Source organism: Pinus tabuliformis, chromosome 5_2 (genome assembly GCF_031772625.1).
Source record: "Pinus tabuliformis cultivar Carrire ecotype Pingquan chromosome 5_2, CPIR1, whole genome shotgun sequence".
NCBI classification, from domain to species: domain Eukaryota; kingdom Viridiplantae; phylum Streptophyta; class Pinopsida; order Pinales; family Pinaceae; genus Pinus; species Pinus tabuliformis.
Window position 1 is genome coordinate 163,617,777 of NC_142306.1, and position 144,179 is coordinate 163,761,955.

Consider the following 144,179-nt stretch of genomic DNA (forward strand, 5'->3'; position numbering starts at 1 on the left):
TTGGAGGTTGCAGCATTCATTCATTGGCCCGCCCCTTTATATCTTCCCGTTATCACTTCGCCGATGCGATTTCGTGGTCGAAAATTGCAATGTTTTTCTACCTATATACATATGCCCCCCTCTCATCCACCGATGCAATATTGCTATCGCATCCGAAAGCATATCGCATCACGATCCTTTCATTTCCGCAATACTTCCCATTATCGTTGTGCCGCATGCCATGTCACCTTTCCGAAATCGGCGATTGTTCCCATCGCATCACATATATAAAAGCCGTTGCCCCCTGTCCCGGCCAATTGCCGATCTCCGAGTTAATCCCCGCCGTACTGCCACGTCACTACCGTACTGAGACCCCCCGCCAATGTCATGTTGATGTCATCACTAAAGGAAGGCGTGAAGGGCGCAAATCGCAGCAAAGAGAGCCCGGAATGAAAAACTGAGGCATTTTTCGATGCACGATTAGCGCTTAGCGCTAATCGCGCATCGCTAAGAAAAAATGACCAAAATGGAAAGCCTCATATCGCTCGACCACCAAGAGGCCCGAAATTCGCAGTTTTGACCAAGTTTCTTCATTTATGTTCGTATTCAAATCGGCCAGTGCCAGTAGCATTCCAGAAACCACGGAAATCATTTGCAGCAGCCATTCTTGCCTTGAAAGGGCAGAAAAGGGGCAATTTGACAGTTTCAAACACGTCCAGGGAGAGAAAATGGCTCGATTCAAGTGTCAAAGAGTATCAGAGGAAAGATGAAGCCCGGATTAAATTAAAGAATATCAGTGAAGCGACAAAGAGTATCAGATCTAAGCGGGCGAATATTAAAGGCCCCCAAGCAAAGTCAAAGAAAGCGGCAGAGCCATTTAAAGGTCCTCAGATCACAGTTAATGCACATAGAAGCCACTCAAGAGCAGGGGATCAAAGCCCAAAGCACAGTTACGGCTAAGTGAACCGCACAAAGCCATAAGGACATATTTCAAATCATTTTTTTGAGGCAGCTGCCCCAGCGCAACACTTAGATATCTTCTTGCATTAATTCCACGACAAGATTAGATTAAAAAACTCATTTCCCTCAGATCTGTTTAAGATCTGTTGTAATGGATATTTTTAGATATTTTCCCTATATAAACCACCCTAATTCATTGTTTAAAGGGTTGGTTGTTTGAGTTGCTCCACGAGAGACTCGCTCTGTATACTTGATGTTTTCATTAATCAAAGACTGCTGAAAAGCTTGGAGGATGGACTGTCTCATGTGTTATTACTGTTCTGAAGATTGAATATGGAATTCTTGTGCTGCAACATGACTCAATAAGTGTTTTCTCCCTCTGTTTTCCATTTGATATATGCTCATATCATATATGTATCGCTATCTAAATAGCAGATAAAAAGATTAGCTTGGAACTTGCTTGACTGCACTCTATGCTCAGTTTCTGCTGTTTCTTTATGTTTTCCTCTGAATTGGTAATGAATATGAATTCCCTTTGGCTCATATTTCCCCTAATTCACCCATGTTTGACAGTTATCTAGGGATTCTTTACTGCTCCTGGATAGAGCTGATTCACCCTCCCTCTGTTAAGCTGAAAGAGAGATTCTTAATTGCCTCTCTTTCCTTAGCATTCAATCCATCTCCATTTAGCTTGAAAATTGTTTCATGTGTAGCTATCTTGCTCCATATTCCTCTTGTGACCAAGAAAACGCACCAGCAGTTCCACTCCCTGACTCCATGCCCAATGGTTTGAAACTCTCATAGTATACTTACCTCTCTATTTGGAAGCTTCATCCATCCCACCAAAATCAAACAAAACCCTTTGAACTCAATAACTAACCTAAAATCCCCATCAACAAAGCTAAATCATAAAGAGAGAGCCCTCTCTGATTGCTGGTAGGCTAGGACCTGCAGTCCAAAGATTGGTTTGTGGTTACCTCGGCCATATCCCATAAGGAGCTTTGGGACAACCTGAGTGATAACATATCTGATTGATGAAAGGAAGGGGGAAGTAATCTTTGAGAATGGCTTTATTCAATTCTCTGTAGTCAATACAAATGTGCCATCTCCCATATTTCTTTGGGACTAATACTAATGGAGAGACCCACTGGCTGTCAGAAATGGGATAGATAAAATTAGCATCTAAGAGTTTTTTCAATTCTTCCATTACAACGTCTCTTAGAGCTGGGTTCATTTGCCTTTGGAGTTGTTGGACAGGTCGGGCTCCATCCTGGATATAGATATGGTGTGTACAATTTTTAGGAGGGATGCCTTTCATATATTCATAACCCCAGGCAAAGGCATCAATATGGTTTCGCAACAAATTCACAAGATGATCTTGCTGAGAAAGATCCAAGTCTGAACTGATATACAAGGATTTAACTTGACTAATCTCAACAAGAGTAGTATCAGGCTCAAGAGGACACAAGGGTGTCGCTAGCGATGGTGATGATGGAGGTAGAGAGTCATATCATTCCTGAAAATCTAGACTAAAAATCTGACTTAATGACTCGAAATTAGGCATGGTGTCTAGATTGTTCAGGAAGTCTTGAATCTTACCCTCTTGTGAAGACTCCATATTTTGATGTATCAAGGAAACAGGTTGAGTCTCCTCATCACTACTGTAGTCTAACAATAAAGTGTCTCGAAGCTCCTGAATGGATCTAGTGGGTGGATATAAGGTGACTTTCTTTATGGAATCTCCATGGGAAATATACATATCACCAGAACAACATCCAATATAAGCATCCACCCTAGCAAGCCGTGGTCATCCCAAGATCAAGGGATGACCTCCCATAGGGTTCTTTGGCTGAAGCACAATGAAATCTGTGGGATATTCCCAAGACTCTAGGGAAACGACCATATCATCCAACACCCCTTCCGGCTTGATTTTAGATTGATATGCCAGTTCAAGACAGTGGGAATAAGATGAATATGGACCAATCCAAGTTGATCCATGGTTTTCTTGGTCATAACATTAATGGTTTCCCCTATGTCTATAAGTACATTGGATACAAGGACATCACCTATCTGAACAGAGACGATAGGGTTTCTGGGGTCGGTATACTTTTCCATGTGCATACTCCCTGTCATTAACTCTACTACTCTACCAACAAATTGAATGGTTTGGGGTTCCAATATTCTCCTTCCTGGCTTCTTGAGACAGAGTTCCCTAATTATTTTTGTACAGACAAGGATCTCTTTGATAGCTTGGAGCAAAGGTACCCTTATGAAAAGGTTCCTAAGCTCAGAAGCCAGGCTAGACTCAGGAATGGGGTCTTTCTTCTCCACAACTAACCTCTCTAGATAGGGAGGTCAATTGGAAGAAGATATATAATGTATAGGGATAGCTTGAATGGTGTCATATTTTTCAGAATGGTCAGGAGTTTCCTCCTGTCCTTTCTCATTGATAATCACCATGGGCTGCTTTTGAGTTTCTGAGGTTACTACCTTCCCTGATCTCAATTGGAGATCATGAATCCAACTAGCATAGTCTAAAATCTGGATGAAGAAAGAGGGGTCATAGAATGGATCATTTGTACTGCTTTATTATTGGGGTTGGGTAAAGGTTGAGAAGGCAGCTCAAAAGGTCGAAACGGTGGAGGTAAAGGTAATGGTGGCATAGGTTGACTCAGCTGAGGTAATGATGGTTGAGGCATTGGGTAAGGTGCATATGTAGGAGGGTATGATTGCATAGGTGTAGGATAGGAATGATGTGAATGGTTTGGCTCTCTCCATCCTTGTTGCCAAGATTGGGAGGATTGTGCATATTGATATTGATTCCCATGCTACCAATGCTGAGAGTGACTAGTGCTAGGAAAGGAATATGAGTGTGCATTATAACCAAAAAAATGTGGTGGGTGTTCAGGAACCATACCTGCACTTGCCTGAGGCCAATTTCTTCATGCTCCCATAGCATGCAATGATTCAACTTCAGGTTGTCCCCATTGAAGTACAACTTTCAGCCCAGGTATAGAGGAACATTTATCTATAGCATGGTTATCTGCACAAATTGCACATTTACTAGTTTCTTTAATATCTAGAGGAGATTCTCTTAAAGGATGCTTTCTTCTACATTTAGGACATAAAATAGACAATATCTCTTGCTCTTCTACAAGTTTCTGTTGAAACTTAAAAGAGTCTATTTTTTTACTAACATTATTCATTATTTCAATTTTTATATTGTCCATTTTGTTTTCTAATCCAATAATCATAGCATCAGTAGATTCAATTTTTCTATTTTTATTCTAAATTCCTTTACCGGATCTATATTGGCTCCTCCAGAATTTCCTGCACAAGTCATAGATCTGATCAAAAGGTTTTTGAGCAATATCCCCTTGTCCTAATAATTTAAATTAATCCTAGCATCATTAGTAAGTCCACGTAAGAAGAAGGTTCTAATGGTACTTATATCAAATTTGTTCTTTGACCTTTGGAGGATGTACTGGAATATCTCCAAGTATTCCTCTAGCATCTCATCATCATTTTTCACAATAGTAAAAATTTCATCTTGAATATCTCTAGTTTTACAATATTCCTGATATTTTGATAAAAACACTCTCTTCATTTGCTCCCAAGAATTTATAGTGTTTCCTCCTAGTCCCATGAACCAGTGGAGTGTTGCGTCCTTGAGAGTTGCAGGAAACAACTTTAACTTCTGGGCATCAGATGAGTAATCATAACTTCTACACAAAACTCAAATAAGAAAGAGTCTGGATCTTCATGTACCTTACCATAGAAATGAGGAAGAGTTGATGGTGAAATATTTTTCATTTGTACTTGTATATTAGAATTCACAATCAGGAATCCAAAAGTGGACTGTTCCTCATTTACCTGATTTTCACCACTTCCTTCTGCATGGTCTTCCATATATTCCATTGTTGTTATTCCACACAAACTGCTCTCAATAGGCTGAGAAGGCTAACTATGGATTCCAACAGTCCCCTTCTTCCCCTTTATGGGCTGTGTCACACCTGAACCATTGCTACTAGAGCCTAGGTGGACTGTTCCTACATGATGAGTCTAAGTTTGTTTGGACTTTTTGCCTGCAAAAGAAGGCCCAATATGGGTTTTGGTTTCAAATTTGTCAGTATTTCTTTGGCCCCTAGTGGGATTTGGACCCCTACCTCTTTTAGGCATTCATTTCAAAAAATGACAAAATGAAATTCAAATAAACGCTGCAATTTTCAAAAAAATAAATTGGCGCCTATAAATTCCTTCAAAAAATAGAAGCACACTGCAGGAAAAAATAATAGCAAACTTACCCCTATTTCAAAAAAATGGAAAATTATTACCAATTCAAATCGCCTCCTCGGCAACAGCACCAAAATGTTGGGTGCAGCAACTATGCTTGAGAAAACTCCTCAAAATTTAATTCTCAACCCGAGGGTTTCGTAAACTTATAGACGAAGCACGGGAAATGCCAGAAATGGTATGAAATTTTCCTATTCCTAATCCTACTTCTTAAAGGAAATGCTTTGCAGAATTAGACAGAAAACAATTAGAAACACAATTGACACCAAAGAAACTCTAGTGCTCGAATGTAAAAGATAATTTGCAAGTAAATCAAGTAAAGAAATTCCACACAATGGAAACAATATTAAATTCTGTAATGAAATGTTATGTTCATCTTTAGATGGATGGCTAACAGTCTGGCAAGTGGGCCCTTGCAAATTTCTGTCTTCCTCCTGATCTTCCTTCCACACAAACTACCTGTCCTTGCACTGTTGCAATCTGCTTACACTAGTGTAGGTATAGTATCTATGTGTAAAAGTATATTTGACCTTCCTTACTGAAGACTTATGTCTTAGTGAAGGTGCTCTAAGCCTTAGGCTTAGAGCACTCTGTTTCTGTGACAAGAGACCCGCTCTTGCACCGAGGCAGAGTTTCCTTCACCTAGTTTCCAAATTACTTTCGAAAGGACTGAAAGATGTGCTAAAAAAGAATTACAACTGTAAATAAAATTCTGAAGTAAATTATCTGTGAAAAGGAAAGATGCTTTAATTCATTAAACCTTGCAAAGGAAATAAACTTCATGAAATAAAAGCAATTCAAAGGAATCAAATAGTAGTGTAAGTGTTTGTCATGTGTTAATTAACTTTGGTAATCCACTCAAAATGTTTATGTTCTTTGCAAGTATAACATGTTCATGATAATTTTATATAACTCCTTCAAGATCCCCTAAAGATGTACTTTTATGTTGAAGACAGTTACTAAGTTACTGATTCATTCACTTGCAAAATAACTGGAAATAATATGTAGGTAAGTGATTCAATGTTTGTTGCAAAACGAATGACTAAACCAAAGTGCAGGAAAACACATGCACTGGTGCAGGAAAGAGTTCCCTGCATGATCCGATCGAAAACGAATTAAGACAGAGATTGAGAGTAAAGGAAATGCGAGAAAGGAATTTCATAAACAAAGTAAACACAACTAACTCTCAAACCATGGATCCATTTCACACTTTCGCTACAAAAGATATTTAAATCAGAACTTGAAAAATAACTATTACTACTATAACATCACACAACTGCAAAAGAAATATCCACACCGTCTTTCTGATTAACAAAAGAGAGAGGGGTAAACGAGATGGGTTGGATGGGCCTTAGCGAACCAGCTCATTCCCATTCTAAAGAATGAAAAAACTCACCACTTCAAATATACATCAAAGATAAATTAGACGTTGTGTATGAAATTCATGGCAGTTCTCTTGTATTACTCAATTCGGCAAATATACATAATAGAGTAGTCTAGCCCCCATAGCTGAGGCGATAACTAGATTACATAAAAACAAAATTACAATCGATGGTTTGCTAGCTAATCTTACCTATGATCTATATCTTATATATCCTTTCCACCCTAGCCATTTTCACTAATTATAGAGATTTCTTATTCAGGCCTTTCTACCGAATAGACTTAGAAACCAAAATTATAAACTCAGCCAGCAGTTATAACGCACATGTATTTCACATGGCCATAACCTAACTTTGGAAAACATTCCTTGGTTGCACAACACCTGTTATCCTTCTTCAGTTCATCAACAGCTAAACTCAGAGTCAAGGATTGAGACCCGTCCTCATGGAAGATTTGGCTTCTTGAAAATCTCGACAGTCGTTGTGGTGGTGCAGGAATCTACCTACACTAGTCATACTCATTCATAATTAATACTAAGTTCCATAATTACTCTAGGAAATTAACGTGAGTTACAAGAGGTATGTAAATAGGCATGAAATCCATATAAAATGATTAATAAAGCGTTGTAATAAATCTTAATGTAAAATATGAGCAAGTGTAGGAATGGGTAACTATCTTGGACTAGTGCAAGAAAGAAGGGTCTTTATTGAGGTAAAACAGAGGTTGATATTTATGGAAATGGGGTAGAAAATAGGGAAATTTGGGACACCAACAATGACCTGACACTCCCCAACACTCCTCGACATCCATTCACACTATCTGGCATGTGTTAGCATGCCTTTTCATTCGTTAGCACACCTTGTCACTCCTTAGCTACCATTCCCTCACAACTACGCTTACTTTTTTTTGCAACATAGGAACCCAACCAAATCCTTCCTCGACTACAACATCTTGAAAATGTTACAATTACTACAACTAGACTATGCCTTGTTAACCAGAGAACTTCCTATAACTCATCTTAGGCTACTCACATTGAATCTCAACTCATACAACTTAACAAGTTACGAATATAAGGCTCACATCCAACCGTATTGAAGAAGATGGAAAGGGCAATCTCTATTGAAACTATAATCAAACAAATATTTGAATATATGTTTAGCAAGATTGCAATATTTCTGCACCAGATCAAATAGAAAAAGAGATCTCAAATCTAAAGATGAACCTATGCCTTCAACTGATACTCATAATACCCAACACCTTATAACAAATGATGTGAAAAAATGTTGTTTGTCCAATTGTTGTAGCATTTTCTCCTACATTAGTTTTATTAGGTGTTTCGAACATCGACAAAACTTTGAAGGCCATGTCGCATGTTCCACATTACATCAGTGAGATTTCAATTTTGACGATACCATTTTTTAGATATCACTTATCACCGTGACACATTCTCTTGCATTTTCTTCATCACCATATGTTCCAACTCTAGTGATGCATCCATGCATCTTTTAATAGACTCAACAACCTCTATTTTATTTTTCTTTTCAATTTCTTGTGTGTACATTTGCATGCTCTTTACAACCATATTCAACTTCTTCACCTCTTCTTGGAAGAGATACTTATGTTGCATTTCATCTTCCTTACCTTTGAAAAACAACTTAAAGACAATTCCTTATCCTTGAGATTTTTCTCCAAGAAAACACTTGTTTCTGTGTATTCTTTGATAGTTTTTGCAGTTGTAATGCAAGTACTTTTTTTCTCTACAATGATGGATTCAAACTGTTTCCTTTGTTCTTCTCCTATTTAAAAAATAAATATAAAACATTTTCTTTCTCTTCAATTCTTCCTTCAAGTACTTCTTTTTCCTTCCTTTCTTCTTCAAGATCCCTCGATGGAAGTCATGATTTTTTTTTATATTCTATCAAATATTGGAAGTTGTGAAAGCCATGGCCCAATAGAGAAAGTTGCGACCTTTCAACTTGCGCAACTAGGTCACCTTTGTCTATGTGCACACCAATACAACTCCCACATTGAGGTCGCACACCCCTCCAGGTGCTCTATAATCCCATGGTTCAACTTACCCCACTTTGGCTACAACTCGTAGCATGTTCCCTCTTTTTACAGTTTGACATTAGCAGTATTTTCCCTTTGGATACAACTCGTTTCTAGTTTTCTAATTGTGGTTTCCTTGAGTTTGGGTCACTATCATGGAAGAGTTCCAGATCGCTGATTATTGGGAGGACCCAATTCCAATAGGAAACATTTTTGCGATGCCAGTTGGTATATTAGGGCTTGAAGGAAGCATGGCATAGGGGTTTTTGGCTTCACTTGGCAGATCAAGGCTTGAAGGAAGCATGGCATAGGGTTTTGTGGCTCCACTTGGCGGATTGGGGCTTGAAGGAAGCATGGCATAAGGTTTTGTGTCTCGACTTATTGACAAGGTCTTACCTCTTTTTGGAGATTCAAGCATGGAGGGTTTTCATTGGTGGGCTTCTACTCAAAGCAACATGGGTACAACTGGAGATACGGGTCCTCACACTAGCATCACTAATTTCTTGGACTTCAGTCAATTGGGATTTCCATTCCTTGGAGGGTTTATAATTTCCACCTTTGTTCCCCCACCCCGCCTCCCACATCTTGTTTGATTTTGATGATCCACTTGCTTATGGGCTGAGAATTGGGGTTTTCTCCTTGGGGTATCTTCCCCTTGTACTACTCCTCATGGGTTATCTATTTACGTTACAAATCCCTACCTTTAAGGAAATATTTCGCTACTATTGACAAACCCGACTACCCTTTCCGCCCATGGTGTTTATTCCCCCTCCTCACCTCTAGCTTTCTTTGTCTCGCCTGTCAGTTTTGAAGAATTTCTTCCTTCTAGTTCTCTGTATATCTCTGCTCTACTCGATAACCTTTTCTCCATTCTTTTTTCTTCTCCCACAGTCCCCCCATTGATCTTATTGACACCTTCTCCCTTGACAATAATCCCCCATCACAGGAGGCCACTCATTCTCCCGAGCTCAACCCCTGATCTACTACTAGAAAATGAAAAAACCCCTCTGCGAAAGAAAAGAAGAGCCAACTCTCCTTCGTTCCAGGTGATAGGATCGAGATGCATGAAGTTGTTCAAATGTATGAGTTTACATGGGTGGTTTTTTCTTGTGGCCTTTGTTTTAGTAGGAATACAATATCAAAATGGATGACAAAGGAGTGGGGAGCTCACATCAACCTATTGCCAAATTTCAAGATACAGGTAAGAGGTTGGATCATTTTCTTTTTCAGAAATTCTAAAGAGGTTCATTGGGATCTGAATAAAGTTTGGAGTATTGAATCTGCCCCTTTCATGCTTAAGCATTGGACCCCTCTTTTTAATCCCACTGAGAGAGAGACTAGACAAGGCCCCTATTGGGTTCCACTTATTGAACTAAAATTACAATTCAAGTTAGAGCAACCTCTTAGGGAAATTTGAAACAAGTTGAGGGAGTTTTTGGAGGCCAACCACACTTTCAAATACTCTATGGAGATGAATGTGGCAAGGGTATTGGTAAATCTGGATATTAGAGACAACTTATGGGGTAAAATGAAACTCCGACATCAAGGATCACTTCTCTTCAGACTTTAGACTGTGAGGGCATTTCCTTCAAATGTCGTAGATGTCACAAGAATGACCATAATGCTACAGACTATCCACCAGGGTTCCATGGCAACAAAGGTAAGTACAAGCCCTTATATCCCAAGATGAAAGAGAAAGGATTTTCCCTAATGACGAAAACTCCTATTTTTTCTACAACTGTCTCAAATGTCCTTACTGTCTCAACGACTTCAGCTCTAGACCTCACTACAACTTTTCCTATGATAATTGATGGGGCTACCATGGAGCACAAATTTGATCAGCCATAGCTCCACTTAGCCAGTACTTCGATGGCGCCACCCTCAAGTACTCTCTCTTCATTTGTTTCTTTATCTTCTATTGTTAACTATATTTTGGATTTGGGGAAGATTGGAATACAACAAAACATGGACTCCCTATATATATGTTATTGAAAAAAATTATAAGTTTGTGTGGCTAGGGTCATGTGGTAGATATCAACTTCTTCAATGAATCCTAGAAGTCACATCCCTTGGGTGGGTGATTTCAAGTAAAAACATATTCTACTTTCCATTGTGGCTAATAATTGGCCATGGTTAGCTTGATAGGAAAAAAGGTATTGTAAGAAAGCCTTATGTTTTTTGATATCATGATTAAATCCTTAGATCAAATGCCATTTATACATGTTGATGTAGAACTTTGATGGTGGTGATAAAAATGTCTTGAAGTCAAAACTCAAAAAGTGTATTGAGCTTAGTTAACCCAATATGGGAGTGCAATATTTTTGTTAAAGTTCATGATTCTAACAAGTGAAAGGAAACATATGAATATCAAAGATAAATGTTGAATCCATAATTTTATGATGTATATTAAGACACCACGTATGTTAATGACCCTAGAGAAATATGTAAGGAAAACTATTTAGTCATGTGTACCATTATCTTTTGTTGATTATTATAGCCTTGCAATGAAAAACTTTTTCATGTAAAGGCTATTCTTGGGTTTGCTTGATATGGCACGTTGTAGCTAAAAGGAAAATATAACAAGAGGTTGTATCTCCTATAGTTGTTAATTGATTAAGGTTTGTTTAATGAATGTGGTGTCATAAGTCCTTACATTAGTAAGTATAGAGTGCAAGATCAGTTTGGATGCATTATATATCTATAACATTTTCCTAGAGAATTACTGGGAATGTTATTTGGGTACATAGGTGTCTTGATAGATGGAAGTATGTTCATAAAATTCCTTAGTGTTCAATATTTATAGTTAGGTTGATGTTACGCCCTAGAGTAAAATAAGTTCCTTATTGTTTTTTGTGGTCCTAATGTTTGGCAAAAATGTATGATTGGTCTCCAATTTGTATTTTTTTTGAGATGACAATCCTATAAGTAAATCATAATGGATGAGCATATATGAAGAATTTGATGTAGAGATGCTAGAAATTTTCTATAATGAGAAACTAGTGGTTAGTTATTATAGTGGTGAAAGATGAATTAAAGAATTATGACCATTATATTTATATAATAAATATAATAAATATGGATATTGTATTATTAAATGATCTTATATATAATTAACATATTTACCTGTTTTAGCTATTTATAGAAATGTTAATAATGGAATTATTGGTTTGACCAAGAGCATTAGGTCAAATTAGCCGTTGGAATCTCTGCACACTCTATTTAATCAGCTAAACCGGATTGGTTCTTCAACTTGTCCTGACGATGAACCACACTGGTTGGTTCGAAACGCGTCGACAAAAGATTGATTATGTGATTTTGCCGAAGATTATCTAAACAATGTTATGGATCACAGAAGTCTAAATTCCTTAAAGAAATATAGTTTGACGCCTAGTGTTAATGGTAGATATTTTGGAGTTATGAGTTTGCAACATGGAGGACATAATGATGTTCTAGACATCATAGAGAGTTTTTGGAATTTCATCTAAACCATGACAATGACATTCCTTCTGGTAGCAATGGAGATTGGTTAGAGATGGACAAACAAGGTTCACCTTTTATTATATTGAATCAAAACCAGGACCATATGGAAAGATGAATCACATCTTATATTTGGAGGAAGTCTAACATGGTGTGTGTAGATTATGTATATTGGTTGTTGATGTTTTTGAGCTTGATCTTAGAGTTGGTACTTGGGAGGAGTATTGTAATAACATGTGATATTATAAAAGCTTGTACTTATTGCCTCCATGATATGGAGCATGTAAATAGTATGTAACCATATCTATCTATGTATTATGTAAAGGGCATATCATTGTATGACTATCGTAAGAAGGCATACCTATTATCCATGTGCCCTTGATGATTTGGATAACTTTTTTAATATAGTGCAAAACTATTGATAGAGTATGGGTCATGTGTCAGTTGAATTCTCTATGAGTGGATTGTGTTGGTTGTAAACTCTAGGGGGTGTGATAGGCCAAAACATAAAGTTTCCTATACATTTAGGTGGAGTTCATTGAGAATATGTATGAACCATTTACTTGAAGGAGATCTTAGTGGGTCAGTAGTTGCAATAGTTAGGTACCCATGTATTTTGGTGGATTGTCACTCCTTTATGTGGATGCTGACAATTTGGTAATGTCTACATGATTGAGGAATGAGACACAAATGCCAAGTTAGATCATATATATACTTTATTTATCAAGAGTGTCTTTAATGCATTGAACCAATGGAAGATGATGATGAAGGCTTACCTAACAAAGATAAAGACATGTCCAACTCAGTAAGGGTGAAATTTGGGATTATTAACTCCTACCTATCATATAAAATATCATGTGATCCTTATGATCATAAATGAAAAGGTTGTGGCCATGTTAATGTATTGATCATTGTAATGTAGAATTGGCTCAACATGTGTATTCTTCTTATGTGTTTTCAGGAGGTTGTTAGATCATGGCTTGATGAAAGATTTTGGTCAACAAGATTTTTTAAGTTAGTACACAATTGAAATTTCTTTAACAAGTTTTTGATGTTCCAAGATAACACGTTTTTCTAAAAAAACTCTTATTTATTTAATGTGCAGAGAAATTAAATGAAAATAAATCAAAATCTTTCAAAGTTGAGAATGATGCCTTTAAAGTTGGATTTGTAGTATTAGTCCTCGTGCATCTGTAAATCGAGTCACCCACTAAACTACACAATATGCATTGAAGACCCATGACACAGTCACTATCCTTTGTACAAATATCATGGACATGTTGGGAAAAAGTGGGAGAAATGAATGAGAATACCCTCTTATTGCCTCGATTGATTCTAATATTATTACATTGAAAATAGCAGATGTGGGCTACGCAATATGATTCCATAATATGGAAACTCTCGTTGGAACAAGCTACTCCTGCGCCACTCGTGGGAAAGAGCACAATTGTAGCCTTGAACAAGATGATGCATTGTTTGCAAACACATTACACATGTATTTCTAGAAATCCTAATACCAGTCCTTAGCATGCTTAATCTAGAGCGGGGAGACGACAAAACCAAACCTTCAGTCAAGGGATCATTCTCAATATTCCTCAACCTTGGGCTCACACTAGTGTTACATTGCAATTGCGAATATCACTGAGATTGAAAACACATGTTGGGACTCAAACTCAAGACAATTGACAAAAGAGAAGACTAAACTTGAAGATTGGAGATGAAATACCGAAGTTGCGAGATCCTACCATGTGGTAAAAATTGATTTGACAGAGTAGGATGAAAATTGAATGCTCTGATTAACCAAACCTTCCCAGCCAAAGCCTGTAGAGGAACACTTTTGATGTAATTATATTTTTAGAATGTGTTATGTATATTGTAATTGTTTTCAAATCAAATTATCTTTAATTTATTACCTTTATGTAATTTTTAATATAGTTTTCAAATAAAAATACATTAAATTAAATTCTTAAAAATTAGTTAAAAATATTCTAACTTTTCAAAATGTTATATTTTAATTTTATAATTAATTAGAAAACTAATATAATTAACATATTTTACTTTTATATTTAATTAAAAAATATTAATAGAAAAGGAAAAATATAATATAAAATAAAGAAATTGATATGATTAAATTACATGTGGTTTGAATATCTATTTTCAAAAATAAAAAAATGTAATTATCACCTATGCACTCATGGCATCTCTATGAAAAATTCCTGAATGCAACAATAGACAAGTTGTCTCTAATCGTATCAACAGAGATCAAAGGGACAAAAGAGGAATTGACGTCAAGAAAATCTTACTAGGAAAAGTTGTCACATTCTTCAGAGTCGGCTACCCCCACAAAACTAAGAGCCCAAAAAATCGTTGTATTTATATAATATAATGTGAATGGTAAGTGAAATAGTAGCCTCAATATAGGTGTGAGACAGTAGTAGCCTGCAAGCTAACGGGCTTAGGGCGCACTGTTAGAGTCAATTTTGCAAGTGTTAGATATTTTATCTTAAAATGATATGGTTTTGTATTAATTGTTAAGTGTCTTAAATGATTTTCATCTTAATTGCCATTGTCTTAAATATAAAGTTGTCCTAAAATATTTTTGTCTTAAACTGTTTTTTTTTTTAATAAAAAAAATTGTTTTAAAATATTTTTGACTAAAATAAAAAGTGAAATTTTAATGCAAAATAACTAAAATAAAAAGTTAGTGCCCTTATCGTAGTAGTGTCATTTGAGAATATTTTGAAATCCCGTGTACATAAAATTTAAGTTAATTGTTTTGACTGTGTTTCTGTACATTAGATTTGAAATATTTTAGGAATATGATTTACAAAGTTTTCCATTACATTTGTTTGTGTATTTCAATTATTTTAAGTTAAAATTACACAATTAAAATTTTTAATTTAAAACACACAAAAAAATATGTTAATTGTTTTGAATTTATCTTAGTTTATCAAATTCTGAAATATTCTCAAAATATGATGTAAGTTGCACATTACATTTATTGGTTTATTTCAATTGCAATCCATTGAAATCATATATATTGCAAATCTAATTTGAAAACACTCTAAAATATTTTGGACAATAGCTAAATAATTGTTTTGACTTTACTTGTTCATTTGGGAATATTCAAAGTTAATGATTTTACTTTGTCTGGTTCATCAAATTCTGAAATATTTCAACCATATATTATGCTTAAAAAATATTCCAACCAAATTGTATGCAAAACTATTAACAGTTTTACTTTGTCCTTATTCATCAAATTCTAAAATATTCCACACATATGATATGCAAAGCTGCCTACTACAATTATTAGTTTATTTTAATTATCTTCACAAATTTTGAAATATTTGAAATATTAATAAATTTCTAAATATTTCCTTCATTCAAACATGGAGGTTTCATATCCAAAATATGCAATTTAAATCTGCAAAAAGATGACCATATAGAACTAAGTTGTTCCAAGTTTGTCGGGGGGTTTTTCCTTCTCCCATGCCCCATAATTCAAAGGCCATCTAAGCAAACCAAGAGATTTTATATTGTTTCCTAAAACATTTAGCTGATTGTTGCGTCAATTATTCTCTTTTATAGTCTTCATATCTCCCTATGTACGCAACAAAGAATTGCATAATTTCTATATTGTTTCCTTAAAAATTTGGCTGACCACTGCATCAGTTATTCTCTTTTATAGTCTTCATATCTCCATATGTACGCAACAAATAATTGCATAATTACACCAAAGGTGTTCCCTATGTAGAATTGGTTGGGAAAACAATGTTCATCCAACCAATCCATGCACTCCATTTTTGTCCTCCTGTCCACTTAAAATATAACACGTGTAAAGAGATTGGGTTGAGCGGAAGTCATTTGCATACTTGCTGAAGACATGGGAAATTTTCATGCCGAGAGTGGACCTCGAGACCAGCTGAGTTTTGTGAATACTTTCTGTTGGCATGAGGGTTGTCTTCCACTGTTATGGGGTTAGTGGATATTCTCATAAAAAAATATTCAATCACTTTATCATGTTCTTGATCATCAACTGCTACTAGATGACATATTGTTTCATGAGGAGTTCCAATTGCTTCATATCTTGCTACTATAGTGGCAGATTGAACGTTTAATTCTTCATCAAACATTGTGCTTACTATACTACCACAATCAATCCTTCTTTCAAAAAAGAAACCACACATATCATCAAAATAATGTTCATCCACACTATGGTGGAATATCCGAGCATTTTTTTGCTCATTGTCAATTTCATTGACAATTTCAACTTCACCAGATCCATCAATTGCAGCTGGATCCACCAATTCACATATAACTTTGCTGTCATCATCCACATGTGTCTCATTAAAGTGGGATTCACCATCATCTGTATCATCCACATTATAATGGAGTCGTTGAGCATTTATTTTCTCTTCCTCTGTTTTAGACACAGAGGCTTCAACTTCTCTCTCTGCAATCTTTGTTGCATCTTCTTCATCCATATGCATTCTTGCATAATGGGTTTCAATTTTATAGTATTGACAACCATCATCCACTTTTGAGTGGGATTCTCAAAGCTCTGTTGTCCTCTCAGAAACCTTCTCATCTTCCTCGGATTTGCGGTTGACTTCTTTGCTTGTGACATAACCTGTTGCTGCATGTCACTCTCATTTGTGCCAAACTTTGATTCCAAGATCTTCCATGCTTCCTAGGAAGTTGTAGCTTTTGTTACCTTTCTCAAACACTTCTCATCCAATGCTCATTTTATAAAATTCAATGCAAAAGAATCTCATACTTCATCATATGGGTTATTAGACCCGTACCCAATTAACTCTTTAACTCTAAGAAAAGTCAACATATTGATAACCCAATGATCAAAATATTCACTTGTAAACATAGGAGGTGGTAGCAGATCAAAGCTACACCAATTACCCTCGATTTTTTCTTTGTCTTCTGCTATACTTCTCAGTTCCTTGGTTGCCACATGAACCTCTTCTTTTCGATTCCTTTTCTTAGACTTCTTGAGTCGCGCTTTGCGACCCATGACTATTGTCATTCCTTTTCTTATAACTGCTTTTTTTATTGCAAGAGACTATCTTCCATATCGCCCCCGAAAAAAAATATGATTTTCAATATGTGCCCCCGTAAGGCACAATATTCACCAAAAAACTTTCATGCTTGACAAAACTCCAAATAATTTTTCAAACCTCTCATCTTTCTCTTACCATTGCTTGATTCATCACCTGATTGATTGTTGGGAGAATCTTGATTTGTTGATCTGCTTAAAGATCCATGCTGCTTTGAAAATCTCGGAGTCCTTGTTGGTGTATTCACATGTGACTCTCGTTTCTCCTTCTCTGCTACGTCATATTCTTCCATCAGTGGCACTTGTGCATCAACTGTTTTGTCTACAGTTCCATTCCATGACTCTTGTTCTTTGAACACGACATCTCTACTAATTATGGTCTTCTTGGTGACATGGTTATACAATTTGTAAGCTTTTGATTGCTCACTATAACCAATAAATATGCATTTTTCACTTTTATCATTCAATTTGCCTCTTCTTTCTTTAGGCACATGTGCATAAGCTACACATCCAAATAATCTGAGATGAGATAAGCCGCAAGACATACCTGACAATGCTTGTTCTAGTACTCCATTCATCACACTCTTTGTAGGAGATCTATTGATCACATAAATAACACATGCAACTCCTTCTGCCCAATACTCATTAGACAAGTTTCTACCTTTCAACATGCTTCTTACCATGTTCATAATTCTCTTGTTCTTTCTCATTGCTACACCATTCTGTTGCGGTGTGTAGCTGCTTGTAAACTGTCCTCTGATTCCATGTTGTTTGCATTAATCATGAAACACCTTATATTCTCCACCATGATCTGGCCTCACTACCTTGATCTATCGATCACTTTGTTTCTCTGATTAGGCTTTGAATTCTTTAAACCTTGTAAAAGTTTCAGACTTCTTCTTCAAGAAGTAAATCCAAGTCTTTCTACTATAATCATCATTAAACATGAGGAAGTAACAACTTCCACTAATCGACTGTGTCTTCATAGGTCCACACAAGTTTGTATGCACTAGATCAAGAGGTTGTTTTGCTCTGTATGGAACTCACTTTGGAAAACTTTCACGGTGTTTCTTTCCCAAGATGCAACACTCACAAGTACTAGTAGGTTCTTTGATGGGAGGTAATCCTCTGACCATCTGTTTCTGCTGCAACAATCTTAAACCTGAAAAGTGCAAGCTTCCAAATCGAAAATGTCATAACCAATAATCATTAGAACATGAAACTTTAAAAGAACTGACCTAATAATTGTAATTCATAATTAGAGGAAAGAGTATGTTCCTTGACATCTGTACCTTTGCTATCAACCGATTTCTTGGGGGCTTGTCATATATAACACATTCTTTACCTTGGAAGATAACTTTGTATCCTTTCTGTGTCAATTGACCAACATTTATCAAATTATGTTTGAGACTAAGAACACAATATACCTCTGAGATTGTCTTCGGCTCCCCCTCCATGGTTAGAATGTTGACCACTCCCTTGCCATCTACTTCCACAGTCTTGTTAGTCCCCAACTTTACCTCTGTTTTCATAGATTGATCGAATTTTGTAACCAAAATCTTGTTTCCTATCATGTGGTTACTGTAACCAGTGTCTAACAACCACACACTAGCAAAAGGTTCATGCATGGTATGGAAAACTAGGAACATGGAGTTAGTACTCTTTGTAGTGACATTAGCTCTATGGTTCCCTTGATCAGCTATCTTCTTCCTGCGATCACGAGCATAGTGACCAAATTTATTGTAATAATAACATATCACCTTCAATTTTTCATCTCTTTGATTATTGTTGAAAATTCTATAGTTGCTTCCACTTTCATGTTCATGCTCTTCTCTTCCATCTCTCTAACCACCATATCTTCCACTTCGTCCTCTGCCTCTCGATCTACCTCTGCCTCAACCTCTGTCTGTTGAAATAGAAACCTGAATTTTGAAAGCGGTCTCTAACGTGGAACCCTTATTTTTGTCTATCCTTGCCTCATGCGATAGAAGTGATCCCATCAAATCATCAACTCTTAATGATGCCAAATCCTTGGCTTCTTCTATGACTGCTACCACAACATCAAATTTGGTAGACAAATATCAGAGGACCTTCTCAACCACTGTTTAATCTTTAATGTCTTCACCATAAACCTTTAACTGATTTACCACAGTTATGACCCGATTCATGAAAGAATCGATGTCCTCTGTCTCCTTCATATGCAGTGTAATTATCTTTAATAGGAATACAAGTGATAGCAAGCAAATAATACATGCAACAAATTACAAAAATGAAATATTCAACAAACACCCGTATAAAAGCTGTAAATGAAGAAATTATGAGCCATTTTATTATATTTTTGCAAGTAAAATACAATAGATGATTGGATGGTGCACCTAGGCTTATATGAAAGGACAATTAGGACAAAACCCAAGTAGGAAAATGGCTAAGTTGAAGGTTACCTAGTTGCTGCACCAATATGCATTGCGCTACCTAGAAACTACTGCTTTGCTGAAGTTCGCATGGTTGGAAGGTGCACTAAAACTACCCAGAAATTTATATGCTTTTAACCCCGGACTCCTTGGCCCTAACGCACAAAGACCTAGAAATGGTTTGGCCTGATATGGACTTCCCAAAATCGACCTTCAAAGGCACTATTCAATCCCCAATAATTCTACACTGTTTTCTGCAGATATATGGCTTAAAACCCCACCTCTGGTGCTCAGAAATTTACAAAACTTTATATTTGGGATCCTTGTCAAAAACCCAAAAAGTATTTTGGCTGGTTTAGACTTTTTATTTTCGACCCCCTTGGAGCCTCACCTTAGTTATAGTTGCAAATTTACACTTGCTAGAAATTCTCTGTAAATCCACATGAAAACTTCTCCAAAACGTTGAGTTCACCCATGCTATCCAATCCCTAAATCCTTGGATGATCTCTTGGCCCAACTTAGCTACTCCCAAGTACCACGAAAATCAGTTGTGTGGCCTCTATGTTGTCCCCCAGCCCAACTGTTCGAATTGCTGAAATGTTGGCTTAGCTGGCTGTAAAACCCAACAAGAACGCTAATCTAATGTTGCTACCTCAACTCCCCAAATACCGAACAAGAAATCAGATCTTTTCTTGTCTCAATCTCCCTCTGTGTGTTTCTTGGCTGCCCAGAAATATGCACTCCTCGCTCTATGCTGGTTAGTGGTGCTATGTCACTGCCCCGGAACTCCTGAAATCCTTGTATAACTACCTCTCTAGGGTGGGCATGGATGGTACTGCAAAGTAGAGGTTGAATCTCCTACTTGATATATTCATGGCTAAACAACTGGTCGACTCAGCTAAACAACAGAGTGAACAGTCAAGTGATTTTGTTTGCAAGATGCATGAATGAATCCCAAAATGAGAGTTTCTCCCTCCTTATAACTCCTTCGGCCTCCCTTGCCTCATGTGGGCCCCTCCATCCACCTATTCGACTTTCCCTCCAAGCTATTTGAATGGGCCAATTTGAATTCCCATGTGGGTGGCTCCCACATTCCTCTAGCAACCAAATTAAGTCGAATTACCTCCTAAGTCCCTAAGTCGAAAATGATGGGTTCTCTTCCTTAGCCAAAATTGTGCAAAAGTGTGTAGCAGCACCCTGTTACGAATGTGTTTGAGAAGGGACATGACAATCCTTCCCTCCCAAATGTTGCTTTGCCTAAAGCAACCTCAAAGTTGGGTGCTCCAACATGTGCTCACCCTCGCAGTTGGCATCCTCATCCGGCAAGTTCTTCCAACGATCCAAAAATCGCTTGTCCTCAAGCAATGCCTGAACAAGCATCCTCTCTAACTGTTTCTCCCCACTGCCACTGAAACATGTGCGAGGGTCCCAGATGTGCCAATGAATAATCCCTGACCTCAACACTGTTCTGATATGAAAGAAACCTTCAATACCAGGATCCCAGGCCATCATGTTCGACATGAAGCTCCCCTCGCTCCACTCACTATCCTACCCGATGGAAGTACCAGAAGTCCCTTGCTCCATCGGTGACTCGCTGAAGCCCAATGGAAGATTTGTATGATCTCCCCCTGCAGTAGCCGACGCATCCCTAAAGGTTATTGAGTTGTGAAGAGCTGTGATGCCCCAGTTCCCTGCTAGTCCCAGAGTGGTGCCACCATGTTGATGCTGCGCTACTCTGACTATCTCATACTCCCCATCATGCACAGATAATATCCTGCTCCTGGAAATTGGTGGTGGAATATTGAAAGAGGAGAGACACATCCTCCCTGGGCATCTCCATGGCACGAAGGCCTACCCATCGAAATTTAGCTCTGAACCTGTGCAGAAATAGAGGATGTCTGCCTCCCCATATGATGAAACCCTCTGTGAACCCCCATGTGTCATCCCAAGAGCGAACTATATCACTCTCTGCCATGACTCCGCTCATCACAAGTGATCTATCGATCAACTAAATCCCTGCATCCCATAGGCAGACCTGCTACGGTATAGCCCTGACAACCAATGGAATTGTTGAATTGAGGCTTCTGTGATCCATATCAGGTTTACGAGAAATTCTTCAACGTAAATCACAAGATAAATCATTTGTCGACGCGTTTCGAACCAACAAGTGTGGTTCATAGTCAGGACAAGTTGAAGAAACAAATCCAGCTTAGCATGTTAAATAGTTTGAGCAGAGACTCCAATGGCTATCTTGACTAACGGCTAATTTTGACTTTAGGACCAGAGTCAAGATTTAATGGAAATTAGTTAAATTATGTGAACAAATAAAAATATAAAATAATTTAAAAATTGTTAAAGGTTAGTTAGAAAGTTATTAAAAAAAAAATTATAATTTGGGACTTAAAGTATAAATAATATGTATATATATATATAAGTAATATATACAAAGGTTAGTTAGAAACTTATTGGAATAATAAAATTGAAATATACATAAAAATAATAATGAATAAAGTTTAATTACGAAAGTTATAAAAGGTAAAAATATTTTATTTCAGCTCGGCTCAAACAGGAAGAAAGGGCAACAGCAGTATCAGCAACAACAATCAACAGTGTTATTGAAAATATCAATAAGAATTTACATAGTGCCAACTTAGTCATAGAAATTGTACCAAGTTTTCTTCCAAATGTCAAACAGTTCAAGCAACAATGGAGACAGGTGGCAAAGGAAAGGGAGGAAGAAATTAGGCAAATGACCAGGCTAAAATGGGAAGCATACTGGCAATAACTAGTCAAACCTTACGATCATCCATCATTACGTAAGATGGAGAGAGTAGGGTTCGATCCGGGAACCCTAGGCCCTAGGCCTAGGTGATGCAGACAGCGCAGGTAAGGACACGCAGGTACGGGAGCTTAGGGTGCTGGCAGTCTATTACGAGGCTGTCTTCTGGTAGGTAAGTGGAAAAGGAGACAGCTGGATTAAACATTCCGTTTGCAGTTTGGCGACGGGTCCCGTTTCCCGTTTTGGGCGTAGTGGGGTTTTGTTACCTGGTGGTTTTTCGTTCGCAAACTTTCTTGGCATTTTTACGACTGTTCCTTTCGTTGAGGTCAACTTCTCTGTCTGCAAGCGGTTTTCAGCGTCTTCCCCAGGTAACGGCTGTGAGGAGGTGGCAGTTGTTACGGGGTTTTTGTGTTTTTTTACCATGGTAATTCCAAATGAAACGGTGGAGCTTGACCCAACACCGGAGGATATACTCTCGGTCTGGGGAAAGGAGATCACGGAGCAGAATATTGGAAAGTTTTTTGGGCACCTCGACAGTCATGCATCGGCTTTGTTCTCGGCAGGAGGTACGCGAACTACAAAAGGTCTACGGGACGAGAGTTGGGGTCTTTCAGGCGGCCTCGGCAATATTGGCAAGGGTTCTGAGGAGGAAATTGCTCAAGAAAAGTTAGATGCGTGGAGGGATAAGGCTATCGACCCTCCCAACAGTAAGTCTTTCTCCCCTTCTAAAGGTTTTTGCCCTTCTGGCGGCCTTGAGGACATTATTAGCTCTGCTCAAAATATAGGGATTTGGAGGCCTGTTGGGGGTATCCAAATTGCCGGGAAAGAGGCGGGCGGAAAAAGAAAGCTGCCACCTGTTAACAGGGGTCTCTTTGCAAAAGACTCATCCCAGAAGTCTGTAGGGGCGGAGGGTTTTTATGCAGGTCTTGGTAAGGGTTTAAATCAGGGGAATTTTGCTCATTCCCTCGGTACCGGAAAGGTGATAGAGGATGGGACATTGGTTGAAGGAGAAGCGGGGAGTCCTGTTGAAGGGTTGATTGAATCCCCTCCCAGACCTGGGATTGATCAGTCAGCAGTGAATGGTTGTGGTTCGCAAAGGGTGGAAGGGGACCAAAACCCTAACTTCGGAGTCAAGGGTTCTGAGCCAGAAACACAGAAGAAAGGGGAAAAAAGGAAGAAGCCTAAACCACTGAAGAAGAAGCGTTTTGCGAACCTGGTACTCGGGATGGACGTGCAGGCGGAGGATGTTCTAGTTGTGGCAGAAAGTACTCTTGTGGGCAGAATAAGAGGACGCCCTGTTTCAGGCAAATATTTAAGGCAGTGGGCGGAGAGCCAGTGGCTGGAAACCCCGGCAAATTCTTTCAAGACCAACACTCTGGTAAAGGGTTGGTTTATGGTCAGTTTTGACAGTAAGGAGGCACTGGAATGGGTCGAGGGGAGGAACTGGGCTTTCGGAAATCGACCTGTTTTCTTCAAAAGATGGTCCCCCCTCTTCGATGCCTCGAAAGAAAAGGTTGAAGAATTCCCTGTCTGGGTCAGGGCTCCTAGTTTGCCCCCTTTTCTATGGGTGGATTCTGTCTTCAAATCAATAGGGAATCTCTTGGGCACTTATCTGGACGCTGATAGATCATTTCTCCATACCTATGAGAAAGTTGTGGCAAGGATTTTGGTTAGACTCAATCCAAAAGAAGGACTGGCAGAATCAATTACATTGCAGTATAAGGAATTTGTTTTCGAACAGCCTCTGGACTATGAGCTTCTTCCCTTTCGCTGCCACCGCTGTCACGAGTACGGGCATCTGGCGAGGGATTGCCCACTGAGGAAGAGAAGAAGGAGGACTCAAAGCAAAGAAGAGGAATGGGAGGGGTCTCTGAGGAATGCTGAGAATCCAGTGGCGGGGTCTTCACCAATTGAAACTTCTATGGAAGATCCCTTTCATCAGTCAAAGGAGGGAGATCCGCGGGAGGACGGGGAACCGGTCCGTGCTGCAGCTGATCAGCCACATTTGGAAGCGCCTCTTGCTGATCCGGCCCCTGATCCTGAAAGTGACCCATCCGGTAAGCAGTCATTCCCAATCTTTTCTCCCTTTTCTTCTGATACAATCGTCGGGGGCAGTCCGCTGTTAAATAATTGTAATGATGTTATGCAAAACATTGAAAACCTTTCAGCTGCTATCCCCTCCTTAAATCTGAACTGTGAGGTTTTATCTCCGAGAAGTCAGGGACCGGGTCCTTCCTCGCCTGTCTGTCATTATAACCTTAGATCCCTCAGTAAGAAGTCTGTCTGCCCGGATGAAGTTATGGAGCCTGTAGGTGGGCTAGGGGCTGAGGTTTCGAAGAGTTTATCCAAAAAAGCTAGAGGTCGAAAATATTTGTTCTCAAAAGCCCAAGCAAAAGCAATCTTTGATGTGGCTGATGGCAAACAAATGTCGATTCCTGGGGCGCTTAGAGCAGCTAAAACCCCTGAGGCAGTTAAAAAATGATTTGTTTTTCATGGAACTGCAGGGGTTTAGCCAGTAAACCCAAAAAACTGGCTTTAAAAGACCTTATTTCTCGTCACAACCCGGATATTGTTTTCCTTCAAGAAACTTTGGGCAAAAGTACTGATATTGAAGCTGCCCTTCGCTCCTCTTTTCCGGGTTGGACTTTCTTTGCTCTTGACGCCTCAGGTCATTCGGGAGGGATTGCTATTGGTTTTAAGGAAGGGAGATTGAAGTTGTTAAATTTCTGGGGTCTGCCAAATGTTCTGGGCTTGGAGGTCATTTCCCCTGATTTTGCTTTTCCCCTTCTGTTTGTAAATGTCTATGGTCCATGTCAGGGAAGGGTTTCTTTCTGGAACAATCTTCTTTCAAAGGGGCTGATAATGGATAAAAATCTGATAATCGGGGGAGATTTAAACTTCTCCATGGGTTTAGCTGAAGCCTGGGGGCCTCTTGCGAGGGAAGATCCTTTGACTGATTTTTTCCAAAATGCCCTTCGCTCGCATAAGTTGATTGATGTCAATATCATAAAAGCTAAACCTACTTGGAGGAACAGAAGAACAGGGGAGGATAGAATTGCAAAAAGATTGGATCGATTCCTCATCAGTGAAAGGTTGTCATCCAATATCCCTTTATTCAGGCAATGGGTGGGTGAAGGGGGGAATTCGGACCATTTTCCTATCTTGCTAGAATTCTCCAATCCCCCTCCTAAGCCGGCTGCTCCATTCAAATTTAATGCCTCTTGGCTACAGGAGGACTCTTTCAATCAACTTTTCAGAGATACTTGGAGACATTCGGGCATCGGTCATGTGGAGAATAAAGGAGCCTGTTTCATGGAAAATCTAAAAAGACTGAAGAGAGCAACCATTGAATGGGCCTCAGCTAGAAGGAAAAAACAAAATGAAGATCTGGTCAATATTGATGAGGCCCTTCGGGTGTTAGAAGATCCAGAGGCTGATGCTTATGCAACCCAGGAGTCAAAAGAAAGAATTCTGGCTCTAGAAAAGAGTAGAGCAAAGATTTTATTGGATAGAGAAGAGGAGTGGAGACTGAAAAGTAGGGCTATCTGGCTGAAAGCGGGGGACGAAAACACAAATTTTTTTCATAATTATGCAAAGGGCCGGAGAAGTGCAAATACCATATGGCAGCTGAAGGACCCTGAAGGTAGAGAGGCCTCATCTTTTGAGGAGTTATCAAATATGGGTAAGAGACATTTTCAATCCCTCTTCTCTGATCCTGGGGGGATCTCTTTAGCTGAAATCATCAGAACAGCCCAAGCCTTCCCCCGCTTTGTGGAGGAGGAGGATGCTGAAGACCTCTTCAGAGAAGTGACTAAGGAGGAAGTAGAAAGTATTATTAAATCTATGGCTAAAGATAAAAGTCCGGGGCCAGATGGTTGGACCATCGAGCTTTTCTCCCACTTTTTTGATTCAATTGGGGCAGAACTGACTGAAGTAGTGGAGGAATCAAGGAGGAAAGGAGAAATTTATGGTCCTTTTAACTCAACTTTCATTGCTCTCATCCCAAAAAAAGAGGACCCGGAGACTTTTGAAGACTTCAGGCCTATTTCGCTGTGCAATACAATTTACAAGATTATTGCAAAAATCATTGCGGTCCGTTTGAAACCTATTCTATCCTTATGTATCTCAAAGGAGCAATTTGGTTTTTTGGACGGTCGTCAAATCCATGAAGCTATCGGGGTAGCTCAGGAGACTATTCACAGCATCAGGCAAACAAACAAAAAGGGGGTTGTGCTTAAAATTGACCTCTCAAAAGCATATGATAGGATCAGTTGGACTTACCTAAGGTTGCTCCTGACTCATCTAGGCTTTAAGGTGGAGTTTATAAATTGGATCATGGGATGCATCTCAAATGTAAGTTTTGTTGTTCTGATAAATGGGGCTGCCTCCAAATTTTTTAAAAGCCAAAGAGGACTGAGGCAGGGATGTCCTCTTTCGCCTTTGCTTTTTCTCCTGGCAGCAGAAGGTTTAAGTAGGTTGCTTTCAAATGCCAAGAGATCAGGTTTGATCAAAGGTTTGGAAGTTGCTGTTAATTTGTTCATTACTCATCTTCTTTTTGTCGATGATATTTTATTATTCTCAGGTGGGAACATAAATGAAATTAAAGAGATTAAAATCATTCTTGATCTGTTCCTGAAAGCTACAGGGCTTCAAATAAACGATAGGAAATCCCAATTAATTTTTGAAGGTTTCAGTAGACAAGAGGAGATCCTGATTGCTTCTTATTTGCCCTTCGGAACCTGTAATATGGAGCAGCCTTTCAAATATCTTGGTTTTTGGCTAAAGCCTTCTTCCTACAAGAAACAGGACTGGAACTGGTTGGTGGCAAAGATTGAACAAAGAATCTCCCATTGGAGTTTCAAGTGGTTATCGCGGGCAGGTAGACTTACTTTGATAAATTCTGTTCTTCAGGCTATTCCGGTTTTTTGGGCTGCTTTGACTTGGATCCCCAAAGGGATTCTCCATAAAATCAAACAGATATGTAGCAGGTTCCTGTGGTCAGGATCAAAGGAGGACACGGTTCTCCCGTGGGTGGCATGGGATAAAATTGCTAGACCAAAAGACTGGGGTGGATGGGGTTTAAAAAGTCCCTTTGATTTCAGTAAATCTTTGGCAGCAAAATCAGGATGGCGAATTATAAACTCGGAGAATCTCTGGACTAGAGTTGTAAAGAGGAAATATATTGACCCTGTTCCTCTTGAAGACTGGATTAGGAGCCCAAACAAAAAAGGAAGGAATTGCTCTGTTATTTGGAAAGCCACTACAGAGGCCTTTAAAGTCATTGAACAAGGTTTGGCTTGGCGGGTTGGGAATGGTGAAAGTTTGAGGATTGGCAGGGATCCGTGGGTAGGGTGTAGCGAAGGGTTTGCTCTACCCCCTGATTTGCTTACTCATCTGGATGATAGAGGAATCAAAAGCCTAAATCAGATAGCAAATATGGAGCAGTCATCTATATGGGGGCAGTCTTGGAAATCTGAAGAAGATTTAGGCTTGGATCCTATATGGAGGAATGAATGGCAGCTTTTTCTTCAGGAGCTTAGAAGATCAAATGTCAGATTAAAGGACAGACCAGACTCCCTGGTTTGGGCCCATTCTGAGACAGGTTTATATTCTCCTAAGGCTGGGTATAATTTTCTGATGAAGAAAAAAGGATGGGACCCTCCTGTTTGGTGGGCAAAGCCTCTGTTCAAGCTGAAGTGTCCCAAAAAGGCTAGGATCTTCTTCTGGTGTGCTTTAAAAAATAAGATCCCTTCATGGGAGATTCTCCAGTCTCGTTTTAAACAGGGTCCTGGCAGATGCCCGTTATGTTTTGCTGATTCAGAATCCATTCCGCATCTGTTTCTCTCATGTCCTTTTACAAGGCAAGTCTGGTATGAAGCGGAAAAGCTCTTGAATGTCAAAGTAAGGTGGGAGGGGGAAGTTATGTCCAATGCCTGGGAATTTTGGTGGAACCATTTTCATGAGAAGAATCTGAGAAACCTTCCCCCCATTATTTGTTGGGGCATTTGGTTAGCCAGAAATCGAAGTATCTTTAGAGAAAAATCCACCCCAGCGGCAGCCATTGCAATCCAAAGCTTTGCCATTCTCGACAACATTCCTGAGCCGGAAGGTCCCTTAAAATCAGATCATCGGAGGGAGTTTCATATTAGAGATGGGATTCCGTGGGCTTTCTTTGATGGGGCAGCCCAAAATAACACCACAGGAGCAGGGATCATTATTCACATCAGTCCTTCTCACTCGCTTAAAGCCTCTGTGGGTCTTGGGATAGGATCCAATAACTTTGCTGAACTCTCAGCCTTAAAATTACTCCTTTGCTGGCTCATTCACAAAAATATCCTTGCAGTTCAGATTTTTGGAGACTCGCTGAATGTTGTAAACTGGGTCAACGGGAAATATAGATGCCAGCATTATATGTTGATGCCTTTATTAGAAGAAATACAAAATTTAAAGCTGCAGTTTAATGTTTTTTCCATTGATCACATTTACAGGGACAGAAATGAAGAAGCAGACCGGTTTTCTAAAGATGGTTTGCAGCAAGCTGTGGGCGCATGGAGAATAACAGAATAGTACCAGGACCAGATCCGTGTGTCGGATCTCCCCCCATACACTTAATGTGTTTTTTCCTCTATATATATATGCACTAGTTTTATCAGCGGCTTTATATGATACTGGTGGCATATGAAAACTGTGTCTATCTCTGTTTTGTTTCTGATATGCTCTGTTTGATAGAGCGTGTAGTGATCTGTGTATTTTGTCCTTGCTATGGGTTGTTTTCCTTTCGAAAGGAGACCCAGTTTCCTTGAGACTTTCTTGATTACAGTGTTCATGGTGTGGCTGTACAGGCCGGGTTCAGGAGTTTATAGAACTCTATAGGTATGCTGCTGATTACACAGAGGAGTTTATGCTCCTTCTCATGCAGATTTTGCAGAATGTTTACTCATATGCTTTGTAACTTTCTTATTCCTTATAAAAAAGTTCGAATTTTTTTTCCTTGGAAAAAAAAAATATTTTATTTCATTTTAAATAAATTCAAAAAATTCAAAAAAAAAAAACTAAATCAATAAATGACTCAATGAATCAATATAACTAATAAAAAGAAAAAAAAACGTAATAATAATAATAAGAATGGAAATTAAATAAATTAATAAATTAATTAAAGTAAATAAATCAAGCGAGCGAAAAATAAAATAAATTAATTAATTAATTAAAATAAATAAAACAAGCGAGCGGAAAGAAAATATATATATATATATATATATATATATATATATATATATATAAAATAAAATATATATATATATATATATTATTATTATATAATTATAATATATATATATATATATATTATTATTATATATATATATATATATATATATATAAACATAGTCAAAATGAGAAACCCTAGGAGGAAGGAAAAAACAAGGCGCCTAGGAAAAACAGCGAAATAAAGGGGAACCAACGAAAGCAAGAAAGGGCAAGACTAGGAAGAAAGGGCCAGGATCCAGTAGCTACTGATCTTCCAGCCGTCATCTCTATTGAGATTGCTCGGCCTTCTTTCAATTTCAATAGCTTCTCTGAATTTACGGTGATGGAACTGAGCAACCCTGGCAATAACCTTGGCCTCCTCAATACACACTTGATGCTTGGTCTTTTCCGCATGCTCTGCTAACGCTGAAGACTTGGTTCTTCCATGTCTTAGGTCCGCTGCATGTTCGCTAATCCTTTGATGGATGGAGCGCCCTGTTTCCCCAATATAGGGGGTCCCACAAGAACAAGGGATCAAGTAGACACCCTTCATATCTTTAGGATCAATGGGATCTTTCACTGATCTGAGGGATTTGCGAATAGTGTTGAGGGGCCTGAAGGTTGAGGGAATATCATACTTCTTAAGAATCCAAGCACAAGATTGCTCGGATTCTTAAGAAGTATGATATTCCCTCAACCTTCAGGCCCCTCAACACTATTTGCAAATCCCTCATATCAGTGAAAGATCCCATTGATCCTAAAGATATGAAGGGTGTCTACTTGATCCCCTGTTCTTGTGGGACCCCCTATATTGGGGAAACAGGGCGCTCCATCCATCAAAGGATTAGCGAACATGCAGCAGACCTAAGACATGGAAGAACCAAGTCTTCAGCATTAGCAGAGCATGCGGAAAAGACCAAGCATCAAGTGTGTATTGAGGAGGCCAAGGTTATTGCCAAGGTTGCTCAGTTCCATCACCGTAAATTCAGAGAAGCTATTGAAATTGAAAGAAGGCCGAGCAATCTCAATAGAGATGACGGCTGGAAGATCAGTAGCTGTTGGATCCCAGCCCTTTCTTCCTAGTCTTGCCCTTTCTTGCTTTCGTTGGTTCCCCTTTATTTCGCTGTTTTTCCTGGGCGCCTTGTTTTTTCCTTCCTCCTAGGGTTTCTCATTTTGACTCCGTTTATATATATATATATATATATATATATATATATATATATATATATATATATATATATATATCTATATATATATATATATATAGATATATATATATGTTTTTTTTTTTTTTATGTCGTTGGCTTGTTTTATTTAATTTTAATTTTTATTATTTATTTATTATTTTTTTTTATCTATCTATTTATTTATTTGTTTATTTATTTTATTTTTGAATTTTTTGAATTTATTTAAAATGAAATAAAATCTTTTTACCTTTTATAACTTTCGTAATTAAACTTTATTCATTATTATTTTTATGTATATTTCAAGTTTATTATTCCAATAAGTTTCTAACTAACCTTTAACAATTTTTAAATTATTTTATATTTTTATTTATTCACATAATTTAACTAATTTCCATTAAATCTTGACTCTGGTCCTAAAGTCAAAACTAGTCGCTGGAGTCTCTGCTCAGACTATTTAACATGCTAAGCTGGATATGTTTCTTCAACTTGTCCTGACGATGAACCACACTTATTGGTTTGAAACGCGTCGACAAATGATTTATCTTGTGATTTACGCCGAAGAATTTCTCGTAAACCAATGGAATCCCTTTGGCCCTCATCTTTAGTCCCTGCATGCCACCCATATATAGGATCCTTAGATCGTGAACTAATCGGAGGCATGTTAAGTTGTCCGGTGTCTGCCACTGTGTAGTACAGATGACCACTGGAAACCACATGTGCCAAATAACTACCCCCTGAATATAACCAATAGATGGGTATCTGATATGCGCAATCGACTCAGTATATGTAGATCCATCCTGCTCCTACCAACCATCACCACTGGTTCGACTACCCTCCTCCTGGAGAATGTGTCGATATAATGTCGGGAACTCAGATACATACTGGATAACTATCTCAGCCACACATGGTATCCTCTTCTCATCCATGGTCCACACATGCCCTGTGGAAAGAGTGAAACATATATCCCCTGTGACCATCTCCCCATGCATAGAATCAGTGATGAATGATATGCCATCCCTGTCGGTGATCACCTCATCCCCTAACCTATGGCTATCAACTTGTGCAGCGACTCGATGCCCCCGCTGAGAAGTCTCCCCTCTATCGCACCAAGTGTCATCCAAATATCTTGGGTGAGCTCCCCATCCCCTGCTGTTCATGCCCAGAGTGTCAAAGGACAACAACCAGATTGATTGTTCCTGTAAGTGATGTAGAAGAGGGTCAGGAGTGTGAGTCCCCATAAGTACCATCAAGTATCGCTCATCTGTGTCCCCATCAATCCTAGCTGAACTACACCTAAAGGTATGCTTGGTATCTTCGTCCATGGGTGTCCCTGGAGGCAACACTCTGAGACCTCGTTGTGCAACACCATACACCTTTGCATAACACCGATCATCCCAGTACTCCTAGACATGCCACTGTACGCTGCGGCTAACCCCTGTACACTATGGGATACCCTCGGCTACAGCTATGCATCCGGTACTATCCTACTTCCTACCTGTGCCACTGCACCTGTCACTCCCCACATGTACTCACTGTGATGCGAGGCACTCTCACTCCGCAATGTAGTGCAACACACTACATCACACCACCATGCATATTCATGCTCATCTGTAGACCACTACTCAACGCTATATGCTCCCACATATCCCTCGATATGATGGCCTTGAGCTATGTCTGTACGTGTCAGGCCACACCCGATTAGTATCATCACCTCCACCATTGCATTATTATCCCTGCCGATCAATGGATCTTCCCTCCAAATGCCCCCTCAGGGATCCGAGAAGTGACTCTCCCTATGTGTCAGCAGTTATGCCACCACTGCTCTGCTCCTCTGCACCCCACACAAAAGTGAAGAGCCCTTAGCTCCATGCAAGGCACCATCTGGTGGCCTGCCAATGCCACCTCCTCTGACAACCTCCTGCCAGAGTATACTGATCACCCAGTGATCCCGTGTACAAATGTTGTACCAAGAAAACCAAAAGAGTTTGTCCATAAATTGGTCGGCCACTAGTGCTGACTGAGACTGGCCTAGCGAAAGTGCATGCTCAACTGCTAGGTCGACTGCACTATCCCAGTTATAGTCAACCAACATACATGGGAAATGATAGGTAGCCCCTCCCACATCCCAATGCCAATTAGGGCTTCCAGCATCCCTAGTGCCTAGAAACTCCTGCTGAGCTTCACCTGGGTCCATTACCATCTCCAGAGTCCATTCCACCGGGTACCAACTCAAGATCTCTCACCACCCAACCTTAAGAGAGGGACCGAATTCACGAACTCTCGTAGATAGAACGACCCCACCATGAGGGTGTTGCACTCTGTGTAACTCAAGTCGTCTCATCTCGCTATCCTGGTCAGTACATACAATCTGACAAGGTAGCTCTGTGTCCCTCTATCCAATGGGCCATGGTAACCTAACAGTGCTGCCAGCCTAGTCTATGTATGTCCGAAGAGGGCTACTCTCACGCTCCAACGTGCACTCTAGCTGCACCAGTAGGGAATCCAACTTCTCCCCAACGTGAGTCAATTTGGTCATGGACTCAGCAAAAACTGCTCTCATGCCCTCCAACTCCTCGTTCTGCTGCAGAATCATCTCTTGCGCTAACGCTACCTTCCTTTCTAATGTTAGAAGGTCAGCCTGAAATTGATGGAGTTTTCGTGGGAATTTATCACCTGTAAACTCAGTCACGGCTCCAGATACCTCAAAAACTGTTGGTATCTCATCCAAGGATGGCACCCCCTCAACAAATGGTTCTATGTGAGTAGGTTCTATCCTCTCTACTAGGGTGTCAACTGGGGCTAGCAAAGAGGTCTCTAATAAAGGTGACTCCTACGCCACACCAGGTCTATCGATGTGCTCCTCACCAACCTATGGGCTCTCAGCATCATGCTCAACCTCGTCCTTAGTCTCTTGATATCTAAAGCCAGGTCTCCGCTAGCAAAAGTGTCCCCTGGTCTCACCCTCTAATCATCTTTGTCCTGTTTGCTCCTTTTCAGGAGATCTGGTGCCGTGATCTGGTCGAATTTCCCCACACAATGCAGATGGTTGCACCCCCACGACCTGCTCACCTCTAACATCTTTTTTGTAAGGGTGAGAATGGGTTTGGTCTATCACCCTCCTCAACTGGGCCAACCTCTCATCGTGCCAATGAATTCTACCCAGAATTTCTTTACACTAGATTTCCCTTGAGCCATGGGTTTGTCTCTGGTTTCACCTGTCACTGTGCACTCATACACAAAGCTTACATGATCTTCTGGCTAATTTCCCATAGCTAGGCCAAGATCATGCTCTGATACCGCTTTAATGATCCTTAATAGGAATACAAGTGATAACAAGCAAATAATACATGCAGCAAATTACAAAAACGAAATATTCAACAAACACCCATATAAAAGTTGTAAATGGAGAACTTCTGAGCCATTTTATTATATTTTTTCAAGTCAGATACAATAGATGATGGAATGGTGCACCTAGCTTGTTCGAAGGGAAAAGTAAGACCAAACCTAGGTAGGAAAATGGCTGAGCTGAAGGCTGCTCAGCTGTTGCACCAATATGCACTGCGCTGCTTAGAAACTACTGCTTTTCTGAAGTTTGAATGGCTGGAAAGTGGACTGAAACTTCCCAGAAATTTATATTCTTTTAACCTTGAACTCCTTGGCCAAAACCCATAAAAACCCAAAAATGGTTTGGCCTGATTTGGACTTCCCAAAATTGATGGCCAAAGGCACCATTCCATCCCCAACAATTCTACACTATCTGCTGCAAAGATATGGCTTAAAACCCCACCTCCGATGCTCAAAAAATTATGAAACTTTATATTTTGGATCCTTGTCAGAAACCCAGGAAAAACCAAAAAATATTTTGGTTGATTTAGAGTTTTGATTTTCGACCTCCTTGGAGCCTCACCTCAGTTATCGCTGCCAATTTCAACTTGCTAGAAACTACTTGTAAATCCACATGAAAACTTCTCCAAAATGTTGAGTTCACCCGTGCTATCCAATCCCTAAATCCCTGGATGATCTCTTGCCCCAACTTTGCTGCTTCCAAGTACCATGAAAATCTATTGTGTGGCCTCTGCGTTGTCCCCTAGCCCAACAGTTTGAATTGTTGGAATGCTGGCTCAGTTGGTTGTAAAACCCAACAAGAATGTTGGTCTAATGTTGCTACCTCAGCTCCCCAACTCCCGAAAAAGAAATCAGATCTTTGCTTGCCTCAATCTCCCTCTGCTTGTTTCCTAGCTACCTAGAAATACACACTCCTTGCTCTACGTTGGTTAGTGGTGCTATGTCACTGCCCCGGAACTCCTGAAATCCTTGTATAACTGCCTCTCTAGGGCGGGCACGGATGGTCCCCTGAAGTAGAGGTTAAATCTCCTGCTTGAGAGATTCGTGGCTAAACAACTGGTTGACTCAGCTAAACAAGAAAGTGAACAGTGAAGCGATTTTTTTGCAAGATGTATGAATGAATCCCAAAATGAGAGCTGCTCCCTCCTTATAACTCCTTGGGTCTCCCTTGCCTCATGTGGGCCCCTCCATCCACCTATTCGACTTTCCCTCCAAGCTATTTGAATGGGCCAATTCGAATTCCCCTGTGGGTGGCCCCCACATTCCATTAGCAACCAAATTAAGTCGAATTGCCTCCTAAGTCCCTAAGTCGAAAATGATGGGTTCTCTTCCTTAGCCAAAATTGTGCAAAAATGTGTAGCAGCACCCTATTACAAATGTTTTTGAGAAGGGACATGACATGCAAACTTTCAAATCTCTCCTAGTATTTTGCAACTTAACGATATTGACTTTGGCCATACCTATATAGTTTGTCGCCAAAGTATCCCATGCTACTTTTGTTGAAGAGGTGTTCATAATCTTCTGGAACACTAATCGGTCCACTCCCTACTGGATAAGTTGCAACGCTTGTGCATTCTTCTTGGTTTTCTTCCATTGTTCCCTCTCTGTATTACTGAGAGCTTGTTCTTCTACTTCATTCTTAGGTTCTGAAAACCTAAACTGAACATAATTCCAAACATCTTGTGCCTGCAACTTGGTCGCCATCTTAATGACCCACACATCATAATCTTTCCCTGTAAACGGTGGGAATTGAGGCTGGAAATTTGAGAAAGCCATCTTTCTCCAAAAATTTCACTTAAAAATATAAATCTCCTTTAATAAATTTTTTCAAAAATTCCTCTTTCAATAAAACCCTAAATTTTTATTTTATAAAAACACTAAAGAAAACATTTTCGAAAACCCTTTTGAAAAAGTCTTGATATTATTTTCATATATAAAAGAAATTAAAAAAAAAATTCTTTATACAATAAAAAAAACAAAAACAAACTTTAATTTTAACGATCTCTCTTTTTAATAAGAGCTTCCCACTCAACGTATTAAAAGAACTTACAAACTTTAATTTTAACGATCTCTCTTTTTAATAAGAGCTTCCCACTCAACGTATTAAAAGAACTTCCCATTTAACTTATTAAAAGTGAACGAAATTTGTTTTAAGAACCTTGTTTAGCTTTTAAATACGTTTTTTTAAAGATGGGTGGGGCTAATTCCCCTTAGAAGTATTTATGAGCTTTTTTTTTTTTACATATACAACCACTGTCACATGGAAATATTCACATTACAACCACTTAAAAGCGTATATATGCTGTTGCGCAGGGTTACATATATAGTGTTGCTCAGCGTTACATATCGGGTTCGATCATTGGTAGGGGCCCACCAATGATCCATGCAGTCGCGTGCTACAAACCGTGTTAAGATTTTATCATGCTAAAGTTCCTCAAGTGGTGAGGTCGTGCGTTTAACGCTTTTTACGATGACTAAATCATGTATTAGTCCTCTAACGCCACACAAACCAACGTGACCCGCGTGCATGTAAATCGCCTCAAGTCTACGACGAGTAACACGACTTTCTTGTGCGTCTGAACGCGTTATAACACCCTGTAGATAACGTACAAGGTGCGTTAAGGCATTAACAACAAGAAAAAAATAAATTTCTCTTTTCAAATGGACCAATGCAAATTGGTTTTTTTTGGCTCTTTGTAATCTCGTTTTGATATCAATTTGTTGGAAAGGTGGAGGAGACAAAACATGAATTAATTCACATAAAACATGAGTTGCAACTTTTCTATTGATCACACAAAACTTGATTATTACAATGAACCCCGTGAAAAGTACTTAACCTTTTCCAACTAACGACTCACCTAAAATATATTAACATACACACACTTAATTCAATTAACCCACACTCTAAATATACACTGCGCTTAACTCTTCAAGAGATATACACTGCGCTTAACTCTTCATCCATCCCTTGACTCAAAGCTTACTTAATTGACTTTCTAATTTTAGCTATTAGAATTTCTAACAGTTCCATGCACTCCATTTTCGTCCTCCTGTCCACTTAAAATATGACACGTGTAAAGAGATCGGGTTGAGCGGAAGTCACTTCGCATACTTGCTGAAGACATGGGAAATGTTCATGCCGAGAGTCGACCTCGAGACCAGCTGAGTTTTGCGAATACTTGCTGACGGCATGGGAAATGCTCATGTCGAAAGTTGACCTTGAGACCAACTGAGTTTTGCGCTTGCGTCTGAGTTTTGCACATACTTTTTGATGGCGTGGGAAATGTTCATGCCGAGAGTTGATCTCAAGACCATCTGAATTTTTCTAAATTCGGAAATGTTCACGCTGATATTTGACCCCAACCCCGAGACAGAAGCTGAGTTCTGCAGAATCCATAATACTTAACTTCTGAAGTTTTGTGACAGCCTCCAAATCCTTGATGGTCTTTAGCTTCACACATTTTTCTACACACATCTCTTCCAAAGATACCAATGTATGTTTCCATACTTGGAAGTTATTCTAATGCAGAGCACCCAACCATTAACACTTAGCTTCTGAAGCTTTCTAGCAGGTTCAAACCCCTTGATGCTCTTAAGCTTCACACATACGCTTACCTGCCTGCAACTCTTCCAAAGGTATCAATGTTTCGATACTCTGCAGCTCTTCTAACTCAGAGCATTCATTAACAGAGAGCTTCCCTTCATTAACAGAGAGCTTTCGAAGCTTTGCCGCAAGCTCCAACCCCCTCATCCATTGTGCCAATCCTGGTATGTTTTTCACCTTCAAACATCTCACTGTCTGCAACTCTTGTAAAGATCTGAGTGTCTCAATGTCTCAATAGTAGGTTGTGTCTCAGTGTCTCAAATTCCATTTGCACACAGGTTGCTTCAGTTGAGTTACAGATGGCCACTGCATCAAATCATCAATGAGATGCTCTGTCCAATGGCAAAGATGACAAGAGGACGAAGACGTTGCAACATATCTTCCCACATGTCAAATGGCCATGCATATGTGTCTTCATCAATCTCATTCGGACAGAGATACCAAGATCCGTCCAAGTGTCTTATTCCCCCACTTCCACCTATTCATGTTGTCGACTTCCCAACTTCCAAACTAATCTTTCACACTTCTCTACAGGTGTTAAAGAATATGCTAGCTCTCTTATGGTTAAAATCACGCTCCAAGTTGTAAAGTGTAGAAGCTAATCGCTTTTAATTTCAAAATTATGCAGAAGCTCCTGTCTTTTAACATAATTGTCCAAAGTTTCAATAAATATACCATTTGGATGACATCCGTTGTCAAGGCTTGAACACGACTATAAAGAAATATGTTACGAATTTTCAAAGCTCGACAATAATGATTCTTCCTTAACTGATTGCATACTTTTACTCACGTTTTATTTTGCATGCTCCTTGGCCAGTGAAAACAAATAAAATATTTAAAGTGCAAGTGAAGTGTGAAATAGGTGTCCAAGAGTGGGGTTAGTCTCAGGTTTTATACCATAACATCAAATTTCGCTTACTCTATATTTACTTGAACTGTGATGCAATTCACATCACAAAGATAGAGAATGCATTTGACTAGGACACATTCATCATTCCACACACACACAGAGCAAGAAATTCCTGTAATTAGTAACTACAGGAATCTATAAGTCCTGTAAAGGGGATCAGATGTTTGGGTACTTTCTAGAAGGGAAAATTGAAGACGACCATTGAAATGTGATCAACGTGTGGAGGGCCAAGGGTTTCCATAGTATATTGTGAAGTGTTGATTTGATGAAAGAGTGGCATTTATGTTTATGTTTTGTTGAATAGTCAAAACGTAGATAAGAATTACAATGAACGTTTGAATGTTTAATTTCCATTGTTGGATAGATTTGTAATGGGCTAATTGACATCGTATATGGGATACTCCATTTTTGTTTTGAATGTTTTATGAGTTAACAAATCGTCATCTACGATCTATGTTGAATAGTTTCACAAAAGTTGTTTTCATGTCCATGTAGATTTCCAACGTTGTTGCAGGAACATGGGCAGAGCATTACTGAATAGTTTTGCAAGCAGCTGGCCCAGGATCTCCCCTCTGATGGACCCAACTCTATAATTTTCCTAAACACATAATAATTTCATTTCCAAAGTATAAAAAAACTGACATTGCCTACCTTACCATTGCTCTGCAAGTTGTTCAGGACTGTAACACTAAATTGAAGTAAACGTTGAGGTATAGGTACTTAAAAATTCTAAAAATTTATATACCAAAACCAAATTCAAATCTTTCAAACTATATACTATCCAATTTCACATTAAGAAATTATAATCGATAGATAATATAAAAATGAACTTTCATCAAGTGAACATTATCCATTTGCTAAGTAGCGTTGAAATGTTGTAGGTGCTAAATATGCATCTTGTTTCACTGTTTTATATTTTGGTTTTGTTCTCTTGTTTTACTCTTTTATATTTTGGTTTTGTTCTCTTTTATATTTTGGTTTTGTTTTGGAATTAGATGGTAGTAGGTAGGATATCCCACTCCCGCGACTAATGTTTCCGGCTATTCTACTTCTTTCCTCTCTTAATTAGAGGTTGAAAGCAGTTTCATTGAAGTAAGGTGCTTTTTATTCATTCTGAGTGTCGTTACCATGTCCACGGTGTTTGTTTAAGAACCCATATTCTTTTTCTATTTCGATTTTAAAGGAGTGTTTTAATTGACAAGTGAGCCTAGTTTGTTTTATATTTTGGTTTTGTTTTGGAATTATATGGTAAAATTTTGGATCAGATGGTTATCTTTCATTATTTTTTGGTTTTGTTCTTTTTTATATTTTGGTTTTGTTTTGGAAATAGATGGTAAAATTTTGGATTAAATTGTTATCTTTCATTGTGTTTTTAATGTATAAATAAATTCAAGATTCTAAAAAAAAGGCATTTGGATTTGTCATCTATATAACTCAAAACTCATTATTTTAATAATTCCTATTACATTTAAAAAATAAATTAACAAATATCTTAAAATTCCAAAACTCAAAAAAATTACCAAAAAAATATGCATCATCAAATTATTAACACCAATAATCAAGGAATGCATATTCACCCTTACAAAACATTCAATATTGCTTACCAAAATAAATATTTATGGCCATCTCTACTCAAGTTTGTAAAGTCATCCAATGATCAATAACAATTTCGTATAAATTTATAATTCTATCACAAAACATTCAATATTTCTTACCAAAATAAATATTTATGGCCATCTCTACTCGTTTGTAAAGCCGTCCAATGATCAATAACAATTTCATATAAATTTATAATTCTACCTCTTAACTAACATGTTTCCAAACAAGGACTGCTTTATGTTTCACCCAAAATTAATGTAAGGGTTACTGTATCCTGATGTTGCAGCGGTTTGGACATGGTAATGAAATCTTGGGAAGTAAACAGAGTCCACATGTGGCTCATGATTGTACACACTGGCTCTCTTGTGCTCTCAAGTGGGTAAAGAGGAAGTAAACAAAGTCCGCATATGGCTCATCACTATACACGCTGGCCCTCTTGTGCTCTCAGTGTGATTGACCTATCACACTGTTGCTCATCAGGTGGATTTATCCACCACTTGAACCTTAGTAACCAGCATTGGGGAGAGACTCTTTTCCCATAGATAGTTTGTTCTAGTTCGGATAATGAGAGGAGGAATAGTCCTGTTGCTCTTCTGGCCAAGATGGAAAGGTTCACCGAGACTTCTATTAGTTTTGTAATTCTAGATCAACCACTCTTCCTATGTATTTCGCACGTCCAACTGAGTCATTTGATCACTCTAATACCGTAATTACTAACAGGTATTCAGAAGTAATACGCTCTGTGATTAATATGTAACCTCGCAGTAAATCTTACACCTTGCACGGGTCAAACTAGCTAGCATTATTGCAAGGGTCAAACTAAGCTTCCACTAAAGAATGGCACATTACCCTTTAATAGTCAGTGATGTATCTCATATTTTGTTTTTATGTACATAGATAGCATGTAATTATTATATTTTGTTTTTATGTACATAGATAGCATGTAATTATTATGTTTTAATGGAGAAATATTGAGTTTTCGGGCTACAAGTTAATATCAACTTTAAATTATTAAGAATTGTTTTTACATTCTGGTTTCAATATTTACCAACATTAAAAATTTAAAAAAATTTACATTTTTGTTTCTCGTTTTTGTTTTTTTAAGACCCCAAAGTTATTAGATTGACTGAAAATTGTGGCCATCCTTATATTTGATAGTTTACAAAATTTCTAAAGAAAAATTTGATTATTTATAAGAATTTTATAAAAAATTCTGAACTCTGAAACTTTTTTTATTCCTTCGATGTATTTTTTCACCTTTGAGGAAATTGCTATAATACTTCGACGTCAATGCTTGAAAGAATCAAATGGCCCGCCTTTTTTATAGTCTTCATATCTCCCTAGGTATGCAACAGATAATTGCATAATATAATAAATTCGATGTCAATGCCTGAAAGAATCAAACGGCCTGCCACTTTATGGTGAAAGGCAAAGAATGGTGTGAATGAAAGAGTCTGTTTTGTATTCAGATCTATTTTAATTATCGATCGATGAGTTAATGTAAAAAAATTATGCGCTGATATTATTTAAATATTTTAATTTATCGATGAGTTAATGTAAAAAAAATTATGCGTTGATATTATATACATTTTTTTATAGTTAATTTTATTTTTAGATTTCTTAAAATTTTTATTTAGATCAATTTTAGCAAAATTTTGACTTTTATATTGAGCCGCAGGATGAGCTTCTTTTCTCAAAGAAAGATTCGGATTATGAAAATGAGAATAGAGAAAAGTCTGAGGTCTGTTGTATACTTAGTTGTGAAAGATTTGTGTTATGGGAATGGCAACATGTCTCAAGATCGAGGTTAACTCGTCAACTTTCATCCTTCTAATTCGAGGGTTCATCCTTATTCCCAAATCAGCGTTCATCCTTATATCTCCTAATTTGAGGGTTCATCCTTATCCCCATTTCAGGAGTATCTCCTAATTCGAAGGACGACAAGAGCTAACCAGTGTGCTATCAGGCCTTTAATGCACCAATATCAGGTCCACCATGCCCATGGCCATAACCTACACCATGTCGGACATCCCAATTCCCGGTGAATTCCTGGCGACTCAACCTTTCCTATTCAACTATAGTTCATTTAATGCAGTTTAAGAGTATTGGTGATAGTAGTATGCAGGTCAGTTGGAGGTGATGGCATGTACCATATGGGTGCACTCAAAGGTGATGGCATGCACCATACATCATAGTATGTTCATGTCACTCCATGTTTTGAAATTGTGCATGGGAGAACGAAATTCAAACTTGAAATCTCTGCATGAAACCAACCACTTCTTCCTTTTTTTCAAAACCCCAAACATTTCTGCCAACCACTCTAGTCGCTGCTGGTAGAAGAAATCAAGGGACAGATGGAGTTCCTCGAGAGCCAGGCATCTCCCCAATTCACATGGAAGGCATGGCTGCATTCCGGGATCACGCGGCACCGTTCCCCGCTCTAGAAAGGCCCCAGGCATACCACGCACTCGTCTTTTCCACACTTAGATGGGTGCTCTTCTCCTCCTTCTTCTTCGTGGCACCGTTGCCTTAATATCCTTTACTATGCCGAATTCCCTCTACAAATTCTACAACAAAATACCTTTAATGTGATAATGCATAAGCATTCTTTTCCTCCTCTAATCCCCGACATTTCAGCGATATCTTCAGATCATTTTTATAAAATTGGCAGAGTAATAATCTAGACATCGTAGCCCTTGTGGATCTCCTCATTTGTGGATCTCCTCATTTGTGTCTTCATCAAGCTATGATTGGTTAGTTGTTCTCAATTTGATTTACAAAGAGCATTTTGATCGAATCATATGTTACGACACGAGATTTTAGTTGAAGAAAGATGCCTAATTCCTCTTTGTTCTCGCAATAAGGATCTTTCCGGTCGTTTCTCCTTTTATTATTCTGTTATTATGCAATTGACTGATTGATTTCAACTCTCTGCAGTAGAAGCATTGTTTTCCAACTCAAAACTAAAATGGATGAAACGATTATGATCCTCTCTTCATCGTGAAAGCTTACGAATGAGATTTTGTTCTTAATTGTTGCGGTCAAATCTATCATGGCCATAGTGGAGTTCTCATATTTCTCTATCAAGATTTACTCATATATAGCTGGAGCTTCTATAGTGGAACCATCGTTCGCTAGTAGCGAGTAATGATCCTCATTGTCACCCTATCATGCTAGCAAATGAAAGGATTTTGAGTGATTTTGTTTGCCTATAACATTCCCCAACCAAAAACAAACAAACCGATGATAAATCAGAGCCAAAAAACAACCACATTTCAAAATTCATAATTTTTTTCGGGGTTCCTGTTTTGGAATTTTTTGTTGCCACATTGAGGATAGTTGTTGCCCCCTTTCTCTCCATTACTCTAGTTGAACACGTCTTTCTATTTTGTAACCATTAACATGTTGGCTACACCAGGTGACATTCATCTTTTTTAACTAGTCATGTTGATGAGTTGGTGACAGTGGAACCTTAATTTATAAATTATGTAAGAATTTTGTAGATGCATGATAGCATGGAATGTTATGTACCAATTTGAATATGTAGAAAAATAAATGCCATTTGTGGAAGCGATGTAACTTCTTTCAAAATGAATCGCTTCAGGGAAGTGAATCACTTCGCTTTAATAATTTCTTTATCCTTAGTTTGTCAAAGGTCTTAATAATTGACCATTTCTATTTAATGGTGATAGAAATCGACGATAATGTTTGTAATAAAACCTCAAAGTTTTTACCCAATTGAAGCTTTTGTGAAGGATTGATGACAGGTATTGGTTGTCATTAAAATTTTATAAGAGTGGTTTGATCACTGTTATCCTAGAAATATAGTTTATTTAGTTAATGTTTTGATGGTGAAGTTGTCTTGTAAACTACTTATGAAAGGCCTGTAGTGTTGGATACCGTTGAAATGAGGAGCATGTTTACGCTATAGATTTTTATTTAATGTGGGTATTTGGGGTTGTTTTAGCTTTTTAATGCATTGTTGGGAATATGGAAATAAAAACTATGTAATTTTTTCTATATAATAAATACAAATAATTGAAATTTACAAAAAAAAATCTTAAATCAAGATAAATAGAATTAATTGTATTATTTAATTAAAATAATGCAAATTTTTACCTATTTAACACAAAATTTTAAAATTTAATAGGAACTAATATAGTCAATGATGAACTCATTACTATACTCCTTGCATTAAGGTAAAGAATAATAAAAGCTTAATTCTTATATTATAAATTTAAAGTAAAATTATTGAAAATTAAGTTTCAAGAGAGACACTACCCATAACAAAAAAAGCAATTCAACATATATGTATTATATATTTCATTCGTAACTAGTCCTCAAATCAATTTTATAGGTTTAGCTTAAGTTGTTAGAAAAATAGTTTGTCATCCTCTCTACCGAAATTTAATTCTCAACTTCTGCTAACTCATAAGTTATTGTTATATCTGGCTTAAGGGTTGTTGGATATACTCTTGGTTCTTGAGTGTTGATGAATATACTCGTGGTGTTACACTAGTAGTTGAAAGGTTTGATCATGGGCTTTGTCTAGATTATTCACGATGGTTAATGAATACAATAAATACACAAAATGTATTATGTACTCAAACACTCACCAAACTAAAATATAGAAAGGAAAATGGAAACACACAACATGCTTACATATTTAACTTTCTAAAATGCTCCAATATATTTAGGAATTATCTTCAAGTTTAGTCAAAGTAAATCCTTGATTGCAAATTATAAATGTAGAGCACAGATGCAACATCATTTATTTTGGACCAACCAATTATTCGTCTACATAGAAATTGTGTTCAATAAGGTTTTATATATGAGAAGAAAACTAAAAAATATGCTAGTAAAAATAACCATAACCATTTGAAATTACATAAATCATCTGCATTTGTAAAAGGAAACATTGATTCATATATACCTTTGCTAACCATGCTCTCAAGGGTTTCCAAAATAAGGACACATGTATCCAAAACAATATCCGAAATACTATGTAGGTCAATTAATCCCTAAACACAATTTTGTGTGTCATGAATATGATCTCCTTAATGAGGGGGATATTTTGATACCATGTACAAAATAAAAACTAATAATAATGATACAGACGAGGAAAGGGACAAGTTTCACAAGATAAGATGTATAACAAATATGATTTTTTTTATTAAAGAACTAAAATACAATGATAAATTGAAAAGGTAGGAAACTTCACAGAGAAGGAAAAAATGTTTCTACAAGTAAATAGACAAAGAAGGGTTCTCCTTCCAAGTAAATGTATAACAACTAAAATTCCTCTAATTGATGGCCCTAAATATACATCATTCATACATAACTTTACATAATATGGACACATAACTTAATATATAACTTCATGTAAGTTGGACGTATTTATCCAAGAGCTATAGACTAGTTAGTTCATGTGGGATTTTGTGCCCATTATGTCACTAGTTAAAATCTCAAGAGAGGCTTTGAGAGTGAGAGAAAAAATGTCCCATGGTTTTGGATTCCCCATCTTACAAATGGAATCACGCAAATGGCTATATTGTTCTTCCATCCAACATTTCACTAAACCCTGTCTTGGCTCAACCTAATTAGTAAAAAGAAATTAACAAGCTTAATTAATTAGTATTATAATTGCCTTAAACATGTTCTTTTGGACCATTCTACCTTAAGGCTTCTAGCTACAATAGGATCTTATTTAAAAACTCATTCCATTGATGCTTCCTTTTAAATTGAAAGGATGGCATTACGAAGAGAAATAAGATTAACAATCTTTGAGACTTTGTTTCCAATCCTTCACAAGAAGTATAGAAAATTACTATGTTGTGTGAATGCCATGTTGGATTTAGAAAATAACATTCTAAAAGGATGGTTAAACCTATGAACATGTGTTCAATCAACATAATAAAAGGATAAGTGAACCTATGAATATGTGTCCTACTTTTTAGTCACATATGGTTAGAAAATTTGGAGTTTACAATTTTTTTAAATTGAATCTCTAAACTAGAATGGGGTTACATGTGCAAGCTACATGGCGGGAGGCATTGTCGCCATCCCATCAATCGATATAGTGCATATAAGTGGCAACACCTCTGATGCAGAGGTGGCTAGGATCTAATCAAAATCCCAAAATTTTTAATCTAAAGAGCGCTTCCCTCAATTTCAACCTAGGAAATAAATCCATTTTCTACCTTTAAACTCGCCTTAATAAAAGCTAAGTGGGAGGAGCTACAAGGGTATAGTATAACCCTTTTATAAAACCACTCAATTCAAGCCCATGTATAATACATAGGTGTGTGACATTTAATCCGACATATAAGTAAGGGGAAGGAATAAGCTACTTTTTCTCATCGGTGCCAAGCTTCTTCGTATATAATATGCATGTGCAACCCAAATTTGGTTAGAACCACCGTAGCCGAAAGTATATAGGAGCATGGGATTATAAATTTGCCTTTTTATTAATGCAGGCCCAATCCTCCTTAACCCTTCTCTTAACTAGGCTCCTCCTTCAAAAGCGAAACAACACTTCACAAACAAATTTAGTCCTCGGTGCTTACACTTCAAAATTACATGTGACCTTGCCTTATGACCTAGGTCCTAGATCTCTTATTAACCTGTCACTTATCCATGTCATACCAACGCTCTCCTTATTTGTTGGCTTCCACATCCACCCGGTCCTCATCACCCTGATGTGCTTTTAGCTGTGTATTTTGATGCCTCTTGAGAGACAAAATCTACGAAATCTAAATATTTTCCCTCATCAACTGATCATGACCTTCATCAATTAATGTCCCTAGAATTTTACCTCTTCATTGTATTGACCTTCTAAGATACGTCATCCTTTTACTTACATCATCCCAATGTTCTTCTTTGCATGCTACTCCTTGTTTGTTTGGGGTAAGACTTCTCGGACACATCACCTTACACTTTTATTAACTATGTGTTTCAAACTTCTCACTCCAATGTGTCATCTCCACTTCACCTTCAGCCCTTACACACCACCAAATTTCACATGCTAGCCTCATGCCTAGTGAGCCCAATTGCTCCTTTTGTTGCACACTTCTCCAATCTCCCAAGTAAAAGATTCGAGGAGATGGAGATATTACTATTAACTATTTGAACTCCCCTCCACTACTCTAATCCTAATTATTCAACGACTTGCGTAGGTTTAAATAAATCTAAGTCTTGCCCCATCTTATGCATTTGTTCACAAGGCTTCCAACAAAGTCTTCCTTCTTATGCCTTCACTCTTCCTCTCTCTCCGGAACAATTCTTCATGACTTTTCATCATCTTCTATGAATCTCCTCTTTGTCCTACACCATTTTGGTCACTTCTTCTACGTGACCCTGATTGCTTTGGAACATTGCTTTGCTTGTCCATCCGACTTCAACCTTACTTGAAAGGATGCATGTCTCCTCTATGAAATCAATTCCTCTATATTTAACATGCGTTCTCATATGTTATCCCTCGAGCCTTAAACAATGGTTCTGCAACCTCTACGTACTTTTCATGCAACTTAATCTAGGTGCAGCCTCTCATGAGATTTGATTACATTAATTTCCCCTCTTCACCTTATGGACATATCTGACCTTACTATGATGGGCTTGTCGACACTCCTCGCTCACTCACTTCTTCTACATTTTGTCTTCAATTTACATAATTATTTAAAATAGAATTCTTAATTATAGTTAGTTCATATCCACAAATCCTCAATGAATCCCTATTCTAGGATCTTCTAGATCCACCTATCCTCTAACAGATATAACTAACTCTAAAATATCTCTAACTCACTCAACATTCTCGACATATCTTCTTACAAGTAGATCTTATTACAATATTCATAATTTCTCTAGTTTTCCTTAAAAATGTACAAAATACAATAAATTAAATAATTACATTTAATTAGGAACCAACTCCCTTGAAAATTAAATATCTCTATGTCTATTAAAAATGTGTTTTGACTTGGAGGTAAGATGCTCTTGCATTGTACTCGCAAGGTAAAAAAATTCATGGTCTCCTGACCATGTGCTTTCATATGCTAATGAAAATCCTCCCGGGTCCCAAATTTTAGTTTGTAGATTCTTATTTGCTCTGTTGCATTGTTGCTACTCTCTTTCCTTTAATTCTCTAGGATTCCATACTTTATGCAGTTGTTTCCCCGTATATTTTTTGATACAAATTTCTTTGGTCAGCTTCATCTCTTTGTTTTTTGTCCTCCTCTGTCTGTAGTGTCTTCTCCTAGATGTCTTCCTCATCAGCATCCACAATTCATCAATCACTTTATCAACCTCTATCTTTGGATGAAATTCACTAATGTCACTATCCTCAAGCTATTACATATCCTCTTCTATCATAAGACTTATAAAACTCTTTTCAATCCACTAATCACATTTTGGAGTCTTCTCCTCATTTTTAAATGCAATTTCCTCTAACTCCTTTTTTGTAAGTTGAATAAGTAGTATTTTTTATTTATATCCTCTCCTCCAAGAAATTCAACTCCTTATACAATTCAACAAAATCACCTAGAATAGTACCTGTGTCTTCCATGCAATATTCAACACTTGGATCTTCAGTTAGCCAATCCTCCAAAATGTCTATCTTATCTTCATTTGTGCTTTCTTCCTCTGTCATGAGACTTTCAATTAGTATTGAAATCTCTTTGAGCATGTATTCATGAAGTAATTCTCCACCTTTTGATGTTATTCCATCTTCTGCACTTGCATAATTTCCATGAGATGATGTTAACTCATCTTCCTCTAGAACTAAAATTAAGGTTTGTACTCATTCAAATTCATTTGTGATAACAACTTCCCTATAAAATCTAAGGTCAATAAATACATGCTTGCAAAATTTCTCCATCATTACCATCTATTCTAGAAGTCTTATTTCTTCATCAACCTGCAGAAACAAATGATTTAAGTATTGATCATCACCTTCAAACTTGCATACATAGATTATGTGCCATATTAAAAAACATAAGGTTCTTTTTTCAATGCCTCAGTTGCCTCATCTTCATGTTGATGCGAACTAAATCGATAGTCCATTGGGTTGTCTATAAATTCTTCCTCAAAATTTTTGGCTTCTTCTACATCAAGAAATAAAATTTGTTCAAAACAATGATTTCATACTCATCTACTCTAAGTTCTTCCGTTAATCTATAATACATCTTTTTCCTTAGTTTCATTTGTAATGGATTCTATCTTACCTTCTTCCGCTCCATTGTCTATCCACATCTCTTTTCTTCTTAGCTTTCTTGTAGCAACTGTTTCAAATGATTGAATTTTTCTCTTAACTCAACCATCTCTCTCTCAAACTCCTCATCATTTATCCTCTTTATGCCAACTACTTTAGCATTCCCTTTCATTTGATGATGAATTTCCTCTAAACCCATCACATGACCATCAATAATCATATTTATTTTTCCTTCTTGTGGACTCTCCATGTTCACTTGTGAGTTGCAACAAGCCTTTTCCATATTTGCAACAAGTCTACCACTTGTCACAATACCATGTTCTCCTCTTGCTATCCTCCTTTTCTCTTTCTCTTGGCAATTCTATCGAAAATCACTATGGAACTACCTTTTGCAACTTCTATACAACCTCAACTTTCAAAAGTTGTCTTCTTCTGGTTCTTTGTAGTAGAAGCTCTCCCTCTCCTAGACCATTTCTTCTCCTCAACATTCAAAGTTTCCAGGATTTTTCATCTTCATCTGCTTCACACCTCTTTCTTCTCTTAAGAACTATGTTTTCCTCTCTTCAACAATTCCATCTTGCTGTCGAGTTTTTTTCATAGTTCCTCCACTTGATATTTCTACTTGATTTCATTATTCCTCTATCATAACTTCACTTGTACACTAGTTTCTAGCAATCTTTCTCTCTTCTACCTGTAAACACAATTCTTCATGACCAGAGTAAACACAAAAAATCATACATATTTTATAACATATGTACCAAGATCCTATTCCCAACAGTATTCCTTTTGGTCCAATCCTTTGATCCAATTCCCCTCCAAAAACACTTTTTCTATGTTTTCTTCAAACAACCCTTATCAAAAACCACCACAACCAAAATTCTTCATATGTAATATGCATCAACAACCTAGATTTGGGGAGAACCACCTAGTTGAAACTCTATATGAGTGCGTGATTATAAATTTACCTTTTAATTAGCGCAAAATAAATCCTCCTTAAGCCCTTCTATTAACTCGGCTAATTTTTCAACAACAAAATAATAATTCACATCCAACTTTATTCCTCGGCACTCACTCTTCATAATTTCATGTGGCCTTTCCTCATGACCTATGTCCTAGCTCTTTTATTAGCTTGTTACTTCTACACATCATCTTGACACTCTCCTTATTGGTTCTCTACCACATTTTCCCAGTCCTCATCATCCTGATGTGTCTTCAAGTACACACTTCAATACCTCCCGTAAAACAAACTTAGGGAAATGAAAATATTTTCTGCCATCAACTGATCCTGGCCTCTTTCAATTAATTTCCCAGGCCTTTGACCTCTTCATTGTGTTGACTTTCCAGGACACGTCATCCTAATACTTACATCATCTCGTCGTTCATCTTTTCATGCTACTCCTTGTTCGTTTGGGGGAAGACTAAACCCCCAAGAGAATAATATTAAACCCAAGGGATTAATACTAAAATCCCAAGGGAATAATGTTAAACCCAAGGGACTAATATTATAAACCCAAGGTATATCAACCCTAAGATAAATATTATAAACACTAAAATAAACATGGTTGACCATGGTTGATTTTCATATTGAGACAATTCTTATCACAATGTAATGTTGGACCATTGTTGATTTGCATATCAATACAATATTTGTCATAATACGAGAGTGGACCATGGTTGACCATGGTCGATTTTCATATCGAGACAATTTTTGTCACAATATGACATCCGAACATGGTTGACAATGATTGACCATGGTTTACCATGATCGACCATGGTTGTCCATGGTTGACCATGATTGACCATGGTTGACCATGGGTGCTTTTCATATCGAGACAATATTTGTCACAATATGATGTTGGACCATGTTTGACCATGTTTGATTCTATAAAACATGGTTGACCATGATCAACCATGGTTGACCATGATTGTCCATGGTTTTCATATGGAGACAATTTTTGCCACAATGTGACATTCGACCATGGTTGACAATGGTTGGCTATGATTGACCATGATTGGTATTATAAACCCAAGGGAATAATAAACCCAAGGTATTGATATTATAAAGCCAAGGGAATAATAAACCCAATGGATTATGAACCCAAGGGAATAATATTAAACCCAAGGGACTAATGTTACAAACCCAAGGAATATATGCCCTAAGATAAATATTATAAACACTAAGATAAACATGGTTGACCATGGCTGATTTTCATATTGACACGATCATTGTCACAATGTGACATTCGACCATCATTGACCGTGCTTGGCTATGATTGATGATGGTTGACCATGATTGATATTATAAACCTAAGGGAATAATAAATCCAAGGGCTTTATATTATAAACCCGAGGGAGTAGTAAGCCCATAGTCTGGAACATTTTCTATCAATCACTATAAATTTTAAATCATAGCGATCTTTATATTTTGTAATTCTCCATAGTGTTGATCTCTGTATTTCAATTACTTTAAATTTTAAATCATTGTGTGTAGTTCCCTTTTGAGTTTTAATTCACCGATTTTTCATTCAATGAATTCAGGAAGAAACAGGGGAGTATCTTTTAAAGAAGGAGAGGAAAAATGCGGGCAAGGAAAGGCGAGAAGAAACTAACCGAGATGCGGAGGAATATATTTCAATGGAGAGAACTAAAATTTCAAGAAATGATTCAATGTCTAATACTTCAGGAAAGCATGGTCAAGCATGGTCTAACATCATATTGTGACAAGGATTGTCTCAATATGAAAATCAACCATGGTCAACCATGTTTATTTTATTGTTTATAATATTTACCTTAGGGTTAAAGATTATTTTACTATGGTCAACCATGTTTTACAAAAGAAATTTCGGTCAATAATGGTTAATAATTTTTAGCCATGGTCCAATGTCACATTGTGACAAATATTATCTCAATATGAAAATCAATCATCGTCTTAACCATAGCCCAACTTCACACTATGACAAAGATTGTCTCAATATGATAATCATGGTCAGGCATGGTCAACCACGACAAGCCTTATAAACTCTAACATGGTCATCCATGATCATTCATGGTCAACCATCACATTGTGGCAAAGATTGTCTTGATATGAAAATAAACCATGGTTGAGCATGGTTAACATGGTCCAACATCCCATTGTGACAAGGATTGTCTCTATATGAAAATCAACCATGGTCAACCATGTTCCTTTTGGTGTTTACACTATTTATTTTTAGGTTTATATAACTTGGGTTTATAATATTAGTCCCTTGGGTTTAATATTATTCCCATGGGTTCATAATCCATTAGGGTTTTAGTATTAATCCCCTAGGTTTATTAATCCCTTGGGTTTATAATATCAATCCCTTAGGGTTTATTATTCCCATGGGTTTATAATATCAATCATGGTCAACCATGGTCAAATGTCGCATTGTGACAAACATTGTCTGAATATGAAAATCAACCATGGTTCAGTGTCACATTGTGACAAAGATTGTCTCGATATGAAAGTCAATTATGGTCAAGCATGGTCAGCCACCACATTGCAACAAGGGTTATTTCAATATGGAAATCAACCATGGTCAACCATGTTTATTTTAGGGTTTAAATATTTATCTTAGGGTTTATATGTGTTGGGTTTATAATTTTTATCTCTTGGGTTTATTGTTTCTTAGGTTTATTAATCTAAGGGTTCATATTCCAAGGGTTTAACATTATTCCCTTAGGTTTATAATGCCTTGGGTTTTTAGTATTGATCCCCAGGGTTTATTGTTCCCTTGGGTTTATAATTTGTAGAATTTTGAGGTCTAAAATGGGCCTCCTATGAAAAATGTACAACCAAAATAAACTTTACAAGAACCAATATGATTCAAGATGATGGTGTCAACAATGGGGGATGATTCACCATTTTTGGGCTAAAAAAGTAAAAAGATTAAAAAAAAATAAAACTACTTTTTCAACTTGTATTTTCAACTTATCTCCCAAAGGTTTTACTCAAATTTCAAGCGAGAGTACTCGTTGGATGCAAAATTTAATTCCCCATCCAAGGGGTACCCATCTTGCATATTTTTGATGGACCTACTACATGAAAAATGAGAAATACATTTTTCGTGTAGCAGGGTCCATCGAAAGTATGCAACATGACTACTCCTTGGATGAGGAATCAAAGTATACATCCAATAAGTGTTCCCACTCAAAATTTGAGTAAAGCCATAGGGAGATTAGTTGAAAATAAGAGTTGAAAAAATAGTTTTTTCTTTTTTCCCTTTAAAATTTGATGATGTAATGTAATCTTATTTTATTATTTCCACTATTATTTTATAATTTCCTTAGGAGGTCCATTTTAGGCCTCAAAATCCCCTTAATGTCACGTTCAATTGACACTTTCCTAATGGGTCACAAAAAGGTGATATGGTCCATTTGGTTGCCACATCATCCTGTATAATGTATAAGGCTTTGCAAGTTATTCAAAACACTACTTGACATATACCTACATCAGAGAAATAAGTTATTAGTAATATTGTAAAAACATATTATACATTTTCATACCATTTGTGAAGTAATCATATTAGAAAAATTTAAGATATATAATGACATTACATTATAGTATAATTACATTAATAAACATAATGACATATTATATATTGTCGCATAGTTATGTATAATTAGAGCAACAAGATGGTAATAAAGAAGAGGCAACAAACTCTTCAATAGGAAATCAGAAAGCAAGGTTAGTATGGGAAAGCAGGGACACAAACACAAATGTGCGTCTTGCATGTCAAAATAAATAGCAATCAAGTCACACCCAAGGTTCCTTAAGATTAGTTTGCTGGAACTGCAGAGATTACCCATGGAGATGAGGACTTAGGCTAGGGCCTATTGCGGAAGATAGAGACATAATTTGCCTCATACAAACACATGAGCATGAAGGGTCCAAGACACCTCTGTTTGAAGGATACTAGAAGATGGCAGTGTGGAACAAGGAAACAGGGAATGTCAAAGGGCACGGAGTATCATGGTTTTAGTAAGGGAGAAATAAGGTCATCTCATTTAGTTAGAAAAAGAAGACTCAAATAAGGAATTCAGTTGGTTTAAAATATCAGAAAATGGAAACCACATCAGAATTACAACATGCTATTTTGCGCCGTAGGTTTCAAAAATATACAAAGCTAGAAGGCTTGACCACAAAGATCCATTTGTAGCCTTAAAAGCGTATATTGCAACATATTCACAGCTAGGTGAAGTCCTTATAGTGGGTGATTTCAATTCTAGGACTACAAGTGAGCAAGCTAGCATTCTTTGTTGTAAAGATGATTACGACCCAATTTGGCTTACAAAAGAGAGTAATCATCAGTGGGAAATAATTTCAGAGGAAAAGGGTTGCAATCTCTTTGGTGAACAATTTCTTACTTGATGTGCGGCCTTTGATTTAGTCATTTGTAATGGCTTGACTAGATGGGCAAAGTCCGGTAATTTCACTTGCAATACTTACAATGGAGAAAGTGTAGTAGATTATGTAATTTTCTCACATGGTTTGTGTGATAAAATGAAGGAACTTTTGATTGGAGATCAGCTATGGGACTTAAAATCATATCAAAATTCAATTTATTTATTTATGTTTCTCTTGGATTGGAAAGAAACAATTAGAGAAAAAAATTCAGCATGTCCAACAAAATCTCCCACACGGTAGAATTATTTTGACCCCAGAAAATTGTAATATCTTCAAAATGACACTAGAGAGGCTCTTCGAGAAGGAGAAAATTACAATTCACAACCTTCATAGTCATGAATTAACACCTCTAATTCAATGCACACTTGCAAAGTGAAAAAGAGAAAACATTAAGAAGTCTGAAACAAATTGCTTCTCGGTTAATGCTTGGTTTGACGAGGAATGAAAAAGGTCAAGGAGAATGTGGAAATATTCAAACAAGGCAACATAAAGCTCAAAGCTTACAAGCAGGTATTAAGCAAGAAAAAGGCTGATTTCATGGTTTCAAGGAGGGAAGAACTAATCTCACTTGGGAAAATAATCCCAAATTATTTTGGAAGGAGCTCCAACCGAAAAATATACAACTGGAAATAATATTACAAATTCTAAATGGTTTGACTATGCAAGACAACTCTATGAGCAGGATCCCAAGGTTGACCCTCCCCCCTTGGTCAACAATGATACTGAAATATTCACGATGCAAGAGGTAGAGATAGGTATCAAGAAGTTGGTTGTTGGAAAAGCAAAAGGCTTAGTTGAACTCCAAGCAAAATATCTAAAGTGGGGCTCAAATATTCTTGCACCTCACATTACAAAAATATTCAACAACATCATACAACAGGGGCTCCCCACAAATTGGACAACTAGTCTGGCAATACCTCTTTTCAAGAGTGGTGACGTCAATAATCCCTCCAATTATAGGACCATCATGATAAACCCTTTGTTTTCAAAGCTATTTGGAAGCATGCTAGAAAATAAAAATTAGCAAGTAGGCAGAAGAAAGAGATAAGTGTGCTAAAGGGAAAGCAGGTTTTAGACCTAAACATTCCACAGTTGATCATTGTATAACTTTAAGGCACATCATTGAAAAAGTTTGGGAGAAAAAGGAAGAAGTCTTTTGTTGCTTTTTTGATTTCAGAAAAGCATTTGACTCGGTTCCCAGGGATGAGCTTTGGCACAAAATGGAGGAACTTGGGGTTCCTAAACATTCGAGAGCAGTTGTGCATAAGCTATATGAAGAGGTGAAAGTCAAAATTATAACTTCAGCAGGCATTTTTGAAAGTTTTAGAAGCAATATCAGAGTCAAGCAAGGTTTCCCACTATCTCCTACCCTTTTTGGTTTATATATCAACAAGCTTGAGGAGTGGTTAAATCTGCAAGGAGGTGCTGGTATCTATTTGGTCAAGTTTGTTATAAGGGTTATTTTGTATGCATATTATCTTATTCTGATTGCTAAATCAACTCTTGGTTTGCAAGAGCACTTACCATCCCTTGAGCATTTTTGTAGAAGTTTGGGGATGCAAGTCAATATCTCTGTGAAGTTTCCTAACTTTTCAATTTATCATTGTATTTTAGTTCTTTAATAATAAAAAATCATATTTTTTATACATCTTATTTTGTGAAATTTTTCTTTTTCCTAGACTGTATCATTATTATTAGTTTTGATTTTGTACATGCTATAAAAATATCCCCTTCATTAAGGAGATCATATTCATGACACACAAAATTGTGTTTAGGGATTAAATGACCTACATAGTATTTGGGATATTGTTTTGGATACATGTGTCCTTATTGTGGAAACCCTTGAGAGTATGGTTGGAAAAGGTACATATGAATCAATGTTTCCTTTTACAAATGCAGATGATTTATGTAATTTCAAATGGTTATGGTTATTTTTACTAGCATATTTTTTAGTTTTCTTCTCATATATAAAACCTTATTGAACACAATTTCTATGTAGAAAAAGAATTGGTTGGTCCAAAAGAAATTATGTTGCATCTGTGCTCTACATTTATAATTTGCAATCAAGGATTTCTTTTGACTAAACTTGAAGATAATCCCTAAATATATTGGATCATCATAGAAAGTTAAATATGTAAGCATGTTATGTGTTTCCATTTTCCTTTCTATATTTTAGTTTGGTGAGTGTTTGAGTACATAATACATTTTGTGTATTCGTTGTATTCATTAACCATCGTGAATAATCTAGACAAAGCCCAGGATAAAACCTTTCAACTACTAGAGTAACACCATGAGTATATTCATTGATCTCAAGCACCAAAAGTATATCTAACAACCCTCAAGCCAGATATAAGAATAACTTATGAGTTAGCAGAAGTTGAGAATTAAATCTGGGTAGAGAGGATAATAAACTATTCTTCTAACAACTTATGCTAAACCTATAAAATTGATTTGAGGACTAGTTACGAATGAAGTATATAATACAGATATGTTGAATTCCTTTTTTTGTTATGGGTAGTGTCTCTCTTAAAACTTAATTTTCAATGATTTTACTTTAAAGTTATAATATAAGAATTAAGCTTTTATTATTCTTTATCTTAATGTTAGGAGTATAGTAATGAGTTCATCATTGAGTACATTAGTTCCTTTTATATTTTAAATTTTTGTGTTAAGTGTAAGGTTTAAGGTAAAAAATTACATTAATTTAATTAAATAATAAAATTAATTCTATTATCTTGATGTAAGTTTTTTTTTTTATTTAAGTTTTTTTTTTTTTTTAAATTGCAACGCTTTGCATTTATTATAAAAAAAAAATTACATAGTTTTTATTTCCATATTCCCAATAATGCATAAAAATATAAAAAAACCCCAAATACCCACATTAAATAAAGATCCACAGCATAAACATGCTCCTCATTTCAACGGTATCCAACACTATAGTCCTTTCATAAGTAGTTTACAAGCCAGCTTCACCATCAAAACATTAACTAAATAAACTATAGTTCTAGGATATCAGTGATCAAATCACTCTTATACAAGAGCAGTAAACTTGAAAGGAGTAAAATCCAACATAAAATTTTAATCACAACCCCTACCTGGCATCAATCTTTCACAAAAACTTCAATTGGGTAAAAACTTTGAAGCTTTATTACAAACAGTACCGTCGATTTCTATCACCGTTAAATAGATATGGTCAATTATTAAGACCTTTGACAAACTGAGGAGAAAGAAAGTATTAAAGTAAAGCGATTCACTTCCATGAAGCGATTCATTTTGAAAGAAGTTACATCGCTTCTACATATAGCATTTATTATTCTACATATTCAAATTAGTTCATAACATCCGATGCTATCATGCATCTACAAAATTAGTAAATAATTTATAAATTGAGGTTCCACTGTCACTAACTCACCAACATGGTTAGTGAAAAAAATGAATGTCAAACATGAATGTCACCTGGTGTAGCCAACACATTAATGGTTTCAAAATTAAAAAACGTGTTCAACTAGAGTAATGGACAGAAAGGGGGAAACAACCTACCTCAATGTGGAAACCAAAAATTCCACCGTAGGAACCCAAAAAAAATTATTAATTTTGAAATTTGGTTGTTTTTTGGCTCTGATTTATCATTGGTTTGTTTGTTTGTTTTTGGTTGCCGCATGCTACAGGCGAACAAAAATCGCTCAAAATCCCTTCATTTTCTAGGATGATAGAGAGACAACGAGGATCATTACTCACTGCTAGCGATTGATGGTTCCACTATAGAAACTCTGGTTGAATATGAGTAAATATTGATAGAGAAAGATGAAAACTCCACTATGGCCATGATAGATTTGACTCACAACAATTAAGCACAAAATCTCATTCGTAAGCTTTCGCGATAAAGAGAGGATCATAATCGTTTCATCCATTGTAGTTTTGAGTTGGAAAACAGTGGTTCCACTGCAGAGAGTTGAAATCAATCGGCCAATTGGAGAATAACAGAATAATAAAAGGAGAAACTACCGAAAAGATCTCTATTAACTAATAGTAATAATTTAATATAGATTTTTAATTGAAATAACTTTTATAAAAAAATTATATTAACAATAATAATTGAAATGTATTTAATTAGAATGGAATGTATTTAATTAGAATTGTTTTAATGTTTATCAATATTTACTAACTAATTGATTTATATAACAATTAATTAAAAAATTAAATAAATATGATATTTATTTTATTCTCTCTAACTATAACACCACATTAATAAAAGCGTTGCAACAGATTGAAAGCTAGGTATCCCATTAACACGCTCAGTTATCAGCCAAGCACAATCTCCACTTTGAACGTCTCCTGGCTTTCATCTAAGTCACGTCGTACCAAAGCCGGGTGGTTGAAGCGTTCTCGAATCGATGCAGCGTCATGCGAGATAGTTCCAAATCCTGATTACTCAGCTGTAGCTTCTTCCCAACCCCATTGATAGCTGCGCGCCCGCCACAGTGGGACATAGCCGACGCAAATGTATTTCCAATAAGTTATGCATTAATGTCTAAAAAATGAGAAGTATACATATTATATCACAAGTTATCCATTGCTTTCACTCGGAAATGGTCAGATAAGTTCAGCAAATCATGTGAATTTTAAATCGGGCCTTCATCGATTGATTTCAACGCTACACGTAGAGATGGATTTCAAATAAAATGTGTTCATTTTAAGCCTTCCTTTAGGGATTTTTTGAGACCTTTTCACTGTAAGTGAAGCAGGTTTTATGATAATTTTGGCCATGTTCATTGTAGTCACTATAGTATATCCAGCAAGATCAATAGTGTTTGAAGAAACCTAATCTACTTCTTCTCCAATTTGACGGATGGAGTAATGGATCAGACAGACGAATTGAGTCTCCAGTCCGTCCATTCCACTCAAACTCACCGAGTGATTTTCCAATTCTTTCTATTCATTTCCCAGTTTATCCAATTGGCCATATCTATATCTTTTCTATTTATCGCTAAAAATATATTTTTAAACATTCAATTTATAATATTGATGATTAAAGTTTTTAGATTTTTGTGTGCATTTACCGTTTTTGGTGAACACTTCACCTATCTTCACTAACAGGGTGCAAACTGAGGATAGGAAGAGATTTAGATTAGAATATATATAGAAAAAGGATAAAAGAATTAGACTTTATCTATATATTCTAGTCTAGTTCTCTTCCTATCATCAATTTGATTCCTACCCCTAAAAATGGGTTAAAGATATATCGTTGGTCCATTATGAAAAATGTCAAGTACAAGAAGTGACATGATCAACATCGGGTGCCACATAAGTTTCAAGTGGGCGACAAACTCTAGTTGCATTTGTAGAAAGAACACCTTACAAGAGCCCATCAGAAGTTCATACCACTCTGATATGGTCCTTACACCATTACCAAGGTTGTTGGAAATAATGCTTTGGAGCACAACATTCCCCCATTCCTTGGCTTGCACCGAGTGTTCAATGTGGATTGCCCTCGACCATGCTTCCCACCATTACTAGACACATCAAAAATTGTAGTACATCAAACTAGAGACCAAGTTCATCAAAAGTTTCCACATCTCATGTAGGCACTCAAGGCAATGGGGACCATTGCTTCCTAAGGGCTGAGGAATGATCCAAGTGGATGTTTGTAGCCATCGACCTATCTCACTTGGACCGCCACCATTGTCTCTTTCAGTTTTCCAGTTTCTTTAATGGTAGCATAGTTTACTATTTTTGGTAGTTTTTTGGGTCCTAAACTTGTGGAGCCATTTTGAAGCTCTTAATTTTATTTTATTTATTCATTTATTTTTTGGAAAAATGGCTTTAGTGATTGTTATGACAATCACATGGGCAACTACAGTTCTCGAAGAGATCTTTCCAACGAGTTATCATACACGTTAAACAGAGATAATATGACCAAGTTACGACCCCGATAAGTTGGCTGCCCAACTAACCCCAATAGGGCCTATAAACTCTTGGTATTACATCTCCCCGGGTTAGGGTTTTGGTTGTTTAGGGTTTTATCTCATTATTCAATAATAAAAAGGCCCTTGAGCCTCATTGTAACTAAGTTCAGAGGCATGTAGCTGTCGCATCTCTTCTCAGAGATAAGCAAGCATCACTTGAGCTAGTCTTATTTCCATTCAGTTTGTCAGCATATTTCAGTATCTGATATTAATGAAATGAAGTGTTATTTAAATTGCATCTCTGTATTTATGGTTATATATGTAATTTGTTGCATTCCTATTTAAATCTGGATCACTACTCACAACAGACAAGGTTCTTAGTGGAAGTAGCTCATGACTTTCTTAACTCTTTTTGTTCTTCGAAACCTTTGATAAACCTTGCTTTGATACCCCTTGTTATTTAAAAGCAGAGATAAACATACAAACACAAGACAAATAAGTACACAAGATTCTACTTGAATAAATAAGTTTTATTCATTAATTATTCTCTCACATACATCCACCAAGTTGTTGTTATTCTCTCTTCTTACTTCACATTACAATGACCCAACCATGTATATAAGTACTAAACTTTCTAAATATGGAATTATGCAAAATCTAACTTTCTTTTCCTCATGAAAACTATGGCTTGATGCTTTAACTAATTTTTTCTAATTTCACTCTAACATAAATCACCATTTTTCTTTTCTTTAACATAGCCTTTCTTGACAAGGAATTAAATTTTTAACTTTGACTCACTTGACTTCTAATATTAGACTTAACTTGCTTTCCTTCACTTAACTTAACTCTCCATACATTGCATGCATACGAGAGTACTTACTATTTCTATCAAGTGAAACAATTTTGATCTATGACAAAGTTGTGATTGATGGAAATACCTCAAATAGGAAATTTGGGGATATGTTGGTATGAATTAGGGATTCCAGAGGTTTATACTACCTCCACCATGTACAACTTTTTAGACCTTTATTGGGATTCTAGAGGCAATCTCTTCCACCCAATTATTGTTGAGGGACTCCAGAGATATATACCCCCCACAAAATAATCAGTAAGGGACTCTAGAGATCAATGTCTCCACCCTTTAATCAGTAAGGGGCTCTAGAGATTAATGTCTCCACCCTTTAGGCAACAGGGATTCTAGAGAGCAATATCTCCACCCTCTAGGCAACAAGGATTCCATAGATATTGTCTCCACCGTAAATTTACTCTGGTTTTATAAAAATGGATGATACAGAAGGAGCTCATTCCTGTAGAATGAACAATAAATAAATATTGTCCACTACCCTTGAGAAGGAAGTGATGGGATTCTACTCTACCTAGTCGGTTTGGATTCCTAATGATGGATTCTACAATATTAAATTTAATACATTTGTGAGTGATGGCAGGGGACATCTTTCTCTATTTGCTAGGGAAGTGTTGTATTAGCTACAACACCTAGCAACACACTCCATTAATTTCTTTTTTACAGGGCCTTGGTTCTTCGGGGAGTATTGATTCATCATCCATATTACTTTGGTCTCCCCACTTACCCCATGAATAGACGTAGCCCCTGTCATGCGTTCTCGGTTAAACTCAACATAAAATTCAACATTATCACAATGTTTCGAGTTGGGAACGGTAGTGAAGTTCACAAGCTTAAGATTTTCAGAGTATAATTTTTCATATTTGGTGTTCCTCTGCTGCGAGTAAGTTTGGACAGTACACTGACAGAGTCACTACAAGAACACAAACATTTCTCTGCTGCTAGCGAGCCTGAACAATACCCCAACAGATTTTCTTGCTTCACTTCTCTGCGTAGGAGGCCTTTCTCTTCTTTCACCTTTTTTTTATATAGGACTATGCACTGGTACTTATTTATTTTGGACGGAAGAGGGATCTTGACTTATTGAGAGAAAGACATGTTGTTACTTCAAAGAAGCATGTAAAGACCTCTGGTTTAGGTTTGCTCGTTTAGATTTTTCCCCTTCTCCTTTTCTATTAATTTGATAAACGTGAAAACACCAAAACATAAAGAACTGAATACAGGCACAAAGTTTCCTTAATAGATACGAGTTTATGGTTTGGACAAAACTCTTCTTACGGATGGAATGTATTTTCCATCAGAACTTCATCAGCCAAAAGACTCTAATTGACCCCCTCACTCAAGTATCTGCTAAGATGTCTAAGAAAATATCTTCCATATTGTGATGAATATGTTGGTGATTCTTAGACATGCCAAGTTCCACTATATTATTATGCCCCAAGTTGTAAAGGTTTTTCTCCATGAGTGAATGTCCATATCTTGAATGAGAATGGCTATGCTCCAAATGAGAATGTGCGTGTCCTTAATGAAAATTTCTATGCTCCGAATGAGAATACTTGTGTCTCGAATGAGAATGGCTATGCTCCAAATGAGAATTTTCATGTCCAAAATCAAAACGGGTATGTAAATGGTTGTTTTCACAATGTTGATGATTTTCACTAGTGTTGCCAACATGGTGAGATGTACATGTAGATTTTGTTTCTTCACTATTTAGAGCACCATATTTTTTCCCTAAATCATTATACTACTGTGTAATTAACCTCACATTCACATTGTAAATCCAAGCATAACACTACTATTTTTAATGTGAATGCCACCATTCTTGATCATCGTCTAATATCTAATTTTCTTTATGTCCCTAGTGTCATCTCCACTATTGGAATTCATGTCATCTGGCTCACCTTTTCTTTCATTTTAGTTTTGTGGTGTTGCAGGAAGTACATGATCGTGTGCAGTAACCCCACCCTCCTTTTTCCACAAGAAAGACGACGTGAATTGCCATTATTTTTGGCTTGAAGGAATGGTAGTGGACTCAAGAGTGGAATTATCTCCTGAACAACCAATAATTTCCTCTTTCATATAACAACTTCCCACTGTCTTAGGTTTGCCTGACTTGACTTCTCAATTAAAAGGGATTCTTCCAAGAGTTGGAGTTCTATAGTAAATGCAAGAGGAATACCCTTTCCGGAACTCTGAGAAGAATATGTTGTCCAAAGCTTTGTAGTAAATGCCAGAGGAATACCCTGTCTAGAGCTCTAAAGTAAATGAAAGAGGAATACTTCCTTCCCTTTTTCTCTGCAAACAAGACAAATTAGGTTGTCATGATTTACATTTGAAGCAATACACAAAAAAAGGAATGTGTGAGAACATTTCGCAATGAATATTGCATGGTGTGAAAATAAAAATAGAACAATGATAAAAAAAAACTAATGTGAATGCAACAATCCTAGTTTAACATGGATAATAAAATTTAACCTCTCTTTGAATGTCATAAAACCCACTAAGGTTGATGATTGGGGTTTGTGTAAATTCAAAAAATCGAACCCACTTTCACTTTAGGTCCATTGTGCTTAAAAGAAAAATAAAACAATCATCAAAATAGATGTGAACGTAAGGATCCTAGTTTAACATGGATCAATAAAATTTAACCTATATGTGTATGTCATAAAACCCACTAAGGTTAAAGATTGGTCTGTGTAAATTGAAAAAATGAAGTGATAAATTGCACTTCAAAGAAATCCACTGCTAAGAAATTAGCCTATCAGTTTCCTACAACCTAGTGAAACATGCTCAAAATGTTTAAGAGTACATCAAATTTTTCTTTGTAGGATTTGGATCCACTGGGTTGATCTAGGAAGAAATTTTCGAGAACCAATGACTAGGCTTTTGAGATTAGATTCTTTGATTCAACACGTTTAGTGTTGGATCCTACTACCAAACCAACATCTACATCTACCAAAATAGTTTCTCATCAATCCCTCCCTATACATCATTAAAGGCATGAGATCATAGGTTTTGTAAAAATTACATTGATTTTTCACCACATGGTTCCACTAATAAGAGATTCAGTCTAAAGCCTCTTTGGAAGCTATTGAGGTAAATATTATAAGGCGATAGTTTTTCACGACCATGTCACTCACAATGTGGCAATCACTACCATATTTGGGCATGGCAAGCCCTCGGTACCAATACTTCATCAAATCAGCTTTGGTGAAGACTTCGGTCAAACCTTTGGTAGCTTTGACATAGTCCTTGATGAATATGGTGATGATTTCAAAGGGATTGGCTTCCAAAAATTCCTTAATCTCCTTCAATTTACTCACAATTGGCATCTATAATAGACCCATATTCCAAATAAACAAAATATTTAAATATTAGTTTAGTTAAATTTAAAGAGGGTTGAAAAAATCTATAATCAATTGTAATCTATTAATGTATTTAATGCTTGACATGGCTAGGTTCAAATCTCTTAAATGAAATAGACCTCAATATGAGTAAGACTAGTTTAACTTTACATCCAAGGCTTTAGTTTCACTAGTTACCATCAATATTATTGAGCATTTGGGTAAATTCAAATCTCCTGAATAATGTGGACCTAAAGGTATGGTGCATTGATTTACAATGAAAAATAATACCCTAATAGCCTGAATAGCACTTTGAATGTGGAAAATTATGCTCGAACGTATTTAATTTAAACAATAAAAGAATTGTAGTAGTTAATCAAGGGACTTTCAATTTTGACCTACAAAAGTTGTGAAATTGTAGCAGTTGCCTCGAAGGAATGACAGAACCAAATATCATTCTCGTAATCATACATGTCCAAGACTAGCCCTCTAGCACCATTCTGCAAAAATTTCCCCAAATTAAATACCCTAATTGATTGAAGTCTCAGCTAAACTCCCAATGATTCAAATACCCTAATTGCCCTAAAATGTTTCACAGGCCATACATACATTTAACTAATCCACAATGCTAACTTCTTGGTTATTATAAGTGAATCTTTGGACACCTGTCTACGATTTTTCTTCGACCATTGTATAAGAATTGTTGGTCGTCAACCATGAGTATTTATTGAAAGGTAGGCCGCCCACCTAAATAAAAATAAAAGAGAATGCCAATGATTTGCAGCGAAATTAAATGAAAATCAATCAGAATATTTCAAAGTTGAAAATGATGTCTTTAAAGTTGGCTTTGTAGTATTAGTCCTGGTGCATCTGTAACTTGAGTCACCCACTAAACTACATAACATGCATTGAAGACTTGTGACACAATCACTGTCCTCTGTATAAATATCATGGACCTATTGGGAATAAAAGGGAGAAACAAATGAGAATACCCTCTTATTGCCCTGATTGATTCTAAGGTTATTACAACCAAAATAGAATATGTGGGCTACACGATATGATCCCACAATATGGAAAGTCCTATTGGAACAAGTTGCTCCTGCGCCACTAGTGGGAAAGAGCACAATTGTAGCCATGAACAAGATGATGAAAAGTCTACAAACACATTGCATATGTACTTCTCGAAATTTGAATACAAGTCCCTAGCATGCTTAATCTAGAGCGGGGAGACAACAGAACCAAACCTTTAGTCAAGGGATCATTTTCAATATTGCTCACCCTTGGGCTCGCACTAGTGTTGCATTGCAACTGCAGGCAGCACTGAGACTGAAAACACATCCTAAGACTCGAACTCGAGACAATCGACGAAAGAGAAGACTGAACTCTAAGATCATAGATGAAATTCGGAAGTTGCGAGATCCTGCGATGTGGTAAAAATTGATTTAACAAAGTAGGATGAAAATTGAATGCTCTCATTGACCAAATCTTCCTAGCCAAACCCTGTAGAGAAACACTTTCAATGTAATTATATTTTTAGAATGTGACATGTATATTGTAATTGTTTTAAAATCAAATTATCTTTAATTTATTATTTTTGTGTAATTTTTAATATAATTTTCAAATAAATATACATTAAATTAAATACTTAAAAATTAGTTAAAAATATTCTAACTTTTCAAAATGTTATATTTTAATTTTATATTAATTAGAAAAATAATATAATTATCATATTGTAATTTTATATTTAATTAAAAAAGATTAATAAAAAAAGAAAAATATAATATAAAAGAAAGAAATTGATATGATTAAATTACATGTGATTTAATATCTATTTTCAAAAATTAAAAATATAATTATCCCCTATCCACTCAAGGAATCTTTTTGCAAATTTCCTGAATGCAACAATAGAAAAGTTGTCTCTAATCGTATCAACAGAGAGAATCTTTTTGCAAATTTCCTGAATGCAACAATAGAAAAGTTGTCTCTAATCGTATCAACAGAGATCAAAGGGACAAAAGAGGAATTAATATCTAGGGAATATTACCAGGAATAGTTGTTGTGTTCTTCAAGGTCAGCGACCCAGTAAAACTAAGAGCCCAACAAATAGTTGTCTTTATATAATATAACATGAATGGTAAGTAAAATAGCAGCCTTAACATAAGTGTGAGACAGTAGTAGCCCGCAAACTTACAGATTTATGGCGCAATGTCAAAGTCAATTTTGCAAGTGTTAGATAATATTGCCTTAAATTGATATGGTTTTTTCTTAATTGTTAATTGTCTTAAATGAGTTTCGTCTTAATTGCTATTTTCTTAAATATAAAGTTTTGTCCTAAAATATTTTTGTCTCAAATTGTTTTTGTTTTAAATAAAAAAAATTCTCTTAAAATACTCTTGTTTTTGTTTAAAATATAAAGTTTTGTCATAAAATAATTTTTTCCCAAATTGTTTTTGTCATAAATATAAAGTTTTGTCTTAAAATATTTTTGTCTCAAACTCATAATCCACTTGATATTAGATTTTAATGTAAAATAACTAAAACAAAAAGTAAAAAAATATATTAAAAAGTGAAAACCTAGTAGTGTCATTTGAGAATAGTTTAAAATCCCATGTACACAAAATTTAAGTTAATTGTTTTGAGTGTATTTCTATACATTAAATTTAAAATATTTTATAAATATGATTTACAAAGTTTTCCATTACATTTGTTTGTTTATTTCATTATTTTGAGTTAAAATTACATAATTAAAGATTTAATTTAAAAAATGCAAAAAAAAAAGTGTGAATTGTTTTGAATTTTTCTTAATTTATCAAATTATGAAATATTCTCAAAATATGATGCGCAACGCTGCACATTACATTTATTGATTTATATCAATTCAATTCCATTGGAAAGATATAGATTACAGATTTAATTTGAAAACAGTCTGAAATCTGAGGGACAACAACTAAATAAATTGTTTTGACTTTACTTGTTTATTTGGGAATATTCAAAGTTAATGATTTTTACTTTGTCCAGTAAATCAAATTCTGAAATATTATAACCATATAATATGCTTCATAAATATTCCAACTAAATAGTATGCAAAACTATTATTAGTTTTATTTTATTTTTATCCATCAAATTCTGAAATATTCTAAAACTATTATTAGTTTTACTTTATTTTTATTCATCAAATTCTGAAATATTCTAAACTTATAATATGCCAAGCCGCTTATTACAACTATTAGTTTATTTTAATTATCTTCACACAATTTGAAATATTAATAAATTTCTAAATATTATTCAAACATGGAGGTTTCATATCCAAAATCTACATTTTGCATCGCATAAAAATGACCATATAGAACTAAGTTGTTCCACGTTTGTCATGGGGTTTATTTCTCCCATGTCCCATAATTCAAAGGCCATCTACAGTAAACCTAGTGCTTTTATATTAGATATCATTTTTTGGGATTCAACTACGTGAAGTAAGTCATTTATCTATGACCATTTCCATGAGAGGTAGTCGTAACTGACTAATTTCTCATGGTTTTTGAATAGTCCACTTAGCCCATCTACAACAAACCTAGAGCTTTTATATTAGATATCATTTTTTGGGATTCAACTGCATTAAGTAAGTCATTCATCTATGACCATTTCCATGAGAGGTAGTCGTAATTCACTAATTTCTCATGATTTTTGAATAGTCCACTATTTCTCATGATTTTTGAATAGTCCACTTAGCACTCATTGTATCGGGTGAGCATTAGATATCATTTTTTGGGATTCAACTGCCTTAAGTAAGTCATTCATCTATGACCATTTCCATGAGAGGTAGTTGTAACTCACTAATTTCTCATGATTTTTGAATAGTCCAATTAGCATGCATTGTATCGGGTGATGCTCACAGGGGTGAAGAAGTGGGATTGAAACTAGTGAAATGAATCACATAACCATTTCCATGAGAGGTAGTCATAACTCACTAATTTTTCATGACTTTTGAATAGTCCACTTAACACGCATTGCATCGGGTGATGCTCACAGGGGTGAAAAAGTGGGATTGAAACTAGTGAAATGAATCACATAGCCTTGATCATCATTTTCGGGGCTTGCACCAGGTAACTAGGACTTCATGAGAGGTCACCCATCCCAGATCGCCTCTAGCTCAAGCACGTTTAAGTGTGGAGTTTTCCCCACAGTCAAACCTAGTTATCTTGCTACCCCATTTGCAAAACCTTAGCAAGTATTGTGCCTCATGAACCATTCAAGTAGAGTTCCCTCCACTCTTTTGAATTGAATTTATCAAGGGGTTTTAGCATTGCATTATATTAGATGTCATTTTTTGAGATTCAACTGAATTAAGTAAATCATTCATCTATGACCATTTGCATGAACTTTTATATTGTTTTTTTTAACATTTGACTAACCACTAAGTGAGTTATTCTCTTTTACTCAACAAAGTAGAATTACGTAATATAATACGTACGGCTTCAATCCCTGAAAGAATCAAACGGCCCGCCACTTTATTGTGAAAGGCAAAGAATTGTGTAAATAATACGTTTGACCTCAATGCTGGAAAAAATTAAACGGTCTGTAATTTTTCGTGATAGCTCTGTTTTGTATTTAATTAAGATCTATTTTAAATAAGGATTTAAAATGAGTTCAATGTAAATTTGTTATAAGTTGATATTATTTAAATGTTTCGGATATTATTTATTTATTTTTAAATTTTTGGATTTTTTTTATTTAAACTAAATGAGTATATAGGTAGTTTTATAAATTATATAGAGTTGGAAAATGATATCTTGTTGGATTATAAAATTAACGTCTCCGATTAATAAAAGATAAACAGCGTTACACATTATATTGAGCTATCAAATGACATCATATTATATTGTAAAACTAGAAATTGTCCCAAAAGGTACAAAGAGAGGCCGATAGGATTATTAAATTGGAATTGTTGAATTTTTCTAGAAGAGTTAATTGGTTTGTGGAAAACCTTGTTTTCTTGGACTGGATCATTGTGCAATTAATTTTCTTTAGATGTTTTGTTTATATCTATATTACAAGGAACACATTGAATGTCTTATTTCATTTTTAAGTAAGTTAATTACCCAAAATCAAGAGGTTAAGTTAATTACCCAAAATCAAGAAACCTCTATAGATGGCCAAGCATATACGAAGAATACATCTCATTCATATGCAATACCAAATCCATCTTTTCTTCTCTCTAAGTAAAATTTCAAAAGCATGAACACATGCCATTTCATATGCACAATAAACCCAACTCTTGAAATTTCAATGCTTGGATGACGATTGTTGATGCATAGGAAGGCCTATTAGCCTAAACATAATCATCGCACATATTCGACATATATAAACATAATCATCATACATACTCGACATACATACTTATTGCCAACTGAAATCTATTCAAACAAAAACCCAAACCGCATATGATTTGCTCATAATTATAAACATCCACTTCCCTGGCAGAAGTTAATGCCTATGTGATTTTGTGAACTTGGTGGTCCACTAAGGTATTTGTTCGTTGAGTTTTTCAGTCCCGAAGATTTGGCACAAAATCGAACACTCTGCAGTCCTGTTCAATGTTGTTGATCTTTCTTCGAAAAGACAAAGCATACACGGAGGCAGACAAGGGTTGGAACAAGCTTCTTGTGAAAATTTTCTGCAAAAATTTCTTAGAATAGCATAATGTATAGCCTATTGTTTGTTCAAGATTTTCACTGTTCAGAGATTGGAAACCGTAATCGAGCTAGAGAAGTTCCATTGCAATTGTAAGAACATGAAGTCAAATACAAGACGCTAAACTTTAAATGACATTATTTTTTGGAAGGACTCATCGTATTTACTTTACCTTTTATGTAAATGACATAATGCTTCAATCAAAGCACTCACATAATGCCTCGATCAAAGAACTGAGATGCATATTATAAAGAGATGATTTAGTTTGTTATTTTAATTTTCCAAAGCTAAATGTTTACAACGTGAACAGCTGAACATCTTAACAGAATTGAACTCGTCCTCGGTGTCAGTGTTTAGATAAGGTCTTCAAAACGTTTAACATGCAGTTACAACACAAATGAATTAGGCTATTTATAAAATACTTTCGAAATGCAAACATTTACACACTTTGCCTAGCTTTGCCTTGTTTTCTTTACCACTGTGTAAGAGGCTAAATAGAATTTCAAGGTTAACGGTTGAAGGAAACTGATTTCAAGGTTAACGGTTGAAGGAAACTGCTTTAGATCTTTGGATATTTTATCACATTTTTATCAGCTCAGATGGAGTGAAATGGATATGAGCTTTAATAACTACTAGATTTAAATGAAGGTTATTTATATCTTGATAAAAGGTTACTGTATGTTGTTTTTACAGCAAACACGGATGGAGATACTGCTGCTCCGTGGTACAGCTTCGAATCCAGGCGGCCATCTGTTTCCCTTCATCAACTTTGCCTAAACCAGATTGCAGATAGCAGCAATAAACTATGCTGGAAATCTCGGTGTCTGCTCCATCAAATAAAATTACAGACGGCAAGAAACAACAAGAGCAAATATAATATATAATTTATTGGTAAGAATTCCGAGTATCTATCGCCAGGCTTGACAAGCGTTGTCATCTGATAGAACTCTGTCAAACTCAAACCATGCTTTACACAATTGTTTCCCAAGGATGGAAAATGAAGTTGGGAAGGCCACAGATTTGATCGATCACTCGCTAACGCCGCAGCATTGCCTCGATTGTATCCTTTGCAAGCTCAGCCTCTCGAGGCAAATAAAAAATGCTTAACTCTAATAAGTGCTTGCCAAAAGCTAGGGAAGAAGAACAGTGCTTGCCAAAAGCCAGGGAAGAAGAACAGCAACAACAACGGGCAGAACAAAGAAACGATTAACTCTGAGACCAAGAGTGACATAAAAGAATGGGAAAAAGCAGTAAAAAATATCTTGCCATGTGCATATTTGGAAAAAGCAGTCACACTTCAAATCCACGGTTGAAAATGTCTCACATGATCGAACAGAGGAAGGTAAAAGTGTTGACAATTGTTGATGCATAGGAAAAGCCTATCAGCCTAATAAGCTTCTGCGCTCAAATAAAAAATTCATAATTTAAAAATTGAGAAAAATCTAAATTCTTTTATATACTTACTTAATTGGGAAAGAATTGTGTTATGGCAATGGCAACATGTGTCATGATCGAGGTTAACCCGTCAACGCTCATCCTCCTAATTCGAGGGTTCATGCTTATGCCCATAGCAGCGTTCATCCTTATATCTCCTAATTCCAGGGTTCATCCTTATCCCCATTTCAGGGGTGTCTCCACTTGTTTTACTTTGTTGGTGTCAGGTGGATTTCTGAATATTTTCAAAATCTACCATCAAAATAAACAGCGCCAATAAAATTTCAATTGAACATATTTATCAGATTTTAAATCTACTACCCTTCATCGTGCTTCCACACTAACCGTATGCACCTGCTGAATCGTCCTCAAATTTCATGGTCGCTCACAAACTTACGTTTATGGACATTATAAACTTGATCTCAAGCCTCTTTTGGTTCAGTTGTTAGCAACAGCAGCGTCAAAAGGAGACTAACGGGAGATGACCTCAAGAACTCTTGCAGTAACCCGTCTTAAGACCTGCATTGTAGGATTCTTAACGAAACTAACACGACCCTTCGTAACCATCTATAATTTGATTTTCATTCTTCATTTATAAATGCTAATCAACGTTTAACAATGTTTTTTACATCCAGTCTCATACACCATTGTAAAAATGCTACATGCAACATTGTTCTTTACATTTACAAATCTGCTGTAATAATTTTTTTGAACAAATTTCACTTGCATTACATCAAGAGCTCATCCGACTATTCCTTTCATATCTTGTTGGTTCAAAATCTAACTTTCACGCAACATAAAATGGTAGCTGCAACAATAATATGGATGAGACTGTTATCTCAAACTGGCATCATACTTGATGGTTCAAAATCTAATTTTCACATAATATAAGATGGGAGCTCGAACAATAATATAGATGGGAATCTCATCTCAAACGATATCATAATAGAGGGATCTCCTTAATACCATAAGTTATGCATTTAGCTTTCTCAATAGGGTCTATTAAATTTGAGGTTAAGCTATAATTGATAGGGATTTTGTAGAGGAGATTTTGTATAATCTGGGTATATTTTCAAAAGTAGTTTTTTTAATAATATTAAAAATAAAAATTTATTATTCAAAGTTAAACATTATAACTTGTTGGTCAATGTTAAACTAGTAGTTTTTATAGTCTTGGCTTGGTAGGGACTAATAAATTGATATTTGAAGTGGAGAAATTAGCACAAGAACTTCATAAATTTAGGTGGGTGGTGATCACTAGTGAATATGCACATTTACATTTTTACTCTTTATTAAAGCATTGAAGAGCAAGTATATGATGACTATGTTCAATAACTTCTCACAAGTTTATTTATTTACATCTTATTCCAAACCATTTTTGATGTAAATTTTTGCTTAAATTATCATGGGCAGTGACTTTATGAGCTATTTTCAAGGATCTTAGTTATGGGTGGTTGCAAAGCTTCACAATAAAAAATTATTGCACAAATATCTAAAAATTGTCACATGAATATCACAATTGTATCAAAAAATTATGATACAAATTTTGCAAGGTAGTTATCTACATGTCATTATATGCAAAGGCTGCAATAAGACCTTCAAGTGATGGTCCAATCAAATATACAAAAAATATATATATTTTTTAATAATGTTGAAAATTAAATATTTATTTTTCAAAGTTTAACATTATAACTTGCATTAGTGAATGTTAAACTAATAATGATCAATACGCAAATCAATGTTTATAGTGCAAGGACTAATAATAAACATATATTATTTATAATTACATCGATAGGGGCGTTAGAAAGAAAGAAAATTATTTTAACGTCTACAAGGCTAAAGATACTCTATGGGACAAATTGCTTCTTCATTTGGTTGATGTATTCAACCCTTTTCCTCTGAAGCTTCACAATAAACGTGCTTCTGGACAAACCCCTGGCTAAATAGACTATCCCAAACGCTCCTAGTTTCTGGACAAACCCCTCGCTAAATAGACTATCCCAAACGCTCCCAGTTTCTGGACAAACCCCTCGCTAAATAGACTATCCTTATCCCAAGCACTCCCCAAATAGACTATCCCAAACGCTCCTAGTTTCTCGACAAACCCCTTGCTAAATAAACTATCCCAAGAGCTACTTAACATAATATTTGCATAACTTTATTCGTTTTCTTTGAAGACCTTGCATTCTAAAATGAAATGTTTGTCTGTTTCCACTTTTTCAGAATAACAAAAAATACATACTCTTTCCTCCCACACTTCTTTTGGCCTTTTCTAGCACCCTGTTTCACAATGGAGTTGATGAGAATTAGTCCTTAACTGAACAATAAGAATTTTGGATCTCCAAGAAATATTGGCCTCTATGTATGCTTTTTGTTGATGATTATGTGGGATTAAACACTTCAATATAGTATTTTTCCTTTCTCCCTAGCTCCTTATCCCAAATATGCTTGTGGAACTTATCCATAACAATTGTTTATAGGGCACATGTTTAAGCAAATATCCCATTTACTAAACCATTTGTTATTTTTCTACATCCAAGTCTTATTTCTTTTGCACAATATGTCATTAAAGACAACCTTAGGCCATTTGCTCAATCTTTAGGTGACTTAGGGGTGTTATAACCACTGTTTTAAAAACCGGCCATTTCGACTCTGATTCGGCCGAGTTGGTCCAAGTCATAGCCCAACCCAGTCGACTCGGCCTTTGAACCGGACCGACCGGCCAGGTTGTTACCGAGCTGTTCGAGTTGGCTAACGAATCAACCAGCTTGGTAACAACCCGGCCGGCTAGGCCGAGTTTGAGCCAACTTGGCCGGCTCGGTAACAGTGGCCAGTCAAGTCACTTCAGTAGCATTTTTTTTTGAAATTTCATTTTTGGGGACTCCCTAGGCTTCCTTGTCTGACTCATGGGTTTCCCTGTTTGACTCTGATCCCTAGTAGTGATATGCTATTCATGGTAATGTTAAATTGTTAAAGTAAAAGTGACATTTCCCTTAATCTTCATTTTCATTCTTTTACTTAAATTTTTAACATTACCATGAAATGACTCAGGATGTTTGAGAGTGGATCCTGCCTCATTGGATTTCATATGGAGAAAGTAGAATTTTAGATTTCATTCAAAATCCAGCAGACTTATCAGTTTTTTAGGATTTCGGGATTGGGGGATTGCAATGTTTCCATTGAATTTTGTCATGTATTAGGGTATGGAACACGTATTTAATCAAGAGCACCAATCCCTCTATGTACCTTGATGTTAGTGACATTGGTTGTCGAACTCCTCCGGGATTCGCTCCCAAATCAGGAGCTTCTGAAAATGTCGCTCCCGCTCCCCGCTTTCTCTCCCACTCCCAAGTAACACTGAGCCAGATGATGTTGGCAACTCTAGCAGTAGCCAGTAGTACTGGTCACAAACTTTTGTTGTAGAGGCCATTTCTAGCCTCCTTGGTTATGTGTTTTTGTTTTGATCTCTATATCATCATCGTGTATGTATTGGACAGTGCACTTGGTGCCATTTTGATATAATGGATATATTCATGAGCCTACTTTGATCATATGTTGTCTTCTATCTATATTCTAACACTGTGTGTTTGGAAACATGAATCAAAATCTTTAAAATTATGTGTTTTTATAAAAAAAAATATTTAATGTATTTTTTACAACGACCGAGTCATTGAAATTGAGCTAACCGAGTCGATAACGATTCGGAGTCAGAGTCGGAGTCAACCCTCAGCCGAGTCGAAGTTGGAGTCAGAGTTTTAAAACATTGGTTATAACATGGAGTAGTCTTTAAGTGACTTTTTTGAGTTTTTCGCAGCTTGCTATATGGTCAAATATTGATTTGCTTTGTGGTCAAATATTTATTTGTGTTGTTTAAACTGGTTTTTTGACTCCATTATAGGTTCAACACCCTTAAAAACCTTTGGGGCATTTCCATTGTGAAGAGTTCATACATCAAACTTGTGATTTCAATGAATCCCTCACGGATTTTAGACAAATTAGATCATAAAATAAAGACAAATAGGACTTGAAGAATTTTAATTTAATTATCAATAATCATTAGGTAGATGGTAGGGATTTAACCCATACAATATTAATATTTTTAGCAATAGTCATTTGTCACAAAAATAATTATGCCCTTCCTACCTTTTTTATTTAATTAATTAAATTAATTAATTAACATATGAATGTGTGTCATATGATCCTTGATATAGTTTTTTGAGCATGTAGTATTAGTAAACTGCTTAATATTGTAACAAAATTTATTTCCAATTTAAAAATCTTAAAAAAAAAATAATCTTATTATTTACATATATTTATAGCATATATTATTTTTTTATAATTAATAATAATAATTTAATATAAAATTTTAATTTAAATAATTTTTATAAAAAATTTAATATTAATAATTGAAATGTATTTAAATAAAATTGTTTTAATGTTTATCAATATTCACTCACTAATTGATTTATGTAACAATTAATTCAAAAATTAGATAAATATAATGTTTATTTATAAATTAATAAAAGGGTTCTAACTATAACACCACATTATGAAATGGATTGAAAGCTAGGTATCCCAATAACACGCTCAGTTATATCTGCCTAGCACGATCTCCACTTTGAACGTCTCCTGGCTTTCATCTAAGCCACGTCGTACCAGAGCCGTGTGGTTGAAGTGTTCTCGAATCGATGCAGCGCCATGCGAGATAGTTCCAAATCCTGATTACTCAGCTGCAGGTTCTTCCCGACCCCATTGATATCTGCGCGCCGCAGTGGGACATAGGTGACGCAAATGTATTTCTAATAAATCATGCATTAACGTCTAAAAAATGAGAAGTATACATATTATATCACAAGTTATCGATTGATTTCACTGGGAAATGGTCAGAGAATTTAGCAAATCATGTGAATTTTAAATGGGGTCTTCCTCGATTGATTTCAACCCTGCGTAGAGATGGATCTCAAATAAAATGGGTTCATTTTAAGCCTTCCTTCTACGTAGAGATGGATCTCAAATAAAATGTATTCATTTTAAGCCTTCCCTTAGGGATTTTCTGGGACTTTTTCACTGTAAGTGAAGCAGGTCTTATGACATTTCGAAGTTTGGCTATGTTCATTGTAGTCGCTATAGTATATCCAGCCAGAGCAATATTGTTTGAAGAAACCTCATCTACTTCTTCTCCAATTCTACCGACGGAGTAATGGATCGGACAGACGAATTAACTCTTCAGTCCGTCCATCCACTCAAACTCACCGACTGATTTTCCAATTCTTTGTATTCATTTTTCCGGTTTATCCAATTGGGTTGGAGTCTTCTCCAATTCCACGGACGGAGTAATGGATCGGACAGACGAATTGACTCCTCAGTCCGTCCATCCCACTCAAACTCACCGACTGATTTTCCAATTCTTTGTATTCATTTTCCAGTTTATTCAATTGTGTTGAAACAGACGGGAGCGTTGAAACACACTGGAGCGGGAGTGAATGCGAGTTGTGTGTTTCGAACACACTGGAGCCAGAGTGAATGCGAGTCATGTATTTCGAACTCAAGACTTTTGGCTCTGATACTACTTGTTGGAGTCATGAATGTTGTTACACTAAAATCGTAGGTGTTAGTAAACAAACGCATCCCTAGTGTTAAGCACATGCCACGAAACACATAGGAAGCATTGAACTATCCTTCTACACCGCCATTTAAGGGGAGGGATGGATTATCCAATTCCCAACAAATTGGCCACATATATATATATATATATATATATATATATTAATTTTCTATTTATCGGATGAAAAATATATTTTTATTATTAAACTTTATCATTTTGTAATAATATTTTTAAACAAAATTGATGATGAAAGTTTTTAGATCCCTGTATATTTAAGATTTTTGGAAGCAAATTGATGATAGGAAGAAAGCTATACTAAATATATAAATTTAAACTAAATCTATATATTCTAGTATAACTCTCTTCCTATCATCAATTTGCTTCTTACCTTTAAAGATAGGTTAAATGTTCACCCTAAAATTAGGCTTTTCGAAAAATGTACACAAGAATCCAGAAACTATCATCATCAATATGCTAGTGCCTATAAAAACTTACCTGCTATAATTCAATTTATGATTCTATTTTAAACTTACCGGCTATAATTCAATTTATGATTCTATTTTAAAATAATTATACCTCTCGACATAATTACATATAAATTTACAAATAAGGATTCATCATTTTAATCAATTTTATATCAAATTAAAAAAAAAAAAAAAAAAAATTTAGATTTTAATAAATTTGTATTTAATTTTGAACGATTCTCTAAAAAAAATTATAGATAGAAATACATAAAATCAAGAATAATTTATATGGTTCGTCCAGTTGTACAAATTATGTTCTTACCCTTCAAAATTATCTTCACACAATTTTTCCATAAATATCGTAAATTATTTAGTGATCGAATTATCTTCTTACTATATTTTTAGATTCGAAATTAAAATGAATATATTTAATTTCAGAATTAAAATAAATATAAAATGTTTAATTTGTATCCTACTAAATCCATGTATTAAGGGAGAAGATTTTATCATAAAAAATGAATATATTTAATTTCAGAATTATAATAAATATAAAATGTTTAATTGGTATCCTACTAAATCCATGTATTAAGAGAGAAGATTTTATCATAAAAAAAATAAAGTAATACTTCAAAAGAATAGAAGTGAAGTCACATGGAGTTTGGCCATACCTATATCCTCTCGTTACTTTTGAGTTATAAGCTTTTGTTTTGTACATCATCACTGTCTTCGGCTTTTGTGAGGTTGCCTGTTATTTGAACTTGTCAGCACAGTTTATTCCACAACTTTTGTCACCTGCAAAGGCTGTGTAAGATTCTTGGCAGTTTGAGGTTATCAAAAGGCTTCACAGGCTTAAGATGATTTCCAGCTTTGACATGGACCTATCATGTCTTTAGCACATTAAATTGATGCCATGAGTAGTTCGATCTCAAATTAAACGATGACAGGACATTGGATTCTGGCCTGAATTGCTACCTCACTACAACACAACACTACCCTTCTCTTCAATGTGATTGATTGCACTTGCATGAAATGAAGAATTGAAATGGGAGACTAGCATGAAGATGAGCATGATGAAGGGGAACACTACCATCAATGACTTATCCACTAAAAGCCAATCTGGGTATGTTCTTGAATTAAGAATATCATATCATTTGGGCAGGTATTCTGTGCAGAATCAAGTCAGATCTTCACCTGCGTAGGTACTGAGATTTGTTTGAAATATCTATGTTGGGTTTTTTTTTTTTTTCCTTGTGCCTGTTAATTGGTGCAATATTGCTGCACGGATCTCTGATTTGCTTGAGGAAAGCTTGGCTTTTATAGGTCTGTAGCAACAAAGTTAGTAATCGACTTGATAGTGGAGGTTGACGACGCGCTCCTCCATATTCCTAAGGTAATCCGTGCTCTTTTTCCTCCATTAAAGTCCTGCAATCCTAGTTTAAAACGAAATTTGGCACTTATATTTGTAATATAATTTTAATTTCTTCTAAGAGTCCACCGTCTACTAGTTGACTGTGTTCACGAGGTGTTTGCATTTATCTAGTGTCACAGTCACCCATTAAACATCACTGCTTTTATCGAATTGTAGATATTGACAAAAAAAAACCAAAATATTTTAAAAAGGATAAGGGTTAAGTCCATTGTTTTAAGTTTTTTTTATTTGAAAAAAATCTGAAAAACACAAGAGTGATCGTAATTGTTTTAATTTGATCTTTTTCATCAAATTCGGAAATGTTTGGCTAATATGATTATGCAAAAATGAGCTTACATATGTTAATTTTATTTCAATTACCTTGAACTGAAATTATACAAATTAATTAATAAGGAGGATTTGTGCTATCGGAGTAGGGAGAAGTGAGAATCCTCAAGTGGGTTCTGTATTTTATTGGAAGGATTTGTTTCATGAAGCTATCTTTATTTAGATTTTACAAATATTTTGAATTTTTTGGTTTTCTAAGTTTGGTAGTGGGTTCTGTATTTTATTGAAGGATTTGTTTCATGAAACCATTTTTATTTAGATTTTAGAAATATTTTGAAATTTTTGTTTTTTTTAAGTTTGTTAGGATTCTCTCATTTTCGAGTTTTACACGTCCATTATTCACCTCACTCCACACCCATCGCCACTTGAACTACCCCATGCTGACAGAAATATTTTAAAATTAAAGAGAAGAGTTAGTCATTTTTTGGGATTTCTATTTGATTCAAAAATATTCTAAATCCACAATATAGTTAATCTAGTTAAGCTTAGTTATGTTATGCCAATAGGGAGAAGTCTCAATTCTGCATAGCTATGGCTACATGCATTAGAACTTTAAGTAGTCGTGATCAAGGTTAACCAATGAACCAAGACCGAACACCTGAGTTTCCCTAGGATTGTGATGTCTCTAGTAAATTGTAAATATTTAATTACTGCGGTAAACAAATTGGATATTACTATTTAAGTTTATATATTTATTATTTTGATTAAAATGTGCATGAGGCAAATGTCTTGATAATGACTATTATGTAACTCTCACATGTGAGGTAGTTAGGATAGGCAGTTACCTATTCCTAACTACTTCCTTCTAGATTTAGGAAAAAATCAAGAGGGTATTGGCATGTGAGATGAAGCAAGGATAGGAAAGAGAGAGATCTATGTGTTGATATGTTAGATAGATTCCAAGAGCTACTTCTCGTTAAGACCAGATAGCTTTAAATTAGTAATATTTTTTTTCTTACAGAAAACACCTTGCATGTGGGTGACAACTTGGGGGGAGACTTGGGCTTGAAAGCAAGTCTCATGGTTGGGAGGCAAATCAACGTTTCTAGTTGAACTTGATTCAACAACTTACAAATTTCTAGTCGAACTTGATTCAACAACTGACAAAATATATTGCCGGAGTCAGATAAGTATATATTTATCTTTCTGTAGGTTAGTTAATTATTAAGTAAATATATGTATGCTATTACTTACAAATTTCTAGTCGAACTTGATTCAACAACTGACAAAATATATTGCCGGAGTCAGATAAGTATATATTTATCTTTCTGTAGGTTAGTTAATTATTAAGTAAATATATGTATGCTATTGGAAAAGACTGTATAAGAATTGGTTCAGTTAAGGCATACTGACCACTAGAAGAATTACTAAACTATAATCTAGAAACCTACAGATGCTAGTAAGATTATTTAAAAAAAAAACTTAGTAAGATTTATTAGTGAAACTCGCAAAAATATTTTACAAGGAATACCCTTTATGGGTTTACTATGCAGCATTCCAAAAAACTTTGAAAAACAAAGGAAATTGCAGTTCTAGGGAAAAAAAAAAGAAATAAATATATATGCCTCTACGAAAAGTGCTAAACTTTACAACCAAACTTTATAATGTATCAGGAATAGATTCTACAACACCTTAAATGTTAAAGAATTTAATTGTAACAAACAAGAAGTAAGTTCTGGAATCCAACCCTCATTTTCATTACTATTTGAAAAAAACAAAAATTTCCCTAAGTAAAAGAATGAGAACTGAGCTAATAAGCAACACAAATAAATATTTATCATTTCGGCTTTGAAATAATCTGAACTCAGAACTGAAACCCTAGCAAGTAGGGGACAATCGGCTAACGACACATCTAAAATCAAGCCACCGAAATAAGTATTACAATTTACATATCTAGTGTCGCAAAGACGAAATGGGTCGAAACCCCAATTGTTTCCATAAATAAAGACAAGAACAGTGTGAATACGAAACAACTTAACGCTCAGAATTGAATTAATATCTGTAAAAAAAAAAAATAACACTAGAGACTAGACGAGGATTAAAGTATGAGAATGACCCTTTTCTTCAACCAGGTAGCTAATAACAGTATTTACAACAAGCACATGAAGTCTTCAAAATAAAACCCTCAATTGGTAATGAACCTCTAGTTACAACAATTCCAGATACAATAATATAGTCAAGCCATTTCCGTGAGAATATAATTACATTGAACTGGTTGGCCAAGAACCCAGACCCTGAGATAGCAGGTCGACAGATTTTATAGCTGGAGCACACAAAAAAAATAGCCACGAGATCTTCATACTCAAAGCCCAGATAGGTATAAACATTATGCAAAAAAATAGAATAGATCAGGAAAAAACATAGCCGGATGATTGATAAAAAAAAACTGCTTCTCAAGAGCTAAAGCCTCCAGACAAGAGGAATCTGGAATAAACCCACATACTCGAAGGTAGACGAAGTTTAAGATCAAAACCCTTGGTCGGGTTTTGGGAGGAAAGCTTTGCGCCACCATTCTCGAGCAACAAGAAGACCTATGGCGAAATCTAGCAGGCCAACAGATAAGAATTGGTTAAATGCAGTTTAGTTACGAAACACAGCTAAGATACTCAAGCCAAACTTCAAACAACATAATACCTAGCCAGGGCTATGGCATAAGCACCTCCTTCAAAGCATTGGGGCACCAACATGAATCACTGCAAACCTGAGAACCCAACACAACATTAAAGCAAGACCATGACATCGCAGGAGGAAGAATTTACCAATATTACATGATAACAGAATTCTAACCTGGGCAAGATGTGAAGCTTGGGGCCGAAAACCAGAATGGCCTGTCAAAGAAGAACTTAACAATGAAAATGCATTACAGTCTGGCTGGCGATGAGGATAAGGGTGCCCTTACTTCTGTCGGATGATCCTAATACAACGAGAACCGTCGATGGGTAGTATTTCCCGAGGAGAGGTCGACAACTAGTGATCCAGGTGGATGTTGGTGGCCACCCAACTATCCCATTTGGACCCCCACAACTGTCTCTTTCAGCTTTTTCAGTTTCCTAAATTGTAGCACAGTTTACTATTTTTAGTAGTTTTTCGGGTCCTAAACTTCCGGAGCCATTTTGAGGCCCTAAACAACGTTTTTTGGGAAATCTGGGGCAACATGGGTCCATGGACCGATGTTGCCTCCCAAAGTGGTAGTACTCGGATAGATATTTCTAACGAGCTATCGTACGCGTCAAACGGAGATCGTATGCCAAAGTTACGACCCCGGGAAATTGATGTACCAATTTACCCAAACGGGGCCCACAATTTGGCGTTTTATCTTCTAGGGTTAGGTTTTGGGATGTGAAGGGTTTTCCATTGTTTCTCAACAATAAATAGGCCTTCGAGCCTCATTGTAACACAGTTCGAAACAGTTCAGAGGCATGTAGACGACACATCTCTTCTTAGAGATAAGCTACCATCGCCCTAGCTGGGTTATTTCTATTTGTAAGCATATTTCAGTATTCTCCATTAATGAAATGAAGTATTATTTCCGTTGCATCTATGTATTTATGGTTATCTCTGTAATCTATTGCGTTCCTGCTTAAATCCGAATCAGTGGTATCAGAGCAGTCTGCTTTTTCTCTGTTTTTCTTTGCATGTCCCCAACGAGGTCAGGATATAAGGAGTTAGGGCTTGAATTGGTCGAACCTTTGCAAGACCAGCCTTGCAAATCTCGACAACCTCCCATGGCGGATGAGAAGAAAGACGAGGGGGCAGGAGATCCTATCAGAATCTTGCTCGAAGAAGCCCTCGAGCGGCAAAGGAATGCGATGATGGATAGCTTTGCGCAGATCCTTCAGCGGCTACCCAGAGGCGACACATCGGCTTCCAACAGCTACTTTGGAAATGCCACACCGTTTAAGGTACACGTTAATTTTGAAATCCCCATCTTCGAGGGTCAAATAGACGCAGATGCCGTAGATAAATGGTTAAATCTGCTAGATGGGTATTTTTCTGTTCATGAATTTTCAAGTCAGGAAAAGATTGTTTTCGCTCTTCTCAAAGCAGCCCCCCACGTTAAGGACTGGTGGGAAACATACTGCAAACAGAAGGATGAAAGTACAGGCTCACTGTTTTCAGCCGCACCCACTTGGAATGACTTCCGGGATGCCATCAAGGAGCAGTACTACCCTGTCAAAGGCTATGAGGAAAAATACATCAAATGGACCACACTACGACAGGGATGAGACCAAGATGTGCCGGAGTTCACAAACATTTTTCATACCCTTCGCACACAATTGGGTATCAAAGATTCTGAGTTGCATCTGGTACTCAAATACCGCGACTGCCTACACAGATACATCCAAGAAGAGATGGGATTCTTGAACATTTCCTCACTCAGCACAGCATACCGATACGCTATCAAAATCGAGCAAAAGTTCAAACAGAAGAAGCGAAACATTGGATCTGCAAATCCGAAGCCCAAAGGACAAAGCTAAGGCGGGGTGACCCAAGACAACCCGTCGAAGCCACAAGAAAAGAACAACACCACGAAGCCGAAGAAGGACACAGGAAAGTGGTGTAAGTTCCACAAGAGTCCCACTCATAACACAAGTGAGTGTCGGACCAAGCAGTCGCTGGTGGCCGAGTTGAAGGCTTCTGAATCAGATGCATGTTCTGACCCTGAGCCAGAACCTGACAAGGGGAATGGCAAAGGGAAGCAGATCATTGATGCGGATCCCAGCGCCACTGTTGCCACTTCCAAGATCCAGAAGAATGAACCTGCAGATCCAGAAGAGGGGGAGCGTCTTTTCCACTCACAGATGTGGGTGAAGGGTTCACCGCTACAATTCATTGTCGACAGTGGTAGCCAAAAGAACCTCATTTCAGTAGAGGTTGTGAAGCGGTTGGGCCTACCGACTACACCGCACCCGCAGCCGTACAGTATCGGGTGGCTTCACGAAGGACGAGATCTAAAATTTCGCCAGCAGTGCCACCTTCCCTACAACATCAAACCCTTCACAGACGAGGTATTGTGTGATGTTATACCTCTAGATGTTTGTGATGTACTATTAGGCCAGCCATACTTGTGGAGGCGACATGCTGTGTATGAGTCCAGGCCTCGTGCTGTCATTATTTCTTTGAATAATTCATTATATAGGATACCAGAGGTAGCCCCGCCTACCGCCACATATTTGATCACCTCTAAGAAAAGCAGCAAGCTCATATCACAGACCAGGAAATTCATATGTCTGTTTCACTCCCAAAATAAGGGGAAGATCGTTGCTACATCCATGACCCCTGCAAAAGGTTCCTCCATGCAGCAGCAGCAACAAAGGGATACGGTCATGACAAAACACATGAACAACTTCTCCTCACCCACATGGGTACCACACAAGTTTCAGGTGGGCAACAAAAGTCTGGTTGCATCGACAGAAAGAACGCCTTACCAGAACCCATCAGAAGCTCAGACCACTTTGACATGGTCCTTACAGCAGTACCAAGGCTATGGGGAACAATGCTTTGGAGCACATCATTCCTCCATTCCTTCGCCTGCACCAAATATTCAATGTGGACCATCGTCGACCATGCTTCCCACCATCACTGGACACATCAGAGATTGCAGGACAAGTTCAGCAAATGGAGGAACTCAACGCAATGGGGACCATTGCTTCCTAAGGGGGGAGGAATGATCCAGGTGGATGTTGGTGGCCACCCACCTATCCCATTTGGACCCCCACAACTGTCTCTTTCAGCTTTTTCACTTTCCTAAATTGTAGCACAGTTTACTATTTTTAGCAGTTTTCGGGTCCTGAACTTCTGGAGCCGTTTTGAGGCCCTAAACGACGTTTTTTGGGAAATCTGGGGCAACATGGGTCCATGGACTGATGTTGCCTCCCAAAGTGGTAGTACTCGGATAGATCTTTCTAATGAGCTATCGTACGCGTCAAACAGAGATCGTATGCCAAAGTTACGACCCTAGGAATTTGATGTACCAATTTACCCAAACAGGGCCCACAATTTGGTGTTTCATCTTCTAGGGTTAGGTTTTGGGATGTGAAGGTTTTTCCATTGTTTCTCAACAATAAATAGGCCTTCGAGCCTCATTGTAACACAGTTCGAAATAGTTCAGAGGCATGTAGCCGACACATCTCTTCTTAGAGATAAGCTACCATCGCCCTAGCTGGGTTATTTCTATTTGTAGGCATATTTCAGTATTCTCCATTAATGAAATGAAGTATTATTTCCACTGCATCTCTGTATTTATGGTTATCTCTGTAATCTATTGCGTTCTTTCTTAAATCTGGATCAACTAGAGGGTGGATGGAAGGCTCTAGAATCTGGCTCCCGCTATCACTCAGAAGGTTGAGTTCAATGCATTAGATCTAGGATTAGTAACTCGAGAAGCACCATAAAGGTTTACCATTCATCCAACTAGGATTCCAATAGGTGTTAGAATTAAATGAATATCCCAATAACCAATATGTAGTCATTGGTACAAAGATGTTGACATAATTACTGAGCACTTAATTCAAGGGAATTAAATAATACTGATATATGATTTATATAATGTTGTTATTTTTATATGAATTAAATAATGATGTTATTTGTATGCATAAGTAATGTTATCTCCCCAAGAAACTCTCCTAGGTTGTAGCTTGGAGATGCTCGGGACATCATAAACTCAACTCATTTTTGAAAATGGATGAATGGAAGGAATGATGCATATTCAAGCCAGATAACCACTCCTACTTTGCTTGACTCCAGACATGCATGAACACCCCCCGACTACAAGGCTTTAGACCACCAGTTACTCACAGTTTAAGGATTTGGTGAATATGGAGAATACTGACCACACCAGAAGATGCACAGGACCTTGTGATGGCCGGCTGCAACCAGTAAAAAAGTCTGCAAATCTAATTCCCTAGTGCACAAACAGGATGACAGCTCTCTGTCACTAAGTGAAAAGAAACCTGATTCATACATTCACTGATACATGCAAGATTATAACACAGAGGTGGGATGACAGCCCCTCTAATGCTACACATCAAGAGTTCAAGAAAAAATGCAAATCAAGCACAACCTAGAACAGAAAAGAGGTGGAAAGTGAGCAATTAACAGCAAAAGAAGCTTGTATTAGCTGAAAATGCCGATGAGACGTTGCAAGTATCAAAGCAGTTACAGTCTCCAGAAGTTGAACCTTACATCAAAACAACAACCATCAACCCTGATTACATCTTTTTTTGGGGTATATATAGAGTTTGATTACATAAATGTTCTGCTATTCTATGCGTGGAGGGGCCATAATGGACCACCAACCGCTTTAATTTCTTGGCAGAACTTCTGAGTACAATTGCTTGCTGTAGTGAACAAAATTGATCTCCTTGGACGCTCTGCCTGTACTTCCCGGGCAGGTGGACTGTTATATGGGATGCAATCCCATAACCATTGAATGCATTTGCCTGCTTCACTATGTACCTTTCCTTCTCAGCCATAATGCCTCTTGAATGCAGTTGTTGATGATCTAGTGTGCCAAGTACTGGTAGATGATCGCCTTCGTCCTTCGGGTGCATCGGACAGGCTATGGGTGAGAGGACAGCATGGCAGATGCATGAACATGATGGGAACAGATATCGGCCATTGGATCAAGTGCATGAACGACAGAGATCTCTCGGTGGGAGGTATCAGGCAGACGCGGGGCAGACAATCCTGAGCCGTTGGATTTGGACGCGATGGATCTAACGGTCATCGGGCGGAGGAGATGCATGGGAGATAACTGGCGGGAACAGGCGGTAAGCGGTATTTATCGCATCGCTATCGGGGGTCGGGTGGTAATCATACACGGCCGAGCGATACTTATCATCGGGCGATGCGTGGCAGACGAGATGTGACGAAAACCTCTTTTGATCGCGGGTTATCGAGTGGTCAGTTTTATGGTGCGGGGAAGGCGACTATCGTCCAATCGCGGCGGAGATGATCGGATGGCGTGGGTTCAATCGTGCGAATTTATGTCGGATGTGACAGGGAAGGGATCTGCGAAGGCTCGTGGTCATGCGGTTACGATCATATGATGGTTTAAACTCTGCGCCTGGGGTCCTGAGGGGAAATGGGTTTATACAGGGTTTTAGAGGCAATGAGGGGGTAGCAGGGGCTATGAGATTGTAGCGAAGTGAAGGAGAATGGGGAGGGTGACTGATGAAAATCCCCTTTTAGCCATAACAACCCAGCCAGGCTTGCATTTGACCTTCAAAGTGTCCCAATATGTAGCAGAGCTAACACTGGCTCCTTCTGGGGATGAGATCCTCCCTGTGAGGTCTTAAGAACTTGCAGACCAATGCCTTTCCGGTGAAAACAAATTAGCAGAATTTCCTAGTGTTCCATTGGGCATGGAGTCTAACTGAACTTATACTAAAACTGATAAAGCAACCTATTTACAACTTTTAAGGCCAAAGACCTTAAATCACATAAATTTTCAGAAAATTCCCATTAACTAGGCCATCAAAAACTGTTTCTCCTCCCATGCTTTTTAGCGTGAAGGTATTGTTCCCTTTGATCTGAGAAATAATAAAAGGCCCCGTCCAGAAGGCATCAAACTTCCCATGGTTTCCTTTCTTTTCTTTCAATGCATCCCACTTCAGAACCAAATCTCCAACCTGGAAATCATCTGATTTTGTCTTTCTGTCAAAAGCTTCCTTGACCTTCTTTTGATGTGTTGCAGACTTTTCAACCAGCTATTCCCTGATTTGGTGTACCTCTGCTAAATCAGTGATCCTTTTTGCCATGTCTTCTTCCTCATTCTGCTCTTCCTTTAGGAACTTTGCCACAGGGAGCGTTAACTGAATCGGGAATACAGCTTCAGTGCCATATACCAGCCTAAATGGAGAACTCTCTGTGGATCTCTTGATGGTCATTCTGTCATCCCACAGTGCATATTTGAGCTTAGAATCCCAATTCTTTTTGTTGTCTTCCAGCAGCTTTTTAATTATCCTTATTAGGCTTTTATTTGAAGATTCTGCTAGACCATTGCCTTTAGGATAATATGAGGTGAAATGAACCAGCTTAATGCCCATTGAATCACACATATCCACCAATTCTTTTTCCCTGAAGGCTGTTGCATTGTCTATAATTATTTTATGTGGACAACCAAATCTGGTGAAGATATTCTCTGTTAAAAACTTCATGACCACATGGTGATCAACCTTTCTGGTGGGGACTGCTTCAATCCATTTGGTGAAGTAATATGTGGCCACTAATATCCATCTGTGCTGGCCACTGGAATGAGGATTAATTTCTCCAATGAAATCCAAGCCCCACTACTGAAAAGGTCCATTAGTATGTATTGGTTTCAAGGGCAAGGACTTAAATTGCTGCTTCCCCTCAAATCGCTGGCACCTGTCACAAGATTTAACAAATGAAAACACATCGGAAAATAAGGTGGGCCAATAGTGACCAGCTCTGAGGATCTTATGGGCTATATTCTTCCAATAGTGATGACCCCCACATATGCTGGAATGAAATTGCTGCATGACTTCAATGGATTGTTCTTTGTCCAGAAACCTCAACAGCACTCCAGATGGGTCCCTCCAATAGAGCAGATTTTCATGAATGCAATATTTTGCTGCCTTGAGCTTAACAGTTATGGCTTGACTTGAACTAAGACTTGGAGGGATTTCTAGCTTCAGCAAGAAGTTAGCTATTGTAGAGTACCAATCACAAGAAGCTAGATTTTCTGCAAATGACTATTCTTTCCCTGGTTCAGTTGCTTCTTCTTCTTCTATTTGACTGTTTTCTGCAATTGTGCCCATGAAATCCATGTCCAACGATCTGCAATTTTCTTCAGCCAATAACTTGGCAAGGCCCTGACCTCTAACAAGCTTGGTGGGCTTCAATTCTATATTAAATTCAATTAACTTTGCAATCCATTTAGCCCTTCTTCCATCAGCATCAAGCTGTGTGAAGACATCTTTTATTGAAGCAGAGGGTACATATGCAATTATTTTGGAATGTAGGATATAAACTCTGAAAGCTTTCAAAGACTTGATAAGAGCATATGCTTGTTTCTCCATAATATCATACCTCAGCTCAGCATCCCTTAAGGTTTTGCTGAAAAATGCCACTGGATGCTCCGAGCCTTCTTCATCTGTTTGCAATAGAACTGCTGCAAGGGTGTCTTCAGAGGCAAATGAAAATATGTGAAACTCCTTGCTGTAATCTGGACTGCTTAAAGTAGGAGCTTCCATAATATATTTCTTAATGGACTCAAAGGATCTTCTTACTGTATCAGTCCAGTTGATCTCCGACCCATTTCTCAACATGGAAGTAATGTGCTTCATAAGTTCTGCAAAAGTTGGGATAAACCTCCTTACAAAATTTATTTTGCCCAGAAAGGACTGGATATCCTTCTTTGATCTCGGGACAGACAAAGTCTGTATTGCTTTTACTCTTTCTGGGTTAATTTTAACTCCTGAAGCAGAAACAACGTTTCCTAATAGCTTGCCCTTCTCTAAAGCAAACTGTGACTTCTTAGGATTGACTGAAATCCCAAACCTCCTGCACTTCAGGAACACTTTTTTTAAATGCTACAAATGGCCTTGATGGCTGCTGGAGTATATTGTTATATCATCAAGGTAGACAAGGACAAACTTGTCCTTCTCTCCTACGAATGCTATATCCATAGCTCTCTGAAAGGTGGCTCCAACATTCATCAGCCCAAAAGGCATCTTGGAATACATAAAAGTGCCCCAAGGAGTGGTGAATGCAGTCTTCTCTTGGTCATCTGGATGTACAACAACCTGATTATACCTTGAAAATCCATCCAGGAAAGACATTACTTTGGATTCTGAGACCTTCTGCAACAAATGCTCCATCTTGGGCATAGGGTAGTTGTCTTTTTTAGAGCACTTTTTCAAGTTTCTGAAATCAACACAGGGTTTGATTTCTCCACTTTTCTTCCTCACCAACACCAAATTGGCTACCCATTTTGAATATCTGAGAGGGACTATGATTTTGACAACCAATAACTTTTTTATTTCTTTTTCAATCAATGGGAGGAGCAAAGGATTTATTGGTCTTAGCTTCTTTTTAAAAGGGATGGTGTCTTTCTCTAGAGGAATTTTATGCTGGATAATATTTTTATCATAAATTTTCAGGTCACTATATTCCCAGGGAAAGACATCACCCAATTGCTTCATTAAATTGTAGTATTCAGCACTATGGGTAGCAGACAGGTGAGTGGACAGATTTATGTATCTTGGCTGATCTGGTCTCCCTATATTATGCTTACAGACTACAGATTGATCTTCTTTTTGGGAAGCCTTATAAGGCACATCATTCTGGTCAAATAGCCTTTCTAATGGAATTAGACCCTTAGATATATGATTGTTGGGCAGTTGGAAAATGTTATCTTTGCCAATTTTGTTTCTAAGTTGGGATTTGGGACTTTCTTCCAATGCTTCACTTTCTTGGTCAATTTGCATTTCGGAAAATTCATCAATGACTTGCAAGAATCTATTCACTTCATCATCGTCTTCAATAAAAATTTCCAATGCTGGACATTATCAGGCAGGGATGGTCTATATTTCATTTGGACTTCATAAACGAGTCTGGGTGGCATGGGAGGAATAAACATGCTGGCAGACACAGCAAGGGAATCGGCAAGCTAATTTTTGGCTCTAGGGATATATGAGATACAAAAACTATCAAAGGAATCTCTGAGTCTCCATACCTCATCTCTGTATACTTTCAGCCTTGGGTGCTTTGCTTGAAAAGTTCTGTTTACTTGCTGAATGATAAGATTAGCATCTTCAAACACCTTTATGCTCCTAATTCCTCTGTCTTTAGCTGCATTGAGCCCCAATATCAAAGCCTCATACTCTGCTATATTGTTCGTGACTTGAAAAGCCAACTTAAAATACAGATGTGTGCTTTCTTTTTCTGGAGATATCAGCACCACCCCTACTCCTGTAGTCTCCCTGGAACATGCTCCATCAAAGAACATCTCCCAAACTTGACTTCCTTGCTCTCCCTTGGCCCAATTCACTGGTTCTTTGATCTGCATTGAGGCCTTCTGAGATTCTTCAATTTGGAGGATACATGCTCCAAAGTCGGTGTCCACGGCATATATGGGGTGATTAGAAGGATTCTTCTCATCACTAATCATGTATGCCAGGTGTACTTCTCTGTACAATCTCCTGCTTTCTCCTCCAAGAAATGGGACGGTGGCATAAGATAGATCATTCTACAATGTCCCACCTAGTCTCTTAATCCACTCTCTGGACAGTGGCATGCCCAACTTAGGAGGGACATCTGCCACCACAATATCCATCATCATGCTCTTCGTGGGCAGCTGAGTTAGGGTAATGGCTAGATATTTAATCAACCCCAGACATTTCACCTTTCTTGAATCAAATGAGAATAAATCATGATATGGTCAGGTGATGTCAAGGCCTAACTCTTCCATGACAGCTTTAGGCATCAAATTGTGGCTGGCCCCTGTGTCTAGCAGGTAATTGTGGAGGATTTTGTCATGAATGGTCAAGGATACATAAAATGATGGAGAATTATTATCAGCAGGTTTGATCATAGGGCTAAGCACAACTGCAGGGTTGTCATCTTGCAAATTGACATAGTCAGTGGGGGTTTGTGTGGCTTTCATCTCAAGAGCCTCAAGGATAGGCTTTCTAAACACTTCACTCCTTACAATTTCAAACAGAGGCACATATATTTTTAACTTTTGGACTTCTGACTCAAAACTGAAAGGGGAAGGGGACTTATCAGGACCTCTTACCTATTGAGCTGGTGCTTTGAGGATGACTGTATTAGCTGCTGGTATTTTGTGTCTGATATTCTGTGACTCTGTCTAGATAGCAGCTCTTTGGGCAGGGCTCTCCTTGAAATTGTTTGCTTTTGACCTCAGATTATATCTCTGTTGTTCACCAGTCTACAAAATAGCCTCTCTATCCCACTCTTGACTGGTTTGGCCCATTAGTAATGATTATTCGTATATAGCCAATGTCAAAAAGGTAGCACTACCTTTATCTTCCATACAACAAATTTCATCCTCTTCTTCAAACTGCTCCTCCTCCATGACCACATTTTGGAAAGGAGCCTTAACCTTTTGTTCTTCATTTGCTTCTTTACCCCTTTGAATGATTTGTAATTGTTCATTTTCTCTTCTGAATGGATTCAGATTTTTTGGAGCAAATGTGTTTTGAAACCTTGTTTTCCCAGAACTCTGCTCAATTTTTAGATTAGATATCTCAGCAGCTAATGACTCTATCATTTTAGCCATCTTATCTAGTTTAGGTTCTGAAGATGGAGCAGAGGAAGAATAAGCCTCACCTCTCTGCCTTCTTCTGTCAGCATGACTTTTAAGCTTTTCTATAGCCATAATATTTGATTCCACCTCCAGTGTTGCATCCTGCATATCAGCTAGAGTGGAACATCTTCTTTCTCTCAAAAGTAGGCAAAAATCAGAGTCAAAATCATTGGCATAAGTGAGTTTGGCAGAGGTTGGGGTAGGCTTTACTTCAGCTGGTATCTTACTATACATACGGTTAAATCTTTTATTAAAATCAGGAAAAGATTCCCCATTCTCCCTCTTTAGGTTTCCAAACTCTGTATGGTAGTAGAGTAGGTCTTTTCTATCTCCCCATTGCTTCAGGAATGCATCATCCAATGCCTCAATGTCTGTTATGGACCTATGAGGCAATTCTCTGAACCACTTTCTAGCCTCTCCATCAAGGCTCTGAACAAACACTCTCATCCACACATCATCTTCACTGATATCCAGGTTATCAGCATAACTATAAAAAGATTCAAGGTGTTCTTTGGTTGTTACTCCCTCTGTACCAGTAAACTTTAGCATATATTTATGATATTCCCCTGCAGGCATAACATTCAAAGGAACAGGCAAGACCAGGGGTCCATACCTAGCAGCTATAATTCTTTCCATCTTCCTGGGAGCTTGTTGGCCTGCCATGACTGGGATAGGTGGAAGGCTACTAGTAGATTGAATGGTAGGAAGTAATGAAATAGATGACAGAAATGAAGGAAACTGATGGACCGTGTGGGAGGCCTTCTTTAGACTGGGATCCAAAGGGGAACTAACTAAACAAGGAGCTGTATGAATCTCTGAAGGTATTTCTATTCTAACAGTGTTGGGCACTAAATCTTCAAACTGTATATCCTCAGCTATAACCTTATCTTTCAGAGATAGATAAGTTTTCTTAGGCTTACCTGATCCTGATGCTCCTTTCTGTGATGTTTTCTTCTGCTTAGCAATCTTCTTAGGGTCAGGCACTGGGTTAGCTGGTGATTTCTGAGGATTTCTTTGGGTATGCCTCACAAAATGAGCTAGAACTGAAACGTGGAGTTGCCACCAGTTAGTTTCTCCAGTAGAGTCGCCAGATAGATGATTACAACCAGAAATGTGTCCAAACTTTGTCTATCATCAAAGCATGGAACTGTGTCATTCTCCTAGGGAAGCTGAGCTTCAATCTCCTCTCCCCGGCAACGAACCAATCGATGTTATCTCCCCAAGAAACTCTCCTAGGTTGTAGCTCGGAGACGCTCGAGACATCACAAACTCAACTCAATGTTGGAAATGGATGAATGGAAGGAATGATGCATATTCAAGCCAAATAACCACTCCTACTTTGCTTGACTCCAGACACACATGAACACCCCCAGACTACAAGGCTTTAGACCACCAGTTACTCACAGTTTAAGGATTTGGTAAATATGGAGAATACTGACTACGCTAGCAAATGCACAAGACCCTGTGATGGCTGGCTGCAACTAGTAAAAAGGTCTGCAAATCTAATTCCCTAGTCCACAGACAGGATGACATCTCTCTGTCACTAAGTGAAAAGAAACCTGATTAATACATTCACTGATACATGCAAGATTATAACACAGAGGTGGGATGACAGCCCCTCTAATGCTACACATCAAGAGTTCAAGAAAAAATGCAAATCAAGCACAGCCTAGAACAGAAAAGAGGTGGAAAGTGAGCAATTAACAGTAAAAGAAGCTTGTATTAGCTGAAAATGCTGACGAGACACTGCAAGTATCAAAGTAGTTACAGTCTCTAGAAGTTGAACCTGACATCAAAACAACAACCATCAACCTTGATTACATCTATTTTTTGGGTATATATAGAGTTTGATTACAAAAATGTTCTGCTATTCTATGTGTGGAGGGGCCATAATGGACCACCAACCACTTTAACTGCTTGGCAGAACTTCTGAGTACAATTGCTTGCTATAGTGAACAAAATTGATCTCCTTGGACGCTCTGTTGTACTTCTCCGGCAGGTGGACTGTTATATGGGATGCAATCCCATAACCATTGAATGCATTTACCTGCTTAACTCTGTACCTTTCCTTCTCGTCTATAATGCCTCTTGAATGCAGTTGTTGATGATCTAGTGTTCCGGGTACTGGTAGGTGATCGCTTTCGTCCTTCGGGTGCATGGGACAAGCTATGGGTGAGAGGACAGCATGGCGGACGCATGAACATGACGGGAATAGATATCGGCCATTGGATCAAGTGCATGAATGGTGGAGATCTCTCGGCGGGAGGTATTCGACGGACGCGGGGCAAACAATCGTGAGCCGTTGGATTTGGATGTGACGGATCCGACGGTCATTAGGCGGAGGAGATGCACGAGAGATAACCAGTGGGAATGGGTGTATGGGCGGTAAGAGGTATTTATCGCACCGCTATCGGGGGTAGGGTAATAATCGTACATGACTGATTGATACCTATCATCGGGCGACGCGTGGCGGACAGGACGTGACTAAAACTGCTTTTGATCGCAGGTTATTGGGCGGTCAATTTGATGGTGCGGGGAAGGAGACTACCGTCCAATCGCGACGGAGATGATCGGATAGCGTGGGTTCAATCGTGCAAATTTATGTCGAATGTCACAGGGAAAGGATCTATGAAGGCTCGCGGTCATGTGGTTACGATCATATGATGGTTTAAACTCTGCGCCCGGGGTCCTGAGGGGAAATGGGTTTATACAGGGTTTTAGAGGCAATGCGGGGGTAGCAGGGGCTATGAGAGTGTAGCGGAGTGAAGGAGAATGGGGAGGGTGACTGATACAAGTCCCCTTTTAGCCATAACAACCCGGCCAGACCTGCATTTGACCTTCAAAGTGTCCCAATATGTAGCAGAGCTAACAAGTAAAGTTAAGTTTTATGGTTGTAACAATTTTTTTTTGGTTAATAAGGAGAAACATTACAAGTGGTATCAAAGCCTCAGGTTACAAAGCTGAGACCTTTAGAAATAAATGATTAACAATATTTTGATATGCACAGAGAAAGAAAGAGAAGCAGCTAGCATGAGGAGGACTCGAATTACACCCCACAGATCTATGACAGAAACAAGATCGACATCTTTTCAAGAAGCTAATCCTGAGGTATGGGTACAGTTGGGGGAAGAACCACGCAATACCAACACTGCAATCTTGGAAACTGTGCAAGAACTGAAGGATGAGATGGCCCTGTTATGACCAGATAATGAAAGGCTAATGCAGAAGAAAGAAAATATTATGAAGAGTCTGTCTGATAGACAGAATTAGAGACAACCAATTCCCACCCCAAAGCACAGGAACATGACTGGTGAATAAGAATTTTGAACTGAGTACTTAGGAATGGAAGGCGGTGGAGAAAATTAGGGGGGAAAATCTGTTAATGCATCAGAAAACAAAACATAGAAAAGACAAAAGATAAAACTGCAAGGAGAATTTCAAAAAATAAAATCGCCCCTCTTTGATGGTGAATAGGAAGAGGCAGCTGAAGCTTGGCTTATTAATATGAATAAGTACTTTCAGCTGTATGAATACGACCATAACTTAAAGGCTCGCTTGGCCATCTTTCAGCTGCAAGGAAAAGCCACCCTATGGTGGGAGGAAGTAAAAATTGTGCGTGGAGTGAATGAGCAGAGCATAACTTGGTAAAAATTTCAAAGATATTTGAAGGAGAAATATATAACTGAAATATTTTATGATGAAAAGGCAAAGGATTTTCATGATATTCGATTGGGTCGTGTTTCTATGGATGAGTTCATAGTAAAATTTACATCATTGCTTTGGTATGTTCCTTACATACGGGAGGAAAAGGCGAAAATGCAACGATTTATCAACAGTCTGTCATTGTTCATGAAAGAGCGTCTCGATTTCGATAACTCGAAGACCCTAGATGAAGTTATACGAAAAGCTTAGATATGCTATCAACAAAACATGAAAAATGGAGGTGGGAAAAAGATGGGCTGATAAAAAGGGAATTAAGTTTCCTTTTAGCAGCAAGGGAAATAAAGCCATAATTAGCAAAGGACCCCATAAAGGGCTAGCAAACAGAAAAATGAATAGAAATGAACCCAGATTTAAATTTCCAACTAAGTCCAATACTAAAGAGCAGTCAGGCAGAAATGAAGTGGAAATAGCAGTTAGACCCACAGTATAGTGCTGGGGATGCAGAGGATGACATTATGTCAAAAATTGTTCCTATCGCAAGGGAACTGATAAAATTGCCTAGATTCAAGAAGCATCAATTGTGGGAGAAGTGGCAAGAAGCATTCCAAAAATCAATTCTGCCCTTGAGGACCATCAGGCGGAATACCAACCAACCATGATATAATTTGAAGGTTAAATCTTCAACCAAACTATATATATTTTAATTGATCCAGGAGTTACTTTGAGTTATATTAGCCCTAAGATAGTAGAACAATTATGCTTGTAAGATGTTAATTTTAAGAGCCCTTGGTTAGTGCAGCTAGCCACGGGGGCAAAGATAAGGGTATTGGCCAAGGTCAACAGCTACCCCTTAAAGTTAGCAGGTCAGTCTCTTGTGGCAGACCTGAAGGTATTTCTCCTAGGATCATATGATATCTTAATAGGCATTGATTGATTGGAAAAGCATTGGTCCCTCATTAACTGTAAAACAAAAACTATTAGCTATATGCATGAAGAAGGAAAGAGACAAGAAATTCAAGGCATAATGAGACCTCTAAAATTAAGACCATTCACTGCCTCTCAGTTAGCAAAATGTATCAAAAAAGGATGTCAAATTTATGCGATATAGGTAGGATGTGCTAATTCAAAGGAAAAAACTGTTTCTTTAGAAAATATACCTGTAATACATAATTTTCCAAACCTGTTTCCTGAAGATTTTCTAGGACTTCCTCCAAAAAAAGATATAGATTTCACCATTGAGTTGATTCAAGGAGCTACTCCGCTATCCCGAGCTCCTTATCGCATGAGTATACCAGAGTTGACAAAATTAAAAATGCAGTTACAAGAACTGCTTGATAAAAAATACATCCACCCAAGTGTATCACCTTGGGGATCCCTAGTGCTTTTCGTTAAGAGGAAGGATGGAACCCTACGAATGTGCATGGATTACCGCCAGTTAAATAAAATGACCATCAAAAATAAATACCCATTACCTTGTATAGACGAGTTGTTTGATTAGGTGCAGGGTGCAACCATGTTTTCAAAGATCGACCTTCGTTCAAGTTACCACCAGATCATAATTAAGGAAGAAGATATATCTAAAACAACTTTTATATCTCGTTATAGACATTACGAGTTTGTTTTGTTTCCCTTCATGCTAAGTAATGCTCCTGCAACTTTCAGGTGTCTCATGAACAATATATTCCATCAGTATTTGGATAAATTTGTGTTGATATTTATCGATGACATATTAATTTGCTCTCGAAATATAGAGGAACATAAAGAACATCTTTGTATTGTTTTGCAAATTTTAAGAGAACATCAACTGTATGCTAAATACAACAAATGAGATTTCCTTGAAGAAAAAAATCCAGTATCTAGGACATGTCATTACGAAGAATGGAATTGTTTTGGACCCATAAAAGATAAAAACTATAATGGAGTGGTGAGTACCAAAAGACGCGGCAGATATAAGGTCATTCATGGGTCTAGCCAGATATTATGGGCGATTTGTCGAAGGATTTTCCAGGGTGGCATATCCCATTACCTCTCTGCATAAGAAAGGGAAAACTTTTAAGTGGATTGTGGAGTGTCAAAAGAGTTTTGATCAGCGTAAGCATTTACTTACCACCACACCTATTTTGAGAATTATAGACCCAAATAAATACTATTTGGTTTGTACAGATGCCAGCAAGGAAGGTGTTGGTGGCGTGCTAATGCAAGAAGGAAGAGTGATTCCTTATGAGTCTAGGAACCTTAAGGAGCATGAGAAAAATTATTCAGCCTATGACTTAGAGCTAACAACAGTCATTCATGCATTAAAGATGTGGTGAAATTACTTCATGGGTAAGAAATTTCTTTTAATGACTGATCATCATAGTTTAACTAACTATTTTAAGCAGCCTGCTCTGAATGCTAGGCAAGCTTGTTGGGTTGATTTTGAAATAAAGCACTTGAAAGGTAACTTGGAGAATCGTGACATGGACGCCTTAAGTCGGAAGGTACACTGTATATATGATGTCTCTTTCAGTGAGGTGCCAACTACCTTTAATGAGCTAATTAAAGAGGCAGCCAAACTTGATCCAGTATACAAATTTTTATGGCAACAAGCTAAAATTTCAAATAGAAATGAACAACAACTAGGATATGAGATAAATCATGAAGGTATGTTGATTTATAAAGGGATAATATATGTACCTAACCAAAAAAATATTAAAGACTTAATTTTAGATGAATATCATACAATTTCTTATGCAGGCCACCCTGGATACCAGAAGCTAATTACCGCACTAAGAAAGGAATATTTTTGGCTTGGTATAAAGAAAGAAGTGATCGAGTATTTGGCTCGCTTTCTGGAATGTCAGCAAGTGAAAGCGGAGCACCGTCACCCAGTCAAATTGTTACACCTGTTTCCTATCCTGGAAATTAAGTGGGAAACCATTTCCATCAATTTTATTACAGGACTACCTAAGTCTAAAAAGCATAATGATTCAATAATGGTGGTATTGGATAATTGAGCAAGTCTGCTCACTTCATACCAGTACAGTCAACCTACAACGAAGTACAAATTGCTAACATATTCATGCAACCAATTTTTAGGTTACATGGATTACCACAGTTCATAATTTCCAATCATGATGTAAATTTATATCAGCTTTCTGGAAAGCCTTACTTGAAGGTTTAGGCACACAGTTGCATTTCAACACTGCTTACCACCCTCAAACGAATGAGTAGACCAAGCGAGTAAATCAGGTAGTGGAAGATATGTTGCGAACTTACGTAATGCAACAACCATCCAAATGGGAGGATTACATACATTTGGTAGAGTTTTCTTATAACAACGGTTACCACACATCGTTATAAATGAGTACATTGGATGGATGCAAGTGCAGGAAACCTTCAAGTTGGGGCGGACTAGAGGATAAGTTGATGTTAGGACCAGACATGTTAAAAGAAATGGAGGAGATGGTTAAAAAAGTATGTTCCAATTTAAAGACTGCACAAGACCAACAAAAGAACTTTGCTGATCGAAAGAGAAGTTTTCGGGAATTTCAAATTGGAGATCATGTTTATGTGCATGTACGGGCCAAGAAGAGTACATTACAATGGAGCAGATGTGCTAAATTGGCACCCCGATTCTGTGGTCCTTTCCAGATCCTGGCTCGAATTGGACCAGTGGCTTACCAGCTCGCCTTGCCCAGCCACATACGTGTGCACAATGTTTTCCATGTTTTTGTGTTAATATATATATATATATATATATATATATATAATCCTAGGAATATAATCAATTGGCAAGATATACAAGGAATTTAATTCTAAATAAATCTGCCAAGACAAAATTGCCAAAGGAAAAGAACTACCTAAATTTTTCTTGTGTCTAGGTCAAAATGGAAGGCGAGTTCTCGGTCGAACCCTTGGTTATACTTGATCGAAGAGAAGTAATGCTGCGGAAATGATTTATCACCCAAGTTAAAGTGAAATGTAAACACTTTGGGCCAGAGGAGGCCATCTAGGAGGATGAACAAGTGATGAGGGAGACTTGTCTAGATTTATTTGCAACAGAGAAACATCAAGACGATGTTTAGTCTTAGGGGGGAGATGTGATGTCCCCAGTAAATTGTAAATATTTAATTACTGCAGTAAATAAACTGGATATTACTTTTTAAGTTTATATATTTATTATTTTGATTAAAATGTGCATGAGGCAAATGTCTTGATATTGACGATTATGTAACTCTCACATGTTAGGTAGTTAGGATAGGCAGTTAACTATCCCTAACTACTTCCTTGTAGATTTATTCTCAAGGGAAAAGATCAAGAGGGTATTGGTACTTGAGATGAAGAGAGGAGAGGAAAGAGAGAGATTTTTGTGCTGATATGTCAGACAGATTCCAAGAGCTACATCTGGTTAAGACCAGATAGTTGTAAATTAGTAATATTGTTTGTCTTACAGGAAACACTCTGCATGTGGGTGACAGATCGAGGGGAGACTTGGGCTTAAAAGCGAGTCTCATGGTTGGGAGGCAAATCAGTGTTTCTAGTCGAACATGATTCAACAGTTGACAAAATATACTGTCGGAGTTAGATAAGTATATATTTATCCTTCTGTAGGTTAGTTAATTATTAAGCAAAGATATGTATGTTGTTGGAAAAGACTATATAAGAATTGGTTCGGTTAAGGCATATTGACCACTAAAAGAATTACTAAATTGTACTCTAGAAACCTACAGAGGCTAGTAAGATTATTTAAAAAAAAAAAACTCAGTAAGATTTATTAGTGAAACTAGTGGAAATATTTTACAAGGAATACCCTTTAGGGGTTTAATATGTAGCTATTCTTAAAAGGGAATTATAAGACCAAGAACAATGATTCTAGAAAACTACTAAAAACAAAGGAAATTACAGTTCTGGGGAAAACAAAGAAATAAATATATATGCCTCTGTGAAAACAGCTAAACTTTACAATGTATCAGGAACAAATTCTACCACGCCTTAAATGTTATAGAATTTAACTGTAATAAACAAGAAGTGAGTTCTGGAATCCAACCCTCATTTTCATTACTATTTGGAAAAAAAAAGAAATTTCCCTAAGTAAAAGAATGAGAAACTAAGCTAATGAGAAACAAAAATAAATATTTATCATTCTGGCTTTGAAACAATCTGAACTTGGAACTGAAACCCCAAAAAGTAGGGGACAATCGGATAATGAATCTAAAATCAAGCCATTGAAATAAGTATTACAATTTACATATCTAGTGCCACAAAGACGCAATGGGTCGAAACCCCAATCATTTCTAGAAATAAAAACAAGAACAGTGTGAATATGAAACAACTTAATGCTTAGAATTGAATTAATATCTGTACAAAAAAAAGAACACCAGAGACTAGATGAGGGTTAAAGTATGAGAACGACACTTTTCTTCAACCAGGTAGCTAATAACAGTATTTACAACAAGCACATGAAGTCTTCAAAATGAAACCCTCAGTTGGTAATGAACCTCCGGTTACAACAATTCCAGATACAATAATACAGTTAAGTCATTTCCGTGAGAATTTAATTACATTGAATTGGTTGGCCAAGAACCCAGAACCTGAGATAGCAGGTCGACAGATTTTTAAGTCGGAGCACACAAAATACATAGCCACGAGGTCTTCATACTCGGAGCCCCGGATAGGTATACAAATTATTCAAATAAATAGAATAGAATAGGAAACAACATAGTTAGATGGCTGATAAAAAAAACCACTTCTTAATAGATAAAGCCTATAGACTAGAGGAATTTGGAATAAACCCACATACCCGGAGGCCGGATGAGGTTTAAGCTCAAAACCCTTGACCAGATTTCGGGAGGAAATATTTGCGCCACCATTATCGAGTGACAAGAAGACCTCTGGTGAAACCTAGCAGGCCAACAAAAAAGAATTGGTTAAACGCAATTTAGTTACGAAACACAACTAAGATACTCAAGTCAACCTTTAAACAAAACAATACTTGGCCAGGGCTGCGGTATAAGCACCTCCTTCAAAGCATTGGGGCACCAACATGACTTGCTGCAAACCTGAGAACCCAGCTCAACATTAAAGCAAGACCATGACATCACAGGAGGCAGAATTTACCAAGCTTACAGGACAGCAGAATTCGAACTTGGGCGAGATTTGAAGCTTGGGGCCGAAAACCCAAATGGTCTGTCAACGGAGAACTTAACAATGAAAATGCATTGCAATGTGGCTGGTGATGAGGATAAGAGTGCCCTTGTTGTTGTCAGATGAGCCCAGTACACGGAGAACCGTCAATGGGTAGTACTTCCAGAGGAGAGGCCGACAGTTGGAGGGTGGACGGAAGGCTCCAGAATCCAGCTCGTGCCATAGCCCAAAAAGTTAAGTTCAGAAATTTAAGATCACCAAAGTTATGGTTGGATAATGAGAAATCGAGAGGAACAATGGTTCTAATTTAAAGAATAGGAAGGTTTGTAACAACAAAGGGATGACAACAGTAAGAAGATTTTTGCAACAGTAGTTGTGTGTTCAAGGGAATATTCAACAAGGCGGTAATTGTCTTTTGTTTTCAGTTACAAGTAGCAGTGATTATTATTTGAAGTTGAGGATGATGGCAAGGAACCTTGTAGTAGAAAGTGAGGAAGAATAACAAAGTTCTCATAGGAAGAAGGTGAGTAAATTACATGCAGAAGCCATAAGAGTAGGGACTACTCAAATGAAGATTCCGGAGAAAGGAGTCAGCAAAAATATAAGGAGAAGACTAAGAATGGAAGAGATCAGTATGGTATTTACAAATATGTTGATGGAGTTAGCTTGTTGGAGTGGCTTGTGTGCAGTTCACAGTGAGTAGGGAGAAGCTCATAGAAGAAGGAAATATGTGATGGCTGAGATTCATGGTAAAGGTTCAGAGAGAAGTAGCGGAAATCAAACTACAACTAGAGATGATGAGAGGACTACTATGGAAATATGAGGAATAATATAGTTATAGATAAAGTCTCCATAACAAATTAAAATGGAATTGGTTGTAGATGAAGTTTAGAGAGAGATAAATGTTCAGCTGGAGGAAAATATCAAGGGACTTGAGTCGCAGCCATGGAAGAACATCTTAAGAGTGATGAAAACATGTGATGAAGTAGATGAAAATTTGATGATCGTGATCTAAATTATATAATTATATTTTTTTCATCCATATATATGCATTTGGAGTGGAAAAGGTGGAGGAGCCAGCTCATGGGACTGTTTTTACTGGTGTGACCTAGTTTGGAGAAACAAGGTATGAAACTTTCCGGGAGTGTTTTGAGTAATAAAATGATGTTTTTTTGGGGTAAAACTTTGTTGCTTATGCATAGCACCTTTTAATTCTATTTTACACTCAAATATCTTTCCAACGATGCAAGAATCACGTCGATCAGTCTCTGTATGCAAACATTATATTACTTAGAAGTTGGCCTTCCTGTTTTAAAACCTATAGTTCGAGAGGATGTCGTGTAGGGCCCAATTATTCATGGAAATGGGGATAGCCACGTGTTTTTGATGTAAAAGACTCTAGAAGAGTCTATTTTGTAACTCTAGTTAAGAGTTGATGTAGTCAAACTTAACCACTAGTAGGCTTTCGGGTTGTGTTATAACCGGGTCACTAGGAGGAAGAGGCATTCCATTCTTTCGAGAGAATTTTGTTCCATAGTTGAGCAAATATATCTAGGAGAGATAGGAGGTAGAGCACATAGAGAGGATCTATGCACTATAGCAACCCATGAGCCACATACATTACTTCTTTGTATTAAAATATTCTTTCTTGATATATCAGATCAAATCCTAAGAGCAGAAGAAGTTGCTATGGCCTGGATCAGCGGGTTGTCCGGCGACAAGTTTGGCAACACTAACTGGTTGTCTTGCAGGCTTTGGGGTTCCTCAAAAAACTTATCTCTTTAGAGAGCATGATCGGTTCCAAGCACTCAAAAACACTTGCTTCATGGTTGAGCAATTGTAATTCCTTCATAATTACAAAAAGGGAAATGTTCTATCCCTATAAATAAAATATCCAAACTTTCCACCAGGAGAAACCTGAGAAGGGTGGCGAAGCTCTGTTGTTGTCTTGTGTCTCTAGGCCAAATCAGGCCATATTCTACACAATCATGGAGGTTTATAAAGTAGAAGGATTGACGAAAATGCTTTTGGCTTAGTCATTTTTATGAGGAGTCCCTAGTCAAGAGCAGCATTCGACTAGGAATCTTCTTGGCGACATATTTTTTTTTGCATATTAACAAATTTCGATGGATAGTGTATTGTTGATACCATTTGAAGGAAACAAAATTATCATAATGCTTTTCCCTTGCAAGTTCAATATTTTAACCATAGAACTATAACAAAAATGGTAAATTTATTTGATCTGATCACTTCTTGAAACTCATAGGCACATACATGTCAAAGATGCGTCCATCTTACAAAAACAGAGAAACCTGTACTAGATGGGATGTCCACCACATATATGTTGGTTGTACTAGATATTTGTGCAGCAGACCTACCCAGCCATAACCTAAAACCTGCATGAATACTCTACCATCACTACCTTCAATTGACCCAAAATTAAGTCTAAAAACACTTGAAAACAAAAGAAGAAAGTATGATTAAAGTTTGTTGGTTGAAAGAATTGGATTGGTTATAACTACCTTACATGAGCTATGCACAAATAAGACCATTCATGACCTGAGGATAAGGTCAAGAAACACTTTTCTATATAGTTGTACCCACCTAACTGATCAGAAATTAGGTTCTGGAAGATCAACTATAGGTTAGTTAGAAGGATTGGACGTGAAAGGTCTTACTTTAGTAAGAAGGGCTTAGATAAGTTGTTCAAAGGTCTTTATTGAGCTCAGATAAAGACTTAGGTGTAGTTACTTGAGCTCATGTAAAGTACAGTTTCAGGTTCTATTGTTTTGAAAAGAAGCAGTCCTCCAATCTTGCAAATAATGAGGTCATATTCAAAGGATATTTCACACTCAAGGAAAAACTATGCCCAAATAATTGACTACAAATGATATCCACATTTTTTCTTTGTGTAAGTGAAATTCAAATCATTCCAGGCAAAACCCATGGGACTTGGTTGGTCACTGACACCATTGAGCACAAGATCTGAGAATAAACAGGGAATGAACAACATACCTGTGTTGTGATTACTATGATCAATGTTGCAACAAAGTTGATATTTTTCTTATAGAAAGCTTTGATGAAATTGATGGCCCCAATAGAGAAGGCATCTCCACCACCAAAAGACACACCAGTGTTGGTGAAGACTGTTATGAGTACATGCTCTTTCATATTGAAAGGACCAAGGTTCAGAGAACGAGCCCTATGATTAGGGACTCAGAAGCCAAGTCTATGCCAGATGCTGGTACCAATTGCCTAAGCTGCTTCAAGTTCTTGCTGTCAAGGGAGTTCCTACTAAAAAAGACTAAACATATTTTAGTCCTAATCTCACACTGATGTCATATTTGGTCAGGATTATGGTAGCATAGACTATATGAATCTCACATTGATGTCATATTGAGAGAAGGTAAAACCAAACAATGTGTTTGCAATTTACTAAGTTGTGAAGATATCTATGCTAGGTTATTGGAATGGGCAAAGGGAAACAAAATGGGAAGTAGGAATGGAACAATAATTGGCCTAGAGGGTTTTAGGGAATCAAAATGAAACCCTTATTGTCTCTCAACATATATTATACATATAAATTTGATTGGTAATCTACAATTTTGCTGTAGCAAGAAATGGGCTGCCTTTTAGGTGATAAGAAAACTCTTTCAAGATATATTGTAGATACAAATCGATTACTAATCTACTAATAAAATGTCTAAAAGGAAATAGAACTAAGAACAAGAGCTAAACTAGAAGCAACTCTCCTGGTCAGGCTTCTGGTATCTAAACTACATAAATTTTCATTGATGTCACAGGAATACATTATTGATGCCATAGGAATACGTTTATAAAGAGGGCCTCTACATATTCAAATGAAGTGCAACAAACATTTTCAAGTTAAGAAAAAAAATCTAGATTTTACTAGATTATTACCTCTGAGATGGGGCATTTCTCATATTTAACTAATATAATCCATGTCTCTAATAATTCCAAAAAAAACAATGAAAATCTAACTTATTCTATTGAGAAGTTGAATCATAGATGGTCGCCATTTTACGGTCACTCCTCATACTGCCTAATGACATGAATTTTCTAGTTCAATATTTTAACCTACAGAACTATAACAAAAATGGTAAATTTATTCGATTTGATCACTTCTTGAAACTCATAGGCACATACATGTCAAAGATGCATCCATCTTACCTAAACAGAGAAACTTGTACTAGATTGGATGTCCACCACATATATGCTGGTTGTACTAGATATTTGCGCAGCAGACTTGCCCACCCATAACCTAAAACCTGCATGAATACTCTACCATCACTGTCGTCAATTAACCCAAACTTAAGTCTGAAAACACTTGAAAACAAAAGAAGAAAGTATGATTAAAGCTTGCTAGTTGAAAGAATTGGGTTGGTTATAACTACCTTACATGAGCTACGCACAAATAAGAGCTTTCATGACCTGAGGATAAGGTCAAGAAACACTTTTCTATATAGCTATACCCACCTACCTACTCAGAAATTAGGTTCTTGAAGATCAACTCTGGGCTAGTTAGAAAGATTGGATGTGAAAGGTCTTACTTTACTAAGAAGCACTTAGATAAGTTGTTCAAAGGTCTTTCTTGAGCTCAGATAAAGACTTAGGTGTAGTTACTTGAGCTCATGTAAAGTACAGTTTCAGGTTCTACTATTTTGAAAAGAAGCAGTACTCTAATCTTGCAAATAATGAGGTCATATTCAAAAGATCTTTCATAGTGAAGGAAAAATTGTGCCCAAATAATTGACTGCAGATGATATCCACATTTTTTCTTTGTGCAAGTGAAATTCAAATCATTCCAGGAAAAACCCACGGGACTTGGTTGGTCATTGACACCACTGAGAACAAGCTCTGAGAATAAACAGGGAATGAACAACATACATGTGTTGTGATTACTATGATCAATAATGCAACAAAGCTGATAATTTTCTTATAGAAAGCTTTGATGAAATTGATGGCCCCGATAGAGAAGGCATCTCCACCACCAAAAGGCACACCAATGTTGGCAAAGACTGTTATGAGAATGTGCTCTTTCATATTGAAAGGACCAGGGTTCAGAGAACGAGCCCTATGATCAGGGACTCAGAAGCCAAGTCTATGCCAGATGCCAGTACCAATTGCCTAAGCTGCTTCAAGTTCCTGATGTCAAGGGAGTTCCTGCTGAAAAAAGACTAAAACATATTTCAGTCCTAATCTCACATTGATGTCATATTTGGTCAGGATTATGGTAGCATAGACTATATGAATCTCACATTGATGTCATATTGAGAGAAGGTAAAACCAAACAATGTGTGTGCAATTTACTAAGTTGTGAAGATATCTATGCTAGGTTAGTGGAATGGGAAAAGGGAAACAAAATGGGAAGTAGGAATGGAACAATAAATTTGCCTAGAGGGTTTCAGGGAATCAAAATGAAACCCCTTCTTGTCTCTAAGCATATCTTATACATATAAATTTGATTGGTAATGTACAATTTTGGTGTAGCAAGAAATGGGCTACCTTTTAGGTGATAAGAAAACTCTTTCTGATGCAGGAGCATCGCAACTGGCCAGCAATGTGGGAAATTGCCCACATGTTGTGGCGTGACAGGGGAAATTTATATTACTGTTTGTTCAAATCCAGTTTATTGAGGAGGACGATTTCTCAAATAATTAATTATTATAGTAATAAGTGTGACTATCTTAGTGATAAGAATTGTTAAAACAGGTGTGTGCGAGCGCTAATAGGTAGGAGATTTTACTGTTAGGATTTCTAAAATTCGAAGATTGTGATTATCAATTTGTTAGTGGAGTTAATGTGAGGAAGTTGTAATAAATGAAGAGATTTCTCTTCGGGAACAGGTAGTGTTTTGGGTGTGTTTTTTTTCAAGAGCGAAAAAGCTCAGAAGCTTGTAAAAAGACTGTGTGTCGTGTGTAATAGAAGCGTAGGTGTGGTGTGACTCCAATTAAACAAGTAGATTGTGTGTTGAATAAAACTAGAGATCGCCAAGCTAAACTCTGTTTTCATCACTGGTTATGAATAAAACAAAGAGTATTTGCACAATGTGTTATGCTTGCTCTGAATGGGATGTGTTAATGACATGCAGATTATCTGTTAACAGTCCGTCCGAACTGTGGTTCCATTACCCCCAAATTATCGCATAAAATCCTGGAAGATATTGAGTGTTAGTGAGATCTTAATTAATTTGATTGAATTGATGTGCAGCGATGCGTGATCGGTGGACAGAATACTCATTGGTGGCGGCCAGCAATTCCAGCGTTGCAGGAAACGCCAACTTACCTTGCCAAATCAGACAAAAAAACAAGTAGTTAATTTCGATGGACAGAGGCGGTGTTTAATCAGCATTTTTTCCCAAACTCTTGATATAACTGAACTGTGTGTGATCAGTTATGATTACATGGGATGCCGGAGGCGGGTTTGGACCTGTGTTTTAGTTTTTTTGCTGTTCATTTAGCGATGATATTGGAGAACCTGCGTTGTAAAGAAATGATGAACAGATGTGTTTTTCCCTTTGTTTTTGGGTTGGTCTCTGAAGCGTGAATTAAAGCCTGTGATGTTCTGCATGTGGATTCGGTGGATACGATGGGCATATGATTACGTTTCAATTGATAACTGTAATATCACTAACGCAGGTGAACACTTTTGAACCATTGAGTCAAACAGAGAACTGCCGAGTCGAGGAGAAAGGGTATAAAGTCAGATTTTTGTCATAGGCGATGGTCCATGGAGACTTTGAATCTTCCGATATTTGTTGTTGCAACTGACTGTTTTTCATCTAGAATTAATCTGTTACAGATCTCGGGAACATGAGGCTATGGAGATTTTGAATCATCTTGAATCTTGATGATTGAAGGTTGATAATGGATATGATTGTTGATTGTAATTGTATCATATACTTTGTATGATATACTTGGTTATGTTTGGAATAAAAACAGAGGCTCTGGTTTGATAGTCTGGCGATTTCAAGTTAAAGAAGATCGCTCTATCTTTATGGAAGTCAGTTGTTTAAAATAAAAACAGAGTTTTCTATGTTGGTAGATCGACCTTTTAAATTCGAAGCCGATTGATATGTATGTTTGCTGAGTCCTGTTAGCTTGTAGATTGAGTTTAAAATCTTTGAGGTACATCATTTTTGGTATCAGAGCAAAAGATCCAGGGGGTTGCAGCTAAGATGCCGCCAAGGGGAGGAATTGGTCGAGGAAGACCAGAACCAAATGCAGTCCTGATAGACGAAGTGCGAAGACTGTGTGAACGAATGGAGACAATGGAAACAGCCCAGAGAAGAGCACCAGATGTGAAAACTGAGAGTTCTTCAGAAGAGTCTGATGAAGAGGACGAAGCAGGAGAAGAAACTGAAACTGCCAAAGTCCTCAAGATGCTGGCAAAAGTTGGCAGCAAGCCCAAGATAGAAATTCCTATGTATGATGGGAGTTTAAATGCCGAGGAGCTCATGGATTGGATCAGATCCATAGATCAGTATTTCGATTATGAAGAGGTTGAGGAGAATAAGAGGGTGAAGTTTGCAGTCACTAGACTGAAGGGCCATGCAGCCATCTGGTGGGACGAGTTACAGACATCAAGAACGCGAAAGGGGAAATCTAAGATCAAGCAGTGGGATAAAATGGTAAGCAACCTCAAAGCCAAATTCTTGCCTAAAGACTATCATTTAAATCTTTTTAAGCAGATGCAAAATCTGAAGCAGAAAGGAATGTCTGTTAAAGACTACACTGAAGAATTTTACAGGTTAAATATCAGAACAGGGCATGTAGAAGATGATTTGGAGAAAGTAGCCAAGTATATTAATGGGCTAAGGTATGAGATCCAAGATGAGATTAGCCTGTTAAGTTTGAAAACTGTTGAGGATGCCTATCAAGCAGCCTTGAAGGCAGAGGAAAAACTCTTACGCAAACAAAACCAGAGAAACAGAGGTAAGAATCTGGCAAAAGAAGAAAGGATATTTGAATCCAAAGTTCAACACTCTCAGAATGAGGCAGGGAGTGCGAGCAATAGAGCACCACAAAGAGGAGATTTTGGCCGTGGAAGGTTTGTGCCCAGAGGCAGAGGCCGAGGAAGAGATGTCCGGTGCTTTGCATGTGGTGAATGGGGACATGTACAATGGGATTGTCCTCATCAGAGATCAGCAGACCAAAGCAACGTGAATGTTGCAGAAGCCAAGGAGGAGATTCCTCAACCTGAAGCTAAAGAGGAACCACCAGAAGACGGAGAGTCCCTATTAATGAAGCGGGTATTACTGAAAGGAGCTAAGGAAGCCAAAGAACCAGTTCAAAGAAGGACTTTATTCAGAACTGTATGTAAGTCCAAGGGTAAGTGTTGCAAGTTGATAATTGATAGCGGTAGTACTGACAACCTTGTCTCTACAGAGATGGTGGATAAGCTGAAGTTGGAAAGGACAGTACACCCCACTCCTTATAAAGTATCGTGGCTCCAGAAAGGCCATCAAATTTTTGTGACTGAACAATGTAAAGTCGACTTTCAGATTGGCACTTATCAGGATGTTATTTTATGTGATATAATGCCGATGGATGTCTGCCACATATTGCTAGGAAGGCCCTGGCAGTTTGACCGAAATGCCATACATGATGGCAGAAGAAATACTTATACTTTGGAGAAAGAGGGGAACAAGTATACACTACTGCCGTTGAAAGCTGAAGATAACAAAGAAGCACTTGGAAACAGCGTTACGTTGATGAATGAGAAGACCCTGTTGCAGGAAGATGAAAAGGGTAAGGAGATGCATTTTTCTAGTGTTGGCAAACCCAAGGTAATTTTAACTTCTACAAATTTAGAAGATTTACCTGAAGAAATTCAGAATTTCTTGAATGATTGTGCTGATATTGTTGTGGATGAGTTGTTACCCATCAGAAGTATTAGTGAACATAATGATCTAATATCGGGAGTCAGCTTGTCAAATAAAGTAGCCTACAGGGTAATGCAGGAAAATGTTGAAGCTGGAACACAAGTGAAAGAGTCGATGGATAAATGGCTAAACAGTGAAAGCCTTAATCCATGTGCTGTGCCAATAGCACTCAGTCCGAAGAATGAGGATTTGAAGAAATATGCAGTCACTAAAGAAGAGCTGAAATTGGATCCGAAGAAAATCCAAGTAGATGGGAATTGGCTAACTCCTAGAAGCATATTTGAGGGAGATGTCAAAAGCAGATGGCGGGAATGCAGTAGCAAAGACAAGCAGTGAGCAGATATGAGGAGGCGGAAAAAGAAATTCCAAACAGGTGATTTAGTTATGTATTGCTGAAAGGTACCTATACTAAAAGCCAGAAGAAGAACCACAAAGAGACGCCATAACAGACGAAAACCCAAAGCAGGAAAAAGGAAAAAGAAAGCGCTAAAGCGAACCAGGAGTCAGGCTCATTATCAGTATTTAACCAAGTGGAAAGAGGAACCAGTAAAGGACGTCAGCGGAACTACAGAAAATGGGGATCAACTCCAAACAACTACAAGATCAGTTTTCTTCCTCGGGAGTCTGATGCAGGAGCATCGGAACTGGCCAGCAATGTGGGAAATTGCCCACATGTTGTGGCGTGACAGGGGAAATTTCAATTACTGTTTGTTCAAATCCAGTTTATTGAGGAGGACGATTTCTCAAATAATTAATTATTATAGTAATAAGTGTGACTATCTTAGTGATAAGAATTGTTAAAACAGGTGTGTGCGAGCGCTAATAGGTAGGAGATTTTACTGTTAGGATTTCTAAAATTCGAAGATTGTGATTATCAATTTGTTAGTGGAGTTAATGTGAGGAAGTTGTAATAAATGAAGAGATTTCTCTTCGGGAACAGGCAGTGTTTTGGGTGTGTTTTTTTTCAAGAGCGAAAAAGCTCAGAAGCTTGTAAAAAGACTGTGTGTCGTGTGTAATAGAAGCGTAGGTGTGGTGTGACTCCAATTAAACAAGTAGACTGTGTGTTGAATAAAACTGGAGATCGCCAAGCTAAACTCTATTTTCATCACTAGTTATGAATAAAACAAAGAGTATTTGCACAACGTGTTATGCTTGCTCTGAATGGGATGTGTTAATGACATGCAGATTATCTGTTGACAGTCCGTCCGAACTGTGGTTCCATTACCCCCAAATTATCGCATAAAATCCTGGAAGATATTGAGTGTTAGTGAGATCTTAATTAATTTGATTGAATTGATGTGCAGCGATGCGTGATCGGTGGACAGAATACTCATTGGTGGCGGCCAGCAATTCCAGCGTTGCAGGAAACGCCAACTTACCTTGCCAGATCAGACAAAAAAACAAGTAGTTAATTTCGATGGACAGAGGCGGTGTTTAATCAGCGTTTTTTCCCAAACTCTTGATATAACTGAACTGTGTGTGATCGGTTATGATTACATGGGATGCCGGAGGCGGGTTTGGACCTGCGTTTTAGTTTTTTTGCTGTTCATTTAGCGATGATATTGGAGAACCTGCGTTGTAAAGAAATGATGAACAGATGTGTTTTTCCCTTTGTTTTTGGGTTGGTCTCTGAAGCGTGAATTAAAGCCTGTGATGTTCTGCATGTGGATTCGGTGGATACGATGGGCATATGATTACGTTTCAATTGATAACTGTAATATCACTAACGTAGGTGAACACTTTTGAACCATTGAGTCAAACAGAGAACTGCCGAGTCGAGGAGAAAGGGTATAAAGTCAGATTTTTGTCATAGGCGATGGTCCATGGAGACTTTGAATCTTCCGATATTTGTTGTTGCAACTGACTGTTTTTCATCTAGAATTAATCTGTTACAGATCTCGGGAACATGAGGCTATGGAGATTTTGAATCATCTTGAATCTTGATGATTGAAGGTTGATAATGGATATGATTGTTGATTGTAATTGTATCATATACTTTGTATGATATACTTGGTTATGTTTGGAATAAAAACAGAGGCTCTGGTTTGATAGTCTGGCGATTTCAAGTTAAAGAAGATCGCTCTATCTTTATGGAAGTCAGTTGTTTAAAATAAAAATAGAGTTTTCTATGTTGGTAGATCGACCTTTTAAATCCGAAGCCGATTGATATGTATGTTTGCTGAGTCCTGTTAGCTTGTAGATTGAGTTTAAAATCTTTGAGGTACATCATTTTTGGTATCAGAGCAAAAGATCCAGGGGGTTGCAGCTAAGATGCCGCCAAGGCGAGGAATTGGTCGAGGAAGACCAGAACCAAATGCAGTCCTGATAGACGAAGTGCGAAGACTGTGTGAACGAATGGAGACAATGGAAACAGCCCAGAGAAGAGCACCAGATGTGAAAACTGAGATTTCTTCAGAAGAGTCTGATGAAGAGGACGAAGCAGGAGAAGAAACTGAAACTGCCAAAGTCCTCAAGATGCTGGCAAAAGTTGGCAGCAAACCCAAGATAGAAATTCCTATGTATGATGGGAGTTTAAATGCCGAGGAGCTCATGGATTGGATCAGATCCATAGATCAGTATTTCGATTATGAAGAGGTTGAGGAGAATAAGAGGGTGAAGTTTGCAGTCACTAGACTGAAGGGCCATGCAGCCATCTGGTGGGACGAGTTACAGACATCAAGAACGCGAAAGGGGAAATCTAAGATCAAGCAGTGGGATAAAATGGTAAGCAACCTCAAAGCCAAATTCTTGCCTAAAGACTATCATTTAAATCTTTTTAAGCAGATGAAAAATCTGAAGCAGAAAGGAATGTCTGTTAAAGACTACACTGAAGAATTTTACAGGTTAAATATCAGAACAGGGCATGTAGAAGATGATTTGGAGAAAGTAGCCAAGTATATTAATGGGCTAAGGTATGAGATCCAAGATGAGATTAGCCTGTTAAGTTTGAAAACTGTTGAGGATGCCTATCAAGCAGCCTTGAAGGCAGAGGAAAAACTCTTACGCAAACAAAACCAGAGAAACAGAGGTAAGAATCTGGCAAAAGAAGAAAGGATACTTGAATCCAAAGTTCAACACTCTCAGAATGAGGCAGGGAGTGCGAGCAATAGAGCAACACAAAGAGGAGATTTTGGCCATGGAAGGTTTGTGCCCAGAGGCAGAGGCCGAGGAAGAGATGTCCGGTGCTTTGCATGTGGTGAATGGGGACATGTACAATGGGATTGTCCTCATCAGAGATCAACAAACCAGTGCAACGTGAATGTTGTAGAAGCCAAGCAGGAGATTCCTCAACCTGAAGCTAAAGAGGAACCACCAGAAGACGGAGAGTCCCTATTAATGAAGCGGGTATTACTGAAAGGAGCTAAGGAAGCCAAAGAACCAGTTCAAAGAAGGACTTTATTCAGAACTGTATGTAAGTCCAAGGGTAAGTGTTGCAAGTTGATAATTGATAGCGGTAGTACTGACAACCTTGTCTCTACAGAGATGGTGGATAAGCTGAAGTTGGAAAGGACAGTACACCCCACTCCTTATAAAGTATCGTGGCTCCAGAAAGGCCATCAAATTTTTGTGACTGAACAATGTAAAGTCAACTTTCAAATTGGCACTTATCAGGATGTTATTTTATGTGATATAATGCCGATGGATGTCTGCCACATATTGCTAGGAAGGCCCTGGCAGTTTGACCGAAATGCCATACATGATGGCAGAAGAAATACTTATACTTTGGAGAAAGAGGGGAACAAGTATACACTACTACCGTTGAAAGCTGAAGACAACAAAGAAGAACTTGGAAACAGCGTTACGTTGATGAATGAGAAGACCCTGTTGCAGGAAGATGAAAAGGGTAAGGAGATGCATTTTTCTAGTGTTGGCAAACCCAAGGTAATTTTAACTTCTACAAATTTAGAAGATTTACCTGAAGAAATTCAGAATTTCTTGAATGATTGTGCTGATATTGTTGTGGATGAGTTGTTACCCATCAGAAGTATTAGTGAACATAATGATCTAATATCGGGAGTCAGCTTGTCAAATAAAGTAGCCTACAGGGTAATGCAGGAAAATGTTGAAGCTGGAACACAAGTGAAAGAGTCGATGGATAAATGGCTAAACAGTGAAAGGCTTAATCCATGTGCTGTGCCAATAGCACTCAGTCCGAAGAATGAAGATTTGAAGAAATATGCAGTCACTAAAGAAGAGCTGAAATTGGATCCGAAGAAAATCCAAGTAGATGGGAATTGGCTAACTCCTAGAAGCATATTTGAGGGAGATGTCAAAAGAAGATGGCGGGAATGCAGTAGCAAAGACAAGCAGCGAGCAGATATGAGGAGGCGGAAAAAGAAATTCTAAACAGGTGATTTAGTTATGTATTGCCGAAAGGTACCTATACTAAAAGCCAGAAGAAGAACCACAAAGAGACGCCATAACAGACGAAAACCCAAAGCAGGAAAAAGGAAAAAGAAAGCGCTAAAGCGAACTAGGAGTCAGGCTCATTATCAGTATTTAACCAAGTGGAAAGAGGAACCAGTAAAGGACGTCAGCGGAGCTACAGAAAATGGGGATCAACTCCAAACAACTACAAGATCAGTTTTCTTCCTCGGGAGTCTGATGCAGGAGCATCGGAACTGGCCAGCAATGTGGGAAATTGCCCACATGTTGTGGCGTGACAGGGGAAATTTCAATTACTGTTTGTTCAAATCCAGTTTATTGAGGAGGACGATTTCTCAAATAATTAATTATTATAGTAATAAGTGTGACTATCTTAGTGATAAGAATTGTTAAAACAGGTGTGTGCGAGCGCTAATAGGTAGGAGATTTTACTGTTAGGATTTCTAAAATTCGAAGATTGTGATTATCAATTTGTTAGTGGAGTTAATGTGAGGAAGTTGTAATAAATGAAGAGATTTCTCTTCGGGAACAGGCAGTGTTTTGGGTGTGTTTTTTTTCAAGAGCGAAAAAGCTCAGAAGCTTGTAAAAAGACTGTGTGTCGTGTGTAATAGAAGCGTAGGTGTGGTGTGACTCCAATTAAACAAGTAGACTGTGTGTTGAATAAAACTGGAGATCGCCAAGCTAAACTCTGTTTTCATCACTGGTTATGAATAAAACAAAGAGTATTTGCACAACGTGTTATGCTTGCTCTGAATGGGATGTGTTAATGACATGCAGATTATCTGTTGACAGTCCGTCCGAACTGTGGTTCCATTACCCCCAAATTATCGCATAAAATCCTGGAAGATATTGAGTGTTAGTGAGATCTTAATTAATTTGATTGAATTGATGTGCAGCGATGCGTGATCGGTGGACAGAATACTCATTGGTGGCGGCCAGCAATTCCAGCGTTGCAGGAAACGCCAACTGACCTTGCCAGATCAGACAAAAAAACAAGTAGTTAATTTCGATGGACAGAGGCGGTGTTTAATCAGCGTTTTTTCCCAAACTCTTGATATAACTGAACTGTGTGTGATCGGTTATGATTACATGGGATGCCGGAGGCGGGTTTGGACCTGCGTTTTAGTTTTTTTGTTGTTCATTTAGCGATGAGATTGGAGAACCTGCGTTGTAAAGAAATGATGAACAGATGTGTTTTTCCCTTTGTTTTTGGGTTGGTCTCTGAAGCGTGAATTAAAGCCTGTGATGTTCTGCATGTGGATTCGGTGGATACGATGGGCATATGATTACGTTTCAATTGATAACTGTAATATCACTAACGCAGGTGAACACTTTTGAACCATTGAGTCAAACAGAGAACTGCCGAGTCGAGGAGAAAGGGTATAAAGTCAGATTTTTGTCATAGGCGATGGTCCATGGAGACTTTGAATCTTCCGATATTTGTTGTTGCAACTGACTGTTTTTCATCTAGAATTAATCTGTTACAGATCTCGGGAACATGAGGCTATGGAGATTTTGAATCATCTTGAATCTTGATGATTGAAGGTTGATAATGGATATGATTGTTGATTGTAATTGTATCATATACTTTGTATGATACACTTGGTTATGTTTGGAATAAAAACAGAGGCTCTGGTTTGATAGTCTGGCGATTTCAAGTTAAAGAAGATCGCTCTATCTTTATGGAAGTCAGTGGTTTAAAATAAAAACAGAGTTTTCTATGTTGGTAGATCGACCTTTTAAATCCGAAGCCGATTGATATGTATGTTTGCTGAGTCCTGTTAGCTTGTAGATTGAGTTTAAAATCTTTGAGGTACATCACTTTCAAAATATATTGTAGATACAAATCAATTACTAATCTACTAATAAAATGTCTAAAAGGAAATAGAACTGAGAAAAAGAGCTAAACTAGAAGCTACTCTCCTGGTCAGGCTTCTGGTATCTAAACTATGTAAATTTTACATTGATGTCACAGGAATATGTTATTGATGTCATAGGAATACGTTTATAAAGAAGGCCTCTGCATATTCAAATGAAGTGCAATAAACATTTTCAGGTTAAGAAAAGCAATCTAGATTTTACTAGATTATTAGCTCTGAGATGGGGCATTTCTCATATTTAACTAATATAATCCATGTCTCTAATAAATCCAAAAAAAATAATGAAAATCTAACTTACTGTATTGAGAAGTTGAATCATAGATGGTCTCCATTTTGAAGTCACTCCTCATATTGCCTAATGACATGAATTTTCCATTTCAATATTTTAACCTACAGAACTATAACAAAAATAGTAAATTTATTCGATCTGATCACTTCTTGAAACTCATAGGCACATACATGTCAAAGATGCGTCCATCTTACCTAAACAGAGAAACCTGTACTAGATTGGATGTCCACCACATATATGCTAGTTGTACTAGATATTTGTGCAGTAGACCTGCCCATCCATAACCTAAAACCTGCATGAATACTCTACCATCACTATCATCAATTGACCCAAACTTAAGTCTGAAAACACTTGAAAACAAAAGAAGAAAGTATGATTAAAGTTTGTTGGTTGAAAGAATTGGGTTGGTTATAAATACCTTACATGAGCTATACACAAATAAGACCTTTCATGACCTGAGGATAAGGTCAAGAAACGCTTTTCTATATAGCTGTACCCACCTAACTGCTCAGAAATTAGGTTCTGGAAGATCAACTCTGGGCTAGTTAGAAGGATTGGACGTGAAAGGTCTTACTTTACTAAGAAGGTCTTAGATAAGTTGTTCAAAGGTCTTTCTTGAGCTCAGATAAAGACTGAGGTGTAGTTGCATGAGCTCATGTAAAGTACAGTTTTAGGTTCTACTGTTTTGAAAAGAAGCAGTACTCCAATCTTGCAAATAATGAGGTCATATTCAAAGGATATTTCACACTGAAGGAAAAACTGTGCCCAAATAATTGACTACAGATGATATCCACAATTCTTCTTTGTGCAAGTGAAATTCAAATCATTCCAGGCAAAACCCATGGGAATTGGTTGGCCACTAACACCATTGAGTGCAAGATTTGAGAATAAACAGGGAATGAACAACATACCTATGTTGTGATTACTATGATGAACGTTGCAACAAATATGATATTTTTCTTATAGAAATCTTTGATGAAATTGATGGCCCCGAAAGAGAAGGCATCTCCACCACCAAAAGGCACACTAGTGTTGGCAAAGACTGTTATGAGAATGTGCTCTTTCATATTGAAAGGACTAGGGTTCAGAGAATGAGCCCTAAGATCAGGGACTCAAAAGCCAATTCTATGCCAGATGCGAGTACCAATTGCCCAAACTACTTCAAATTCCTACTCTCAAGGGAATTCCTGCTGAAAAAAGACTAAAACATATTTCAGTCCTAATAAACAAGAAAACCCAGAGCATTTGCATTATACCCAAAACTTTTCTCACATGCAAATAATATTTCAGAACTATATTCAAAGCTTGGATAATAAAATTAAACCTCACTGGAAATCGCAGGAGGAGACATGATTTTCCAACTCTAGAATCTCCAATCAAGAGAATCTTGAACAAATAATCACTGGAGAAGAAGATTATGACAGCACTTGTCCAGACAAATAATATAAACAAAGTAAATATTATAAACTTATATAACTCAACAATCTCACCATTGACAATGGCAAAGACAAATTAATTGAATAGTATTCAACTGTAAAAAGTGCACCCTATAGTTACAGTTCCCTTGTCCACAATCTGTACAGGGTACCACGGAGATGAATCCATTTTGGCCCACAGGAATCTCTCTCAGGCTAGGAAATTTTGATTCTAGAACTTGCATGACCCTACATTAATACTCCGTTCCTCTTTGAATCGTTGCCTTTTGGTTCTCCATTTACCGAAACAACCATATTATCAAATGCTCAAAAAGAAAGAAGAGCAAAAGAAGTTGCTATGGCCTGGATCAGCAGGCTATCCAGCAACAAGTTTGGCAACACTAACTGGTCTGTCTTGTAAGCTTTGGGTTCCTCAAAACCCTTGTCTTTTCAGAGAGCATGATCAGTTCCAGGCACTCAAACATCTGTTGTTGTCTTGTGTCTCTGGGCCAAACCAGGGCATATTCTACAAAATCATGGAGGTTTACAAACTAGAAATATCGAAGCTCATTGGGTGGCCGCCTTGGATCCTTTTCTTCATATAGAAGCCAACCAGTTCCTCTTCCATTGGATGAAATCTGAAGCCCGGAAAATCCATTAACAAATCTCCCTACACAGTCCCGACTAGGGATAAAAGCTCATCAAGCTCCTAGAGTGGGATGCCTAGAGACGCGGTCTGCTCAGCAACATTTAACAACAATATTTGAAGCAAGAGGAAAAATTGTGCAGAAAGAACATAAGAAACTAACCTAAACTAATTATTATATCCAATGATCTGGAACTTTTCAATCGTCTAACATCTGATCGAATGGTTCAAACAAGTACACGTGGAAATTAGGGGAGTTGATTTTAGAGGGGAACGCCTTACGGCGTAATTACCAGTTAAGGTAACAGTGGCCCAAATGTGATATGAAAAATAAATACAATGTGATGAATCATTTCTTATGATTTAGGAATGATACATTTCAGATGATGGAAATGATATGTTGTCATGTATGGATAGGGTTGAGAAGGATATGGTGAAATGTTCAAAGGCTCCAGTCTGTCACAAATAATGGTACTGTAATTCAAGACCATAACATAACGATATCTCAAGTAAATAAGAACATAACAATATCACAAGTAATTATCAACATAAGAAAAAATTTCTGCCTTTCCGATTTTCTAACAAAAAGAACAAGTTTTTATATCATGTCAAGCCCACTGGAATTGTCTTCATAAAAAGATCATTATGGTTGTGGTGAACATTTGTTTTATGGATCCCAGAATGATTGGGCACAAGATGGATCATAAACATCCCATCCCACCAATGGTATTTCTAGCCACAACACATTATTAGTTGTTTGGTAGCAGACATTAGCTATTTGAAAAATATTGGGCCTCTACAAAGAGCTTCATTATCAAGAATTAGATTCGTATAAGACAACAAAATGATAATTCCACCAATAAATGGAATTTAAACAGATACACGTAGTAGAAATTAAAAAAAAAAATCCAAAATTATATTATCATAGTTGTGTAATTTAATTGGTTTGGAGTCTAATAAAGTTATTTTCCCAAGGACAATCATAGTCGAGTGAACATACACTAACTAGCAAACCTTGAAGTAACTAAGAACAAAGACACCCTTCACAAGCCCATGGTGTTGCACAAGAATGGAAAATGCAATATGCTAAAATATTTTTGGAAGGTGTGCGTTGTAATAGTAAGATATTGAATGACATCAAATAAGATTTGATGTGTCGTGTAATAGTAATATATTGAATGACATCCAACAAGATTCTACAATGTTATTGTTGATGTCATTGATCTACAAAAGTTATCCATGTAGCCATAATGCATTTCTTAAGCATTTGGCTAGTATGGAAGGCCTACATACTTGTGTTTAAGCAAACAAAGTCAACGTTCATTTGTAATTTCATGCTTATCAGGCACCCACATTCTCACCATGGCTTCGGAGATCCACCCATAAATATATCCTAATGGCAGTTAAAACTCAATCAAAAGTAACTATAGTGGTCAACAGGCTCTTGGTATGATGATAAAGAGGGTGTGTTTCATACCCTAACTGAGGTATGAAATCTCATATCCCTTTGCCTCATGGGCCATCTCGCCCATCCAAGAAAGTCATCATGCCTGTGTATGCAAGTCTTGTTGGATGGGACTAGGTGCAAGCCCTTGGCATATCTAGTAGAGAAGACTCCCCATCTGTGGCTGCTTAACTAAGAGATTCTTTCAAAGGTTGTAAACCAACTATATTTCATCGTAATACTCCCATACTAGAAAAGGACATGCTTGCAACAAAGTTTAATTACCCAAATAAATAGAAATAGTTTAGTCTCTATAGTTGTATAAAAAGATCCCAATTAGTTGGAAAAATCCAGATAATGCCATATGCGTTGTGATACAAAATCAACCCAACTATCTAAAGCCCATGCAGTCTCGATCCACTATGATTTTCCCTGTTTAAAAAAAAAAGTAAGAATGGAACACTAAAATCTCACCATGGAGATTGTTGAAAGGATTGTGAAGAATGCCTTGGGAATAAAGAGAAGGAAGTTGAACTTTTGATTGACTAGGCTTCATGAAATTAGTCTAATGTTGATGGTTTAGTGTTTGAAACTATTGATGTTGAAGGAGTGGTGCAGATGGAGGTAGAGGTGGCCAAATTTTCATAGAAGGTCATACATATTGTGTCATAGGAGACATAGAAGAAAGTCTTTGTGGATTCATGCTTTGGCACTCATATTGGAGGTTATCCCCTTTGAAGTGGTTGGGAGAGCTTTCCCTCACTTGATTAGTGTGGATAATAGAAATCCGTTGATGTCCAATTGTGTGTTCCTTCTATTATTGTTATTATTATGCACTATCGATCTTAACAAGTAGTATCAAAGCAACAATTTGAGTCATGTGAAATCATTTTGTTTTGTTTTTTGCAGATTATCTTGCAGTAGAATTTATCCTTGCTTGGAAGCCATATTGTAGTCGCACCAAATGCCATTAGAATTGTAGTTGTGTCACCATTTTCGAAATGGGTTATAATTGCAATTCTGAGCCATACCAAGGAAGTTATAACCATTTTAAGTTGCGGCCTCAAAATCATAGCCAAAAAAATGAGATCAATTGATTATTATATTGTGGCATGACTTTAGTCTTTCTTTTTGTTTAGGAGCCTGATTGTAATCACACCAATGTTATCCAAAGAAAAGTTTTGATGTCATTTTCAGATTGGGGTCATAATAGCAATTTTAAGTAATATTGAGGAAGATATACCCTTAAAAAGTCAACTTTCCAGCTCTACAAGTTTTTGCTGTGAAAACTGGAAACTTTTCTCATGGGTTGATTTTCTCTCTACTTGTGAACCAAATTGAGGTCATTCCAATGCCACTTGAAGCAAAGCATTAATGTCATTTCTAATTTGGGTTCATCGTAGTTATTCTAAGCAATATTAAAAGAGTTGCAACCACTTTATGTTGTTCCATTCAACCACAAAATCCTAGTGGAAAAAGGAGATCCATTGAATATCAATACATTATTCCCCCTCATTGATGAATATTTGGATTTATGGGAAACCTACATGGAAGGATTTCCTGAAAAAAGCTTCTACAACCTATGAAGAGTGTAATCAAAAGTGCTTAATAGAACTTGAAGAAATGTTGAAGGAGAACCATGATCACTCAAGCATTGAAGTCATTCAAAATGAAAAGCTACTTGTCATTCACCCAATTACACAAAGTAAATAAAGCATGTATTCTAAATTTTAGTGATTGTGAGACAACAAATTTGAAATTTTATGTTAAGTTCAATAAAGGAATGGAATGAGAAAACACTACATCCAATTCCACCTATTATCATTTGAAGCTTTTGAAAAACAAAATTAGAGAACATCCTTGTTGACATGAGCCTGAAAATCACTTAAACTGGTCAAAACCCACTTCGCCAGCATTATGGTTACAATGGAAGCAATAAATGACCTTTATCAAGGAGCTCCCAAGCTAGGAGGCTAAATGCGCTTTGAAAAATAAAGTTGTGTTTTACTTAGTGACTAAGTAATAGGACACCTCCAAACACGTCTCATATCTTGTATCCTAGTGCCGAACACCAATACGTGAGGATACATGTCTGACATGTTTGGCACATGTCCTCTTCATAGGACACCAACCAAACACATGTCTGACACATGCCCTAAACAAAAAGGAACATAATGAAAAATATAATATAGACAGTCATGGGAAAGAAGGAAATCACTTCATATTCTTTGGTGAGATTCCTGATATTCCCAAGCAAGAAGCTCAGAGAGGTAGTAAGGTCAATAAAAACATACTCAAATATTATCAGCCTCAAGACTATCTTGGAGTCTCCCAAGTACCCTTGAATGACCAACCACTAGCTCAATTGATCAACAAAGACATAGAAGTAGGGTAGGTGCAATCTGACATCCCATAATGCAAATGAAAGCTTGGAAAATTGGAGGAAACTAATACAATGTTATCCAAGTCAATGGGGTACTTGAAGGAGAAGGCAAGGGAAGTAGAAATCGTGTAGAACATCAACCTCCATTCACAGTAGCAGAAATATTGGATAGCTGCAACAAAGAAGAAATTGAGCTATTGAGGAGTTGAACCAACCCCTGATATACCATATTAGTGAGATAAAAGAGGGTCATTATAACCCCCCACATAATAGAGAGTAGAGTAAGTAGCATATGGAAAAGCCGCCAACCAAGAAATCATGATTTCTAATCATCATACAAAGAAATAAGCCAGTCATTTTTGACATCTAAGTTGTTTTCTATTTTAGCAAATGTTGGGATTTTGTATAAGGCTCTTCCTACAATTTGTCTATATCTTCATCTACAGGAATGATAGTCAAGTAGAAATGGGTTATGATTCCCATATTGTAGTTCACAGTAAGACCCACAGTAAGTTGCAAGCATGAGGAATATTTATTATAAACCGAGATAGAAGACGGATTCATTTGGGAATTCAAGAAGGGGTTTCAAGCATGAGGAATATTTATTATAAACCGAGATAGAAGACAGATTCATTTGAGAATTCAAGAAGGGGTTTTTCTGTATAGAATTACCTTGGTATAATGAGAGTAGAACTCATAAATTGATGGTGTTGGTATCGCAGAGAAAAAGTTAATGAAAGGGATTAGGTGAGTATCATAACCATTTTGAATCATTTGAAATCTTTTTGTATATGAAATGGGCACAAGAGCCTAAAGCGAAGACTTAATGTGGAGAAGAGCATGATTTCAAAGCTAGGAATTATGAGATGAAATACTAGCATACAAAAAGAGAAACCTCTATTTTAGAAGGATGAGAGGAAAAACTTTAAAGGATGCCTAGTGTTCCAATTAGGCATATGTGCCTTGGAAATGTGAGATGGACTCAGAGAGGATAGTCGATTTGTGATCTCTGAAATAAATTTTTAAGTATATAACTTGAATGTCATGAAGTATAATGTCCCTGTGAGCTACGTTGGAGAAGTTGTGGTTCGAGACTTGATTAGCTTTTGCTTCTGATGTTTGTTGATCATAGCAATGTTTATGAAAAAACGATCATCCAATAGATGTGCACTGAGGGAAAATCACCTTGTATATAATTTAATGCCACGAAGGAGATTGATGTTGAAAATGCATTGAATGGGTTGAAATTCATTGCAAAATATGTATAGGAATACATTGGCATTTTATAATTCCATTATTAAATTGATTTTTTGGTAAGTGTGGCATCTTGTGCTCTCGCTGGACATTTCACCTAATGATTTTGACAACTCCAATTGTTGTTGGAATTCTGAAATAAAAAATGTGTGCAAATACTTAGAACCTCATTATTTGTAAATTGTGCAAGGGTTGCGCTGAATTCCAAAGGAGAGAGCATAATTCCTTTTTGGAAATGGGTATGGTATGGGAATTACCTCTGGATATACAGATTTCTGAGGTAAGATGAATTAATATTTTATTGCCTTGGTTCAAACTGGAATACGTTTGTTTGTATGAAGACATGGACTTCACGATGTACCCATAAGGTGATCTTCTAGATAAAGACACCGCAGAAAAGGAACAAAATTATGGCAGCATGGTTGCATTGGGAATGCATGAAAGAGAATATCTGTGTGAGATGTAAAAACACCCATTTTGAGTGTATTGGAGGTAACAAAGTGCAAAGTGGAATATCAAGGAAGGTAAATATGTATAAATGATTGAATGCCAGCAGTTTGAAACGCTTGCCGACATTTTGGGTGGCATCATGATGGCATCACTTCCTATTATATTTGGGTTGCAAGCTCTCACATTGGCGCCAAAACAAGTACTGTGTCCCATCTGAATGTTGTACAATGGCGTTGAAGATGAATAAATGTAGGTAAAAGATAACCTAATGTTTTTCCAGAACCTATTTTGGCAATGGCTACCATGTCATGATTTTGCATAGCAATAGGCCTTGATTGTGCCTGTATTGGAGTGGGGGAGGAGAATCCTGCATTTTGTAGCTCAAAAACCCAACATTTGAAACAATATTAGAAAGTTTGTATCACAAATTACCCTGTATACTCTAAATGCAATCCCATCATTCATTCTATCCAAAAACATCACAAAATTGAACATATCAGTAACAAAGAAGAAGCATTTCCAATGTGCATGGTTTCTTGTTGAAGCAACTGTGACAAAAGCATTGGGATTATTCACAAAATATATGGATGGCCCAAAAACATTGGTAGTCATGAACCCATCCTGTGACGTGAAATCCACCCTAAGACAACGATCCCCCAACAAACCTGACCCAACAACATGAAGGCCAAGTAGGAGAGCAAGGAGCAATGCTTCTGTTGTATAGCAATGAAACCCACAACATATGCTCCTCTCTGGAGAAAATATCATACCTACAACAAGTACAAGGGATAACAAACAAGTGATTTTGGCACTAAACACATCGTGGATTGTAACTTGTTATCCTAGTTAACAAGTAACTGGGGTGTCAATCACATAAAAACAAAGTTGCTAATAATAATTTCAGAAAGCAAGATAAATGATACTCAGCTATAGGAGAGAAGAGACACAATTAACCTACAAATTTCTCAAATACAATCAAAATCATGAGAAAGTAGACAATCTTACCTCTCGAAGAATCTTTGATGGAAATCCAGTCTGGTTAATCTGTGATGGGACTCTGTATTGGGTTATACACAATCCACTATACCCAAAAAATATTCTAGACAGGGGAACACGATCCTAATCATGTGTATCAGCTTCTTCAGAGCAGCAGTCCAAAGAAAAAGTCATCCTCAAGAACCAAGTTCAGTCACCCCACTCCTAAACAAGCGCCGGACAATATTATGTGTGCGATCTTCACCATATGAAAGTAGAATCCTGGCCACATAAAGAAGGTAAACAGATAAATATGATCATACAAGTTGATCAGGGCCTCAACATACAAACGTGTAGAAAAGACATTAACCTTTTAGCTGTACATAATACTACAAAATTTTCGACCCTGAAAAGAAAGTCACACCATAAAATTTCTCAAGAATGACATTTCACAATGGCAATCCCTATCTTGTGTCAGAGTTAGCAAAATATGAACAGAAAATATGTACAAACCCTTCTACTTTACAACACTTCTAATGTTAGACAAACCCACTTTTGTTTCAATTTCATTTCTAATTCTGAAAACATGTATGAGCATTTGAAATGATGCATTCTAAAGCTTCCTATGGAAGGAAATCCTATACTCATGAGTAGATCCTGGTCTTTAAGGTCAGCTTGGTCTGCAAGTCACCTGTTGTTTCTTTTGTTGTTGTTTTAGCTTTTGTTTCCATTTCCATTGTTGTTATTATTTTCGGTATTGCTGTTGTTGCTGCCACTGCTATTGCTATTTCTTGTTTACATAGGTCCTTCATCTCATTGTCTTCCATGGGGGATTGTGAGATAGGTTTTGATAATGTTGGCATGGGTAATGGTTTGCAGTTTTGTTGATTTTGAGATGGATTTGAATCGTCTTCATTCTTATCGTTTATAGGCCCCCTATACATAACTTCCTTTCTTAACATCAATTCTGTTTTCTCAACAACAGGAGTATATGAAATATCTTTGTTCGGTGTTTTATTGGGTGATGTTTGGAAAGAAATCACCCTTTTACAGTGTGGAATTGATGAACATACTCGTCTGCTCTCGGGTGTATTGCACTCCGACAAGAACCGGTACTCGGCAATGGTGAAATCCTCAGATAATGCACCAATCACCTCATGTTCGGGCAATCCAGTATCTTTAGGAGTATTACACTCTAAAAGGCATTGGGATTGATCAATAGTATACTGCTTATAATATTTTTCGTTGGCCTTCTTGTCATTGCCCATGGGTGTATTACCCTCAAAAGAGCATTGAGATTCATAAATGGTACTCTACTTGGAATAAATTCCAGTCCTAATCTTATTATTGGAGATTCCACCAACCTTGGGTGAATTTCTCTCTGAAAAGCATAGGAATTCATCAATACCACACCTATTAGAATAAATGCTATTCATTTTCTTTTTGTTGGGTAGTGAGGAATGTGTAAGAGCACTGTCATTAGATACATAGCTTTCTGAACCACAAGTTGATTGATCTATCTCGGGAAAAATCACAGTTTTGGCATTCCCTGATAATGGTTTTTTCCTTTCATTACTCAATTGCATTCTCTTTTTCGTTATGCTTGGAGTTTTGAATTCTGCATCCACTGACTTACCTCAGATGCGACTACAGGCTGTGGCATTAATATATCTGGGCAAGCCCACGGACCCTTGTGCTACATTCCCTAATTCAATATTGTATGGCATCTCTATTTCTTGACTAGCTTGACTATCTGATGTTTCCTAGTACCCGAAGGATGGATCACTCTTTGCAAGATGTTTCTTCTTTTCTCTCAAAAGAAACTCAACCGTTTGAATATTGTTTCTTGCACTTTGGCAGTCATCTTCAAGGCACCTCATCTGCTGCATCAGTTCAACCATGTTTGCTTGTGTCTGAACTTTGACTTTCTGCATGGAACAATAAGAATAAGCATGGTACTCGTTCCCTCAAAAATTGGAATCAGTTCTATGATAAATTTCTATTACCAGGCATTCTATGACCAATAGACAAAGACAAAGAAAAGTGTTCGTTGCATGTATGTAGCACACCCAAGACAAGGAAGAGCGAAATAGACAAAGACAAAGAAGAGTGCACATTGAATATATGTAACACACCCAAGACAAGAAAGAGAGAACTTGACAAATGATTTTTATTCTAAAAGAAACATAAAGTTGTCTACTGTATCACAAGTTCACTGATTGTACCTCACAAGAGTCAGATATAAACTAACACCACTCAAGAAAATATGCATGCAGCAATATCAAAGACACGAAAGAGAGAACTAGACAAATACCAGTGTGAATTGCATATATGTAGCATAACCAAAGGCCAAGACAAGGAAGAGAGAACTAGACAACTGGATTTTATTTTAAAAGCAATGTAAATATGGCTGCTATATCACAGGTCCATTGATTGTACCTCACAAGATTCATATATAAACTAGCACCACTCAAGAAAATATGCATGAGGCACTGGTTGTATACAACACTCTTCCGATAACAAACCTTTTCATAGAACATGCCTGTTAAATACCTAAATAGAATGAACACGAGGCTTCCTTCTTTTTTCCCTTTACAGGAGACCTAGACAAGGTTTGGGCATAAGGATTTACATAATATAGTTCTCGTCCAAGGTGAACCCCCCTTGCTCTAGTTGCAAAACTCAAAGAACAAATCGTCTCACTTAAATCATCTGCCTTAGGACTAATATGGACAAGCATCAACGTTTTTGAGTCTTCTCCTGCATTTTTTCAAAAGAATGTGTTTTAGAATCTCAAATTAATGAAATAAGACACCATAAGTCCATCTGCAGAAGAACCAAGAAAACAAACCTTCACGACATACAAATAGAACAAATGGACAAAAAAAGCAAATTCGTTACCTATTGAGTCTCTTAGGATTTGCGTAAGTTTTCTGTTCCTGCACATGTAAAACTTTATATAAGTAATCACTCTGTAAAATCAGACTGCAAAATGTATCAGATGTAGCGAACAAACATGAAACCAGGTACTCCTTTTGAGCTTGCAATCAGCAAATCAAGATGTTGTTTGTTTTTTTACACTATAAAGACCACTAGATTTTCTTGCCTCAGCAATGCAGAATAGCATTACAATATGAAATTCTCGAGTATGAATGCAGATCTCCATAGGAATTTTATCCATGCATCCCTCCCAACACGAGTAAATATATTAAATTAAATTACTATTTCAAAATAGACAGAAAAGTGCTGATTAATATTAGGAAATATGAAATTACAATCCACAATCAAGGAAGCTTTCTGCAAGTTCCAAACCCTAAATCTGGTAGCACAAGCCAGCTACCAAACCCTAAATATGGTAGCACAAGCAAGCTACCAAACTCAACCCAACAATAATTCACCAAATTTATCACCACCTCCTCAGTTAGAGTATCCCTTACAATGGAATCCTTTTTAACCACTGAAAGAGGCACATAACAAATAGTGACTAACTAATTCTAATTCAATAATACATTTTCATGTGCAAAAATGTGTGGGGCGAGTGGGTAGGTCTAAACTAGCCTAATCACTAACATTCCAAGTATTGTGGTTTTTAATACTGACTAAACTAAACAGTGCTGCCAGTAACTACAACATTTCCTTAATTTCAGTGAAATGCCTAATCACCTAACTGAACTAAACACTGCACTTTCACGGCAGTACTTATAGCAAACTTTCCTTAATCTCAAAAAAAACTGGATTGTTACAAACAAAAAATAAATGAGTACACTCTATAAACCTAAAGGAATTATTATACATGTTGCCCTCTTCCTCAAGTGCCAAAAAAGTAGATCTATATTTTCCATTTCATGGGCTCTTTGTAGCCTTTATATGTAGCATGCCTTCTTTTTACAGATCTCATAGGAACGTATTGACCGAAAGGGATCCACATCTTATAATATGAAAAATGTAGAATCCCGAGTCCCTGACCGATGTGACAAACATACTTTGGAAGCTTCGCATGAAACTAGTTGCACCAAAAGGTGCATTCTACAGCCCAAGTGGAGAGATGTGCAATGTCTGTGTGTAACACTTACGTTGTTGACCTTTTCTATATTGAAGGAAAACAAAAAATTTAATACTTTAATGTTCATTTATGGTATAATAATAATATATCGAGAGAGGAGAGTGTTTTAAACTAGCCCAGATATGTCCTAACCATATATCTAACAAACACCAAGAGAGATCAAAGACCTCCAGGTGGAAACCTTTCCTCAAGTATTTGCACTCTAAAAAAGTTTTGCACCTCAAGGGATTTTATCCATCTCAGCACTTGATAGATCCAAGGTAAAGATGCACCTAGGCTGGTTAAGGACTCAAGAGTATTTACCTATAAGGAATGTGAGCTTGCTTATTCTGTAATGCACTAATCACATCACCAAGAGCTGAGAGGGACATATTTATTGCCTTCCCTTCCTCCATAGTTTGACCTGTGGCCTGTGTCTTTTGCAAATGTTCACTTCCACCAAGATCTACCATCCAAAGCTTGTTGGTATCTCTGTATGTTTGTGTAGCACTCTGGAAATTGATAGCAATCTTGATTAAACTACAGACAGTAGAAGACTTACCTAGATGAATGAATGCGACTAAATCCCATATTTATTGCAGGTGCAGATGATAACAACAATTAGCTCCACCCTTTACTTTGTGGGGGGACTTATCTTCTTTGGTCCACCCTTTTGCTAGCTATGCTTTAGGGTTACTAATTTAGATTTAGATTTAGGACTCATTTCCATTTTACTATTTTTTTTGCTCTTACGTGCAATATGCACTCCCTTTGTAGCTGATAATGTATGTGGTAGTCTCCACTCCCATTGAGCCATTTTTGGTCATTCATGGACATTAATAGAACTTCAAATTCAATTTATAATTATATTCACTGTACCAATCCAGTATTGTTAGTCAAAAGAGGTGCGTACCAATGTGATCTACTAGATGGCTCATTGGCATTGGTCCAAGCTATAGATCGAGCTCTGCTACCTTTGCTATACAATTTTCTTGCTTGGCTGAAATTGGTCATGATCACTTCCCTTAGGTTCTCAATCTCAATTGTACCTTTTGCATCCATTTGGATAGAAATACTGAATAGCAAGAAGAAAAACAGTCTGATTGCATTACAACTCCATACACATTTAACTTTTGAAGAAGGATACCATGATGTGAGTGTAAAATATCATTTTGGAGAAAAGGTGTACTAACTTTGTTGATTGAGAGGTAAGTAAATCCCTGAAGTGTCCCATGTATAGTTCTAGCATGCTAAATGAGAATGTGAAGCTAACAGTCATGTCCGGAGAGGCCTGATGAAATAGTTCTTGTATCATATGGGGAACAATCCCAGGACAATCTGGCATGCCTTCCTGCAAAATTTCATAAGAATCAGATAGCTAATAGCCTAATTGTGTCCACCAAGTGGTTAAGAAACAATACCATCATTATAGATGGCTCAATGAGAAATCCAAAATAGAAAATACCAACCATAGTAAAAGTTTTGCCAGACCCTATCTGTCCATAGGAAAAATGCATACATTGTGTCCATCCAAAGCTAATTTGATAATTGGCTCCACTTTTGTAAAGATTTCATCTTTAGCATTGAAAGACACATTTTTTTATATAATGTACTGCTAGATATATTGATGACAAAAATGTGAATCTTCTGTTAAATAATAACTTACAGTCTAACTGCAAAATATAGTGTTTTTTGTGCACCTTGTGAAGCACCAGGAAGGAAAACCTTGTCAAAGTTGTATTCTTTAGTTTTCCCTCCAGCAAATTTTATGACCACTTTGTCTAGATCAGGAACTACAAGAGGCCCAGGTATTTCCTACTTCTCACTAAAGAGGAAAGGCCTCACTGGACAAAAAACATGGATGTTTCCTGCATAATTCAAAATGTATGATTTCAAGAATGAAAATCATGGATCAACTTTGAAACCATCTATGCCATCAAGAGCATCTTGCTAAGTATATTAATTTCACAGGGCTAATTGAAGGTCTAAAGGATTTTTAATGACTTTCATAAGGTGAATGAAAAAAAATGCAAAAGGGCATATGACTGGTATGGTTCTCAACTCAAGTCAAGCAGCATGAATGGATCAAATGTGCATAAATAAAGTTACATGGGTTGTGTTTCAAAAGTGACATTGTCGAAGCACCTGCAGAGTTTTCATGGAATAAAAAACTTGTAATTGGAGGCAGTTTGATGCGATAGTGGAATTCAATCAAAGACTTTCTAAATGTGGTCGCAAATGTTCTGTGTTCTTGGATAGTTTGTTTCGATGTAGAGAATGATAATGTCCATATCAAACCAAAAATGAAAAGTCTACATGATACACTTATATTACAGAAAAAAATAATTCTTTAGCACACAAGTCAAAGTCTGACAGAAAAGCCCAAAGGAATAAAAAAACATCAGATTGGAAATGGTGTATATAAAGGCAAGTGACCTATCAAGCACCTAAAAAGAAATAAGGTGTAAACACTTGAAATTTCACTTGAATCAATATAAAGGGATGCTATTAATGTGTTATGGGCTACTTTCAGCCACAACACAGAAAGACTGCTCTCTTGAAGCCTAAATTTTGGTGTGATATGTTGTAATGAAGCAGGAAATTACGACAAAGCTTTTCCACAATGAAGAATGCTTGGATCAGATGCAAACTCAAGCCTCCTCGGGGATATCAAAAGTCTATCTAAACTATGAATCCAGTGCTCTGTACCTATTTCAGATTTTGTAGGAGCAATGTCAGACACTTCTATTTGTATTCTTCAAAAGGGCCGCTTAGGTTTTATATATATATATATATATACTTGTGCAGCAACCACTTAAAGGAGTAAGGGCTGACCTGTTTGAGCCAACCTACAAGCTGTATCGAAACATATTTCATGGAGGACCAATTTATAATGTGTTTTGAATCAGTTTTTCTATATGGAGCCCACCCACGTTATTGCAACAATTAGGTGTTGATATCTGTTTTGGGTGAGTTATAGATATGAGAAGTAGAGCTAAAGCCTGTTTGGGAGTATTGTTGGCAGATTTGTATGTTGAGCATTCACCTTAGAATATTGTTCCCACATTGGTGGACACTTGGAGGTCTCATGTACATGATAAGAAGAGTTGTCCCACCTCTTGAAAGTTAGATGTGTCCACTCTGAAGCCCCTGTGCTCATTTTTTAGGAGAGTTTGGGATCATTCTTGATAGGATTGGAGGAGAAGACCCACCACTAAGGGTCGACAGTTTACTTTGGAGCCCATTCTTTTACTTTGGATGACACCTAGGGAGTTTACTGGCTGATTTGTAGAGGAGAAGCACCTTTGAAGGGCCTTTGGAGGATGGATGCTGCACCAAAACCATTTTTCCCCTCATTTGTTGGAGAAGGGTCACTTTTTTGGGCCTACTACCTCTCGTGTAAGCATGGGTACATATGATCACTTCGCAATATTTATCAGCATTGTAATCCCAAGGTCATGTTACCCCTCTTTCAGTAGGGGTACTCCAAAAAAATTTGGACACACCATATAAGCCCAAAGAATATCCCTTATAGCCTTGTAAAGTCATGTGGGCGTGTGTTATTTTGTGAAAGTGACTCTAAGATCCCCATTGGTGTGGATGTTCATGGCTACTTTCAGTTTTGTTTTATTCATGGTATGTCTAGATTTGTGGCACTGTTGACTTCCCCTTGGTGGGAAGTAACTCCCTACATTGATGGGTATCATTGCAATATTTATTTTCAAATTTATTTTAATTTCCCAAAAATTATTCTATGAAATTTCTTCAGGAAAAGCACATAATAATTCTTGCAAGAATTTAAGTGATTCAAATTATAAAATCAATAATTGCAATGTTTGTAGACAAATTCTATTGTAAAAATCAACTCCTGGTTTGAAGCAACACCATCACTACAAACACATAGACATGTTCAAGTTTCAGAGGCCCCAAATGAAAATGATCAGATTTTCTATAGATACAACCTATCTTATTCAAAACTAATTACCTATGACCTTTGGGATGGCTTGTTATGAGATGGAGTTCCTGATGGTATTATTGGAATTTTGGTTGTTCCTCTTGTCTTCTTGTCTTCCCATGCTTTGTTGAATATAGGGTTGCTTTAACTCAAGGCTCCAACACTGGGGATAGCCACACCTCTGCCAAGCTGCAACATGTTGAATAACCTTTACATCAATGAAATATAGAGTTGTTCCTTGGAGACAGTTATTGCTTTATGAAATCTTATGTTAATGCCATGAACCTTGTAACAAATATTCATAGTGCTCAATCAATTTGCTTCATCCAAGAATCTGCCTAACCAAATGCTAATGGATTCTTCTCACCTTTCAGATAATACGCAACAATATTTTAATGTTTTCCTAGAAGTATAGGTATAATAAATATCCATATTACAGATTTTGAGGCAAAATTAGGCCCTACTAGTACCTAACTTAAGAAGGCTTCACAAAGACCCGTATTGTCTCACAGAAGGTGCAAAATCATTGGAATTTTTAGAATAATGAGTTTGAACAATAGATGGTGAGAAATGTCCTTAGTCAACCTAAAATATTTAATTTCAAATGTTACAGATGGAAGGGCCTTTATTTTAATCAACCTATGCCATTAATAATTTCTCAAATCAGCTGTGTGTAGACTTGGTTCATAAGTACCTAAGCTTTGTATTCATGGCTTGCAGGACGCTGACAAATTTTGCACGCCCATTCTCCACAAAGCATGTAATTTCATGGCTTGATTTCTAAAATCTGCATGAAAGTAATAGCATACCTTGGTCCTAGACACACAAATTGGGAGTAATATTTATAAAAGAATTAAATATAATAAATTATTCTGTTTAGATAGGATATCTATCAATCCAAGATCATGGCTATTCAAACCACAAGCAAAAAATAATGCCCTTTTCCAGTGTTATTGACCACTTTATCTAGTGACTAATTAGATAACTTCCAAATATTTGCCTTATTTCTACTTTTGGAACTATTACCTTAACAGGTATTCTAACATTATAAATTATGGTTTAAATTTGGATTATGTCATTTTTGACTGAAAGCAATTTACAAGAAGGAAAAACTATGAAATACTAATAGTTTCATTGGTTGGTATGTTTCCACCCTACGACTCTTGCCCAGTTGTTCAAGGTGGTAACATACACTCTGCTCCAGGTTTGTTCCCAAATCTTTGTCATTTGATACCCTCATCTTCCTTGTTAGATTGTTCTTCATGGCCAGGCTTTGCACCTCTAACAACATGGGCACCCTCAAAATAAGATGTGTAACTAGTATCTTGTTTAGTATTCCAGTTCCCAAAATTCAGAACATGTGTTGGCCACTGATGTAAACAAATACAAGAAAAACACCCTAAAAATGTCAATTTATAAAAACACATACAAGGAAACATCCATAGATATCAAAGTTCACAAAAGAGAGGGGAATTCTAAAATCCCTTGCCTTCACCGTTTTGGTACCATTGTTGTTTGCCTGTTGTAATCCTTCATGTTCCATGATGTACTTATTTTATCTATGAAGTATATATGCAACATTTCTCAACAAAAAATAAGAGAGGGAGACATCCTATGTGACAAAATAATACTTCAAACTATGTCAATGGGACTAGGAGGACAACATTTAACAACAACAATACAATAAAAAAGGAAGGGAACCCAAAAGAGTATCCTTGGAAAGTGGAATTGATAATAGATAATACTTGAGAGAGAAAATCCTCCAAATCATGACTAGTCCTCTCGAAAGCAAAGATTATGGAGGTGAGGAAGAGAAGCATCCTTACTAGCATTTGAAACAAAGAGGAGCCATCACCATCCACCACCATAAATGTGTCAATGTTGACACGGTTACCCTTGGTTTGTGCAAGAAATCACAGGGCTAATCGAAGGTCTAAAGGCCTTTTAATGACTTTCATAAGGTGAATGAAAAAAAATATGCAAAAGGGCATACGACTGTTATGGTTCTCAATTCAAGTCAAGCAGCATGAATGGGTCAAATATGCATAAAGAAAGTTACATGGTCTGTGTTTCAAAAGTGACTTTGCAACAACACTTGCAGAGTTTTCATGGCAGACAAAACTTATAATTGGAGGCAGTTTGAAACTTTGATGCCATAGCAGAATTCAAACAAAGACTTTCTGAATGTGGTCACAAATGTTCTGTGTGCTTGGATCATTTGTTCTAAAGTAGAGAATGATAATGTCCATATCAAACCAAAAATGAAAGGTCTACAGGATACTCTTATATTACAGAAAAAAGCATTCTTCAGCACACAAGTCAAAGTTTGATAGAAAAGCCCAAAGGAATTAAAAAACATCAGATTGGAAATGGTGTATATAAAGGCAAGTGACCTATCAAGCACCTGAAAAGAAATAATGAGTAAACACCTGAAATTTCACTTGAATCAGTATAAACTTGATGGAGAAGGACATCTACAAATGGTATCCCAGTAATTAGGAAACAAAAGCTGGGAAGTGGAGTCCCTATGGGGTCTTGGTAAAGACTATATCTACCATTCTTCAAAAATAAGGAACAACACGGGGAATTTACTAGAATGGAATGTGGATGATTGGAAGAGCCCTAGCTTATGTACAACCTTGGTATGAAAATTTTGATCGAGCATTCACATCTAGATTCTACACATAAATATCCTCTTGAGCATATTTCTGAGATGGAACTCATTGATCAAAGGATAAGCAAAGTTCCATCCTATGAATATGTTTGTGGATTTTCTCCAAAAGGCTTATAGCATGAAAAATATTTATTTGTAAGCAGGTGTCCTTTTTATCTATCCTTGTATTATTTCAGTGTGGCTTCAGGGTGGTCCAACACCTTCAAGAGCTTTATGGAGAAAATGGTCATCAAAGCTTGTAGTGCATGCAAGTCTGGTTAAAGCTATATGGAGCTCCTTCACAATGTTTAGAAGAACTAGAACTATGGTTGTCAAAACAGGACAAACCTCTCCAAGCATTGATCCACTCTCAGTTGTTAAAGCAGAATTGTCCCTTGCAAGTCTAAGGTTTGATGAAGCTGCATGAATGACGCTTAGGTTTTAGTTTTTGCATTGAATGAAATATATCACATCTCTCATTATAGATTCATAGAATGGATTTCGATGGTTGTGCTGTAGGAAACATCAGATCTTCCTCACAGTCACCAAATGTGCAGGATAATGAAGTTTTGAGCAGCATTTGTGAGATGTTCTTGGTCTTCCGCTTGGTGATGCATCTAGGAAAATCCAAGCTGCCATTATGTATAATTTTCTTAGTGAATGAAGATGAGGGACTGGTGAAGGAACTAGTACGATTAGCAGATCTACATGAACTCTATTCATAAGAAAAGGTTGTTGAGGAATCAATAGAGGAAGACTGGTTTTGTTGGCTGCTTTCTTCTAGCCATGTCATGTTTCTTGATCCCTTATGTTCTTATTTCTCTGATATTTTTATTTCTGTTAGTGATGTTTGATGATCGATGTTTGTCACTGTCCTATGTTTTTTCCTGGGTTCTTAGTCAACAAAATTGACTTGCTATGAGGGCAACCTTATCAACATGAAAGAATAATTGTGCGTCCTTCGTTTGCTACTAGGGGTTCCCTTAATGAGGGAAATTATGCCACCTATTTAACCAGCTGTCCTTTTGACATATATTTATGCCCTTCAAATCTGGAGCTGCGGATTTTATGCCTTGAAACTCTGCTCATAAAAAATGCAATCCAAAACTTTGGCAGCTTCAACAGTAAGAATTAGAGCCTCTTTGTCTCTAGGGTGAAGTCCACTCAGAACACCATCCATATTCATCTGTTCCAAATATGGTAGGAATTAGGGGACTTGGATTCTGAACTATTTCCTTGTAGTCACCTTGAATGCGAGTGAACTTGTCCATAACGATATTCTGCTCAGTCACATCTTGGGCAACAAAGGAAACTCACACAACATTCTCCTTTAGGTCCCTGCTCGAGAAAGCATTATCGAGTAAAACTACTGGACCTTTTTCCTCCTCTAAGCCATGTCTTTTTAGCTCAATTTGAACATTTTTCTTTTCAACTCCTTGCAAAGCCAAATGTAGCATCATTCTCAGCTGAGGTTTCCTCAACGAGATTGATTAGAGGCTCGCCCAGGACCTCTTCCACTGACAACACTCTAAGTTAGGTAGCTTTTCTATTCCATCCGTTTACTACTCCATAAGCATCGACTGCCAAGATTGGAGTTGTTGTTGTTTCAATCAGTCTCACCATCTCATTTGTCACTGCATTCAATTCATCCATTTCTCGAAGTTTCAAATCAGTGAGTTGCCTATTTATCAAGATATTTATGCTACTGTCATCAGTTTCTTTGCAGGAACCTCACAATATTACTTGTAATGAATGGATGGCATCCATCTCAACATCCTCCCAAGGAAAACTCCTCATTATTACCATTTCAAGGAATGCATCAAACGAAGATCGTGGATGCATTTTATTACCATCATCTATCTCCTACAGGTCATGTTTGGCATCTCCCCATTTGATTTCGTTTTTAGTATGGGATCTTAACCAAAACAAAATTCCTTTGAATTAATTATCACGACGACAATTCCACAAACTGCATCCCTAACGATCTTGCTCCAAGATAGCCTGCATAAACAAGACTATCTGTGTTCAAACCTGTGGAATCCATGTGATGCTTAGACAACCATGCAACAATATCTTGGATCTGAGCCTCAGAAGGAGTTACCCCCATAAGCCAAAAGTTTTCTTCATAGTAAAGGGCAACACCATCACATCTAACAAGATCCATGATTTTGGGCTTCCGAGTGACAATTTCCAATGGTGTATTGCTCACAGAGCAATGCTAAGTGCATAGAATTCACTTTTCTCTCATCTGAGTAGCCAATTCAACTTCCTTGTTTAACTGAATTCCAAAAACTTGCATTAAGAACTCATAGGCATACCTCAAAGGAAATGGAATATAACGTGGACAAGTGCGATGACAAACCACCAATCCCTAAAGCCTGCTTCCTTTCTGCTGCATCTGCCCCTCGCTACCTCTATCCAATTCCTTTTCATCGATTACTACAACCATTACTAGAGATGCTATAGAACCCATGTTGGCCATGTATTGAGGATGGTAACCATGAGGTGCTATCAATGTAGATCCACAAAAACTTAGGTCTCTAGGAAATCTCTTATCGTGAATCATTGTTACAGGTTGTGCATAGCAATCAAAAATCATTCTTACTCTGCTCCCCATAAACAAAAATCTTGAAACCTGAAGGACATCAGTTGGAGGGTAGTGAAGACCCAAATAAGGTTCTAAATCATATCTTCTAATCTCGGATATCACCTCACCATGATCATCATCATGAAATTTATATGCCACAACACAGACATAGCCTATAAGGTCACACACCTCTTGTACAATCATGTCACACGAGAGCCCAATATTTCCACTAGATATCAATTTGCAACCATGATATTTCCTTTTGCAGCAAGCTTATAGGATTGTAATGTTGTCATTGAAAAAGTGGAAAATAGCATAGAATGGGCTTACCAGAACTCCTGGAATGGACCAAAACAAGATTCAAAAGATTGAGTTCTTCAAACTTGGCAACCTTCTACAATGACATGGTGCTCGAAGGAGTGAACAAGGTCCTTGCATCACTGCCAATACAAAGAATTTTCTGGTCCTCCACGCTAGGAACTACATGAGTTGACACTTGAAACATATCTAGGGGGTTTCATTGTAAGAAATCACTTCAAAAGTCTTCTCATTCACTACAACCATGCACCCAAATGGCTGAAGCATCTTGCTCATTTGTATTTGCTGCAGACATGCACTAACTACAACTGATAAAACAATCTCTAAATCCTTGTTATCTATTCTGGAGTCACAACTTTCAACACCTTGAATTTTAGGCCAGGCATCCCAATTTTAAGAAATTTAAGAACTTGCCTCCATCCCGCATCTCCCACATTTGCATCATCATTTTCCTTTTTGTCAAGATCCGAGTCTTTAGTAGCTTTAAGTGATACTGAGAAGGAAGCATTTGCAGATTGTCCATTCCGCTGCAAGTAGACCACCTGCTCCTTTTATTTTTTATTTTTGTTAAGAAAATTTCAAACATAGGAATGCCTGGAGCTCCTGCAACCTTAAACACCAACAAAATTTGCCCATATAAATAATTTTTAACAAAAAAATTTATGTGATAACACGACCAGATGCATGAGAGAGAAGGTGCCAAGGGCTGGCCTCAGTGCGAGAGTAGCGGAGTAAGAAAGCAAGGCTTTGGGTTCACAATGCTAGCCTTCTTCCCCGCATATACCCTTTAACGCTAGACAAATATGAACAAAAGGACTATGGAGCCCCCCCAAGAATAGATCTCAAATCTAGCGGGCATGCTGAGCTGAAGGTGGCATGGACCCTCATCCTTCCAAATGTGCCTTTTCCTTCTCCTTCTTCCCCATGGACAAACATTTGGAAATAAACTATTTTGATGTTTGAAAAACCTTTCAAATGGAGGGAAATAAACCATTTTAATATTTGAAAGAAACAAATCCATGAAACCTTAATGAAATTTAAATGAAATGTTCTTCTTTATCAAGGCAATTAAATTCCATTAAATATTATTTTTTTAATGGGAGGTATTTTTTATTATAAATAATTATTAATTTATGAAAAATTTTAGGCTTTTGTGTGAGTAAATATTAATTAAGGGGGTTTTGGTTGATTTATCACAAGTGAATTATGGTGGTATCAAAACAAGTTTTGTGTGGTTAAAAAGTGAGGAAAAGTAGTAATGTCATGGTAATGATCAATCATCATTTCCAATTAAATGTTTGGTTTAATAAGGATAATTAATTTATAAAGATTTTTTATGGTGTTTAATAGAGGGAGTCAACATGGGAAAGGTAATACTTTGGCTCTCACATGTTTTAGAAAATTGATATCTCATTGTCCATAAACATTAGGGGTGGAAAAATAGCATAGCTTCTAGCGCTAAGTTTGTTCCAACTTAGTTATATCTTGAATCACAAATTGGTGTTGACCTCATGGAATATATGATATAAATTTGGCGGCTTGTAGGGTAGTATTGTCATAAAATAAGAAGCGTAGACATCAAAAGAAGCTTTGTGTGAAAAAAAGTATAGTGAAGTAGTAATGTCATAGGGTTAATGATCATTTCCAATGAAATGTTTGTTTTAGTAAGGATAACTAATCTATTGAGATTTTCCATGATGTTCAATAGAAGGAGTCAACATAGGAAAGGTGATAGTTTGGCTCCCACATGCTTTATAAATTGATCTCTTTGTCTATAAACATTAGAGGCAGAAAAAAATCCTAGGCTCTAGAGCTAAGTTTGTTCCAAATTGGCTATATCTTGAACCACAAATTGTTGTTGACCTCATAGATATGACATAAATTTGGTGGCTTGTAGGGTAGTCTCGTCATGAAATAATGTTGTCACGTATTATCTAGTAATATATTTTAATCCTTGACTAAATTAGTCATTTAAGTTAGTCACTTATTAGCTAGTCATATATTTTATCCCTAGACTAAATTAGTCGTTTAAGTTAGTCACTTTAGTTTGGTCACTTAAAATTGCTCAAATTTAGTAGTAATTTACTTGAAATAATTGCAGTGACTAAATTTTTAGTCACCTAGTCATTAATTTCATCATTTCTACTAGTGTTATACCTTCCAAGATTCAAGACAGATATAGACCTTTAAAATTGTCACATGTCATTCATGATTTTCCTCTGAACCATTATAAATACCTTCCCAAGTTTGATGGAGAACATGACAACTTTATAGCTGAAAAACACATTCAGGCCTTCGAGCATTGTATAGAGCTTTTCGATGTTGAGCGTGATGATGTTTACTTCAGAATTTTTTCTTATTGATTGCAAGCGGATGCTAAGGAGTGGTTTAGGAATTTGGATCTTAAATCAGTCAATTCACAGGAGGAACAAATTGATCTCTTTTTGAAATTTTGGGGCGGGGGGAAATCTAGGGATCAACATCTTTCAAAGTTTCTTGTCATAGAAAATCGTAGGGATGAAACTCTCTCTATGTTTAATAGGAAAATTTTCAATTTTTATGACAAGATGCCTAGAGACATTCAGCCTCCTCAAGTTGCTACCATGTTGTGTTATGCAACAACCTTTGATTCATATTTTTCTTACCTTTTCATGAATAGAAGGTCTATAACCTTACAAAGAATGTTCGTTGCTACTTAGGAAATAGATGGAAATCTTAAAGCATGTGAGAAATTCCCAAAATAGTTTCTGGATGAAGTTACAGATGCAGATGAACAAGAGAATGAGCATGCTCAAGAGAGTCTTGGTTTCAATCCAAATCCTTTTCATTTTGAGCAGAGGATTGACAATGTCATGCATTTTATTGAAAGTATCAATGATGATGTTTTTGCGAAGAGTAATAATCAACTTATTGAGGATCAATCTGTTGTCTCAAAATTTATTGTTGATGATATTCAAGTGGTTTTTGGTTTTCCCATATTTGATGAGCATGATGATCATTATGAGGTTGATTTTAAAGAACAAGCAACAATGTCCTCTCAATCAGAAAGTAATCATTTTCAACAGTATCATAAAAGAACTCAACTCTTTGATGGCAGACACGACATAGAACATGAGGAAAGTTGTGAGTCAGCTGAAGTTAATTCCTTTCCTTTATGATTTTCTTCATTCAAAATTTTGTAAGGGAATTTTTAAATCATTAATAAAACAAAAGAAATTGAACTGATGCAAAATCACATAGGTTTGTTGGAGAAACAACATAACAACGTTGTAAATCAACAGCAATATTTCTATGATTTTTGTGATCTTGTAGCTTGGTATATGGAGGGTTTTATCAGTAAAAAATTTCAGCCACTGAGCATTTGTGAGTTTGGAAATGAAGAGCATGATGAGTTGGTGTCAAATCCAATCATATCTTATTTGCCTCAAGTTGTTCCATTGCAACAATTTCATGAATATTTTCAGCCTTTTTATGACAGCCAACAGTTGAAATTTCATGAAAGAAAGAGAGCACTTGAGGGGTTCATACAAAGCCACATC

The 144,179-nt window shown here is 37.1% G+C and overlaps 2 pseudogenes; both read right to left on the reverse strand.

Annotated features, from left to right (window-relative positions):
* Nucleotides 1–33,259: 33,259 nt before the first annotated feature.
* LOC149158050 (PI-PLC X domain-containing protein At5g67130-like) lies at nucleotides 33,260–106,229 on the reverse strand (annotated as a pseudogene).
* Nucleotides 106,230–128,848: 22,619 nt separating this feature from the next.
* Nucleotides 128,849–133,005, reverse strand: LOC149158051 (kinesin-like protein KIN-14U; annotated as a pseudogene).
* Between the last annotated feature and the right edge of the window lie 11,174 nt (nucleotides 133,006–144,179).